Source organism: Papaver somniferum, chromosome 9, assembly GCF_003573695.1.
Source record: "Papaver somniferum cultivar HN1 chromosome 9, ASM357369v1, whole genome shotgun sequence".
Lineage (NCBI taxonomy): Eukaryota > Viridiplantae > Streptophyta > Magnoliopsida > Ranunculales > Papaveraceae > Papaver > Papaver somniferum.
In genome coordinates, this window is record NC_039366.1 from 126,629,753 (window position 1) to 126,773,931 (window position 144,179).

Sequence of the window (144,179 nt, forward strand, 5' to 3'; positions counted from 1 at the left end):
GCTCAAAATAGACTAATGAGAAATTACTACCATAATTTACCGGACTTGAGAACCCTTGATGTAATCCTTATTCTCAAGTCAAAAATAAGGATACATTACATTACTATGACTAGATACTAATGGAGTGAACAAAATGTTCACATCTTGTGTCACAGGGTGACATATCAAGGTTTGTTGAATAAACAGACTTACCTCGTCTGACTTTGTTTCTTTTAGACACCTTCTTCTTGTACTCAGGCGTTTGTTGTTTTTCCAGAGTCAGACTCATCCTTTGCATGTCATTTTGAAGTTCGGAAACTCTGTTGTTATTCTTCTTAAATTTCCAACACTTAATTTGAACATGACTTGCACTATCACAAAATGTGCACAACAGAGAATAGTGTTTGCTTTGTAGGGATGATTCCTGTTTATCACAACTTTCTAGACTAGTTGCTCCAGAACCTGCCGGAACAAACGAGTTGATTGTGCTGACGGCCTTATTTTTGAACCCTAAACCTCTTGTGTTTCCAAAAGCCTTTTGACCAAATAACATTGCTGAAATTTTGCCGGAGCTTCCTGACAACCTTTGCAGGTCACACTTGAGAGAATTAATCTCTTTTTCTTTCAGAGATAGGGTTCTGGTGAATTCATCATTAAGATAATTGATCTCAAGAGTTTTCACCCGAAGTGATGATTCAAGTTTCTCCAATAAAATCTTTAGTTGAAGATTTTTTTTGTGAATTTCTTCATTTTTATCCAAGAATTCTAAAATCTCAGTGTCAGACTCGCATCCTGAAACAAAATTTGAGTTAATGGAAACTTCTACTGAAAAGGCTGAAAATTCTGGACATGCTTCTGGAGTATGTATATCATTGACACCCTGAGATATTTCTTCTTGAACTGAATCATCAAAAGCATTAGAGAGAGAGAGGGCAGTCTCCCAGATTCGTTGCTTTTATTCACAAAATTCTTGATCTTTTGTGCAACCAGTGATCTGTTAGGATCAGATTGATTAGAACAACACTCATCAGCCCATGACAAGTTAGAAGCTTCACTTGTAATGATCACAGCATTGAACGCAGACGTTCTGACTGTATTCTGATCATGATCAAGAGATTTTAACTTTCCAACAAGAGAATTTATGGAAAGAGTTGCAAGGTTATTTCCCTCAACGATGGCATGCTTCTTAGAATCGTATCTGGATGGCAACAATCTGAGAATTTTCATCACAATGTCCTTTTCAGGAATAGTCTTACCCAATGCAAAAGATGCATTAACAATTTCAGACGCTTTGTGATTAAACTCATCAAATGAATCTTCATCCGCCGTATGAAGGTTTTCCTAATCAGAATTTAGGTTTTGAAGCCTAGCTTCCTTTCCCCAGGTATTCCCTTCAAATACGGTTTCTAAGATATCCCAAGCATCTTTAGACATTGTGAAAGTAGTCACATGATGCTGGAGCTCCGGGGTAATGGCATGGATGATAGCATTTAATCCGTCATAATTTTGCTTTGCAGCAAGAATCTCAACAGCATCGTATTTACCAATATCCTTTGGAACTGTTACTTCGCCTTCTATAACTTCCGGAGGATCATAGCCATTAACTACATAAACCCATGATTGAAAATCACGCGCTTGAAGAAAGGCACGCATAGCAATTTTCCACCATAAGTAATTTGAGCCATCGAAGACTGGTGGTACATTTATAGAGATATCACTTCTGTCCATATTCAGATCGCTACAAATACATACTTATGAGGTCTTTAATGTGTTTTCCTGCTCTGATACCAATTGAAAAAGTGGGGGCCTAACAACCACAACCAATATTTCGTTCGAAAATCTGAATAGACAAACTGCTAGATCATTGCTCGTTCGAACTCGCATGCGTTGCTATCTCATACATGTTTTTCAATGTTAGTGATCAAAACTATAATTCTTGATTTCTAGCCTATTTATAGATGTCTCGGACTAGGACATAGATTGTGTAGTTGAGCTTAGTTTTCACGGCGTTCATCATTTGAAAGAACTACTAAGGGGATCTTGTGGAAATTCATAGATAAAAGGTATGTGGAGACTTAAACTCATCTATCTGGAAAGTCTATTTCTACTCTATCTCCTATATTGAGACATAAGTCGTATTACGATATAGTTTTCTATATACACATTTGATATTTCGAGCTGAGTTTAACTCGCTTACATATTTCTCGAAATATGTGTTGGCAAGCTTTCGCTTACATATTTATCGATTATTTCAATATCTTGAAAATTTCTTTGATGCTAATAGTGTGTGAAAACGGCTATTGTCATTATAGAAGAATGTTTCAATGATTGAAATAAAGATTTGATGATGTAACCATCTTTGGATATAAGCATATATAGTGTGTTTGCACATTAGTGTATAAATCCATAAACCGGAAGCCAAGAGTATGCATATGTGTGTATACGAAATTGGTGAAGGAGACAGGTTAAGTATGCGTACCGTACGCATACTGGCGGAAGTTCTCGAACCGAGAATTTATGCTGAGTTTGGTTTTTGACAAACTCTTAACTAGTAACCTTAAGTGTGCGTACCCGTACGCATACTGGCGGAAGTTTTCGAACCGAAAATTTCTGCTGAGTTTGGAAGCTTTACAAACTCAAAAACCGGTTGCTTAAGTACGCATATCCGTATGCATAATTAAGTTGGTTACTTTGTCAAATCGGTCAGTTCATGACTTAAACATTTAAATCATAAGGAATGCAATCTTTGCAAACCGTGGCTATAATGTCCATGATTGATTCAAGTTGAATCAAACCGATTTGGTTTCAATTGTGTTTTCTAAACAATTGAACAACTATTTAACTAGTTTCATTTGAGTCATTTGAACTAGTTATGGTTAAAGATGAACAAGGTTGAGACGAAGATGTTTGTGAATACTTTTTATCTTGCCTATCGGAGAATCAATCTCGAGCAAATATTAGCGAAGATAGTACTCAATACGATAGAACAAAGAAAGATCAGAACATGCGACTATAGAGAAAATAGTTGGGTCTCGCTTCACAATCTCAATGAAGTCTATAAGTCGTTAACCTACTGTTGATGGTGGATTTTCAACAAAGGACAAAACCGTAAAATCATGAGGCATGTTTTTGACACGGCTTTCAGGCATGCAACGATTCATATTTTACGAAGCCATGATGAATATGTTTCCTGAAAGGCCTCCACTAGCTGAGCGTTCAGTGCCACGCATTTCATCATGTCATCTATGTAGAATAACGTAATTGGGCGGTTCTCCGTAAGATTGAGAGCAACAACGCCTTCAGGACGTCGGTGACACTCACTGTTCCCTAACTACATGAGAGAGACCCACCTCTACATAGAAGAACGATTAGGCGGTTCTCCGTAGATTGAGAGCAACAACGCCTTCAGGACGTCGGTGACACTCACTGTTCCCTGACTATGTAGAGAGACTGTGTATAGATCCAGGCGGTTCTCCGTAGATTGAGAGCAACAACGTCTTCAGGACTTCGGCAACTCGCTGTCTTCTGACTATGCACCATTCAGAATGGATGTGACGCTTTAACTGGCTAATATCTTTTTCGCAATAGATAATTCTGTCGTGACATTCACCACTGAATTCCCAGAATGATCAATTATTGCTCTTATTCCATGGTTGAATCCACGGCCTGATCCCATGGAATGGAAATAACAATTGCTCTTATTCCATGGTCGACTCCACGGCCTAATCCCATGGAATGGCAATAACAATTGCTCATATTCCATGGTCGAATCCACGGCCTGATCCCATGGAATGGCAATAACAATTGCTCATATTCCATGGTCGAATCCACGGCCTGATCCCATGGAATGGAAATAAACAATTGTATCGTCTCATTATTCCGATTTCATGATCGAATTCACGGCTTATCTCATGGAATGATAATAGATAATTTTATTACTCTGATTTCATGATTGAATCCACGGCCGATCTCATGAAATAGTAATATTTAATTACTCTGATTCTATGGTCGAATCCACAATCCCATGGAATGGTAATACTTAACTTTATTATTCCGAATTCATGGTCGAATCCACGACTGATCCTATGAATTGATAATAGAACTACTCATTTTTATTGCTCAGTTTCATGAATTATTCTCCACTGAATTTCATAAACTAATAATAATACTCAACAACCGGGCATCTGGATCATCACTGAGTAAGCCCCACGAAAATGGTGCAAGTGTACTCGACAATGATGCACGACTGAGCACCCGGATGCACAAACGAGCATCCAAAAACATAGACGGATGAGGAATCCTATGCAAAACTGGAGAAAACAACAAATAATAATAAAATAATAAGAGGCGCCCATGGGGCCAGGCCCACCGGCCGGCCGGCCACGGCTAGGCCTCTTTTATTATTTTTCCATATTATGTTATTTTCATGAACTCATGAAAACTCCTTCGATTTAGCAACTTTCCTTATTTGTGCAAAACTCATGAATTCTCCATAACTTCATGGACTCATGAAATAATGTTATAAAATAGGGAAAGGTGTGAGGGACCGGGCAACTTAGCTGGTCGTCCATGCCCAAGCCGTGGCCGGTCCCACACCTCACAATCCCTAGCTTTTTATAATTATTTCTCCCAATCTCATGAAACTCCTCTGTTTCAACAAAACTCACGGATTCTCCATAATTTCAAGGATTTATAAAATAATAATATAAAATTAGGGAAAGGTGTGCGGGACCGGGCAACCTAGACGGCCGTCCACGCCCTGGTCGTGGCCGGTCCCACACCTTGCAATACCTAGTCTTTTATAATTATTATTTTCCTCAATTCATGAAACTCCTTGGTTTGAGCAAAAATCATGATTTCGTCGTAATTTCTCAAATTTTGCTCGAATCATGAAAAACCAAAAGCCAACATGGTCATACGACCGGCTAGCCGATTTTAAATGTTAAAATACTCTTTTTTTAATATTTACAAAATATTGATCAATTGAGCATACATGCTCATTCCAACAAATCAAGAATTTCAGTCAAGATGAAACTCTTCTGAAAATTCACAATGTTGCTCGAACGCACATCAGAAAATACTGAAACTCTCGATACGGAAACACGGACACCATGGTAACACGTGCATGCCCTCATGACCGACCAGAGTCATTCCTAAGGCTGGCACAAAGCCGGTCCCACATGTTTTCATAATTCTGACCTAATTTGCTCAATTGCTCATATTGGGACCAAACTCTCTTCAACCAATCTGGGGATTGCTCAAACGGCCAACAATTGGTCACATAACCACCAAGAGCCGGTCCCATGGCCTCTTGGTTGGTCCCATCTCTCATACCTAGGTTTTATCACCTAATGCTGAACCCAGCAATATTTCAATAAATGATGAATCCGACATTTAATCATCATTCTTTCACTAATTCTCCAACTGAGAACCCTGGTGCATGCTCACTCGAGCACCTGCGCACCACATGGACGCCCATCATCCCATGTGGTCGGTCCCTCTATCAGTTATGACCTATTTTCAGCAATTCATCAGTTAACAAATAATTGATCTGAAATTAGGGTTTGGAATAAATATTCTACGAATCATCATTCGGAGCAAGATTCAAATACTAATGAATTTATGATGGATTCAACAACCAACATCTGAATTAATCAATAATTTTCGGTAATCTACCAATATAAAATATTTTATTGGGTCATGTCACCAATAAATATTTCGTCGAATTGAGCAATACTTGCTCAGTTGCACGTCAAAATTATTAATTTGTCGAATTGAGAAATACTTGCTTAGTTGCTCGAATATTGATCCAATTATCAATATTCAGTAATTTATCAGTAATTCGTCGAATCGAGCAATACTTGCTCAGTTGCTCGAATAATCCATGTATTCAGTAACTCATCAATATTCAACAACTCGTTGAATTTACAATATTTGCTCAGACGAGCAACATTAATACTCATGAATCACTGAGCATTCGTCAATCATGCTCGATTCAACAAAACTTAGACTCATTGTCTAAATCATTCAATAACTGACTAATTAAAACACGTCTGCCTTGCAGACTCCACGATTTGTGAGACATCAATCACGTCACAAATGGGGGATATCACTTAGGGTTTTGGTCTAGCGGTCTACGGCATGTGGATTCATCCACGACGAGAAATATGCGTAAGTCTTGCAAACGTTTGAAGGAGTTAGCAAAGTGGTGGTGCACGATCAGTCAAGTCTCCACACGACATGGAACTGACTTTAACACGATCCCCCACTTTCCCACTCTTTCACTCAAGAAACCGTCACACTTACAGGGATCAATGTGTTCACAACTCTGACAATATAAATAAGTCTCTGAATCCATGATTGAAGGATATAATTACATCATCATTAATCGTTCATACAAAATTTCTCGAGTAACTACTCTCAAGAACTCATCAATCTATATTCGAACTTATCAGTTCACCAATTATTGCAGAAACCTTCAACACATCCACAATCCTTGATCATCATTGATCCCACACAATTCTCATCTTCCCTCCTACAGACCAAGCAATCTCCCTCTTTGTGACCGAATTGACTCTGGAACGGCCATTGACTTGGTTTAGGCCGGAGTCCTACAGATTGATCTCTCGAATCTAAGCACTCCCTTTGCAGTGCATCTGTGTGAGGTTCAGCGGTTTGCTCGGTCGAGGAGTCTCGACAACACGCTCGATTATTTACTTTCCTAAAAAACCAGCAAACCGTTTTTCCCCATCTACAGATTGGAGACCACAGTGGGAGGTTAATCTCTCGGTTGCAATCTCTCATTCTCACAAAGATGGTTGGTCTTAGATCTAATACAGTTTCTCAAAACTCCAATCAGAGTCTTTCAAATGGTGACGCTTCTCTGGCTCATCCGAATGATTCTAGTAATATTTGTCATCCGTACTTTACTACTCCTTTTTCATCTATTGATGCATTTGACGGAGAAATTCCGTCACTGGACGAACTGGCACGAAGGCAAGAGATTTTGGAAAGGAACATAAATCTATTGAAAGGAGCAATTGATAATTTTTTCAACTGCATGGTGGACCTGACAAGAATCCTAGGAGCTAAAGTGGTGGAACGCTCATCTCCTGACACCACTGACGCTAGCCCTCAAGCCAACAACTTCACCACTTATGAAAAGTCGGTGGAACAGGAGGTCACACATTTGATCGAGAATCTATGTGAACTCCTGCATTTCTCCAAAGATCAGCGTACCGACACGTTTGCCGCACTCAACAAAATATCATCTGACGCATGAATAGTTCCGTCGTCTTCGTCGGTTGAACATGTGTCCATGATATATGAACTTTCAATCAACAACATCACCTTCACTGAGGAAGACCGGATGGCAGAAGAAGGACATAACCGAGCTCTGTTCGTAACTGCTTCTATCAAAGATTCCGAGTTTAGGAGAGTTCTCATAGATACAGGTGCTTCTACAAACCTTGTCACTATGAAGACTCTCAAGGAGGCCAAAGTTCTGCAAAGAAAGATCGTTCATCATCCCTGTTAATGGTGGATTTTCATTTTAAGGCTAAAACTGTGAAAGCCCAAATTATGCGCTAACATCCTGCAAAGAATAAAGCCACTAATAAAATGGTGAATACTTCCTCACTGTAAACTTATAGCATTATCAATTAATGCATGACCAGCCTTGTATTTCCTGTACTGATCCACTCTCATTATTGGTGCGGCATGACGACTGAGTGTTGCTCTCAGTAGAGCAACACGAATCTCCAAGCGTTAATAATGAAGAACATATGAAATACCCGTACAGGATGCAATTCTCAAAGTGTTATACTAACCCGATCGAGCATCTGGACTGTCTACGACAGTCTTGGAAATAATCACGGCCACTCAAGTCGGCCACAAAGGTGCAAAGTCACGCCTGAAAAAATAATTTCCAAACGCCATCCCAGAATGGATATCCAGACTGGTGTGGAGCAGCTTGGAAGAGTTTGTGCGCACAAGACCGCCTACGGCAGTCTCAAATTCATCGCGACCGTCCAACTTCACCAGCATGATTGGACGGCGTAGATTATCCCATGACCGGTTAAGCAAAGCTTTTCCTGTACACCGGCGGACCTTCTTCCTACCTGCATGACCGACTCTTCCCTAACCTGACCAGATTGCAATATACGATCGTCCGAAGTTGGGTCAGCGTGGAGAATTGAGGGTCGCACAAAATTCCACTAAAAACCTAAAATTGATCACGACCATCCAACTTCACCAGCATGGTTGGATGGCTTAGATTAACCCTGAGATGGTCGGACATATACCACCGCACTCAGCACCGGCCTAATAAGTGCCCCAAACGATCGGCCTCTCCAGATGAGGTATATAACACGTATTAACTAGCTAACACGCGGCCGGCCAAAAACCCTAATTAGGATTTGTGTCGCAAATCGATCACGAGCGTCCATTTTCTCCTGCTCGAATGAAGGGTCCAGGAATAGACTAAGCAGGTCCGGTGAGTATCAACACGATCACTGTGGGCGCATCTATCTCCACACCCAGTCGGCCAAGACATACCATGACTGGTTGCCTCGATTCGCACGCCCAAACTAGGCGTGGTCACACTTCCCAATTGCAAACCAATATCGACCACTCAACTTTGCTAGACAAGTTGAGTGGCTTAGATCACGGTTCTATGGGACAATAATGTACAGACGTGCACGCCAGCCCGCCGGTTGCATGCCCGACTGATCGGACAAGACCGACCAGGCTCGGTCGTCTCGAAACACGCGCCCGAAGTAGGCATGACGCGCGGCCTTTGCTGCATGAGATTTCTGTCGCAAATCAATCTCAAGCCATTCCTCTTTGCCTGAAAAATTCAGTGGTCTAGATTGCACCTTCATGAGACAGTGAGGTATAGGCGCCTACGCCAGCATGCCGTCTACACACATGCCCGATCGGCCCTGCCAAATATGTCTCCCACGCTTGGATTCGACCAAGCTAAAGGTTGGTGTTTGAGCACCTCATAAACCCTAATCCAACGGTCGCAGATGTGGGTCACAATCCATCTTGTCTGTCCAACTTCACCAGCCTGGACGGACAACCTAAGACAGGAATTAGGCGACCAGTGAGGCATCACCACAATCACCGTCCATCATTCTTCCGCACAAAGTGATAGGCCAAGTCAGGACTTACCTGTACAGCCTCCAAACGATCACTCGAAGATGGCTAGACATGCATCTATTTTAAGACGCTTAATCGTGACTTACTCTGTTAAGCCTTAAAACAGCGATGCTTCACACATGCTGATTATATTCAATGCATTACCTGCATAGAATACACACGATATTTCAAAAATATCGACTTCCTAAATAACTTAATTATTTAATCTAGCATCACATGCTACCTTTTATGGTTCACACGATCCACACACTCGAGACATTAATCATGTCACAAACTGGGGGATACATACTGGGGTATTGGTCTGGTGGTTTACAGCGTGCAGCGCACAGCGCTCCATCACAAGAATGTGTCAGGAAGACATGGACGATTAATAATGATGGGAGAAGTGGGCAAGACTAATCGTGTGACACTACACACGCAACTCCACTACTCCATCACTCCACTTTCTCCACTTCCCATGAGAGACGTGGGTAAGGCTCAATGACTTGTATAAATAGGCTCTCCTCCCTATTTCAAAACAACATAGGATAACATAAACCAAGTGTTGATACAATCGTATTCAAACACCAGAACTTATAGCTTACACTCTGTAAGCCAGTTCAGCTTTCTGATAAAATTCATACACATCCAACACCTTCATAATCTCAACACCTTCTTCTCTTCCCTCCCTAAGATCAACCCCATCTCCTTCACTTTGTGACCGAAGCAAGTCTGGAACGACCATTTCTTGGTTTAGGCTAGATTTGTACAGATTGATTTCTCGAATCACAAGCACTCTCGTGAAGTGCATTTGTTTAGGGTTTAGATTCATTTCTCATCCACACATCCAAAATTACCAAAACCGGCAGAAATAGTTTTCACCCATAAAAAATTGGCGACCACAGTGGGAGGTTAATCTCTCGGTTGTAAAGTCAATTTCTTCAATACCATTCGATCAGTTTCAAGATGGTTGGTCTTAGGACCACCTCAACGGCCTCAAATCCTGGTGATTCTTACAACGGAGATACCCCTCCTCCCAACGGCGTACCTAATGGTATAATCAGGAGACTTCCAATGTTGAGTGAACTAGCGCGGGTACAAGAGATTCATACGAAGAACATGGAGCTAATCAAGAAGCGATAAATGGCATACTTGATCTCCTCTTCAAGTCACATCAGAGATGAGCATTCCGGAGACTTCTACACCGGGGACTGGTCCCTCTCAAATCAACAGCTTTACTACGAACCAGATACCAGTGGATCAGGAAGCGGCATCTCTAGTGGAAAGTTTGTGTGAACTTTTACACCTCTCGAAGAATCAGCGGGCGGAGACGTTTGCTGCAATTAACCAGATAGCCTTGGACGTACACCTGGATCCTTCACGTCCAGAAGTCCTAAACGCATCATAAACATCTGTAAATAATGTCACATTTACAGAGGACGACATGATGGCGGAGGAAGGTCACAACCGGGCCCTGCATGTTACCGCACGCATCAAGGGTTCAGAGTTCAGGAGGGCCCTCATCGACACAGGAGCATCTTCGAATGTGATTACTCTCAAGACTCTCAGGTCAGCCAAGGTTCGCCCATGCAAGATCGTACGGTAGCCTACCACAATGACATACTTTGAAGGAAACCAGACCAGCACATACGGGTATGTCAATCTGAATTTATCAGTAGGGCCTGTTTTGTCAAAAGTGAAATTTGAAGTCATAGAGAAGGAGTCGGACTATCATATGATACTAAGGAGACCGTGGCTTCATGACAATAGGGTCGTCCCTTCAACGTATCACCAGTGCCTGAAGACCATGCTGAATAAGGAAGTCATCCATATTCCTGCATCATTGTCTCCTTATGAACTAATATGCGGAGTGGAACTGTTCGAGCCAAAGGAAACTCCGCGGGGAGGATCAGACAAAATCATGTGCATCCTACTACCCACGTGGACTTCAATTCAGGAAGAGGACCGACTTGCATCACTGACGGATAATCCCTATGACACACCTTTGCTGACCAGGTACTCTTCTTCATCCGATGAAGCCGCAACTCACGTCCACACCAAGAGGGAACGAGCTTTCGAGGTAAGCCGTGAACAGAAAGGGAAAAAATATACCGACGCCGCTATTAGCAATTAGCAAGGGAGACTGGTACCCAGTCTCTCCGCCCAGATGAATGCTTCAAGAACGACGGGCCACGAGAGGAGGTATTGGACGCTCCGCGACAGCTACAAGATGGCACTAACTCCACAACTGACGAGCTCGAGACTGTTAATATCGGGAATGAAGAATCTCCCAGGCCTGTCTCTATCAGTTCGAATTTGTCCACAGATGAACGCGCGAGCCTTGTCCAACTTCTCAAGGAGTATCAAGATGTATTTGCCTGGACATATGAGTAAATGCCTGGTCTGGATGAAAAATTGGTCACCCATCATCTACATGTCATACCTGGATCCAAGATGATCAAACAGTCTCCGAGGCAATTCAGACACGAAGTGGAAGAGAAAATCAAAAACGAAATTCAGAAGTTGCTAGCTGCCGGCTTCATCAAACCTATTCATCATCCGAACTGGTTAGCTAACGTAGTTCCAGTAAAGAAGAAAAACGGACAGATCCGGTGCTGCGTGGATTTCAGAGACTTCAACAAGTGCTTCCCCAAGGACGATTTTTCTCTGCCCAACATCGACATGTTAGTGGACGCCACTAGTGGACACGGCATGTTCTCCTTCATGGATGGTTACAGCGGCTACAATCAGATAAGGAAGTATGAACACGATGCAAGTAAGACAGCCTTTCGAACCCCCCTTGGAAATTTATACTATACCGTTATGCCATTCGGTTTAAAGAACGCCGGTGTAACATATCAACGTGCTATGACGGCAATCTTCCACGACATGATGCATAAACAAGTAGAAGACTACGTAGATGATAATGTGGTCAAGTCAAGAACTCGAGCAGACCACACCGGAGTCTTACGACAAGTATTCGAGAGGTGTCGAGAATACAAATTGAAGATGAACCCTTTGAAATGCGCTTTCGGTGTCTCTTCAGGCAAATTTCTAGGATTCCAAGTAACTGCAGAAAGGATCAAGGTAGACCCGTCCAAGACTCAAGCCATCCTCACGATGCCGCCTCCACAAACTGTGAAGGAACTCCAAAGCTTCATGGGCAAGGTGAACTACATTCGACGTTTGATACCTGGTCTGGCCCAACTTATTGCCTCATTCACCCCCTTGCTGAAGAAATGAGCCAGCTTCGTCTGGACCGCAACCCAACAGGAAGCGTTTCTAAAGATTCAACAAATACTGTCATCTCCAGCCATCATGAAATCTCCCGTCCAAGGGAAGCCGATGTGTCTCTACACCGCCTTCAATGATACTGCCATCGGGGCTTTGCTCGCTCAAGAGGACGACAAGGGAATCGAATGTCCCATATACTACTTCAGCCGAATATTAAGAGACGTTGAACTCATATATCCCAAGGAGGAGAAAGCATGTTTAGCTCTAATCCATTCCATTCAAAAGTTTAGGCATTACCTACTTTCCAACAAGGTGGTACTCGTATCTAAATCTGATCCTGCAAAGTTTTTACTTTCAAAACCAGTCCTGATGGGAAGGACAGCCAAGTGGCTTCTCCAAATGTCAGAGCTGGACATAACATGTGCATCTCCTAGAGCTATCAAGGGGCAATCAGTCGCAGAATTACTAGCAGCATTCCCTGGAGAAGGCACTACGGGGCTACATGAGGATCTTCCTGGAGAATTTCCATACATCTCTGTTGTCGAGGAAGAAGTGTGGTTGTTATATTTTGATGGCTTCGCCACCCCTAGCAATAACACTGGAGGAGCGGGCGTGGTCTTAGTATCCCCAACTGGGGAAGTATTCTCACACTCCTTCAAGCTGGACTTCCAATGCACCAACAACTCAGCGGAGTATGAAGCTTTCCTCATAGGGCTGTCAATAGCCAAGCAAGCAGGAGTCACACGTCTGGAGATAAGAGGTGACTCCAAGTTACTGGTGAACCATATGAATGGAGTATACGCATTGAAGGAAGTAACGCTATCTCCATACCGGTCAGAAGCACAAAGGTTACTAAACTACTTTGCCGATGCAACCATAATCCATGTTGGTCGCAGCAACAACAAACACGCTGATTTTCTAGCCACGCTGGCGTCCAAATTGAAGTTCGAAGGTTTGGAAAAAACCTTGACATTAAAGAGGAGAACTATAGAATCAACTTGGCTGTCACAATACAAAAGACACCAAGATTTGCGATTGGCGAACTCCGATCACTCAGGAGGTCAGCAGCTCACTTTCCCAAGGAAACGTCAGTCTCAAAACCCTACAGAAATTCTTCATGCTCCATGGTATGTTATATAATCGAAACCCGGATGGTTCCTTATCGAGATGTCTTGGGGATGATGAAGCACAACTAAAGCTTAACCGCGTTCACAATGAAATTTGTGGACAATCACTGGCGGTAACGCTTTACCGACGACTTCAACGCCTGGGCTATTACTGCCCGGAGATGGAGGATCAATCTCGACTGCTTCAGAAGTCCTGCTCAAATTGTCAAGCAACACCACACGAATTGGAGGTCTTTAGTATGGACCACACTGGGGACTGGAGAGAGCCGTACATTAGCTATCTCCGCGACGGGGCAACTCCTGCTAGTCAAAAGGATGGTGTCAAGATAAAGAAAAAGGCCAAGCGGTTCGTACTTCACAAAGGGATATTATACCGCAAAAGCTTCAGAGGTGATCTATTGAGGTGCCTGTCTGGGACAGAAATCCCGGTTACGCTGAAGGAAACCCTAAGGGAAGACCGAATCAGATACAGCGGAGCTTATCCTGAGGTCTCAACGCCGACCAAGTCGTGTTTTTCTCCCAAACCCTATGTAGTTGCAGGAAATCCCGCAACACACCCATTATATTATCATGACTATAATTTCTAGATCTAAACTTATTTGATATGAAAATAAAGATAAAAATAATGGAAATAGAAAATAAGACACAAGATTTACGTGGTTCGATCAATTTGATCTACATCCACGGGGTTAGGGATCTTCACTATGATTGTTTGTAATTACATCTTGATTACATGGAGACTCCATTAATGAGTATTTGGAGCTCTAGGTTGGTAGAGGAAGAAGAAGGAAATAATAATAATACAAATTCTAAACTTTTCTTCTCTCTCTGACTTTCCCTTTATATAGGTGTTTACATAGTGGATGACAGCTCATATGTAGTGGAGTACAGCTCATATTATCTCGCGCCCAAACTACATTCCCGCAAGCTTCGCTACCTTCTTGCAAGCTCTCTCTATAACTTCTCATGCTCTATCTATAATTTCGAAAACTCTTACCGTTGTGCAATATTTAGATCCTACATCTTGCCTCTATTTCCTTTAATATTGCTTGAAGAGCGATCTTTAAGGAAAAATCCACTTTGTGATAGTAGTTGTTGGAGGAACGAGCGAAAGAATATTGGACTTGAAAAGTACGTACTTGCCTCCATTCTTTTGTGAAGTTCCGGAGCGTTGTGAAGTAAATAAGAAGTATCATCTCTTGAAGTATGCGAAGTATGAAGTATCCTTGAAGAAGTATAAGAAGTACTCAATCCTCGAAATATAAGAAGAACTCTGCGAAGTAAATAAGAAGTAATTGTCCTTGAATAATAAGTATTGCCTCTATTCGTGCGAAATTATTACTTCATTTTTGGTGAGGATTCTTGTTGTTGTACGTCCACTTTGGAAATGATTCTTGCCGAGGAGATAAAGAATATAAAATGTTTTCTTGGTAATCCATAGTTGCCTCTGTTCTTTATCTATGAAGGTAGAATCCTTGAGAAAATGTTGAATGTGTGAATTGTTTCCTCATTCTTATCTTGCCTCTGTCTCATGTGTTGTGCTCATGCGATAGTATAATCTCTTCAAGTTTCTTATAATTGTGTGAAATAATTGAGCGAAATAATCATATCGTTCGGAATAATCACATTCTGCAAAATTCTGACACATTTGACAAAATTTTGAATCATTCTGCGAAATTATGAATCACTATGCGAAATTCTGAACAATCCTGCGAAATTCTTAATAATCCTGCGAAATTCTGAATAAGCCTGTGAAATTCTGAATAACTCTGCGAAATTCTGAATAACTCGGCGAAATTCTGAACAATTCTGCGAAATTATGAACAATTCTGCGAAATTCTGAACAATTCTGCGAAATTCTGAACAACTCTGCGAAATTCTGAACAAATCTGCGAAATTCTGAACAATTCTGCGAATCTAATGCTTATGTGATGATTATGTTATGAAATGTGTATGCGATTTTTATGCCATGAAATGCTTGTGCAATGCTTTTATGATGCGAGTATGATGCTTGTATGATGAGAATGCTTATCTATTGCAACGTATAGTTAATGTTTGTGTTACTTAGCTCATTTTGCCGTCTAAAATTGATGTAGCTTTAAATTGCTTCCATTCTTCATTTCTATTGTATTTTTCTTTAGTGTATGCATTCATCTTCATGTAGTTATTGTTCCTCACAAGTTCTTACTTGTGTTTCATCTTTCCTCTTTCCTGCACTATTAGTATCTCACAACAGTATGATCATAGTATCAAGTCTGCGGCATTTTCACTGCCTCAATTTCATTTCCATGTACATATTCGCAAGCTTGTTTGCTTTCATATAATCATTCTCGCAAGCTTACTTGCTTACTCATTTTCTTATGTGGTCTTATTTTGCCTTCCTAGTTAAAGGTCTTATTTTGCCACCTCTTGTCATTGCGACAAAATCGCAGGACGTCTTTGCACTTTCATGCAAAAACCCATTGATCTTGCCTTAACATTTTCTTTTGTATTATTGCCTCTTCAGGATTGTTGCGAAAATATGACAGGCCTAAATATTCTTGTGAAAATAAAGCCCCATGCCATTGTCGTCTTGCGACGAAATCGCAGGACGTCTTCACACTTTCATGTAATGATCCATTGATCTCGTCTTATCTTTTTCTCTAGTATTATTGCCTCTTCAGGATTGTTGCACAAATATGACAAGCCTTAATACCCTTGCGAGTAAAAAGCCTCATGACATTTGCGTCTTAAGACACTTATCAGCTCCCTAATGGAGGGTGCCGCCCTTATCTCCCCCCTGGTTGCCCCTTCAAGGAGGCGTACTTCTACCATACAAGGTTATCTCCTCCCATCTAGTCTTAACAATAACCAGTTGTTTTCGCAGCCTCTTATCCCTTTTACCTATAGGGCTTATGGTTACGAGACTGCACCCTAAGTGGGGTTTTCTTCGGGCCGAGTGCAGTATAAGCTAAGACTTGTCAAGAATGGAAAGGACGCTTCAAACGCCCCTGGCACTCTTGACTCAACCGTGTACCTCGACGCCTTGATCATATTCTGCACTCCTTGGGAGAGTCCTTATTACCTTAGTCGCACAACCTTAGTCATATGCTTAGGCTGAGAATCCAAGGTGCCTCTCCCGGATGGGCTTTATTGACCCCAAATCTCCATGACTCAGGTTCCAGGGGCGGTGTAACCTTTTCCCTGAGTCATGCTACAGGTACCCCCTTCTATGACGTACTTTAGGTCTTACATTTGCCTCTTCCGAAATTTTATTCGCGAACTAGGGTGTACGCCATAAAGGTTCGCCCCATTCTAATCTTAGATTTTTATGGATCTTAGATTGTCTCTTGCGAAATTTTCGCGTTTCTTTGTTCTTTTATTCTTCATTCATTCTTTCATTTCTGTCATTTGTTTCATCCACCCTTTCATTCTCATAATATTATCTTATTTGAAGCAAAGTAAATATTCAAGAGAAATTCTAATACATTATAATTCTGAAATCTTTGTAATTGTGAAATCTTTGTAATTCTACGATTGTTTCGCATTTGTAAATCAAATCAAAAATATTTTTATTCTCTGTAAAAGAAATATTCTAGAGAAACATATAAATTAAATTTTCTCTGTTTTCTGTAATTTTGAAATCTCGCAATCTTTGTAATTTTGAAGTCTTTGTAATCTTGAAATCCTAGTAATCTTTATAATCTTTGAAATCTTGAAATCTTTGCAGTCGTGCGATTGAATTGTTTTTTTGTAAATCAAATCAAAAATCTTTTTATTCGTTCTTAGTATAAAGTAAAATGTTCAAGGAAGTGGTACTTATCTTTCATGTGAGTCGATGTTGTTGTCAATGAAGTGAATAAATGCCTTGAAATGTATGAATTTCGCGCAGCAAAAAGAAGTGTGAGAAGTGAGACTTGAACCCTTGATCTGCTTCTTGGATTTTCTCGCACCATACCAAATGTGTTAAGCCTCTTTTGCGAAATAATCAAAGTTCTTGCGAAGTAATCAAATTCCAATTGTGTAAGAGGCAATTCTGTATAAATTTCGCATAATAAAAATAAACATGCGAGAAGCAAGAATTGATCCCGCGACCTGCTGCTTGCATTCATGCCTCCTGACCAACTGTGCTAACCCTCTCTTGCGAAATAATCAAAGACTATGTGAAGTAATCAAATATCAACTCTGTGAAATGAATATTTGCGAAGCAAAAATTATTTGGTCGCAGGGAGAATCGAACCCATGTCCTCTAGTTTTCATACTCCTTCTCTGACCATCTGCGCTACTTGTTGCTTGCGAAAGAAACACACAATGTTGTACTTTATTCCATTTCTTCGCCTTTAGGATTCCAAAAATGTGCGAAAAATTAAGCTTGATGAGGGATTCAAACTCGAGTCTTACAACTCACTCTAGCGAAGCTTGACCAACTGTGCTACCTCTTATTCGCGAACTAATGAAGCAATATTGCGAAATTATTCATTTTTTCGCTATCTATAAAAAGAAGAAAACTATGCTCGCAGGGAAGTTTGAACTTGCGACCACGAACGTACATATTTTTCTCTTGACCAACTGTTCAAGAATCTCTTTGCGAAATAAACGCACAATGTTTTTCTCTTATTCTTTTATTCTCCCATGCAAATGAGAAGAAAATGAAAAATATGTGTCTCTGCGAAATTCGAACCCGTGACCTATCGCTTACTCGCTCCAGCTCAAACCATCTGTGCGAATTTCTGTTTGTAATAGAAATTGCAGCATCTTCCTCTTATCTTTTCTTCATCTTTCTTTAACTTCTTTCACATTTGCATTCTTCTCCTGAACATGAAAATCTTCCACTGAAACTTCCATTTTTTCCTTAAATTTCACCACAACAACTAATTTTTTCTCTCCCTCTTTTCATGTCTTTGAATTTTTGATGATGTTTACTCCCTGAAAGTGTGATTTCTTCCATAAAATTTCCATTTTTGAACCTAAACTTTATAGATCTAGAAAAATATGAACAATAGCTAATCTTCATGAAAATTTCTTGATCCAACAAGTTACAGGAAGGATAAATCCTTTACTCGTTCCCCGTTTCTAGCGCTATTATGTAGTTAGGGATCTTCACTATGATTGTTTGTAATTACATCTTGATTACATAGAGACTCCATTAATGAGTATTTGGAGATCTAGGTTGGTAGAGGAACAAGAAGGAAATAGTAATAATACAAATTCTAAACTTTTCTTCTCTCTCTCTGACTGTCCCTTTATATAGGTGTTTACATAGTGGATGACAGCTCATATGTAGTGGAGTACAACTCATATTATCTCGCGCCCAAACTACATTCTCGCAAGCTTCGCTACCTTCTTGCAAGCTCTCTCTATAACTTCGCAGGCTCTATCTATAATTTCGCAAACTCTTACCGTTGTGCGATATTTGGATCCTACACCCTAATTTGACCAGCTCCAAGATAGCACCTGGCGGTGTTTATGCGGTAAATATGTATTAACTTTAACTTAGTCATTTCCGTATACAAATTTTTCACCATCTCATGCCTACCCCACAATAGTGTAACCATTATGTTCTAGGCTGGGGACTTAATGTTGATGGTGGATTTTTATTTTAAGGCTAAAACTGTGAAATCCCAAATTATGCGCTAACATCCTGCAAAGGATAAAGCCACTAATAAAATGGTGAATACTTCCTCACTGTAAACTTATAGCATTATCAATTAATGCATGACCAGCCTTGTATTTCCTGTACTGCTCCACTCTCATTATTGGTGCGGCATGACGACCGAGTGTTGCTCTCAGCAGAGCAACACGAATCTCCAAGCGTTAATAATGAAGCACATACGAAATACCCGTACAGGCTGCAATTCTCGGAGTGTTATACTAACCGATCGACTATCTGGACTGTCTACGACAGTCTTGGAAATAATCACGACCACTCAAGTCGGCCACAAAGGTGCAAAGTCACGCCTGACAAAATAATCACCAAACGCCAGCCCAGAATGGATATCCAGACTGGTGTGGAGCAGCTTGGAAAAGTTTGTGCGCACAAGACCGCCTACGACAGTCTCAAATTCATCACGACCGTCCAACTTCACCAGCATGGTTGGACGGCGTAGATTATCCCATGACCGGTTAGGCAACGCTTGTCCGGTACACCGGTGGACCTTCTTCCTACCTGCATGACCGACTCTTCCCTAACCTGATAGATTGCAATATACGATTGTCTGAAGTTGGGTCAGCGTGGAGAATTGAGGGTCGCAGAAAAGTCCACTAAAAACCTAAAATTGATCATGACCATCCAACTTCACCAGCATGGTTGGATGGCTTAGATTAACCCTGAGATGGTCGGACACATACCACCGCACTCAGCACTGGCCTAATAAGTGCCCCACACAGTCGGCGTCTCCAGATGAGGTATATAACACGTATTTTCGATTAGCCAAACTAGCTAACACGCGGCTGGCCAAAAACCCTAATTAGGGTTTGTGTCGCACATCGATCACGAGCGTCCATTTTCTCCTGCTCGAATGAAGGGTCCAGGAATAGACTAAGCAGGTCCGGTGAGTATCAACATGATCACTGTGGTCCCATCTATCTCCACACCCAATCAGCCAAGGCATACCATGACTGGTTGCCTCGATTGGCACGCCCAAACTAGGCGTGGTCACACTTCCCAATTGCAAACCAATCTCGACCACTCAACTTCGCCGGAAAAATTGAGTAGCTTAGATCACGTTTCTATGGGACAATAAGGTGCAGACGTGTACACCAGCCCGTCGTCTGCACGCCTGACTGATCGGCCAAGACCGACCAGGCTTGGTCATCTCGAAACACGCCCCCGTAGTAGGCATGACGCGCGGCCTTTGCGGCATGAGATTTCTGTCGTAAATCAATCTCAGCCATTCCTCTTTGTCTGACAAATTCAGTGGTCTAGATGACACCTTCATGAGACAGTGAGGTATAGGCGCCTACGCCAGCATGCCGTCTACACACATGCCCGATCGGCCCTGCCAAATATGTCTCCCACGCTTGGATTCGACCAAGCTAAAGGTTGGTGTTTGAGCACCTCCTAAACCCTAATCCAACGGTCGCAAATGTGGGTCGCAATCCATCTTGTCCGTCAAACTTCACCATCTTGGACGGACAACCTAAGACAGGAATTAGGCGACCAGTGAGGCATCACCACAATCACCGTCCACCACTCTTCCGCACAAAGTGATCGGCCAAGTCAGGACTTACCTGTACATCCTCCAAACGATCACTCAAAGATGGCTAGACATGCAACTATTTTAAGACGCTTAATCGTGACTTACTCCGTTAAGCCTTAAAACAGTGATGCTTCACACATGCTGATTATATTCGATGCATTACCTGCATAGAATACACACGATATTTCACAAATATCGACTTCCTAAATAACTTAGTTATTTTATCTAGCATCACATGCTACCTTTTGTGGATCCCACAATCCACACACTCGAGACAATAATCATGTCACAAACTGGGGGATACATACTGGGGTATTGGTCTGGCGGTTTACAGCGTGCAGCGCACAACGCGTCATCACAAGAATGTGTCAAGAAGACATGGACGGTTAGTGATGATGGGATAAGTGGGTAAGACTAATCGTGTGACACTAACACACGCAACTCCACTACTCCATCATTCCACTTTCTCCACTTCCCATGAGAGACGTGGGTAAGGATCAATGACTTGTATAAATAGGTTCTCCTCCCTATTTCAAAACAACACAAGACAACAGAAACCAAGTGTTGATACAATCGTATTCAAACACCAGAACTGATAGCTTACATTTTGTAAGCCAGTTCAGCTTTCTGATTAAAGTCATACACGGCCAACACCTTCACAATCTCAACACCTTCTTCACTTCCCTCCCTAAGATCAACCCCATCTCCTTCACTTTGTGACCGAAACAAGTCTGGAACGACCATTTATTGGTTTAGGCCAGAGTTGTACAGATTGATTTCTCGAATCACAAGCACTCCCGTGCAGTGCATTTGTTTAGGGTTTAGATTCATTTATCATCCACACACCCCAAATTACCAAAACCGGCAGAAATATTTTTCACCCATAAACAATCCCATATTAATGACGGGTTTCGAAGGAAGCCAGAGTCACACATACGGGTATGTCTCTGTCGGTCTGAAATTAGGGTCGATTCAATCCACCGTCAAGTTTCATGTGATCGAGAAAGACCCAGATTATCATATGATACTCGGGAGACTATGGCTTCACGACAATAAGGTCGTTCCTTCAACGTACCATCAACGTATGAAGATTTTTTTCAACAACAAAATTTTCCGCATCCCAGCTTCGGTGTCTCCTTACGCTCCGGTTTATGATGTTGAATTCCTGGAATCTCCAAAAGACATCCCTGAACCTCCAAGCAAGATCTGCAGCGTTCCTCTCCCAAGTCGGAAATCAATTGAGAGCATTGCCAAACCATCATCAGCGGGTGCTAAATCTGTCAAATCACCCGCCACACCGCTCAAGCGTCGTCAAGGGTAAGGTACGACTCACAAAAAGTCAAATTTCATTACTGATTATGATGCTGAGGGGAGAGTTATTTATCTCCGTCGAAAATATTAGCAATTAACAGGGGAGGTCAATGAAAAGTCTCCCCGCCCCGAAGAATCATGCCAGAGTGAGCAATCACTTGATGAAGAAATTTGAGATGCACCACGACAGCTGCAAGATGGTACAGATTCCACAACTGACGACCTTGAGACTATCAACATTGGAACAGAGGAAAACCCAAGGTCGATTCTAATCAGTTCTACTCTCTCATCTGAGGAACGATAAGGATTGGTCAGCTTTTTGAAAGAGTATCAAGATATCTTTGCCTGGACGTACGAAAAGATGCCCGGCCTAGATGATAAACTGGTCACTCATCATCTCCACATCACTCCTGGTTCCAAACCTGTCAAGCAACCGCCCAGGCAATTCAGACACGAAGTTGAGGAACAAATCAAAGTGGAGATCCAGAAACTACTGACGGCAGGATTCATCAAACCCATTCAACATCCGACATGGCTGGCGAACATTGTCCCAGTAAAGAAGAAGAATGGTCAAATCTGATGCTGTGTAGATTTCAGGAACCTGAATAAATGTTTCCCGAAGGATGATTTTCCTTTACCCAACATCGATATGCTCGTAGATGCAACCAGTGGTCACGACATGTTCTCATTCATGGACGGTTACAGCGGATACAACCAAATCAAGATGTGTGAACATGACGCTAACAAGACTGCATTCCGAACTCCCATCGAAAACTTCCACTACACAGTAATGCCTTTCGGCTTAAAGAATGCAGGAGCCACTTATCAGCGAGCCATGACTGTAATATTCCATGACATGATGCACAAGCAAGTAGAAGACTACGTTGATGATGTGGTGGTGAAATCAAAGACTCGAGCATCCCACCTAGACATTCTGAGACAAGTCTTCGAGAGGTGCAGAGAATACAAACTAAAAATGAATCCTCTGAAGTGTGCTTTCGGCGTTTCTTCTGGAAAGTTTCTTGGATTCCTAGTCACTGCAGAAGGAATCAAGGTTGATCCAGATAAAATGAAAGTCGTCACTACCATGCCTCCTCCACGAACTGTGAAGGAACTCCAGAGTTTCATGGGAAAGGTAAATTACATTCGGCGTTTCATACCCGGACTGTCTCAACTCATTGCTTCATTCACTTCTCTGCTGAAGAAATGAGCAAATCGAAACCTGCTTTGATCGGGAGACCAGAAAAATGGCTACTTCAAATGTTAGAGTTCGACATAGCGTGCGTCCCTCCAAAAGAAATCAAAGGACAAGCGGTTGCAGACTTACTTGCTGCTTTCCCTGGAGAAGACATCACGATGTTGCATGAGGAAGTGCTCGGTGAGTTTCCAGAAATTTCAATCATTCAATAAGAAACATGGTTACTATATTTTGATGGATCTGCCACTCCGAGCAATGATAATGGTGGAGCGGGCATTGTGCTAGTATCTCCATCCGGTGAAGTCTTCTCACATTCATTCAAGCTGGATTTTCACTGCACCAACAACTCGGAAAAATATGAAGCTTTTCTTCTAGGGTTATCTTTAGTTTGAAGGGTCGGAGAAATCTATCACGGTAAAGAGACGTTCTGTATCATTCACTTGGCTTACCCAAGTCGAAGATGCCCAAACAAACGACTGGCGGGCGCCCATCATTCACGAATTGAGCAGTTCTCTTACAGATGGGAAAATCAGTCTCAAAGAGTTGAAGAACTTTTTTCTGCTGCATGGAGCCTTGTATTATCGTAATCCAGATGGATCCCTATCACGATGCCTTGGGGATGAAGAAGAAAATGAGCAACTCAAACGCAGACATGAGGAAGTATGTGGGAAAACCCTGGTGATCACACTTTACAGAAGACTTCAAAGACTTGGGTACTATTGGCCTTCCATGGAGACTCAGTCGAGAAAGTTGCAAGGGTCCTGTCCCGATTGTCAAATACCGCCTCATCACTTGGAGGTTCTAACGCTCCATCACACTGGGGACTGGAGAGAACCTTACATAAAATATCTTCGCGACAATAATCTTCCGTCAGATAAGAAAGGTGCAATCAAACTCATCCAGAGAGCCAAACGTTTTGTCTACTTGGAAGGGATTTTGTATCGCAAAAGCTTCGGTGGGAATCTCCTAATATGTTTGGCCGAGCATGAAGTCCCCACAATCTTGAAAGAAATGCATGAAGGTGAACACCAAGGAAAGAAGAAATTGTTTCTCCAAATCCATGAGAGATATTACTGGCCAACCATGGAAGATGACGCAGCTGCCTACATTCGGAAATGTCATCAATGCCAAGTTCATGGTAACCTCATTCACACTCCTTGTCTTCCATTACATTCTGTGATCAGTCCATGGCCCTTCTACAGCTGGGGACTGGATATCATCGGAAAGATCAATCCAGCATCTTTGAAGCAGCATGAATACATCATCACAACAACGGATTACTTCACTAAATGGGTCGAGGCTATTCCTCTTCGAAGCACCACTGGAGTCACAATTGCAGCTTTCATTAAAGAGTACATCATATGCAGATTCGGTGTACCTAAACATATCGTCACAGATAATGGAACTCCTTTTGCCAACAAACATGTTGCAGAATTGCTCGAAGAGTACGGAGTCAAACAGATTTTCTCCACACCATACTATCCCCAAGGAAATGGACAAGCAGAGAGTACCAACAAAACCTTGATCCGCATTCTCAGTCGAATAGTTCATGACAATCCACGAACCTGGCATGAGGAATTGCCCATGGCTTTATGGGCCTACCGAACCGCACCAAGAAGCTCAATCGGGACTTCACCGTACTCTCTCATCTATGGCGTTGATGTCATTCTCCCGGTCGAAATCAAGATTCCTTTGGCAAGAATCGCATCGGCCAGTGGGGTACAATGGGATGAAGCCGAGGTTTCAGACTCAAGAATTGTTGAATTGGACATGCTCGATTCAAGAAGAGCCAAAGTGGAAAAATAGGTGGAAACCTACAAACAAAGGGTTTCCAAGGCCTACAACAAACTGGTAAGACCTCGAACATTTAAATAGGAGATTTGGTTTTGAAAACGGCAAAACATATCCAACAAGACATGTTCATTCCCAAGTTCTCTCCGAACTGGGAAGGGCCTTATGTAATCATCAAGGCAGTATCCAGCGGATATTACAAAATCCTAGTTGTTCATGGAGGAGTTGAGGGAAATATCATCAACGGAAAGTGGCTCAAGGCGTATTACGCTTAAATGATCAGCAAACAATTGCATGTTAATTTTCAAAATGTAATTTCTATTCCTTCAAAGAGTATGCATCATGCTCATTCAGTCGAAATTTAAAGTTTTCATGAATCTCACAAAAATTCTTCCAATCATGTGCTTTATTAAACAAGTCTCAATATCAAAACAAAATCTCTCCCAAAAACGCTCACTCAGAGCAAACCATCCAACAGAGGATAATCTCTATAGAAAACCCTGTCAAGCTTCTTCCGAAATTTTTTGGTTTTCATTTTCAAGTCTTGAACCGCCTTCTCAACCCTTGCTGACTCCAAAGCAAGCATCTTATCCTCCTCCAATATGGCAGTGGTCGCAGAAATCGCATCAGCAGCAGCCTCCGCCTTGTGAACTTTGATCATCTCGAGCCTATGACGAATCCATCCTATGTTGAACTATAGGGTTTCACAGTTCGAAATCATCTCGTCCCATTTGCGTAGTTCATGATTCTTGACATCTCTCAGATGCATTCGGTTCATCTCCTCAATGATCGGTAACAATCCTGCAACTGTAGTCAGGAGGGTTGGCAGAAAACCCTTCCATACCTCAGTCGTAGCAATATGCCCGTACCTTCTCCAAATTTTGGTGTACAGGGGCGCATCACACTTGGGAATGACGAATCCACCAACCACTTTATTATTCAGGCAATTGTTGATCATGGGAGCCTCAAATGGGAGTCCATCTGCTGGATACTCAGGAGCATGAACCCTAACCCCAGTCTTCACGGAGTCAGTAGAGTTCTCACCAACACGGTCGCCGCTAACATCATTCACAACCACGGATTTCCTGTTTTTCCTTTTTCTAGCATCGACAACAACACGAACATCAACCTACGATGGAACGAAGGAATATTTAAAATTTATTGACCATTAAGCATGGTAAAAACTTCAGTCGAGAACTTATGGAATTACTTACAGACGTTCCAGCATCAGCATGAGCCAACCTGTACCGGGCAGGAGCTCTAATAGTCCGTTTGGGTCTCAAGCTACAAGAGGACTGTTGATTCTTCTCATTATCCTGCGACAAATTGTTTTCTTTTGATCAATCATCCTGATTGAACAAAGACAAGAGAAAATATGTAACTCACCGAGAAGGATACCTCCACAGCATGTTCAGCACGAGATTCACTTCTGGAAGAAACAATGCTTCTGGACATGGTGACGAGAGGCAGGATCGTGATCAAAATTTCTTCTGATAATGCACAAAGGCAGCAGAGGGTCAACTGTTTAAATAAAACCCTAAAGTGTCGCAAGTCAAACGTGGATGCTTATCCTATAACGGGTAAACCAGTCTGTTGCGGTTTCTACTGAAACCCTAAATCTCGAATCAGATGCATGACAGATGGGAGAAGCGTAACGATACTGGGGACTGACAGTTCAGGCATAGTCAACATTACGACTACGGATCGGTCGTCTAGCAGGAAACGTGTTTCCTACACATCTCATGTGATTGCGTTCCGTGGGTAATTATTTCCTACGTGGACATTGGTCCAGCGACTGGAGGTATGAGGAAGGTTCATAAAGGAGATACTACAAGGAATTATGGTTCGAAAAATAATCTCTAATGAAACATCTCTACAACCAAGCTGCTCAAATAACCATAAAGTATCTACTTCGACAAAAAATAAATAATCTTAGAGGGATTCATGAGCAAGATTAATCGTCAGATTCGTCAGAGTCATCAGATCTGTCAGAATTATCAGATTCATCATCATCGTATTTTGCGGAATCCTCTTCGAGTTCTTCATCAGAATCATTTTTACGGCTATTGACGAATTCTGGATGAATATCGGTATCATTGTACATCATCTCCCAATAATCTTCTTCTTCACGCTCAGCTTCAAGGTCGGCTTGAACTAGCCTCTCAATCTCCCTAGTGCGCCGGTCTGGCTTGATTTTTCTCTCCAGTGGCACCCACACGGGTTTGTCTTCCGAAGCATCCGAGTCTGAAGCTACACCCTCAGCACGAGATTGAAGCTTCTCCTCAGATGATGATATCTGGAGCTGGATTCAGTCCCTTCGTTGTTGATGATCAGCTAACATGTCATCTTCAGCTTTCCTTTTCAAGAGTTCCTCCTGAGTTACTCTACGATTGTTAAGGGGTACGCCGCATTTTATTTCCGCAGAATGGTCCATCTTGGCGCGAGATTCTGCTATGGAAATCTTCATCTCTGGAACCTTGGAATCCTTGTCCGAAGAACTGGAGGAATACTCATAATCATAGTCACTGCTACTACTACTGGAAGTCACCATTGTCTGGAACCAGAAGCACGGGATTACATATATGTTAATACCGATTTCATGGCCAAAATGGTAATTCTTAACTCTTACCTATTTACGATTTCACGAACTTAGTGATAACAGCGTAAAAACCCCAAAACTTGCTCGTTCATTCAAACCTGCAAAGCCGAGCAAAAAACTTATCATTTAAGGTCAATATTGGCTTTTCATGAAACTATGAATAATTCACATAATCTTCCATATGAACATTCGCTGATTTTTACGTGTAGATACACTATAAAATCACTAAATTCATACATACACTACGAATTCATCAACTCATGAATTGCTTGCTTTCAACAGTTTTTCATAAAGCAAAACTTGATTTCTATTTAATGAAACATGAATAAGTCATGTACCTTTTTAAAAAAAATCGTGAGTCTAATAACTCACGTGAATATAAAAAAAAACTTTTTTGCTCAGTTGAGCATTCGTTTATGGAATGAGGGTCATCTAAGAAGTTAGTTTCCAAAAACAAACCAAGACCATTAGAGGAGAAGGTATGGTCAAATCGGTTTGATAGACAGAAGTCTGAGGATTCCTCTTAAGAGAAAAATGGTGGACAAATTGTTGTTCACCGCAACGCAACTTGATTGTGTTGTTTTGGAAATCTTGTCTCATGTGCCTGATCAAAAGAGACAATGATTTTGTACCTCTCAGGCTTTAAGAAAAGTTTTTCGTTCTTTTTCTTAGTTTTTTGTTCTTTCCTGTCTATCAACAAAGGAGGGTTATTATCGACAATTCGATTCTTTATAGGGTTGTGAGTTGGACGTGTACGGACCTGTTTAAAGGTTTTGAAACCCTACATTCCTTTTTCCTTCCTCAAAACCTCTTTTTATCTCAAGACTATTTGTTGAGTTCAATTTGTGATTTCCTCTCATAAACCCATACGTTATGGATACTCCAAGCATGATGTCTTTTGATGGAAAAGATGTTAATGTGATTGTTAAGCCATCAATCATGAAGGAAAAAGAAAAATCTCCGTTATCTCCTACCTTGAAAAGAAAAAGAAGGAATGTGAGGAAGCCAAGAGACGTTCCTTCAAACTCTCAGAAGTTTTCTGGTGTTCTTGAAGAGTTGAAGGAGATGCGAAAGGAGATTCAACAAATAAAGGATTTTGTGTATAAGACTCATGAGATGGCTGTTGACGACAAGGAGTTCAGGGATGATAAATAATTCTTCAAAGGTCTTATTGCCTAGTAAATCTTCTATTTTATGTTTTTATTAGAAGAATAACTAGAGTTTGGAATAGCCATTATTGTGATTACACATAGCTATGTCCAATGTTTTCATCTTCATTTTTTTAGATTTATTGGTTTAAATTCTAAACTTGTTTGGAAGATGATTTTTGTAGTATTAATCTTTATGGTTTTATATATTGCAATATTGTTATGGGATTTGTGTGTTTACGTCCGTGAACTTGACCGTCCCATATCTTGTCAAAAGTAAAGTCTTTCGTATGTCGATATGCATGTATTGATAAAAGAATGAATGGAATTTTGACAAATACAAAAGTTAAGCCTATAGTGTCAATCTTTGATGGAAGATAGGTTAAAATCTCTTGTTTGCAAGGATTATGCTATTGTATGTCATTATGCGAATGGTGATGGAAAATAGAATGAATCCTTGTGTATTCCGCAGTAATTGATCTTCCCTGATCCATATTTTATGTATTACTGTGAGGCTCCGTAAAGTGTCTTATGTTGAGCATTAAACAACCAAGTTGATTATTTTTGATTAGCTATGTTGTTGTTCCGTAAGGTACTTTATGTCGAGCATTTTCATCTAAGTTAATCATCTTGTTTGATTATTTAGTTGTTGCTCCGTAAGTTTTCTTATGTCGAGCATGACCAATTAAATTGATTACTTTTGTGATTAATTTGGTTGTGTATTTCAATTAGATTAATTATGGGTTCTCTTGTGATTAATATAATTGTATTTTTTAAGTCTCCATAAGTTCACTTATGTTTGAGCATTTGTCGATTAAATTAATCATGGGTTCTCTTGTAGTTAATTTAGTTGAACTTTTTGGATTCAAATTCATACTTTTATGTTATTTGTTATGTCCAAGAAATCCTTCTTTTCTTTCGAAATTAAGGTCGCTCTTGTTGTTCTTTCGGGAATGATATTTAATCGGGGAGAGTTCTTTTGAACTTGCGCTTAATTGCCATATCTTTGTGGGGAGTGCGGCTGTGGAATATTATAGGGGTTATCTTGTATCTGGTCTGGAAATGTCTCTTTCGGAAATTTCATTAGGATCTCGTTCTTGTACCTTTGCCAATTTTATTGATAAAAGGGGGAGAATTAATATGTAGTTCACACTACAAATACATATGGTTTTCGGATCATTATGTAAGGGGAGGTGATTTCCATGTGAGATGGAGTATTGACTAAGGGGAGTGATACATATCACCATAGTATTGTTGTTGAAGTTGTGATACAATTGAACTTTGACGTTGTGTAATGATACTATGACACTGTATAACAATGATTGAGAACTATTGTTTTCTTGTTGTTATAGCTACGGATTTTCAACAACGATGATGCTAAGCTTACAACCTTTGGGATCATTGGAGTACTTGGAAGTGACGAAGATTTCGAGTAATGTTGAAGATTAGGCATGTGGAATAGGAGATACAAAAGTTAATTTATTTATTTTTTTTGTATTCCATATGTATTGATAGTGTTTCCACTAAAATTGACAAAGGGGGAGATTGTTAGAGCATTGCTCGGTCGAACTCGCATGTGTTGCTATCTCAAGCATGTTTGTCAATGTTTGTGATCAAAACTATAAGTCTTGATTTGTAGCCTACATAGATAAAGGTCTCGGACTAGGATATAAAGTGTAGTTGAGCTCAAGAACTCCATGGCAATCATCATACAAGAAGAAGGACTACTCAAAGAACTGGTGGATCTTCATCGACTAAAAGGTATGTGGAGACTTGAACTTATTTGTCACTCAAAAGTCTATCTATTCTATCTCCTATTCTTGAGACAAAAGTCATTTTGATATATAGATTTTCATTATGCACATTAGCTATTTCGAGCCGAATTTATCTCTCATATCTATTTCTCGAAATATGTGTTGGTAAGCTTTCGCTTTAGCCGAATTCATCTTTACCTAGTGACGAAATTCATGTTATATTTCAATCACTTTGAAAATTTCTCTGACGAAAAATGGTCTGTGAATAACGGTTATATCCATCCTCTGAGAATGTTTCAATGATTGAAATGAGAGTTTAGATTACATAATCATTGGTAGGATATAAGCATTGTTGTGGAAACACATATATGTATAAGTCCTTATTCCTTGAACCAAAGTTTGCGAACTTTGTTGATCAAGAGAAATAGAAGTGGCGTGAGCCAAGTCCGCGAACTAAGTCCGGCGAACTCAGACCGTGAACTGGCGGAATTTCTCGACCCAAGAATTTCTGTTGGAGTTTGTGAACTCCTTCCATGAGCTTAAGTCCGTGAACCCAGTCCGCAAACTTGAGCAGGTTATATCTAAAACCGGTTGTTCTTGAACTCATGTTTATTTAAACTAAGGAATGCTTTTTCAAACTGTGGATATAAAGTTCATGAACCGATTCGAGTGAATCAAACCGTTTTTGCTTCGATTGTGTCTTGTGTAGTTACATAAGATCTAAGCAATTGAACAACTCTCTAACTAGTTCATTTGAACTAGTTATGGTGAAGAAGAATATGGTTGATATGGAAGTGATCACATGGCTAACCATTTGGTTAACTATTGTTAAACCAACAAATGTTAATGTTTGGGAACAGTTCGTAAAACCCAAAATTGGACATTTCATTGTGTGTAACAAGCTAAGTTTTCGATCCAACGGTTGAGAAATATTAGCTTGAATCTAATCAGGTTTTCATCTAACGGTGAATATTGAATGCTCTGTTACCAAGCTAACATTGATTGCAAACCATGATTTGAAAACTATATAAGGGAGAACTCTATCAACTGGGAAACCTAATCCCCACACCTTACGTGTGATACTAGTTGCATCTCTAGAGTCGATTCTCCTTTAACCTTTGGTTTCTTCTTCTAAACCAGGTTAATGACTTAAAGACTTCATTGGGATTGTGAAGCCAGACAGATACTAGTTTTCTTGTAGTTGTGTGATCTGATCTTGTTGTTTCTATCGTACGAGTACAATTGAAATAATTGGCTTGAGATTTTATATCTCCGATAGGCAAGATAGAAAAGAAATCACAAACACTTCGTCTCATCGTTTGTGATTCCACAATATCTTTTTTCGCTGCGTCGATTAAGATTATTGTGAGGTGATGAATAATACTAGGTTGTTCTTCGGGAATATAAGACCGGTTTATTGATTGGTTCTTGTTCACCTTGATTTATCAAAAGACGGAACAAAACTCATAGGTATATTCGTGGGAGACGGATTTATCTATAACCGTAGACTTCTCTGTGTGATACAGATTTGTTTATTAAAGTCTTCGACTTTGGGTCGTAGCAACTCTTAGTTGTGGGTGAGATCAGCTAAAGGAATCAAGTACGTAGCATCCTGCTGGGATCAGAGGCGTAGGAGCATAATTGTACCTTGGATCAGTGTGAGATTGATTGGGGTTCAACTACAGTCCAGACCGAAGTTACACTAGTGGATAATTAGTTTTTTACCACTTCCTGGGCTTTTCAAAAACAACTGTTATTGGGCTGAAGTACTTACCCATGCTGTCATTCACAGTTGTTTTATAAAAAAAAATAAAAAGAAATTAAACTAGTTTCAATATCAGTTGTTTTATAGAGGCGAAATTTTGGTGGGCTCTGATAGCTTTTGTCTGAGTTATAAAACGACTATAAGGAAAAGAAGATTCTATGATGCATGTTTTTGGCGGGATTTTTCGCGCCAGAAGCAATGGTTAGATGATGAGCCTAAATGGATCAACGGTGACAGGTGAGAATCCTCGTTTCTATTGACTCTATATATCTCTTCTCTCTCACCTTTATCTTTTACGTTTCTGTCACTTGTTCTTACACAGGAAAGAAAACTCAGAGACAAAAAGAAAAATCAAAGACAGAAAAATGATTTCAGATTGAGAAAAACCCTGACTAACAAGTGATTCAAAACCCTATTTCTCTTCTATATCCGTAAACCCCTGTTCTCAAAACCCTATTTTTGTTCTGTGTCTATAAACCCATTTTCTCAAACCCTAGTTCTCTTCGTATCTTCAAAATCCCTTTTCTTCATAACCCTATTTTCGATTTCAATTCTCATCAGGTAAAGTTATGGTTTTAGAAAGTAAATTTTTTTGTTTTGTTTTCAATCTCTTTGATGTTAGGGTTTGAATCTAATTTTTGTGTTTTTTTTTGAATGTAGAAGTCCTTTAGGTGCAGATTAATCTTCAGGTATAACAACTCCTTCACTTTGATTCTATTTGATTTGAATTTGGTAGAGGTTAATTTCGTGATAGATTGTCCAGTTCTTGTCTTCAATTTCTCTGTTACGGTTTTAATTGAAGTTCCTTTGTTTTTAATATTGTGTAGAAGAGGTGCAGTAATTTCTCAAAGATCTTCAGGTATAACATCTCGATCAAATATTTGTTTTAATTTTTCTATGGTTTCAGAATCTTGAATAGCTTTTCATACTTTACTTTGATTCGTGTTTAGTGTGTTATCATGATGTTCTTATAGTTGAATTAGGATCTTTTTCATGTTCTTACAGTTGGCTTTTGATTTTGTGACGAAACCTCATGTTCTACTTTGAGGTAGTTGTGTTCAAGTTATGAAATTGTGTTTGTATAGCATGGATTGATTTATATTGTTGTTCTTCTTCATTCTATCATGATTTGTTACGACTTAGTTGCATAGATAGAAAGATTATTTGCAGATGTGTAAGAAGTGATTGTTTGTAGTTTAGTTTTGTACTTAATATGCTTTTGATAAGTTGCTTTGAACCACTGTTGCATTGTTTAAATGTATATGGTTAGATATCAATCTCTTACATGTAGGTTTTGTGTCATGATATTGTGTACCACTGATGCAGTTTTTGTATTGTTGCTTATTATGGGTTTTTTGATCAGATAATATGGCTAGGGGACCTAGAAGTAGCAGCATATCTCGTCGGTTTGGAACTCCTACCACAAATCAACCTACCTGGACTCCTTTGGTTGATACACGAAGGTCTCCATCTACTAATGGTTCAGACAGTCATGGAAGAAGTTCGAATTCAAGTGGAGGGTCCGGGTCTCATCCATCGTCTCAGGGTGAACATTCTCCTAGTGGAGGTTCAGAGCCGTGGCATGAGGCTCTATGTCAGACAAATAGTGATAGTGAACCTGAAATTAGTGAAGAAAGCATGATTGGTAATGTAGCTGTTTTATCTTACTTCCCTAAATATGTTACTTATTTCAAGTTTTCTTAGAAATTTTAATGATTTTTTATTGTTCTGTATAGGTGATGATCAGCGTCTGCCAATTGATTTTAATGACATAGGCCAACCTATAGGACCTACCAAAAAGACGTATGCCACCAAGCTGGGGAAAATAACCAGAAATCTCGTCCCACCATCTATTAAAAGTTGGAAGCAAGTTCCTCTGCCATTGAAGGAAGAAATCTGGAGGAGTCTCTCCAATGCATACATGGTTCCTGAATATGTCAAGGCCAAAGCTTTGAAAATGGCAAATCTGTTATGGAAGAATGCCAAGACTAAACTAAGGGCGATGTGTGATGACTGTTCCAGTGTTGCTGAAATGAGAAAAAGGATACCCAAAAATTTGAAAAAAGAGGACTGGGATGCCTTCGTTGATATTGTGAGTAAAGGCGAAGATAAGGAGGTTAGGGAAAGAATGAAGAGAGCAAGGTCAAAGATAAAAGCTGCACACAGTACCGGTAGGCGTGGTATTGCACAACGCCGACATGAAATGGAACAAGCAAGTCCTACTGGTAAGGTATTAAGGGTTGACTTGTACCTGGCTACACATGTGTACCAAGAAATGTCTGAAGAGGACCGTCTAAACTTCGATCTCCTATCTTATGAAGTAACATCAAGAGATTATGTTGTGAGTTCTATGTTCAATGAATAAATTAGATTCACTAGTTCCACTATTTGTTATCATCTTATGCATAATGTTGGATATATTGTGCAGCAAAAGGTGAGGGAGTTGAATGAAACATATGAGTTTAGAGGTGAGACTGATCTAGATAAGGATGCAGTTGCGAAGGTGGGTTGAGCTGATTATATATTGTTGTTTTAGAGATGAATTTATATTGTTGTATCGTATAATAAAATTGTTACTAACTAATTTTATATATCTGATGATAGGTACTTGGCCGTGATGGAAGGGGTGTTGTTCGAGGCTTTGGAGGTGGGGTCTCAAAGACTGAGTTACGTGCATCTGCAGTTAGTAGAGAGCTATTGCGTAAGGAGAAATTTAAGACTGCTGCTGTAGAAAATCGTGTCTGTAATCTTGAGGAGACTGTTGAGGATCTAAGAGCCTTAAGTGTCAGCCCTGGCACCAACAATGCTAATAATACTCAGGTCATATATTCTTAGCACCTTTAGTTAGCACTAGAAAACAATGAATGAACATCGGTCTGAATTAAACTAAAATGATTAACTTAGAACAATTAGTTTGGATTGTTTCTTATTATTGGATTTTTTCTGTTTATAGCCAATGAATGTGGATGGTCAAAGATTCCAGTATGTTGTATTAAGGAATATGCGCAAGGGTGCAGTTGCATTCGGACGTATTGATAGGAGTGCTGATGAAAATGATGATTTTTATTTTCTCGTCCTCATTGATGAAGTAGTGATACGCAGTGAGCCGCTCTGCGTTGGAGAAGGAACTCTTTCTAGTGTGAAACATGGTGACAAGATTTTGTGGCCCAAGCACTCTGTTGGACCTTGGCCAGTAGTACTTGATGCAGATTTTTGAAGCTGAAGGTTTCTGGTAGTTTAAGTGAATATTTTGGAGCTTTTTGGGGTATACAAAGGGATGTTGTGAAGTATACGGGGAACATGTAACTATCTTGAAGAAATATATGGATGTGGTGTAATTATTTTGGGACAGTTGATACGGTGCAAGTATTTTGGGATCTAACTTGTGGTTTTGAGTCTCTTCTCTTCTTTTGTAGTCTCTTCTCTTCTTTTGTAAAGAAGAAATTCAAAACTCAATCTTAATTATCGGATAATTTACAAGTTTAATGGTTTATTATGTAGCTTCAGCAGGTTTTATAGCCCTGCTATTATCTAATGAAATATTCTGATGGTCACTTATAACTTGTTTAATGTCAGGAACTTCTGTAAATGTGCTTGTACTTTAAATTGCAGTTTTCAGATTATAAGTTACTGAAAATCCAGTAGTTGCAGTTTGTATTTAAGTTTGACTTGTAGATTACAAATGCATTCATATATCAATTTCAGTGCCTGGCGTTTATAAATTACTGAAATCCAGTAGTTGCAGTTTGTATCTTAGTTTGGCTTTATAGATTACAGATCCCATTATTTGTAGTATGTCCAGTGATCTCAAAATTTGAGTATCAAATGGACTGATTGTAGTTGGACATTATAAATTTAGATAGAAAATTCTCAAACTTAAAGTGATTGTAGTTGTTCACTGTAACTATGAGCTTTAGTTTCTTCTTAATGTGAAACTACAATCAGTCTTAAGGTGTTGGCCAATTTCAGTTACGATTAGGTATTAGCCAATTTCAGTTGCAATCAATTTGACAATTTCCCCAACATGATCCGATATCATCCCACATGGAAAGGAGATTCAGCCCAGTCAGGTGATGCTGAGTCATCTGACTCAAGTTAGACTATTATAGTCATAGTCAGGTTTTGAAACAAATCTGTAAAGAAAAACTAGACCTTATCTCGTCTTTCTCTCTCATTCTCATCTGAGAAACATTTTCTTCTCATTCTCTCTTAGATTTTGAAGATAATCAACGACACCTACTTGAGAGAAATTTATTAGGGTTGCGTATTTACTAGTCAGGTTCTGATTTCAGAGGATTTATGAAGGCTCAACAACTCAGAGCACAGTATCAGATCTCAAATCTCCTGCTCTTACATTAGAGTATGTACTTGAGTTCAAGATTATTAGGGCATCTACTTAGTTCAACTTTATAATTAGTTATAGCTTAATTGATTTCTATTTCAGTTGGAAACCCTTGTTAAATTCTGAGTTAATTAGGTATTTGAATTGATTTTATGTTTCTTAAATTTGGGGGTTCTGTCAAATTAAAATTGTTCTTTTACTTCTCTTCTCTTTGCCAGTTCATGGATAGGATAATATGAGCGGAATTCTTAGGATGATTTAGATCCTGCTTCTATGTATCCTGTTTTTGGGTTAAAACTACTCCACTAGGTGAAAATAGATTTCTAATTCTTAATTGATTTCAGTTGGAAACCCTAGATAAATTCTGCGTTAATTAGGCTTTTGAACTGATTTTATATGTTTCTTAAATATGGGGGTTCTTTCAAATTAAATAATCTGACTAGAATTTGTATTTGTATATGTCACTGGGTTCTGCTTTATGTCCTTTTCTTACTATCTTGATCAATTACAGTAATAGAACTGATTGCTTTTGTCATTTATTTGTAGATGTCAGGACGTCGTATAAATCCTCCTTGTAAAGAATGGTTCACTGTACGTAAGGGTTCACCGAGGTTTATTGAAGGTGTTAAATCTTTCATTCAATTTACAGCTGACAGTCTTGGGGAAGATATAAATCAATTTCATTTCCCTTGCATGAAATGTCAGAATTATAATAGTCGTCCAAAAACTCTTGATGAAATACATGGGGATATTCTTGATCATGGGTTCGATGTGACATACCTAACGTGGATCCATCATGGTGAGAAACCTCGTGAGAATAATTCCACTGTTAGAGCTTCCGCGTTACCCACTAATAATGTTGTGAGTGAAGCTTCTTTTCCGAGAATGGTTGACTTGTTCTTAGACACACTAGGTCGCACTGAGCTTGGTAACCATGAAAATGGTGCTATTGATGAAGATGGTTCAAATGCTAATGTTGAAGATGGTTCTGGTGCTAATGTAGAAGGTGGTGCTGGTGCTAGTGTTGAAGATGGTGTCGATGCCGATTTCAGAAAGAGGATGTTGGATGCATTACAACCCCTGTATCCATATTGTGGTGGTGAACATACAAAACTGTCGACAGTGATTGAGATGCTTAGTTTGAAAGCAAGGTATCAGTGTTCCAATGTTTTTTTTACAGAATTATTAAAATTTATGAAAATTATTTTACCGGAAGGGAACACGTTACCATATACATGTGCTAAAGCTAAGGGTATGCTCAAGCCATTTAACTTGCCGGTCGAGATTATCCATGCTTGCTCTATGATTGCATACTTTATCGAAAGGAGTATGTTGATTATGAAGAGTGTCCTAAATGTCATGCAAGTAGATGGCAAGTACCTCCTGAAGGAAGTGATCCAAATGCTAGAAAAGTGCCAGTGAAGAAACTAAGGTTTTTCCCAATTACTGAAAGGTTACAGCGTTGGTATGGTACTCCATGGATTACTGAGCAGATGTACTATCACTCTAATGTTGAAGAAAGTATTACACACATGCGACATCCTGTGGATTCTTCTTCTTGGAAGTCAATTGACAGGAAGTGGCCTGAGTTTGCTGCTGAGAAACGTAATGTGCGTCTAGGACTAGCCACTGATGGTTTTAATCCTTTTGGAATGATGACTACACACAGTACTTGACCCGTCATGGTTTTTCCTTTTAACCTTCCCCCATCAGTGTGCACGTCAAAAGATTTTACACTGTTAACACTACTTATTCCTGGTCCAAGTGGTCCCAATGGCAACATTGATGTTCATTTGCAGCCCTTAATTGATGAGTTAATTGAGTTATGGTTAAAAGGAAAGCTAACGTATGATGCGCACACAAAGACTTCCTTTACAATGAAAGCAATTTTAATGTGGTGTATACATGACTATCCGGCTTATGCGTATATGTCTGGTCTGCGAACATCTGGAAAATTTGGTTGTCCGGCATGTGGTGAAGATACTGAGGCTCTGAGGCTGAAATGGGGTAATAAGTTTGCATACATGGGTCATAGAAGATTTTTAAGAGATCGGTCTCACCCTTACAGACGTGAAACCAACAAGTTCAATGGATTTAAGGAAGATAGGGGTGCACCAATTCGTTTGAGTGGCGTTGAATTGTTTGATAGGACAGCAACAGCAAACAAGGAATTCGGGAAGATGGTAAAGCGGTCACTAGTTGATTCTCCGTATTCGAAGAGATCAATTCTATACAATCTGCCATATTGTAAGGTAAGTGAATATGTGGTTATTTTCCGGCATTTTCTAACTTTAATCATTATGTTCTTGTTATTTATAAGTTTTGCTAACTTAGTTAATCTTAACTTTAGTTTCTGCAACTTCGTCATAATGTGGATGTGATGCATGTAGAAAATAACTTTGCAGAGAACATGTTTGGGACTTTCATGAACCACAAGGATAAGTCTAAGGATGGGGATCCAGCGCACAAGGATTTGGAACTGCTGAACTTAAAACCTGACTTGTGGTTGACGGAAACAAATGGTAAAGTAGAACGCCCCCCAGCTCCTTATTGCTTGCCTAAGAATGAAAGAGAACTAGTCTGTAAAACTTTTAGCAAACTGAAAGTTCCTATTGGTTATAATGGAAACTGGAAAAAGAAAGTGGATATGAAAGAGTTACAATTTAAGTGTTTGAAGTCCCACGACTACCACATGCTTATGCATGGTTTGATGCCAATTTTTCTAATGTATTGTTTCAAAGATCATAAGCTTTTGCGTGAGGCAATACGTCAATTGTCATTGTTTTTCAAAGTTCTTTGTTCTAAGGTTATTGATCGTGAAGCGCTTCGTCTAATGCACGAACGTGTTGAGGAGTCTTTATGTGTGTTTGAGATGTACTTCCCAACGGCTTTTTTTGTTGCGATGACTCATCTTGTCGTACATTTGGCCGAAGAGGCACTAACATTGGGACCAGTTCAATTTAGGTGGATGTACCCTTTTGAGAGGTATACTTCTTTAATTGTTGATACTTTCAGTTTCTTTATTACTTTATGAACTTATATATACCTTACATATATATAATTGTGTTACTAATTGCATGTGCAGGATGATGAGAACCTACAAGGTTTATGGTCGGAACAAAAACTATATTGAAGGGTCAATAACTGCACAATATGAGGTCGATGAAGGAGCGCGCCATTGGATGGAGTTCATTCCTGAGGGTAAGCAAAAGTATTATAAGTGTCATGGAAAGATAGCATTGCACGGTGAGGTTTACGAAGGTCCAGAACCGCCTAATTCACAAGGAAAACCATACCAATTAACTTCCTTACAGCATCAACAAGTTCGTCTTTGGGTATTGAGACATTCAGAAGAAAATACTGAATGGGAAGAGTAAGTAGAATCCTTAACTTTGTCTCTGAACAATTTCTTTACACCATTTTGACCATATAATTTGTATAGTGTGAAGTAACCCTGTCATGTATAATTGTCTTTATTGTTTCACAGGAAATACAAGGCATACAGTAATACTTTTAACCGAAGATCAAGGAGCAAGCGTCAGGATTACATTCCCTGGTTAAGAGATCAACTTCTAGGCACTCCCATGACAGATTTTCATAGGCTCGTACTTGGCCCTTCCTTCAAGACAATTTCCTATAGAGCGTATTCGGTGAATGGTTATCTGTTTTATACAGCAGAGGCAGAGCAATATATGACTACACAAAACAGTGGAGTGACCATGGATGCCTTCACCAGCTTCAGAGCAAGCGCCAAAGATACCAACTTGGTGGGCGATGATACTTCTTACTTTGGCATTGTGAAAAAGATACTTGAACTCGATTATGAAGATTTCACAGAAGTTGTTTTTCTCTGTGATTGGGTTCGGGTCGAAGACAAAACAACTGGATCATATGTGGATGCAGAGACAAACTCGAGGTTCGTCAACTTCGAAAAGTTTAAGAGAAGCTCTAAAGAAGTTGACGAACCCTTCATCCATGCTTCTCAAGCTGCCAAAGTCTTTTATTGCGCTGATGAGACTAGAAAGCATTGGCATCTTGTATTAGAATCTCCCAAGAGATTCGGCCTAAAGGTGAATGCTTATGAAGATCCGTATGTGTTTGATGCATCCATGAATCAACCTTCTTTCTTCAACATCTTTAGATGACGACGAGTATTGGATGGAGATTAGGTAATATCTCTCGACTGAATGCTTGAATGCTTGCAGCACTTATACTTGTTTATATGATTTCAACCTGCTACCTTGATTAAAGTTATTTTTTGAGTCTGTGTATACTTGTTACAACAAAGAAAAGAAAGATGTCCATGTAGTTTCTTACTTTCTGGTCCTTTAACTGGTAATTAACATTTTCATTCATTTATTTCATTATTTGTGAAAGCTTTACATATTCTATTACTTTGGTCAGTGACCTTCAGATCTGCTGTTGTATAACTTAGTTGCACTTGTTTTTGCAGAGTGAAGGTGGTGCAGCTGTCTGGGTTCCTGCACCAGGGAGAGAGATTTCTGGAATACAGGATGGTTCTTTCTACAACCTGCCTCAGGGACAACACATAGCATTTGCTCCATCTCAAACTGGGCATCCAGCCTTTGCTGGGATATATTACCCAACACGGACAATGGGAGGAGCACCTGTTCACCCTCTGCTTCAGCAGTCTCAAACCATGGATGGAGCTGTTGAAATGGTAGGACCTTCTGCAGGTGTTTATCAGCAGCAGCCTCAATGCACACAGGTGAATTGGACCAATACTTACTGAATAGAAAGAAGTTTCGTAATATTTTTTGGAGTTCAGAATGCTCAAGTGTAATTATAACTTAGAATGGTGGGAATTCAGTACCCATGTAAAACTTTTCGTGGTTTTTTACCTAACTATCAACTCGATTAATATAAATCGAGTTACTGTTGTAAACATATTTTGAATTTGGATTGAATGGTGAATGTTTCAAATGAGCATCTATTAAAGTTCAGTTTAGTGAATTTCAAATTTTATGCCAGTCAGAAATGTGAATCAGATTTTATAAATTGTAATAAATTTCAAATTTCAAGCCAGTCAGATGAAAGCCTAGTCAGACTGGGATTCAGACGAATCAGACTTTTAAAAAGTATTCAACCCATATAAACTACTTCTGGAAACAGGCGATTAACTTTTATATTTTCTAATTTAAAACTTTAGAAACCACTGTTAATGCCGGTGTTATAAATTGACTGTCAGCAAAAGTAGTATTTTTAAAGATATCAACTTCTGTGAGACACAGTCGTTTTGGAAAAAACCACTAATATATTACAACTGATGATCATAGTCGTTTTTGATGATATTACCTCTTGTATAGCCAGTGGTTTAACTTCCATTTTACACTAGTGTTAATTTGGAGTAGGCTAGTGTTTGTAGCGGCTTAATACAGTGTGTGTTCAATCTGGACTAGGTCCCGGGGGTTTTCTGCATTTCCTCGTTAACAAAATTCTGGTGTCTGTGTTATTTCTTTTACGTATTATATTTTGTATATAATTGAAATATCACAGGTTGTGCATTGTTCAATTAATTAGAATATCCGATCTTTTGGTTGTTGATTTAAATTGATTGACAGTTGGATATTGGTCTTTGGTACCATCCAAGTTATCTCTCTAGTATTTGATAAAGACTCGCAGATTTCTATTTGCTTGAGTATATATCAAATCGAGAGATTGAGATATAAACTCTTTGATATACTTTTTATCTAGATTGAGTCTGATTGTCTAGTTGATTCTCTAGAAAGTATATTATTGGAGTTTTTCCATACAGATTGCTAAGCGAAATATTGGGTGTGGTTGTTGTACGTGTTTAAATTATTTCTACGAGATAATTAACATTTGATTAATTCTCTAAAACACTAGACTTATTTGATCACATGTTTGTGACTCAGAATTAATGTATTATGTGTTCATGAAAATAGAGATTAAGCTTTTAAGTTCAAACCGACTAGTTTCGGTTAACCATGTTGAACATAGTCTTTGTACACGGTTCGGTTATGGTTTTACCTAACTAGAGTGTATATCTTGTTTATGTGAATCAGATTCATCTAACGGTGGATATTGTTTCCTTGGTTCCAAAGCTATCTTAGCTTAAACCTAAAGCAACCTATGCTTTGGATGTCCATAAAAGGGGAACTTCAAGCAACTGGGATCTTTGAGTCCCGACTGAAAAAGCAGGGGTCTAACAACCACACCCAATATTTCGCTCAACAATCTGTATCGACTAACTCCAATATACTTTCAAGAGAATCAACTAGACAGTCAGACTCAATCTTAAGAAAAGTATATCAAAGAGTTATATCTCTATTTATCAATTAAATTTGCAATCAAACAAATAGGCTTACATCCGAAAGGTTACCCCCATCGCAGGTGGTCGTGACCACTTGCCCGAGTTGGTTGGTCGATAACCACTCGGGATTATCGGGCCTATACCTAGGGCGACTATAACCCTTCCACTGAATCTAAAAGATAGTGATGAGATACCTCGGCTGGGACATGGCATCGGGCCCGATGACCCTCCTTGTTGAGTGTGTTCGACAGAAAAAGCACTAATAACCAATACATGTGACATTAAATGCAGGTGTGTAACATAAACAACAAGATAAGGTTGAAATTATCAAGAGAATTGTCAACACAGTGGAAAATGTGGAAATTGTCAAGGAAAATAGAAAAGAAAAAACAAGCTTGGCGACGCAGCACCCCATTTAAAAGAAGTTGTTCAAAGAAGCATGGGACAAGTGTTCAAACGAATTACAACCCGCAACAAAGGGCAAATTAGTGGCGCATCACTACAAAAGGCGTGATCAACTCCTGGGTGGAACAGCACCGGCCCCTCCCTTCCTCTGAGCAACCTTGCGGCGCTTTTGCGCGATGTACTCGTTCACACCGGCCTTAATCGCCTCAGCTAGCTCGCACTGATGAGCGTTTCTCTCGTCCACAATATACTGAGAAAGCTGCTCAGACCTCGACTCGGCGGCTTGGAGCTTAACCTTCGTCTCACCTTCAGCCTTCTTCCACTGCTTCACCTCTTGCCCGAGGTTGTACACATCTCGTTCCAGATCCTTAACACGACCCTGCTCGGCTATAACAGAGAATCACAAGCATGTTAGACAAGGAGTATAGCAGAATGCAGAATAAAAACAACAAATTAACTCGATCTAAGGACACCCCAGCATACACCCCAGAGACCTGATAGGGTTGACAACACAGATTCTAACGACTCCACGGACTTGGACAACTCATCCTCGGCCTTAGAAAGCTTCAAAGTTAACTCATTATAGTATTGTTCATTGAATTCATTCGAGGGGAAATATTTCTTGTGATCGCTCCACTCAGACCTCTGACGATTATAGGACAATTGTAGCATCGATAACTGGGCTTGGGTCTACTCTAGGTCACTGGACATCTTATCGAAGCCCTTGGTCCTTTCAAGAAGATCTCGGTTGGACTGTTCGGCCACAGCCTTTTCCCTCAAAATTCGTCGCCGATCTTCATGAAGATCTCGATTTTGAAGCCTAAGGGAACCATTTTGACTCTCCAGATTATCGGCTAGTAACGTCTTATCACCAGCAAGTCTCTGAAACATCCCCAAGCGAGCCCGCAAGTTATCTATCTCCTCGGGGACATACTCAAACAGGCGATATCTGTCCAATTCCTCTTGAAGTTGTTGGATATCGGCCTCATGTCGGTCTATATTCCCATCCTTATTGAAAATTCATTGTCGAAGATTCTCCACAAGATCTTTCTCGATATCCCATTTTCTCTTCATAAGCCTATACTCCGAATAAGCGTCTAGATCTATACTAGATATTTCGGATAGAAGAACAATAATTGACTCAGGATATTGGTATGAAGAACTCAATAAACACAACTATGTAAACAATATACCTTGAGCATCGGCGAGTTTGATCTCCAGGTCACGAGATCGTTCCTTCTCCTGCTGAAGAGCAGCCTCCAACTTCCTAATCTCTTGTCGGCGGAGTGTAGCCTCCAACCTCGATCGATTCAACGCCTACAAATTTCATCCAAGACTAGATTAGTAAGGCCCGAAAACATCAAAACGAAGAGGTCAGACAAACCACTTACCAGATTATCAAAGATCGGCGCAATGTCAGGATACATGGGCACGACAGCAATCATCTGCTCATCAGTATAGGAGTCGAACTCCTCCGAGTGTAATGCGCCAAGAGAATCACACAGAGGGCTCGATATGGTAAAATATGTGTGAACACTTGAGGAAGAACCAACATCCATTGGGGTCCGCTTTTGGAGCGATGTTTCGGTCGGCCCCTGAGCCCCAGGCTGCACGGTAGGAGTCACAATAGTAGTCTCCAAGGGAATCTCCCCTTCTTTCTGCCCACCACCATCCTCATCAAACAGCTTCTCATCCCCGAATATATCGTCCTCATCATCTTGATCGGGGATGTCGATCACGATGTCTGAACTTTTCAGCATCACTCCCTTCGCCGCCACTTTCCCACGAGGAGGATTACGCCTTGGAACCAAATCTTCACCACCAACAGTATCGGACCCTCCAACATCTTCATACTCGCGCCTAGGGATTTTCTGCACAAGGTTCAGCGTCAGAACACGTGAAGGCAAAAAACAGGGGCAATTACATGTACTTAGATTAAAAGTTATATGTTTGTTACCTTTCCATGGTCTTCCTCGAACCTTGTGCCAGCGCTCCTCTTCTTGGAAATAGAAGCTGATTTGGTAGGCTCTCCCTGAGGCTTAACCTACGACAAGAAAGTAATCAATACGCTGAGCCGACACAGTAGGAATCGAAGAAAATGGAAAGAAAACAACATACCCTGTCATCATTAATCACCCAGAATAAGTAAGGCTCCGCAGGAAACTGAGGAGGAGGGAAGCTACCATGCAAAATCTGGCCGCAAACAAGTAATGGAACCCGATCCAAGTATGGGTCATTAGTATGGCGAGCACGCTCGTTGGAACCTCTCCCTAGAGGATCAGCATCCAGCATCAATCGTTCAGCACCATCGGGCATAGACTTCAGGCGATGAGGGATGGCAGCAAAACCAGCAAGGTCACCATTGGCGGATGTCCCACTCCGATAGTTCACAAGGAAATTGGCGACAATATATTTGGGAGCATCCTAGGGCCTGTAGGTCGACCAATCGGCCGTAGATCCATGACCCTCGCCCCGGTCTCTCCACCCATTCATCATACGGAAAGTGTTGTCATTCCACTGGCTCAAGGCCCGAGGCGGACGAAGCTGCGACAACACCTCATAGTAGAAAGGGCTAGTAGGGTTATACAAAGGAAAGCGAAGGCCGAGATCTAATTGCCCACGAGTAACGATAACCGCCTCGGATGACTGATCATATATGTCGACATCGGACTTTCTCAATACACCCGTATGGCCCGAGACCAGGGACACCTCGTAGTTTTGAAGGCCAAATTCTTCCTTCAACTGTTCAATAAACTCATCATCAGACAAGTCTTTTGAGACTCTCTTATCAGACCTACATGAAAAAAGAAGGAGATTCATCAGGGAAAAGGGAATTTATAGCACGATAATCGTGATGGGATGGACTCTCAATCCAAAACAGGGAATCGAGAGAAACGACATCGCCCTCGGAGAAGGTATCACTCACGCACCTTTTTTCCGTCATTGACGAAGAAGAAGAAGCCATGGCAAGAAAACGAACATGGAGATACAAGCTCTGATGAAGAGAAAAGAAAAAGCAAGAACTAACCACAACTGTCGCGAATCTCACCAACAGAAACAACAAAGACGAAGATTGAAAAGAGAAGAGAGTCACCGGAATTAATGGCGTCGGCAACAAAGGGAGGAAGAGAAGAAAGATGAACAGCACTTCGTTTCTCTGAAAATGGCGAATAGAGGAAAGAGAACATAAAGGGAGATATTTATAGGATGAAGTGTCTTGACCCACAGCAGCGGTTACAAGTCATAAAGGGATGTTTAGTGGGGAACTGCATGGAGGAATTCTCGGCATGCTCAAGGACGTGGGAAGATGGAACGATTTTTTTTCCCTCGTGCCAAGCACACAAGCGAAAGAAGGGGCATAAATGTAGGTGTAGATAATCCACAGGGCTAGGTGGCAAGATCCTAAGCTATGATACACCAAAGAAAAAAGAGCGGCGAAGCACAAGATAGAACCAAATGGCGCAAAGAGAGAGGTATCACGTGGGTCGTACGTGATGGCCCAATAGGTGTCGGATATGATGTGACCCTTATCCTCTGACAGGTCGGGCGAACAATCAGAAAGCACTCGGTCAGACGAAGGAAGATGGTCAAACAAAGGAACGAGAAGAAAGAAGGGTGACATCGTTCTAACCAGGCGATACAGACTCGGCCTCGGGTGAAGAACTATCGGTCAAACCAGGAAGTTGGGCGATCAGTGAAGGTCCGATAGAGGACAGCTAAAGTGATGTAATGTGACCAACATTGTAATTCTGTTGTATGTCGACTTTGGCCTATAAATATAAGGGCTAGTCGAGAGAGAAAGATAGGTCGGAAAGGGAGAGAAAACAAGGCATCCTACTTGAGTTGAGAGAACATCACCACTAGAGAGAGAGAGTACAACTTGTAACCAAAGAAGAATAATAATAATATACATCCTTTCACCCCGTGGACGTAGGTAATCATACCGAACCACGTAAATCCTTGTATCTATATTTGTTTATGTTTCTTCATGTTGTGTGGAATCACCCTATATTCCATCGGATGTAGTGTGTAGTTTCATGCCACTACAATATGTTAAGAGTAATATCGAAGGATTGTGAAGATACATGTATCTTTCTCCCCGATTTTGGGAAAAAGATCGAGGATGGCGCGATCAAATTTTAAAATCTGCTCAGAAAAAAGGTATCCAAAATGATAAAAAGGCGTCCAAACAACAAGTTTGTATACCATTGAGTCATCATTAACCTAGAGATCAAAAGGGTGAATAGCTACCGATTAACAAAATTTTCCCTTACCCTTTGAGCATCAAACATTTGTGTTCATGAGACCAGCACTTGCAGTGAATCTCAATTCTGACACTGTTTAGTGTTTTGTACTGAATTTTGAAGTATGTCATGGGCCATGGCCCATGGGTAAGTACTGCGTTGTCCATAAGGTGCAACAAATAAATAACTTCTTGGCAGAACTTACATTTCCTTTTCCCTGATTTTGAGCATACCTAAATCTTTCTAGGCATACAAAACAATAGTCCCATCTTGGGTGACCTTATAAGGGGTATCCTATGGGTAGTTCAATTACCTATATACCCTTAATACAAAAATCTAAAATCAGTTTTCTAAAAAATCAAAATTAGTTTCCCTTACCATCTCTTCTTCTTCCTCCTCCTCCTCTAGCCGAACTCTTCCCCCTCATGCGAAAAAAAAATTCATCATCGTGATTAATTGTCGATTCGTAAAAATTTGATCGTCGATTAAACTCAACCACATAATGACTCGTACAAAGAAAAGCAGGGACTAGGCAAACCAAATCGTCTTCTAATCCATCAATTGAAGAAGAAGAACCAATTGAAGATGAAGGTGTAGAAACTGAAAATCAACCACCAATTGAACCAGAAATTGAACCAACTGCATCTCCAACTCCGGAAATGAGGATAAGAAAGCAAGCTTTACAAACCCAATCTCCTATTTGCTGTTTTTCATCGATTAAATGACGGTTAGAGTGTTGGGTTCGGCTCAAAATTGAGTTGCGTTTTTAGCCGAACTGTTCATCACAAAAGCTTCCTGTAAGTGTATATGAACAGTTCGGCATGAAATTTCATGAAATTTCAAGCCGAACCTAGTCACAGATAGAGATGCATAGGGGTTCGGCGTATTCGATAATCATAATATGTGCCGAACCTAGCACATTTACGAGGTTCGGCTATTACGATATTCTCAATATGTGCCGAACCAATAACAATATTTTAACCCAAAAAATAACAAATTGATGTTCGGCTCATACGATTTTCGAAATATAAGCCGAACCAGTAATTATTTTTTTCCGAGCTATTCAGGATGTTGTTCGGCTTACTATGAAACTTTCATATAAGCCGAACTAGTGTCAAGCAAAAGGGTTGGAATTGGAAATTATAGGTTCGGCGCATGCAGTAAACAGATTCAGTGAGCCGAACCGTTCATCAATTGGTAGATACGGCTCATAGATGTGAGCCGAACCTCAACCTGTTTCGCCGAACCATGATCCAAAAAATCATCTAAACAACCTTTATAATTCTGAAAATTATCTTAATCACTAAACAAAATATTTAATCACTAATCAATATTACTAACACTAATATGTAAAGGGCAGATTTGCCATTAAAAAAATTGGGTTAAGGGGTAATCTGATTTTGCTATTTCACAACCTTTTTTGTTTTTATGCAGTATGCCTAGTAAGATTTCAGTATGCCCAAAATCAGGGTTCATTTAGAGACCGCCGTGTTTCAATTTAGAAAGCGTCCCATACTCCCATCCAAAACCCAGCATTCCTTCTCCCGGAGAAAATGTGAAACCACGTACTTCTAAATACTTGATAGTTGCCTTCTTGGGACCTTAGTCCCACACCGCTTACACGGGGGTTGGTACCTAAATTCCTTGCCCATAAATATTAGCACAAGGCTTCTGCTTTCTTTGTTTGTTTTTTTTACAACGAGATAAAACCCTAGCTCCAAAATCATCTCCATCTTCTGTTTACAAGTTTCTTTTGGTATTCAATTCAATAACTTAACATATTAAAACAAGTTGCTTTAAATTTATCATTGGTATGGCGGATCAAGATATGGAATTGATTGATGCTAACAATCATCCTTCTGGAATTGTTCCTATGATACAGAACATCGTGTCGACTGTCAACTTGGATTGCAAATTGAATCTTAAAGAAATAGCAATGAAAGCACGTAATGCAGAGTATAATCCCAAACGTTTTTCAGCAGTTACTATAAGATTGAAATACCCCAAGACAACTGGGCTGATTTTCGAAAGTGGAAAAATTGTTTGTACTGGTGCCAAAACTGAAGCAGAATCAAAATTAGCAGCAAGAAAGTATGCTCGCATGGTGCAGAAACTTGGGTTTCCTGCGAAATTCAAGAACTTCAAGATTCAGAACATTGTTACTTCCTGCGATGTCAACTTTCTTGTTAAGCTCGACGCCTTTCAATTTTCTAATGGTGGCAGATTTTCCAACGATCCTCAAGTTTTCCCTAATCGTATGGTGTTCAAGATGAAACAGCCAGAGATTACAATACTTATCTTTGTTTCAGGAAAAATAGTTATTACAGGGGCTAAGGAAAGAGGTGATGCATATAATGCATTTGAGCATATATACCCACTTCTTACACAGTGCAAAAAAGTGGTTCACAAGATGTAGATTTCTAGGCCTGATGGTGTCTGAAGATTATTGGTTTTTATCAGTTGTGCATCTCGCAAACACTTGGTCTCTCACGAGAGTAAAAGGTACTGGAAGACTATAAGCAGTAATTGTCAGCAACAAAACCGAAGCAATCTTTGATGTTATTGAAGAAGAATAATTCCTTGTAATCTTTAATTTTTCGTTTGTGCTGCTCATGATGGCACTTGGTTTTTCTTTTTGTAGCAATTTAATTTTTCTTTTCAATACAACATGTGCAGCATATACATCATGTTACTGCGCTCTTCTGATATTTATATTTCTGTAACACAAGATTAATAAATGGAAACTGCTAATTAAATTTTGTATCCTACCTGACTTATCTCCTCATTTGTAGACACAACCCTGAAAATCACGAAAAATGTAATTAAACAACGATTTCAGGGTAGACTTTGGCGCCGGCCTTCCTTGAAACCATTAGATAGATGACATTCACAAACTCTTGGTGACAAAGCACAAAGACAAAGTGATAACGTTTTCATTGAAGATTTAGGTGTGGTAATTTCTGGCATTTTAATCTAGCAATTTCAACCAAGACAGCTTGGTGACAGGATTTGCTGTCAGCTTTTGTTAGCTCAGTTTGAATAGCTTTCTGTGCTCCATCTTTGGTATAGCTCCATCACTTTTTTTATGCCGAGATTCGTCATCTGAAGACATGGTTGTTTCTTAGTAATTTCTCATCTCACTTGGAGTGTTGCATAATTGTTTTCATTTCATGATACTAGAAAGTATATTTCTATAATTCTATCCTAACCACAATTTTTGTGCATCTGGTTTTTGGGTTTCAAATTTCTTTCTGCTGCAGGCAAGCACATGCACTCTTGTTTACTAGTATGTTGTAACTTTGAGTACTATCGGTAATTTGTTCATAGTAAATTACTAGTAAATAATTTCTGCTTCAAAGTATAGGTTGGTTAGGTAGTAATAAAGTTGAGTGAAATAAATGTAAAGATGCAGTAGATTTGCTGAGAAGGTTGGAAAGTGCCAAGTGGCTCACCCCCACACCAACTTTATGCACGCTACTAAGTAATACTAATTGAAGAAATGCAAAAAAGTCTTAATTCTTCAGAGATATTAGTTGCATTTAGAGCTTTGCTTGGTTTCCATGTATTACGCTCTTGTTAAATTTCCGTGTAAATTTCTGCTAATTTGATCTCTTGCTGAACTTTGATCCTAGTTGTAGACTGATCATTTTTTGCACCTGTTAATTTCTACAGAATTTGCAGTATGGAAGGTAAGACAAATTTTTCAGCGTCTTAGAATTTAGGGTTTCATTTTCTGGTAGTTTAAGTGTTCGATCTGGTAATTTTATTGTAGGGTTTAGAAATTTTTAATGTTTTATGGCGGTAAAGTGAATTTTACTGATGCTTAGGGTCTATGTTATTTGTTTTTTACAGTCGAACCGGCAGAAACCCTTAGTACAGTGAAAAATCAGCCAGTTGGGAATCCTGCATGTTGGAGATATACCTGGACGATTGAGAATTTTTCTAGGTTGAACACTAAAAACCATTATTCTGATGCTTTCACTGTTGGTACTTATAAATGGTAAGTCCACTTTCGGTTTTTTGATTTGATTTTCTGTTTTTTACTCTTTTCTGAATTTTGTTGTTTTTGCTCAATTCTTTGAATTTGCATTACTGTCATCAGGCGTTTGCTGATTTATCCCAAGGGAAACAATGTAGATCATTTATCAATGTACCTTGATGTCGCGGACTCAGTTAATTTGCCATACGGGTGGAGTAGGTATGCACAGTTCAGTTTGGCAATCGTCAGTCAAATCCATGACAAGTACACGGTGAGAAAAGGTATTCTCATTGTTGGTTATGCTTGTGTCTTGTCTATCTTTATAGCAAATATCATTACATGGAAAGTTTGGAGGTTGATGCAACTATATGTTGTGATTCGGTATTACAAATAAACAGATGTATTTATCTCTGAGATTTTTAGCAAACATTGACTTGGATATAAGATTTTGAAAAGGCTGGATATATTGATTTCTTAGTGGGGTATTTGTCACGTTAGCACCGATTGGAAGTGGAGCGTCTTGAAGGTGATAACAAGTATCATGCTGATAAACATGGTTTACAGGTTAGTCGCATGAAATGTACCAAACTCGAGCTGGTCCACCAGTGTGATGATGCAAGGGCATGTTGTTAAAGAAGTATGGGTTTCTTTATTATGTATTCTTCTTCTTCTTCTATTAAGCCTCAAGTCCCAAACAAGTTGGGGTATGCTAGAAAGGAAACACGAGGACTCCCCAAGCAGTCACCCAACTTAGTAGTATTCTCTCCCTTTCATAAGGAATGGCTTATTTTCAACCAAAAAAGGTAAATACGAGGACTTCCCAAGCGGTCACCCAACTTAGTACTGCTCTCTCCCTCTTTTGGTCTACCGCTGGCTCGCCAAGCCTATCACGAACCTCATCCTTTATCCTAGCTTGGGACAGGTTGTGTACAAACTACACAGACGGAGTTTAAAGAAAAAGAAATCCTTCTTCAGATGTTCCAAAATTTTCGTTTGCGTAGAAATTTTGCTATTTTTATAGCTTTTAACCAACTGTAAGCAAGTAGCAATGTGTATGATGTGGTCTTGTGATGCATTTATTTATGATTCAACCTTCACGGTCCTCTTGTGGATGAGTTAGTATTTATCTATCTGTTTCATATCATCTCAATATCCAACTTCAGCCAAAGTTTTTTATGGAGGCGCTTCTCTTTGGAGACAGTGAAGTAGAGTGTTAATTTATTTCTTATTACAGGATGCAAAGAAGGGTGTCCTTTTCCTTGACTTCCCACCTGTTCTCCAACTCCAGCTGAAAAGATTTGAATATGACTTTATGCGGGACACTATGGTAAAGGTTAGTTAGTTTGTATGTTGTAATTGTACTGGTACATATCAAGGCGTCTTTACTTTTTCTGTTTCCCAAAGTTCTTGCTTCAAGATTAGTATAAAAAAAGAAAGTGGAATTTTTTCGCTGTTAATTAACAAATAATTACTGGTGCTTTCCTGTACAGATAAATGATCGGTATAAAATCCCCCTGCAACTTGATCTTGACAGGGAGGATGGCAAATACTTATCACCAGAGGCTGGTAGAAGAGTTCGCAATCTTTACACACTTCATGGGTATGAACTCGCTAATGGTTTCAAAGTTGACGCAATTATTGACTATCTTGCTTCTGCTTAAATGTACATGAGCTTTTTGTAGTGCATGAGTTCTGAGATTTCTGAGTTGCTAGCAATTCGCTCTTTAGGCTAGTTCTTGGTTTTACTATTTCCCAATTGAGAATCAACGTCATAAACTGGGAACTGTAGTTTGTGCAAAAGAAGTTTTGAATCTTGAAGCAGATATCTTGTTCTAGCTTCTCGATCATATATTGCTATGTGAATGTTAATTAGGCGATGGCGGTGTACATATGAATCTGATAAACAATGTGCTTTGTCCAGCCTTTTAAGCTTACTATCATAATGGTTAAAAGAAACTATTGGCAAGAAATAGTAATCTGAGTGGGAACCTTTGTTTTGTACTATAGTAATAATGTTGTATTCAAATAATGGGTAAGTGCTTATGAGAGATAGATGGGTAAGAGCTTATGAAAACCGGTTATGCATGAATAGTAGTGTGTCGAAGATAGATGGGCATGCTTTCATCTGGTAATACGTTAGCATTTGTTAGAAGAATTATATAATTGAATTCACAAGCCTCTGTTTGCCAACATTAAGATTAGTCTTCTCTTATTTTTTCTTTGAAACTTGTTCTCATTGGAGGTCATGCATATTAGTGCATCTTTTTTATAACATCTTACTCCTGTTTCCTTTGCTGTAGTGTTTTGGTTCACAGTGGTGAGGTACATAGTGGACGCTACTATGCTTTTATAAGACCAACACTCTCAGAGCAATGGTATGTGTTACAAAATCATAAGAAGAGTTATCCTGCCAATAGAAAGTTGTTTAAATCAGTGTTTGGCATGGTAATTAAAGAATTTGTGTTTATCAGGTTTAAATTTGATGATGAGCGGGTAACACAAGAAGATTTCAAACGGGCATTAGAGGAGCAATACAGTGGGCAGGAGGAGGAGGTGATCTTCAGCAATCAAGTGCTCTGATTATTGTTTTTCTGTTATTGCTAAAATAGTGTTATTATCTTTATCTCTATTGCATCAAAAAAAAAAGTTATTATCATCTTTACCATTTTCATTGTCCATATCAGGACCATATGATTATTTACTTAAAAGTTTCATCCTAACTGGTACATTCTTCTCTTTGCACTTTACCTTGCAGTCGCCTGAGACAAATCCGGGGTTCAATAATAAGCCGTTCAAGTTTACAAAATATTCAAATGCATATATGCTTGTCTATATTCGTGAAAGTGATAAAGATAAAATTTTCTGTAACGTGGATGAGAAAGACATCGCTGAACACCTGAGGGTGAGATGCTCGTACTATGTACTTTCTGTGGTCTCTTGGAGAGTTAATACTGACTTGCACTATAATCTAACAGATTAGGTTGAAGAAAGAACAAGAAGAATTGGAGCATAAGAAGAAGAAAAAAGCAGAGGCTCATCTGTATACTATTATAAAGGTACTTGCCCTCACCCTTCCCTTGTTATCAGTGTCTAATTTTATCTCACAATAGTAACTCATTCAGTGTGGTTGCTTTTAGGTTGTTCGAAATGCGGACCTTTTTGAACAGATTGCGAGGGATATCTATTTCGATCTTGTTAATCACAACAAAGTTCGCAGTTTTCGTATCCAGAAACAAATGCCTTTTAACCTCTTCAAGGTATCTTTTTATTGTGTTCATTATTCGTCAGTGTTCTGAAACTTATGTTTAATTGTAAAGTTTTCAAAATAAAAATAATTACAGCTGGCTTCATAGTTGGTTTTTCTTCTGGGATACAGCTGTTTTCTTACTTGAAGTTGATTGCAGGAGGAGGTTGCTAAAGAGTTTGGTGTACCTGTGCAATTTCAGCGGTTTTGGCTATGGGCAAAGCGTCAAAATCATACTTATCGTCCACACCGACCTTTAACGCTTCAAGAGGAGACACAAGCTGTAATTACTTAGCCATGAATGTTTCACCATGCACCATGTTTTTCCATTTGCTGAAGTACTATCACACTTCCTCTTTGAGTTTCTCATCACTCATGAGTCACTTATCATTTTGTAGTTTTTATAAATGCACACACAGAACCGTCAACTGAATTCATAAGACTAGATTCTGGATCTTCTAATCTGCAATATTCGAGTGAGACGAAACATGGGGGAAAAAACAGCGCACGGCTGATCATGTTTCATTTTTGGATTGTAGGTTGGACAGTTGAGAGAAGTTTCAAATAAGGCTCACAATGCGGAACTAAAGTTCTTGGAAATAGAGCCTGCGCCGGTAATTTTTGTATGCAAGAACTCTGTCTCTCGACTATTTAGTATAGTTTGTGTTGTCCTCCTATGTTCGTGTGATAACACATCAATCTGGTTTGGATCTTTGGATTCTCTTGTTCTGTGTGTTGACATATGTACTACTCAACAGGAATTACATCCCATTCCTCCTCCTGATAGGACAAAAGAAGATATTCTTCTCTTTTTCAAGCTTTATGATGCTGAAAAAGAAGAACTTCAGTATGGATTGAGTTTTTAGTTGTCATATTTTTCATTCGGCTGTCCTTCGAGTTTTTAGACACTCATATGATATATATATCAGGTATGCGGGGAGACTTTTTGTGAAGGTTAGTGGTAAGCCTTCGGAAATTCTTAAAAAGCTTAATGAGATGGCTGGGTTCTCTCCAAATGAAGAAATCGAACTTTATGAGGTTTGGCTTTCTTTGATATTTGGATTTACTCGATAACCTGTTTGTGTACTTAGTTTATTGTTCAGTACTCTTCTAACCAGAAATTGAAGCTTTAAATATTCATTAATGCAAGCATCTGATCAGGGCTCATCTTCTGATGCCAGGAAATAAAGTTTGAGCCCACAGTTATGTGTGAGCACATAGACAAGAAGCTCACATTCCGTGCTAGCCAGGTAATGTAGATGAAGTGCATAATCTGCCTGTTGGGTTGTTATTGTTTGATCATTTTTTGTTGTTCAATTTTGCTTACTTAGATGTCTTTCTTCTTCTACCTTTTTTTTTTTTTTTGCCCCATTTCAGCTTGAAGATGGGGACATTATTTGCTTCCAGAAACCCGCTTCAGCTGATAGTTTGACACTATGTCGCTATCCTGATGTTCCTTCTTTTTTGGAATATGTTCATAACCGTCAGGTATTTGTGAAACACATTCTCATATCATCAGTGTTTGGATTAAACAAAGAATTGGTGACAGGAAATTTGCTCAGTTGGATGACCTTTAGTGTATTCATAACCTATTTTAAAAGTTTTTTTCTATTTTACTGTGATAGGTTGTGCATTTCCGATCTCTGGAGAAACCGAAGGAAGATGATTTTTGTTTAGAGCTGTAAGTTCTTCCAGATCCAAAAAGAGTTTTGTGATTCATTTATTTGAGTTACATTTCCCCTTTTCTTTAATTATCCAGGTCGAAGGCATTAACGTACGATGATGTCACCAAAAATGTTGCTTGCCATATTGGTTTGGATGACCCAACCAAGATCAGACTTACTCCCCATGACTGTTATTCTCAGCAACCTAAACCCCAAGCTATTGAGTACCAAGGTGTTGACCACTTGTCTGACATGTTGATTCACTACAATCAGGTAGTTCCTTATCCTGACCTAGCTTTTCCGAAGCTTGTTTATATAAGAATAATGACTAATATTTATTTTTAATGGCTGGCTGAAACATTTCTCAATCTTATCAACAGACATCTGATATTTTGTATTACAAAGTCTTGGACATCCCTCTACCAGAGTTGCGAGGTTTGAAAACTCTAAAGGTTGTTTTTCATCATGGAAGTAAAGAAGATGTGAGTAAGCGTTATCACATTCATAATCTCTATGATGAATCATGTGCAGACTATGATATTAGTAGCAATTGATTTGGTTTGTTTGCAGATGGTCGTTTATAGTATTAGTCTTCCGAAACAAAGCACAGTAGGTGATCTGATTAACAAACTGAAGACAATGGTAACTTACTGTTCAGTTAAAAGTTAAAACATTGTCTCACTGTACTTGTTAGCGGAAAGAAGTTTCTTTCTGCCTACAAAACTACCTTTTGGGTTGCAGAATATACCCAATAATATGCTCTTATACAAATTTGTTTCCCTGTTAAATTTTCTGAAGGTTGAGCTGTCTCATCCTGAGGTGGAACTTTCGTTTGCTGGAAGTTCTCTACCACAAGATTTATAAGGTAATGTGTTTATCATGTGCTAGTTAGATCTATGCTAAAAGGTACCTATACTTGGCTAGCATTATATTATTTAGTGTCAAATATGGAAGTAATATCCTTGTTGGTGGTCAGACTAAAACAGAATCTTATTGAAACTTAGGTTGTTCAATTGCAACTGTTATGAGACTCTGCAGATGTTTTCGAAGTAAAGAGACTTTTAAAGTTGCATGCTGTCTTCCAGACAATGATGATTGTTGTAGGTTCCCTAGTGGTGCAGTTGAGGCCCAATTTAATGTCTCAAGGATGAGTCATACAAGATCATTTTCTGTGTTTTATGAACTTTTACTAATGATACTGGATGCATATGATACAGATTTTTTCGCTTAGTGAAAAGATTGAGAACGTTGATGATAAATTCTGGACGCTACGTGCAGAGGAGGTAAGCTAATTAGTTTATCGAGTTGCTATTCCATTGTCTGATAATTTTCTCAAGTAGCGCACCTTATTATGGAGACTAACATTATATTTGTATCTTTATAATGGTTTGTTTCTTATTCATCTTTCAGATTCCAGAGGAAGAGAAGAACTTGGGTCCTCAGGAACGCTTGATTCATGTATATCACTACACAATAGATGCATCTCAAAGCCAAATGGTACCTTGTAATTTTAGTAGCAGTCCATTACACTCTATGTGAACTGCAAAGTATACAAGAGTGTTTGAATGTCGTTCATGTTTGGTTCTACAGCAGGTAAAGAATTTTGGAGAACCATTTTTCTTGATCATCCATCAAGGAGAGACTTTTGGTCAGTTCAAATTGCGCATACAGAAGAAACTGCAGGTTCCTGGCAAGGAATTCGCTAAGGTATGTTCTTAGACGTGGTTCTTTTCGTTGTTTAGAAACCATTTTATTGCTAAAGAGTAATGACTTTGCACACTAATTTGTGAGACAATGTGGAGTTATATCAGGTTATCAACTGACACTTTCATGTATTGAAATCTGCTTTAATTTTCACCAGTGGAAGTTTGCATTTTCGTCATTGGGTCGAGCACAGTACCTTCAGGACTCAGACGTAGTGTCCAGCTGTTTTGAGGTGTGTTCTCTTTTTTTTTTCTTTGTTCTTCCCCCCCTCCCCCACCCCCACCCCCAATCCGTTACCATTTGTGTTGGCCTGAGTTGATAAAGCATCTTTTTTCTCTGTAGGGAAGAGATATTTATGGAGCTTGGGAGCATCACCTTGGCTTAGAGCACTCTGAAGGTTCCTGGGAAAGAGCTTATCCAACCAATCAGGTAGTTTGTAACATGTGGTTGACCATATTATTTTCATGTATGAATGATTTCGTCATGTGTGTTTCTCCATAATCTCCTCATTAGTTTTTCGTACAACTCCACAATTGATCATTCCTTACCTTCTTTTCTTTCTTTTTAACTTTTTCTGAAATTCCTCGTCAAACTTTCTCAGTACTTTGATCAACCAAGTGTCATCTCTTTGTCCACAACTTTGACCTCTTCTCTACCTGGCACTTTGACATGATGCCAAATCGTGACTCTTTCTGTCCTTGTCTTTCTTCTATTAATTTTTCTGTCTCCTTTATGTCTTTTTTAGTGTCTATAACATTTCTTATTGAATCAGATTCTCTGTGTCAGTTCACCATATCACTGCAATTATCTTCAGCCTTCGATATCCTGATCATATTTTATTCTATGTCTGATTTTAGTGCATCGGAATTTAACATATTATTATGTTATGCAGCAGGAAGCGGCTGAGTTAATTGGCTTGCGTTCAGATAACACTGAAGATCTGCAAGCAGAAGTCCCTTGCCCAATTATCCAACTGCTGGTCAACATTTTCAACAAGGTCAACATTTTCAACAAGGGGAACATTACCAAGGGTTCTTGATGAGCAATATGAAGACATCGGAGGCTTTTCTGTTCTGAAAACTCAAGCGCCTTTGTATAGGCAGATATGGTTAAGATATGGGCATATTGCTACAAACCAAGTTATGAAGAACTTGTATGCTACGCAGGCTGCACTAGTTACTGACATAATGGCTTCCATTATGGATATGCGCAACTGTCATTTCTCTGAGGTGTCGTATGCAAAGATTGAATTGTGGGGAAATAAGATATCAATGGCAGAGAAACTGAATTCAATGTCAGTTGGCTTCGAGAGCGATTTCAGGATGGGTAAGGGAATCTTGACACTGAATTTCTGGAGAAGGCCAAGCTGCAAAGGATGAGTTGAAGAAGGCACAGGAAAACGTTTGGTCTTTGGAGAGTAAGATTAGGCCGTTGCACAAGAAGAAGCTAATGTGCTCAGCCAAAGGTAGAAGTCCACTTCTTCAAGGTTTGGTCTAGGGAAGTGTTCAACTCTGACAGTGTTGATACATTTGGATCCATTTTAGATCCTAAAAAGACCTTAGAAACTTGGTGTTTCCATGTATTGAGGAGGTACCAAATTTGTGTAGCTTTAAGTTTTCAAAGCAGTCTAGCACATAACAGAGGGATGTACCACATGGAAATGCCTTCATTTGAAGGTATATGTGATAGTCTGCATATATAATATTGTAGAATGTTCCAATTTTTTCTTTGATTTGAAAAATATAATATTACTTGATCTTTCTTATAATCACATAATTGGCAAGACTCGTTTAAATCCCGAGGACATTTCCATTTGAACTTAAGAAACATCCTTTAGGACATTTACATTTGAACTTGAAACATCCTTTTGGAATACATAATTTCCTGTCCACTTGAATCTTAAATCTTAGCAAAGTAGTTGTGAAAGCACCTAAAGGCTAAAGTACAGTCCAAAACGTTTCTAGTAATGCGGAGTCTAGTCCAAAAAGTTTTAGTGGAAAAGTGGTTTGTACTAATGCTTCAATCCAAGCATTGTTACTTCCTGCGATGTCTACTTTTAATTAATGGTGGCATATTTTCTACTGATCCTGAAAAAAATTCCCTGGTAGTATGGTATCCGAGATGAAACAGCCAGAGGAATTTGTTTCAGGAATAGTAGTATAGACTGTCTGGAGGACCATTGATTGATGCTTGGCAACAGAACATGTCTTCAGCAACAGGACCTAATAAAAATAAAACACAAGACAAAGAATAAACTTGCAACCAACATAGATTGCAGCTATCCGTGAAGATTGAAATTCTTTTGTACACTGTATAAGCAAACAGGCAGACGTGACTAATTGCACCACCCCAATATGTGAGACTTCTGAGCATGCCCAAGGTACACTATATGCGCAAACAAGCAGATGAAACTACCTACATGCGCAAACTACATACCAATGGAAAGTCAGACCTCTTAGAGTGCCCAAGGTATAACACACTGAAGGATTTCAATCAGCTCCATTTCTTTTCTACACCAAATGGGATGAAACTAAACCCACCAATATAGATTGAAAGCAGACCTGACTGCAGTTTGAGAATACATACCCACTTACTGGACAGTCCACAAGATGTAGTTATGTAGATGACTAGGGCAGATAGAGTCTGCATTTACGTAATAAATTTGATTGAGATCAAGATAATTGCCTCAGCGGTAGTGACAATTAACAAACAAATCATCATCATATAATCTGATATTTACATGTATATAATGCATCATTGGCACTGCTTCTATCTCAATCATAGATCATAAATAGGCTAAAAAAAATAGCGATTGTGTCTCAGTTTTAGGTTGTGTTCATAGCTGTTAACTCATAGTATATTTAATACCATCATTGACACCAATCAAAGAACAAAAGAAAAAAAACAATAAACCCTAATAAACTGCAAAACCAAATTGAAGCTTCTTATATGAAATTTTATGAAGATGCATCAGAGAGATTCCCAAGACGTGTCAACATATTATTATCCTTGAAAGGATTTCTGATGTCCCTGTCTGTTTTATCATCACTTGCAAATTCAAAAAATTCTTAATCAAATCTAACAATAATTGTTCTTGGTGTTCAAAAAATTCAGATCTGAGGAAGATCAGAAGTGGTTAAGGTTTATCGACATTGTTTGTTCAGAAACACGGACCAATACATTGTTCATCATCTCAACCTCAGACCATTGATTAAAGAAAAAAAATCATAAAAAATTAAAATTGAATAAAATTGTTTTAGATGAAAATAAAAAGGAAGAACCATCAGAGACTTAAATACTAAGAATCACGGAATCTTAATTCCAATTCATATTGTTGCAGTTATTCTTTCATCACTTGGATTCTTCTTCCTCCTAAAATCAATGAAAACCCAAAACAATCAAACGATTAAAAAAATTAAAGAGAAAAAACAGAAGAAAAAAAAACCTTTCTTTCTTTTTTGTTCGAGGAGAAGGTAAATAATAAGGGAATACGTGAAGATGACTAATTTATAGGTATGAAAGGGGCGAAGAAACCCTAACAAGCGCCGCTTTTGGACCTCAGCCAACTAGGGTTTTCTTTTCGAAACGGCCAACTTTTTATTGAAGGGCGTGTTTGAGGACGTAAACTCACTCCGAGTCAAATACTCCCTCAGTTTCAAGTTGAGCCATGAGCTATTTCAAGTTTGTTATTTAAAGTGAGACAAGTCTGACTCGGGTCATAATCATCCTTTCCATTCCAAATCCAAAATGGGATAACTCCAAAAGGGGCATTACCTCCCAAGACGAAGATTATAATTTGAGTTACCTCCCTTACAGAAATAATATTAGCAAAATTTCCCCTCGTTAGGAATTCCGTCCATTTAAAATTAGTTGACTCAACAACGTGTCCGCGTGGCTAAATTATGCACGTGCAGTGCACCTGTTTCTCATCAATATAAATACTCATTCTTAACACCCTAAAATACCCTTTGCATAAAAAAAACAGGACCACCATTGGTATACCTTCTTCCCTCCAGGTACCGACTCCATTTTGTTCTTTGTAAGTATAATTAAAGTAATCCAATAAACCAAACTAACTCCTCTTTAATTCTACATCATTCACTCATTTTGTCTTCTCCAACACACAACAAATTAGACAACATCGTTCATCCTCTTTAAAATCCCTAAATCTCATCCAGCTTGCCCTAATTTCAAAATTGATAAGAAATTATTGCTGATTTTTGAAATTAAAGTCGTGGGTTTAGGTAATTTTTGTTTTAGATGACGGGTATGGGAAGAATCAGACGAAGGGTTTGATTAAGTTGTAGCTCTAAATTTTTGTGAAACCTAAAACCCTAACTTCAAATATTCATTCAGGGAACAAAATGGGAAGATCCGTTTTGGATTGATGGTGATGCTGAACTCGGTGATCAGAACAGAGAATGATGAGATTTTATCTCCTTCAAATATGAAAGAGGAGAAGAGCTTGAATACGAGCAGTGATGATCCCTGCTGCCGTTGATTTATCCTCACGATGCCGGTGATTCGAGCTGCTACTGTTGACGAGAATGATGCGTGGGAATTGAAGAGAACAATGATTAATGGTTGCTTCCGGTTTTGGTGATGGAGCGTAGCTGTTAATGATGCTTTGTTCTCGAACTCAGACAGAGTAATGAAGTTGTGATGGTGGTTCTCAGTAATTCAGGTATGGCCGGAACATGAGAAGAAGTTTGGTCACTGGTGAGACCCGTCTAGCTTCTGCTTTCACGTGCAGTAATGGAAAGTGAGATTATTAATCTGGTTTAGGAGAATTAAGGTCTGGAATTTGTGTTTGGATTTTGATTTGTTACTCCTATTAGTCAATCAACCAATTTCAATGTTGTTGTGGTTGCGAATTTGATCGAGTCGTAAAGCTAAAATTGGGTCATCAAACAGTTGTGAATTTGATCGATGAACTTCTCTTGCTCTCGGTGATTGATTGACGAGGATGCTGCAGGTGAAATTAAGAAAATATCTCGTGTTGAAGATGAGGGTATTTTGGGTACCTGAGTACCCCGTTTCTGGTTTCATCCACCTGTATATAGCTGGTGACTCAGCTAACTGACCTTTGGATGGAATCCTAACGAGGGGAGGTTTCACTAATTTGATCTCTGTAGGGGAGGTAACTCAAATTATGATCTTCACCAGGGGGGGTAACGCAAATTACCCCACTCCAAAATTATCCCCTAAAAGTTTTTCCTCCAAGACGTGTTGTAAAGCTGATCCTTAATTGTATAGCCGGAATTCATGTCGGATCCTTAAAGATTCAACATTCATTGATCAATTAAGGACTTATCAAAGGAACATTTGTAGAAAAGATAGTCTTCATCTTTCAGACATTTTGATACATAAACAATTAACATCTTCAACGACACCTAAAATCGTAAGCAGAGTTTTAGTCTTTAGGCTTTTATGACATGCAACCCAAGGAATGAAAGAGTGCATAGGAATATCACCTTTAACCAATAATGATTTTATTCCAAAATACCTCATGTCTAGCAAGAGAGGTAGCAGAATATGCATTTTTTGATATAGTCTATCATACTTGCTAGAGTCCAGATAATCTTATATTCTCGGCAATTTGATCTACCAAATTCCTGCATTCTTCATTATTGTTAGGGATACTCCACTGGTCTCATAAAGAAAACTAGCAATTTTAAAGTTTATGCCAAAAATCCTTTAGAAAACTAATATTGCTATCATTGTTAAGAACTTACCCCTTAGAGACCATGACAAATAAAGCTTCCACATTGAACGGTGATGAAATCCTTGCTTCTTATTGGCCGAAATAGACGTTTTATAATACAAAATCTATGGTGAGTATTAGAGCACTGCTCGGACGAACTCGCGAGCGTTGTTATCTCAAGCTTGTTTATCAAGTTTAGTTTCCAAAACTATAAGTATTGATTTCTAATCTACTTATAGCTAAGTCTCAGATTAATTATGATAGAAAGTGTAGTTGAGCATTAGACTTCACGGCGTTCATCGATTGAAGACGAAGAACTACTATGGGGAGCATGTGGAACTTCATCAACAAAAGGTATGTGGAGACTTGAACTCATCTATCACTCAAAAGTCTATCTACTCTATCTCATATTTGAGACAAAAGTCGTACAGCTATATAAACTTCGATTGTACACATTTGATATTTCGAGCTGAGTTTAACTCGCTTACATATTTCTTAAAATGTGTGTTGGTAAGCTTTCGCTTTAACCAAGTTCATCTTATATTCTTGATGAAAGTCAAAAGATCTTACATGATTTGTGTGAGACAATCATTTGATGTAGACTCAGAATGTTTCGTATTGATCATTTGATCACTTGAAAATTGCTTTGAAGCTAATAGTTTGTGTGAGACAACTATTGTCGTCTTCTAAGAATGTTTCAATGATTGAAATGGGAGTTTAGCACAAATAACCATGATTGGATATAACACAATATGCGTACTTGTATGTTAACTGTTGTAAGTTATTCCAAGTCCGGGAATCATGGTATGCATACCGGTATGCGTACTGGTTGGTTAGTGAAAGTACGAGAACTTAGTATACATACCGGTATGCGTACTGGCGTAAGTTTCAAGTTCCGGAAACTAAACTGAGTTTGGAGGTATGCATACCCGTTCGCTAAGGGAATCAAGTGAGTAGTATCCTGCTGGGATCAGAGACGTAAGAAGCACAACTGTACCTTGAATCAGTGTGAGATTGATTAGGGTTCAAATACAGTCCATTCCGAAGTTCATTGGTAGTAGGCTAGTGTCTGTAGCGGCTTAATACAATGTGGTGTTCAAATCTGGACTAGGTCCCGGGGTTTTTATGCATTTGCGGTTTCCTCGTTAACAAAACTTCTGGTGTCTGTGTTATTTTTTTTCCGCATTATATTTTGTTATATAATTGAAATATCAAAGGTTGTGCGTTGAATCGATCAATTGGGAAATCCAACCTTTGGTTGTTGATTGGAATTGATTGATCCTTGAACATTGATCTTTGGTACCGTTCAAGTTATTTCTCTTATATTCAATCGGGCTCGCAAATTCCTATTTGTTGATTGCGGATTGAATTAAGAAATTGAGATATTAACTCCTTGATATACGTTTCTCTAAATTGAGTCTAACTGTCTAGTTGATTTTCTTGAAAGTATATTGGAGTTTTTCTATTCAGATTGCCGAACAAAATATTGGGTGCGGTTGCTAGACCCCCGCTTTTTCAAGTATAGTTATCCTTGATCGATCACACTTTTTTATTTCATGGCCATTCTATTTCGATATAAGGCTGCTCAAGTTTGTTTGAGGATCGACTATTTCAAATCTACTTTGATTCAAGATCTCAAGATAGAACTAGTGATCATCCAACGTTAACAGACTTGTTATGTATGTAAGTGACCAGTAACAATTAAGTTGTTTGTGCATGTGATACTTTGAGACTTCACCATATCACGGAGTCTTCACCATATCACGTTCTATTTTTATTTTTCCATATTTATCTATTGTTTCTCTAAGTGATTTAATGGGGCACCAGCATCGAATTGTTATCACTGTTAGGATGAAATAAAGTGATTGGGTTACTATATATATACAAAAAAAAGAGACCAGACCAATTTGACCAAACGGTGTACATATATATATATATATATATATATATATATATATATATAAAAGATTGACACTTGGATAGCAATATGTGTGTGTTATCCCTGTCTCCGTCGTCTAAACAAGCGTGGAATGCAGGATCCATGGGAATTACCATGTAATCTGCTGACAAGAATCATGCGCTTGGATCCAAAAGATCCAATCATGTTATCGATTTGAAAAGAAAAAAAAGAAAGAAAAAAAAAATATTATTATTATTATTATTATTATTATAAATATCCACTCAGGCGTTTTATTAGCAAGACGACGGAGTGTATGTTACAAGTCGGTGGAAGGCAACCGAGCGACCAGCTGGGCGCCAACACCTTTTTGAATAATGATACCTAGCCTATGGAACAACGAATTGCCTATTTTGTGATTAACATCATGACTAACTAGGCAGTTGCTCAACCTCTTAAGAAATAAAACTAAATCATCTCCCAATTCTCCCATGGTAGAAAAGGCTAGTGCCTGGAAACCGTAACCGAGTGTCGTACACTTATGTAGGTATTTCGCGCGCTTGCGACTCACTGCAGCAATGATGGCTTGGCCCGGAGGGGTGTTACGAGTACTGGAGGTAGTGAAAGGTGAAATTTCAGTCACATCAAAGCACACATCTTTGCCGTCCTCCCAATTATAGACCATGATATCAGCAGGTTTAAGTTCCTTGACAAAGTTTGAAAGAAACCCCAAAGAGACTTCTTTACGAGCAATAACACCTGACCTGTAGCATATGTCAAGAAGAGCGTCACGAACCATGTCATGCCTGAATTTTGAACCCACCTCACTTGCACAGTGGACTGCATGGTCGGCATAGATATCCATCGCTCTGTTACATATCGAACACCTGCTGTTTTCTTCAAAAAAGGGTATGGCAAGCCGGTATTTAAGGATTGATTGGAATTGTCTTGGTGCGACAGTTTGGTTCAGTCCACTGATAGGAACATCCTTGAGAAAATCCATTGCATGATCACGCCTGTTGCATTGCCAGACTAACGATTCTCGTTCATTTAGGTTGAAGCTGGCAAGTAACTTTTCCTTAACAGCGCCAAAGTATAGTGCAGCCAATAATTTCATGGGATGAGGGGCGACATCAATGACGCTGGAAATGGAAGCAGGAGATCCACAAGCTTGAGTAAATGATTGAAGAGCTAGTTCATAACTTGGACTGAGGTTTGCAGGCGTTGATAGTTGAAGAATGGTTTCCTGCAGATGTCTGGTCTGAATCTGAGAAGCCAAATATCAGTATTTTGAAGTGTCTGCCATAGTGTAGATGCCAAACCCTCCATCCTTGATTGTCAAGGTGGCTAAGCGTTGTCGGAAGAGGCCAAATCCAGCACCATCACCTACAGTGAGCTGTCGTAAGTATTGAAGTAAGTGCTTGTCATAAACTGTAGAAGCAGGTTTCAGATGAGCCGGGCAGGTGGTGAGCATAGCGAAATAGAGTCTGGAGACCCCAATACAATTTCGCAGAATCAACATCTCACACTGTGGGTCGTGAAGTTGTTGTACTTTCTGCATCAACTGGATGGTTTTATCCACTCTGTGAAGAACAATATCACTGCAGTACTGAGATTCTAGACTAACAGGGCCTCCTAATAATCTTACTATTGGTTCCCTTGTATATGTCAGTGAATTGATCTAGAATTAAGTTTGTCGACCGCTGGTTCCCTTGTATATGCCAGTCGTGTTGATATTAGTATTCAGACCAGTAGCTCAATCCAATAGGATTTTTAGGTTTGTTTTGGCAGTGACCTTCAAACAAATATGGGAAACACCGTTCACCTTAGTCAACAGTCAGCCACCATCTACTTTCTATATCCATCTTCTTAATCTTTTCATGTGATTGTGTTTGATTAGATTCCGAGTATTGTGGTTGTGTTCAACTTTCCGAATGAAGCTATATCACTAATTTATGAATTGGATTTGAAAGTGGGTACTTCCTCTTGTAATCATTGATAGTATGCCAATTAATAAAAATATTTAGTGCCATTCTTAAATTTTCATAGGTGGCTGGAGTTTGGAAGTATAGGTTTTGTAGGTACACCTCTTGTAAACCTTCACGAGACTATAACTCGTCCACTAGGGACACCTAGGGGTTTAAAGGCTTGTTATACATGCTAAGTGTGGCCGTAGCCTCGACGACACTGAGTTGTATGTATGTTTTGGAACTGTTTTGTTTGATTTGCTCGAGGACTAGCAAAGTCTAAGTGTGGGGGAGTTTGATAGGTGTCTAAAACACCTAATTTTGTATCTAGTATTTATGCTTTCTTTGTTATTATCCTTGTGAATTGCATCTCTTATGTTTAGTTTTGAGTTGATTAGGTGCAATGGAGTTATTAGAAGTAAAAGAAGGAAAAATCATTCATTTGGAGCGAAAAGCGCAAAAAGATCAATTCATAGGCAAGCGATCCTTGGAGTCAGCGAAAGTTATGTAGCAAAGGAGGTGAAGAATGAATTGTCAGTTCTGCGTTACTGACAATTGAGCTGAACAGAGAATTAGGTTGTCGGTTATTCGGAACAGACAAGCCATTTATGAATTGTGGCAGCCTGCATCCAGGCAGTTGGTGCCTTGAACAATTTCACTCATTAACTATACCCAATGTAGTCAATATCGGCCGTATTGGCCGATATATCGGGGATATTTCGGATATCGGCCCAGAACGATACGATAAGAAGGATATCGGGGATACGATATTCGCCCGATAATATCGGTCGTATCGGTCGATACGAAATTTTCCTACATTTCCCGATATGAGACGATATTGGTCGTTTTCTATAAAGTTTAATGGTAATTTTGGCGAAGAAAGTCTTCCAGGTGGTAGTAGAGGTGCATGTAGCTCTCGAAGCAAGTTACTAAAGTTACTCTTTTGTTTTTTTGATAAAATTGATGTTATCTATTATATCTTATCCGAAAATGTGTGGAGAAAATGTTTAATATAAAATTATAGTCTCTAAATCTAGAACCGATATTGTACCGATATTTCAACGATAATATCCCCGATATAAAATCGTACCAGTGTATCGGTCCCGGTCGAGATGAACCGATATCCCATATTAACTACGTTCACTATACCTGAAATTGAGAGAACAATTATTCATTTTTATTTCTTTTCTTCTCTCTGTCTGAAATCGGGAGAAAGAATGGTCTTACCATCACTCAGGTGAGTAAAACAGAAATGGAGAAGCAGATTGGATCTGCTGTTTGCTATGAAATTCAGAAGGAGAAATTGATCTAGGAGGAATTATCTGTCGGTGTTGTTGATTTAGAAGAAACAAAAACTAGGGTTTCTGTGGTTATGGAAGAAGATGATGATTGAACTGTAAATGTAAAGTTAGGAGATGGGTTTGGAGATTCTGGAGTCCTGGAAAGCATTACAGACATGGGTTGCTCTCAATTGCTATTGAAGTTACGAATTGTGGGTTTGTTTTGAGATTACTGTTTAGAGCTTCAATTAGAGATTGTCATGGGTTTGTTGTTGGTGTTATCTCAGTGGAGTTGGTACTGCAGCTATAAGAATCAATTGAGAGATCTTTGTTGGTGAGATGTTGCTGCTTGGTTGGAATCGATGAAGGCAACTGAAGCTGGTGGTCCTGAGTTGGATATTTACAAGGGCTGTGATTTCTGAGAGTAATTTGGCATTAGAAGATCTGAAGCTTCAGATAAGAAATTTAGAAGCATAAGTTAGCAGTGGTTGCTGCTACTGGAAGCAGTCTGTGTTGTGTGTGGAGTTGAAGTTCAAGAATCGGAAGAACTGAAGCTAAAGGAATGGTGTTGCTGCTTTCTTTGAGCTGAACTATACTTATGGACTTAATGGAGCAGAAGATGGAGATGATGAATAAATTGGTACAGGCAAGAAGCTACAGAAGTAACGGAATTGAAGTGGTAAATTGGTGGTACTGAAATTGAAGAGAAGCAACAATGTTGTGAGGTTATGGCAGAAGTGGCTAGGTTAGAAGCTGGAGGAACTGAGTTGTAAAGTTGCAGAGGCTTTATTGCAAAGAATGGTGATGTGTTAATGGGTTAAATTCTGATGCAGAGAAGTGCTATGACAGTGTACAAATCTGGGTGGACCTGAACTGTTAACTATTGTGGAACTGGAGCTACAGGGAATGTGATGTGAGTGTGTTGAAGTCGAGCAAATGCAAAGCCGAATGGGTTGAGACTAGCAGGAGGCTGTTGAAGGCAAGGAAATGTTGCAGGTGAATGAAGTTTGAGTTGCTGTTGCTATTGGATGCCAGTAGTGGTGTAGCTGGTTAAGCCATGAAACTATTCCTGCAATAAGTTGGTGGTTGTGCTCGAGTCAGTGTGAAGTTCGAAGAGTTTCTGCCGAGATGAGAAGCACAATGAAAGTGGAGGAGTCGAGTCTGTGGTTACTGATTTAGGTGGAGAAGTATGCAACTGGTGCAACTAAAGGCAAGTGCAGTGACTGTGGAGGTTGAAACTCAAGTCTGGAATGGGTTTTGAAGTAGAGATATGATGCAGCTGCAATGAATGAATTATAGATGTATGTTAGGATGAAATGCTGCAGGAAAGAAGATTTGAAAGGCCTGGAATCGGCCGGAAATGATCAGAAAACAGTCAAAACCCGACAGAAATCGGTTATGGCTGAGTTGACTCGGTGAGTTGGACCGAGTTGACAGAGAAGGACTTGGACCTGTTAAGACTGGGCTGCCAGAGACTTATTGGCTGTGGGCGTGACCAGAGAAATACAACAAGTGCTGCAAGTCTATAAAAGGGTTTTTGATTCTATTCGACGAGGATATTATCTTTTCTTTTAGGGTTCAGACCAATGTAGTTAATATCGGATATCGGTTCATCTCGGCCGGGACCAATATACTGGTACGATTTTATATCGGGGATATTATCGTTGAAATATCGGTTCTACATTTAGAGACTATAATTTTATATTAAACATTTCTCCACACATTTTCGGATAAGATATAATAGATAACATCAATTTTATCAAAAAAACAAAAGAGTAACTTTAATAGACTTGCTTCGAGAGCTACATGCACCTCTACTACCACCCGGAAGACTTTCTTCGCCAAAATTACCCTTAAACTTTATAGAAAACGACCAATACCGTCTCAGATCAGGAAATGTAGGAAAATTTCGTATCGACCGATACGGCCGATATTTGACCGAAATGGCCGATGACCGATACGGCCGATATTATCGGACGAATATCGTATCCCCGATATCCTTCTTATCGTATCGATTTGGGCCGATATCCGAAATATCCCCGATATATCGGCTGATACGGCCGATATTGACTACATTGGTTTAGACATGGAAACTCTTCTCTTTATTTTTGTTACGAACTCCATGAGCATGAGTACTTAATTTTCTTTTGGTTATGGATAAAGTTGATTTCACATAACATGAATTCTTGTTTGATATATTAGTTGTCTCGGTATTATCGTTTATGATTCACCGTTAATATTGTTACATGATTTGAATGCTTGTTTAGTCGAATCGCGAATCGATTGAGTTTGATTTCATCTTTATTGCTAGATTAGAGTTTATTATACGCAAAAGTGATAAATTTCTGATTGCAAGTAGCATAATTGTGGATATTGCTTGTAGTGATACATCCTAGTAGTCACAAGTGAATCATAACCTTTGTTAAATCGGATTAGTGCTTTTACACGTTCGATTGCTTTGATTGGCCTGATTTCGTATAACTTAATGCATCTAGGGAATTAAACTTGATTAGTGCTTTTACACGTTAGGTTGTTCTCTTAGATAGAATTCATATTCGCATCTTTTATTGTGTTTGTTGATAATAAGAGGAGATTTTCGGGATAAACTTGCGATCAAGGTATCCCAGGGCCTTTGATAAAGTTGAGATTAAATATCAATTCTAATTATTGTTTCGAATACATGCTTGTGAATGAAAATGAAATCCTTAACCAATATTCTTATCTTATTTGATTTGCTTGTTTATTTCTTTTTTTACTTTTATTTTAGTTTAGTTACATAAAATCCCCCTTGTTTGCCATAAGAAACCGAAACATATTGACAACCCAAGACCTCTCTGTGGGAACGATCCTTTCTTACCCTTTCTATATTTTATATTTGTAAGTAAGAAAGTGTAATTATTTTTGACGCCTACGACATCGATCAGTAGTACACAAGGTATGTTCAAGTTGATCCTTTGAAGAGTTGTGGAGTATAGTGGTGTGGGAACAAATAGTGTCAAGATTAGAATAATTAATAGTGTTCTTTGATGGAGAAAAATTTATGAAAAATAAATATATTATTCTATTATTATTATTGTTAGAGCATTGCTCGGTCGAACTCGCAAGCGTTGCTATCTCAAGCTTGTTGTCAAGTTTAGTTGCCAAAACTATAAGTCTTGATTTCTAGTCTACTTATAGTTAAGTCTCGGACTAGGATAGTAAAGTGCAGTTGAGCTCTAGACTCCACGGCGTCCATCATATGAAGACGAAGAACTACTCAAGGAATTGGTGGAACTTCATCGACAAAAGGTATGTGGAGACTTGAACTTATCCATCATCCAAAAGTCTATCTATTATATCTCCTATTTTGAGACAAAAGTCGTATTGCTATATAGACTTCGATTATATACATTTGCTATTTCGAGCCGAGTTTATCTCGCTTATCTATTTCTCGAGATATGTGTTGGTAAGCTTTCGCTTTAGCCAAGTTCATCTTTACTCGTGATGAAAGTCATGTTGATTATTTCAATAACTTGAAAATTGCTTTGATGAAAAATAGTTTGTGAACAACAACCATATAACATCCTCTAAGAAAGTTTCAATGATTGAAATGAGAGTTTAGAAAATGTAATCATCTTTGGATATAAGCATAATGTGTTCTCACATTTGTGTAAAAGTCCAAAACCGGGAACGCAAAGTATGCGTACCCGTACGCGTACTGGCGGTTGTTGGAAATCCGGATAAGTATGCGTACCCGTACGCATACTGGCGGAAAGTTCACGTCCGTGAATTTCTGCTGGAGTTTGAAAGTGAAACAAATTTAAATCTGGTTACTTAAGCACGCATACATGCTCGCATACTTAAGTAGGTTACTTTCTAAAATCGGTCTGTTCATGAACTAAAACATTTATATATAATAAGGAATGCAATCTTTGCAAACCGTGGATATAATGTTCATGAATCGATTCAAGTGAATCAAAAACGATTTTGCTTCGATTGTGTCTTGTATAATTCTATAAGATCTAAGAAATTGAACAACTCTCTAACTAGTTCATTTGAAGTCATTTAAACTAGTTGTGGTGAAGATGAATAAGGTTGATATGAAAGTGCTCATATGGCTAACCATTGGTTAACTATTATTGAACCAACTAAGTGTACACATTTAGGTACGGTTACTCAACCCTAAATGAATTTACATTTCATTTGTGTATAACAAGCTAAGTTCGATCAAACGGTTGAAAGATATTAGCTTGAATCTAATCAGGTTTTCATCTAACGGTGAATATTGAATGCTTTGTTACTAAGATAACATTGATTGCAAACCATGATTTGAAATCTATATAAAGGAGAACTCTAGCTACTGGGAAACCTAATCCCCACACCTTCTGTGTGATACTAGGTGCGACTAGAGTCGATTCTCCTTTAACCTTAGGTTTTCATGAAACCCTGTAGGTTAACGACTTGAAGACTTCGTTGGGATTGTGAAGCCAGACCCAACTATTCTCTCTGTGATTGTGTGATCTGATCTTGCTGTTTCTATCGTGATTGAGTATAATCGTAATATTGGCTTGAGATTTATATCTCCGATAGGCAAGATAGAAAAGAAATCACAAACACCTTCGTCTCATCGTTTGTGATTCCATAATATGTTGTTTCGTTAATCGATTAAGATTATTGTGAGGTGATTGATAATTCTAGGCTGTTCTTTGGGAATATAAGTCCGGGTTATCGATTGGTTCCTGTTCACCTTGATTTATCAAAAGACGGAACAAAAACTCGTAGGTATTTCTGTAGGAGACAGATTTATCTATTTCTATAGACCTTTCTGTGTGAGACAGATTTGTTTATCAAGTCTTCGACTTTGGGTCATGGCAACTCTTAGTTGCAGGTGAGATCATCTAAGGAAATCAAGTGTGTAGTATCCTGCTGGGATAAGAGGCGTAAGGAACGCACTGTACCTTGAATCAGTGTGATATTGATTGGGGTTCAACTATAATCCAGACCGAAGTTAGTTTGTAGTTGGCTAGAGTCTGTAGCGGCTTAATACAGTGTGGTGTTCAAAACTGGACTAGGTCCCGGGGTTTTTCTGCATTTGCAGTTTCCTCGTTAACAAAACTTCTAGTGACTGTGTTATTTCTTTTCCGCATTATATTTTGTTATATAATTAACATATCACAGGTTGTGCATTGTATCGATCAATTGGTAAATCCAACCTTTGGTTGTTGATTGGAATTGATTGATCCTTGAAAATTGGTCTTTGGTACCGTTCAAGTTATATCTCTTATATTCAATCGGGCTCGCAGATTTCTATTTGCTGATTGCAGATTGAATTGAGAGATAGAGATATTAACTCTTTGATATATCTTTCTTAAGATTGTGTCTAACTGTCTAGTTGATTCTCTTGAAAGTATATTGGTGTTAGTTCATACAGATTGCTAAACGAAATATTAGGTGTGATTGTTAGACCCCCGCTTTTTCAATTATTATTATTATTTATATTTTATTTGTGATTATTTTTAATAAATCAACAACGTTTTATTTTATTGAAAAACAACTTGTTTATAATCAGGATTCGTACAAAACTTTGGTTGGTAGACTAGCAACAAGCTGAGCACCAACATCCTTTTGAATAGTATTAAAATATTAATTTAATAAGTCAGGAAAGCTACCTAAAGATAGCAGATACCTCGAGAAATAGGTTTTTTGTATTTGTGTTAAGTTTTTTTCATAATTTTGTTAAGTTTAAGGTTTCTTTAGGATGAGTTATCTATATAAGGAGCTCCAAAAACGAAAATTATGGGACTTTTTTAAGTAATGAAATTACTTTATTATTATTATTATTAAACTTTGTTAACTTTATTTTGCTTTTTATTTATAGTCAGGTTTTCCATGAGGTCTAAATAATTATGTTTTTCTCAACTTTGGTTTTGATATCCACAGTAACCATCCATTGGCACACACTAGCAATAACATGATGGGAAATCATGTATTCAAACTTCCTGAGGACTTCATCTACCAATTCGGTTTCATTTAAAGCATCCAGATCAACTATTATATTCTTACTTTTGTATTTCTTTCTTATCATTGGTATAAGTATATTGATCACCTCGTCGGTTACCTTGAAATTTTTTTTACCTGGGTAGCCTGGACATAACCTTCTTTGTTCTCTTAAGATGAACTTTTTTATGCCACTGTCACCCAAGCATTCTTTGGGTGATTCCTTTCTTTCTTCAAGCGATTTCTGTTTGACATTGCCTTCATTATAACTACGAAAAATAGGGTTCAGACTTGAAATATTTGATCTGTAACTGTATTTCTGTTAGAGCATAACTCGGTCGGCCTCGCATGCGTTGCTATCTCAAGCATGTTTGACAATGTTAGTGATCAAAACTATGAGTCTTGATTTCTAGCCTACATAGCTAAGTCTCGGACTAGGATAGAAAAGTGCAGTTGAGCTCAAGGACTTCATGGCGATTCATCATACAACGACGAAGATCTAATCAAGAAACCGTAGAACTTCATCAACAAAAAGGTATGTGGAGACTTGAACTTATCTATCACTCAAAAGTCTATCTCTTCAATCTCCTACTTCTTATGAGACAAAAGTCGTATGCTATAAAGACTGGATCATACACATTTGATATTTCGAGCCGAGTATATCTCGCCTATCTATATCTCGAAATCATGTGTTGGTAAAGCGTTTCGCTTTGATCAAGTTTATCTTCACCTAGTGACGAAAGTCATGAAAAGTTTCAATTACTTTGAGAATTGCTCTGACGCGAAACGGTCTGTGAATGACGGATATATAACGTCCTCTGAGAATATCTCAATGATTGGAATGAGAGTTTAGATTACATAACCATGTATTCCTTAATCCGAAGTTTTCGAACTTTGTTGATTGAGAAAAACCGGAGGAATTGGCTTTGCCAAGTCCGCGAACTGACAAAAGTTCTTTTACCGAGAATTTCTGCTGGGATTTTCCAAAAACTCGTTTGCGTGTAAGTACGAACTCAGTCCGCGAACCTAGTCTGCGAACTGGCGAAAGTTTCTTTGCCTAGATTTTCTGCTGAGTTTGGAAAACTCCACCGGTTGTCTTAAGTCCGCGAACTTGTTTGTGAGCTTAAGAGGTTATAATCTAAAGATGTGCTCTGAACATGAAACTTAAATTACCAAGGAATGCTTTATGCAAACCGTGACTATAAAGTTCATGAGCCGATTCAATCGAATCGAATCATCTTTGTTTCAATTGTGTCTTGTGTAGTTACATAAGATCTCATAGCAATTGAACAACTCTTTAACTAGTTCATTTGAGTCAATTGAACTAGTTATGGTGAAGAAGAACAAGGTTAATATGAAATGCTCATATGGTTAAACCTTTTGGGTTACTATGTTGAACCAACAATACACGTACACGTTTGGGCATGATTTTCACAATCCCAGTAAACGTCTACCCAAGTGTGTGTGAAAAGCTAAGTTTTCGATCTAACGGTTGAGAAATATTAGCTTGAATCTAAATCAGGTTTTCATCTAACGGTGAATATGGATTGCTTTGTAACTAAGGCAAAACCCTGATTTGAAGGCTATATAAAGGAGACATCTAGCATTGTGCAAAACTAATCCCCACACGTCTGTGTGATACTAGTGCGCTCGCTAGAGTTGATTCTCCTTTAACATTTGGTTTTCTTCTCTAAAACCAGGTTAACGACTTAAAGACTTCATTGGGATTGTGAAGCTAGACCGATACTACTTTTATCGTAGTTGTGTGATCTGATCTTGCATCTTCTATCGTACAAGTACAATCTTTGATTGGCTTGATATCGTGAGAGTTCTCCAATAGGCAAGATAAAGAAGTCACAAACATCTTCTTCTCATTGTTTATGATTCCTCGACAAACCGCCTGTGTAGTCAGGAAGGATTGTAGAGAGGTGATTGATTAATCTAGGCTGTTCTTCGGGAATATAAGACCGGATTATCAATTGGTTCCTGTTCACCTTGATTTCATATTCAATTTCCTCTTTTCTTATTCCATTGTTAATTTTTCTTTACTATGCTAACAGTTACATGTACATTAGAAGAAGGCCTTACTCTTAAAGTGAGTTGGTTTTTCCCCTTCTTTATAGTGAAACATTGTGGTTGTTCCGCTTATTTTGTGTGCACTAGTTTTCATGACTTTGATTGTTGAACAGTTGGAGGTGGCCTAGGATCTTGTGAACATTGCTTCTGGAACCTCGAAGAATACTATAGCAGTCATTGACACAGACCTATCGCAATTTTTATTGCACATTCTGAGTTCCCCCAGCTTACATTTTCTAGACCTATTTCCTACTGTACTCAATCATCCCCTATGCACGGTTGGAAATATTATTACTGGAGATGATCGCCACACCCAGGTATCAATCCTTATGGAATGTGATGAACTGTTATATGTAAATGGTTTTTGTTTATGTTGGCTTATGTTTTTTTTTTCATGTCCTCTATCTAGTGTATCTTTGAACTTCAAGCACTTTCCTACCTCATGAACCTGTTGATTCAGTACCATAAAAAGCATCAAGAAAGAAGCTTACTAGACTATCTCAAACATTACTGCCGGAAATAAAAGTCTGTTTGAATGCAAGCCTTCTGTGAAATAAGCTTGTTGTACTGTCTCAGACATTACTGCCTGAAACAAGGACCGGATTCAGGTAGTGTTTATTATGTTTTTAAGGTGGATTCTAATTAGAACTGTTGTATATGTTGAATATAAGACTAGAGCTGATGCAGAAAAAGCACTTATTTTCATGAATAGGGTAAGCTACTGAGCATATATCAACACGCCACCCAATTAAAATATTTCAACACGCTAGCTGGTTTTCCAGAATGCCTTTTTAGTTTAAAAATGTGTAATTGTTGGAAAATGGTTTGCCAGATTTGCATTGTCAATCTGAAGTAGTTCCTAGCCGGCGTACCATATGTAATTGTTGTGTTATTTGATATACCTAAAAGATATCATATCTTATCCTTTAAACTTCCTTTTTGTTTCAGTGTTGCAGTTGAACAATATCTGAACTCTGAATGGTTGCAGTGAACAAAAAGGGCGTTACAGAGTCGTCATTATCTTTGAACAATCATTAATTCAAAGATAAGTTTTCGTTTCCCTTTATTTTCAACCCTTTACATAATATTTATATATATATGAAAACCTATGCATTTAAGCTCGACAAGAACTGATGCAAAGCATAAGCGTGATATGTAGAATGAACCTGAAGGGATGAAGAGCTGTAGCCGTTGAATATTAACCACAATTACAGCAGTCAAAGCTTGCTGCAAGAGAAGCTAAAATGTCATGGTGAATAGCTGCAAAGCTTTAAACTGGGTTTGATTAACTGATGGTAGAACCTTGCTGCTGAGTTTAGCCAATTTGTTATCTTATGCTCGTAATTATATGAATATAAGTTAAGGTTTTCCAACTTACTGTTAGAATATTTTGAGACTTGGAACTTGCAGTATTTTAGGTAGTTGAAATTGTAAACTGAATACACTTTTCAATACAAACTGGGTTTTAAGGTTATTATCAATTTAATTTTGTTAAATTCAGTTTGTCATTATTAATTTAATCGTGATTTAGCTTTTAGTTTTTGATTCAGTTGAATCAGCCAGATTTGGATTCAACTGAATAAATAATCAATATCATTTTTTTTATTTAAAATATCTTCATTAAAAAACTGTGGCTATCAGTGCTTGTCACTCTACTGCCAAAGAAAGTAGTTTTTCAAATGAATTCAACCTTTGCCAGGCACAGTCATTTAGGAAAAAACCACTTAAATATTACCGTTGATGGACACAGTCATTTTTAATCATATTACTTCTTGTTCTGACAGTGGTTTAACTTCCATTTTCCACTAGTGTAAGACGGAACAAAACCTAGGGTTTATCTGTGGGAGACAGATTTATCCTTTGATAGACTTTTCTGTGTGAGACAGATTTGTTTATTATCAAGTCTGCGATTTTGGGTTGCAGCAACTCTTGGTTATGGGTGAGATCAGCTAAGGGAATCAAGTGCGCAGTATCCTGCTGGGATTAGAGGCGTAGGAGTACAACTGTACCTTGGATCGGTGGGAGACTAATTTGGGTTCAACTATAGTCCAGTCCGAAGTTAGCTTGTAGTAGGCTAGTGTCTGTAGCGGTTTAATACAGTGTGTATTCAATCTGGACTAGGTCCCGGGGTTTTTTTGCATTTGCGGTTTCCTCGTTAACAAAACTTCTGGTGTCTGTGTTATTTCTTTTCCGCATTATATTTTATATAATTGAAATAATACAGGTTGTGCGTTCGTGATCATCAATTGAAAATCCAACCTTTGGTTGTTGATTGATATTGATTGATCCTTGGACATTGGTCTTTGGTACCGTCCAAGTTATTCCTTGTATTTGATAAAGACTCGCTATTGATTTTAGCTTGAGTAAAAATCAAATCAAGAGAAAGATATTAACTCCTTGAGATACTTTTATCTAGATTGAGTCTGACTGTCTAGTTGATTCTCTAGCAAAGTATTTCGGAGTTAGTCCATACATATTGCTAAGCGAAATATTGTGTGGTGTTGTTAGACCCCCGCTTTTTCAATTTCCCTCTTCACCAACCTCATCTTCTTCTCCTTTATCATGTACATGCACATCACGAAAGGCCCTATTATTTGTAGTCACCTTTCGCTTTCGAGGTACAGTGAGTTTATGGACTTCCATATAGTTGTACAAAGACTTCATGGTACGTCGAGGATTGGTTTCTTGTTGTTTATGTTAGAGCATAGCTCGGTTGAACCCACCAAGCGTTGGTATGTAAAGTTTGGTTGTCATATTTTAGTGAGCCAAAACTCATTTAAAGAGTCGCTTGATTATGTACTAGAGTCAACTTCGTATAGGTTAGATTGAAAGTATTAGGATGTGAGACATTACAAGTATTGCGAAGACTTGAAGAAGTAAGGAGCTACAACGACAACATCATCCTTCCACTTGAGGTTAGTGATATTTGACTTGAACTGTTTCATTCCCTAACGTATCTTTCAAGTCGTGCATATTGAAAACAAAACTGCGAAGCATAAATGATTATACTCTAGTTAGACATAGTATTAAGGAATACAATACGAGGTTTATTGTTTAACCATTAAAATTTTTAGATAAGACATCGACATAATTGTTTGAATGCTATTGTGATTATGTATGGGTATATGGTGAAGATTTCATCATAGGAAACAATGTTTTACATCTGTTTTAAGGAAGTAAATTCATGAACTTGTTTTGTGAATCAAAAGAGAAATCGCCAGGCATTATTGGTATTGTTATTCACTGTATATCTTCTGAACTACCAATATGTGTGATTAGTATAACCGCTCATGACTTGTTTATGTTCTTGGTAAAACTATTCACAAAGGCCTGACTTTTGTATTGGTATGACTTTTAATAGTGAAATCGATCTTAAGTAATCACCTGAGATGGTATGACCGATTTAGTGTTATTGGTATGACCGACTATGAGTAAAGGAGAACCGATCCTAGTAAGAGGTGCAACCTATCACAAAGAGGAATCAATCCTTGTATGAGGTGCATCAAGTTTTTAGCAGAAAGGGGAACCGATCCTATGGACATGTGCAACACGTTTTTAGGCAAGGGGGAATGATCATATGGACATGTGCAATAAGTACAAGTTAGATACCATATATATGTGGGGGACTGATCCTAGTACCTAGTCAACCAAATTTTGGTAACTAGCGTGACTATGCAAAGTACTCACATGGAGGTAGAACCGAAACTTGTTTTGGTAGAACCGTGAAACCCATGTTTGGTGATTGAGTTTTCTTGATCAATCAAGTAGTTCTTGAAAGTCAGAATCAATTCTAAACTTGTTTGGAAGTGTGGCAAACGGTTTCAAGGTTGTAAGTATGAAAAAGGACTTACAAAGTAAGAATGTCGACATACTTTGAACATGTGCAGTAATGCTTATCTTTCATTGTTTAAAGTTATTCCTTAATAGCTAAAGGAAGAAAATCCTGGATCGAATAAAATAAATTGAGAATCGTTTATTTAAGGTTTTTAATTTTATTTTTGGAAAAATGAAAATTAGTATTGTGCATTTACTAGTTGGAGATTTTCTAAGAGTTTTTCGGTCATTATTTGGACAAAACATTTCCAGGAATTATGGAAACCGAATTTGGAATATATTGCATATCTTGAGAATATTTTCGGTTTTGGAAATTCCTTGGTGTCCAAACTTCCTTGGTCTATAAATATCAAAGTTTGCATTTCGAGCAAACTAATCCTCAGAGACAGCAAAACTATCTCAGTTGTGCTGCTACTGGTGAAGCCTCCTATTCGGAGAGGAGAGTAACCTAATTAGGAGAAATCTCTTACAGCCGCTCAGTTTAAAAAATCTTTGGGATTGAGAAGCTCTATTAGTACCGTTGGTGGGAAACTAGATAATTGCGTGTTATCTTTTGTTTTCGATTGATTTGATTGACTAACGGTGGTTGAACTTTGATTGCACCTTGTTTGTTTATGCTTGAGAATCTTCGCTTCTGCTATAAGATTCACTCAAACTAGATCGAAGTTTCGACGGGGATCTTTACACTGTTTGTAGATCTAAACACGTCTTGTGATAATCCATTGTTAACAGACTCTGTTCTGTGCGTGGTTGATCACAAGATATTCAAGTTGATTGTGTGCAGGTGTTTATTGAAGATCTAAGAAGATTTGAAGACAAAGAAGACTTTGAAGATTTCTGATTTGGGTTTATAATCTTTGGTGTGCACAATACTTATTTCGGTAAAAGAGGATCCAACTATAATCGGTTTATCCTTGTGGTAGATTAGATTGATTAGTTGTGTAGATCGACATCAATACAATTCTTTGTGATTAAAACTATTGATTGTAAAATCTTAACAATTACTTTGGTAGTTGATAATAAGATAGATCTAAGAACCTGACAAAGGAGTTTATTGCGATAAACAGAAGAGCCTTTTATCGAACTCACATCACTTGGTTGAAAATAGTTGATACCTGTTGATGGTAGTTTTTAAACAAGGGGTAAAACCGTAAAACCTCACTATAGCATGACGTCACCGGTGACACTAGCACATTTATTAGAGCATTAAACGCGCTTATGTCAAAATTACCAGGGTACCTTTTTTCAAATACTAAATTAGGGTTTCGATGCGCGAAACCCTAAGTTCACACATACCGCACAACCATTACGCAAAAAGCATGGAAAACATGCCAAATGCACGCACCGTGCAATCATTGTGCATAACATATCAATTGCACGCACCGTGCAATCAGTGCGCAAAAGCATGGCAATCATGCCACTCACACATGTCACGCAACATGCCAAATGCACGTACCGTGCAAACATCGCGCAGAACATAGCAATTGCACGTACCGTGTGATCATTGCGCAAAAGCATGGCAAACATGCCAAAATTCACGCACCGTGCACTCATCATACAAAACATAGCAATCGCATGTACCATGCAATCATTCTGCAAAATAAGGCAACCAAGCCAAACCACAAATAAACACGCATGATATGGCAATCGTGCCAAAGACGCCACACACGCCATTGGCACATGCCATGCAACCCTTGCAACCTGGCATGCCAATCCGTGCAACCTAGGTCCAAAGCCGCCACACGCGCCATTGGCACATGCCGTGCGACCCTTGCAACCTGGCATGCCAAGCCGTGCAACCTAGGGCCAAATCCGCCACACACGCCATTGGCACATGTCGTGCAACCCTTGCAACCTGGCATGCCAAGCCGTGCAACCTAGGGCCAAATACGCCACACGCGCCATTGGCACATGCCGTGCAACCCTTGCAACCTGGCATGCCAAGCCGTGCAACCTAGGGCCAAAGCCGTCACACGCGCCATTGACACATGTCGTGCAACCCTTGCAACCTGGCATGCCAAGCCGTGCAACCTAGGGCCAAAGCCACCACACGCGCCATTGTCAAATGCCGTGAAACCCTTGCAACCTGGCATTCCAAGCCTTACAACCTAGGGCCAAATCCGCCACACGTGCCATTGGCATATGTCGTGCAACCCTTGCAACCTGGCATGCCAAGCAGTGCAACCTAGGGCCAAGGCATACCACACATGCCATTGGCACATGTTGTGCAACACTTGCACTTTGGCATTACCACTTGCAACCGACGTGCTACCCAGAACCAAGGCATGCCACACATTCCATTGGCACATGCCGTGCAACCCTTGCACTTTGGCATGCCGCGCCTACATCAAAGGCCACGATTCCTCTTATACAAAATCTCGACCATCGAAGGTCGCCACTGAGCCGGCAAGTCTCTCAAGCTCAACTTATCAAACACCAGCGACATGCTACATGTTTTCCACGAAAACACTCGAGACATCAAAACGTATGTCACAAACTAGGGGATGCTCATTAGGGTTTCGGTTTGGCGGTCTACGGCGTGCGGCATACACAAATGCCCGTTTCAAGAAGGTGTAATAAGAATAAAATGGTTAGTAAATGCAGGAAGTAATGGTGAAATGTTCTTTCATTATGGAACATAAATTCCATCAAATTCCATCAATACCAGGCGTTACCACCTCTTCCCATTTAACTCATCCGTTTCTTTTCTTATGAGACCAGAGTACGTTTCACTTAGACTTGTATAAATAGGTTTTACCTATTTCCACCAAAACACAAGTTTTTGGTCAGGGAGAAATACAACACTCAGAAAGGCAACTCTTGCCAGCTTTCTCAAAGCTTTCATCTTCTGATACAAGTCAAGTACTACTCTTCCAGAACTGCTTTGGTCTCAACACTCTCTTCGCTTCCCTCCCTAAACCAGCCCTTCTCCTCCTCTTTGTGACCGAAGCAAATCCGGAACGGCCATTTCTTGGTTTAGGCCAGATTTGTACAGATTGATCTCTCGAATCTAAAGTACTCCCGTGCAGTACATTTGTTTAGGGTTTAGATTTGTTTCTCACCCACTCACCGAAATTACCAAAATCAGCAGAAACGATTTTCACCCATAAAAAATTGGCGACAACAGTGGGAGATTGATCTTTCGGTTACAATATCAGATTTCAAGAATCGATCTCATACTTCGATCCAGACATCAGGATGTCAGAAATAAGCAATCTATTCAGGGATCTACAACTCGACTGTCAGACAACCTGATTACCAGTCGTAAGCCGCAAGAGAAGGCTGGGGACTTCACAATAATTTAAAGCAAACGATTCGGTCACCAGGAAACTCCAAAAGCGACTGGGGACTTTCCGCAGTCACGACAACACTGCATACAAAATCGGTTTTACACGGGAAGGATCTTATTTTCATCAGAAGACCCAATAAAACTGAATAAGTCCAGACTAGACGAAATATACGATTTATTCTTTTAGGTTCTCGAGAAGACCATCGTGCTATTTGATCTTATGCCAACTACCGACACACACTTTCATGAAAGCAATATCCTATTCGCAAGTCACAACCAGAGCAATACTATTAAAACCATTCATTTCAAAATAACCCAATATCCTCATAAACTACCAACCATCTATCAAAATCAATCAAACCTTAAAATAGGCACTTTGTTTGCCTTTCAAAAAACTAAGCGAAAGTTTGGAAAAGATAGAGGAACATTCAAGGAAAGTTATCCAACATGGGTCTGCTCTTCTTGGAGAAAGCCTCCCTTGCATCCTCGAGAGCCGCTCTCTTCAGATCCAACGTCTTGGACAATTCTTCGACTTCTGCCTCCTGCTGTGCGATTTCATCTGCAGAAAGTCTCTCGGCTACTAGATTTTTCAATTTCTGGATCTCAGCAAAGCCCTTAACGAGCCACGAAGCCTTGAACTCATTTTATATGCACGTATCACGATGATACTTCCAACTGACGATGACATCCTCAGAAACGGTATGGCCAGTCACTTCACACATATCCTCGATGGAAGACAAAGCTTCCTCCACACGTTTGACCAACACAAATCGACTGGTGATCTTCCTGGTTGTGGCGATATGTCCATACCTTTCTCAGATTTTGGTGTACAACACCTTGTACTTAGCCAGCACGCTAAAGCCACCGACCAGCACATGACCTGGATAAGGAACCAAGTACGGGGGATCGAAAGTGGCGCCTGCAACCAGACCTACAACCGTCAAGGGGTTCTCTTCCACGCTTTCGTTGACAGTCGTCAGAACATTCTCCGCTGTTCGAGCCGCATCCATGCCTTTCGTCTGATAAACCTCCATCTCCGAAGCACCAATAGCAGTCGCTGCAGCTAAAGGCAAATCTTCACAAGCCTCTATTTCGGAATCGTCTCCAGAATCAGATCCTTCCTGTAATCTTGAGTTAGACATTTTTGAAAAAGAAGAAAGAAAGGAAAAAAAAAACATGTGCAAGACTCACCGATCCGCTTCCCGAAGAAGATCCAGTGCTGCTGCCAGAAGAGCTACCTTCGTCTTCTGAACTTTTCTCTTTCTCTGACTCTTCCCTAGAGGGCTCAACACTGTCGGCCTTTATCGGAAGAGGTGTTATTTCCTGACGACGAGCAAGCGCAGTAAAGGCGTTCACACTACCGAAACCCTGGTAGGAACAAGATGCAAAAGTTCAGAAACAAAATGAAGATTTACATGATTTAGTTGAGCCAGGGGAGACACCTACCTGAATATTGGAAGAATTGAAAGACACGGGGGTCGCCGAGTCTGTCGAAACCGACCGAAATCCACCAGCGCAATTCTTCGACCTTCGTTCCTTCACCTGGGGACTGTCCACATTACCAGGCGACTTTCACTTAGTTGCAGAAGGATCCCTCAACATTGGATGCTTTGTCAAAACCTCAGGGGAGGGTCCACAACGGGCGTTCGCCACCATGTGATTCACAAAGCCGTAGATAGTAAGGAACTCATCTTGCCAGAACTCATTATACTTGAAGGTCGTCGAAGAAACTCTTTCCAAGGGAAAAAAGGGTAGACGCGTACCCGGTACAAGAACGCTGGCATTGAAGACGACCGGCAACAGATTCTCTGAAGCAACTGGCTGACGAGCAAAGGGGATCCCTTGGTCGAAACCCATGTGACGGGCAGCACGATCAATATTATAAGAAGCCACTTGGAAAGATGACATACAACCAGACGTGCAACTCCGCATAAACAAGTTTTCACCAACACTCAGGTTACCTTCGGAAATGCTCCCACAACCACGCTTGAAGGAAGGCAACATGGACATACGAGTCCACTTTCATATAACTGTTTGAAACACGCATGTCCGCAACTAGGTGATCCAGATGTGTATACAGAGAACCAAGGAAAAAGCTACCAATGGGGAGAACTACGCCTTTCACTAAATTTATGGCAATCATCAGAAGCTCTTGTCTTATCTCTTTCTTGATGGAACCGTCATCGAAAACATTCCCGGACAACCAGAGAGCCAAGAATGTTGCAACATGAAGTGTACTATTCTTTTGACTCGGGTCCAGCTCGTCCGGGAACCATTGGGACACCCACCAGCCGTAGAAGGACTTTTCGTTCTCTCTCCGAACGAAATCCTTCGACTTCGCAACAAGAGTGGATCGCATCTTTTCTTCATCTTCTGCCAGTTGGATATTTAGGTTTCTTGTTACGGGAAGATTCAACAGAAGAGCCACGCTTTCTAAGGAGAAAGTCATTTCACCCCACCTACATACGACTGTATGAGTGTCCGGACACCATCTGGAGATAAAGGCAACTAAACCAGGAATATCCTTCATAATTTGAAGATTTGAAGATGCCCTAACAACATCAATGATCTGCGATCGGGTCACCATAAACTCAATCCATCTGTCGAAGGAGCGAAATGGGCTCTGACACATTCTAAAGTCAATATGGGAAGAAGAATACTCTCATATGTGAAGACAAAACCGTATTACACTCTCTGGTCGGACTGAACGTGTCCTCCTTTCATCTTCTGAACCGGTCAAGAGGATCGACACGAAATTCGGATGATTTTTTCGGTCTGCGGCAAGGGGCTTTTTGAAGAAGTCATCATCCGTGTTTGGCTTAGAACTACTAACGTCATTTGGTAAAGCAAGACTTTGCCGGGGTGACATCTTGTCATAATTTCTTGTGTTGTTTTGCTAACAAGGTATCTACATCAAAAAGGCAAGACAAGAAAAAATTATCACCCACACACGGCTACACCAAAATAAGGGAAAACCCTAAGCAACTAGGTTTTCACAAACACACTGCCGCAATATTCATAACGAAAGTCTACAGGTTCACGGGAGTCACATTTATGACTAAGTTCTACGAAGATATGGAAGAATAGTATTTTCTACGGATTCATGCGAAGCATATATACAGCTAGAGTTTTGCATGACAAAAAAAAAACAAGGAAGAATTAATTTGAGAAAGAGCGTCGGAAGACATATCTGGAATGTTAACCCGCCCTACCACTTTATGGAGAAACAAAGTACAAAATAAAGGGTGGATAACCTCTTTTATAGGCGTGATTTTTGGAGACTGCGAATAAAGGAAGGATTCCCTTTTCAAAGACGTGCATGAAGAAAGGCAATCGGTCCCACAATAGCAAGCTTGGCCAATTCCCAAAAACGCACGCATCTTCCTTGCTAGCACCGGCTCTACCAAGTGCTCAATGTCGGCCTTGCCAAAATCCGCGCCGGCCAGCCAATCCGCGCTAGCCTTGCCAATACGCGCTAGCCATGCCTTCCTTTCCAACGCCATGCTCTGCCAAACAGCCCACTCCCATTCTAAGCCCATTTGTACTGACAAGCCCCATTCGTGACAAGTCTATGTTAGCAGCTACGCCTCGCGTTCCAAAGCTTGGCCCCAAAGACACCTAGTCATATTGGGATTTGTGCAAAGCTACCAGATGCGAGGATTGTGGATTCTTACTTACATCTAGAAAAAGGTCAGATAAATCTCCTCGGCCCTCTTTTACGACTTACTGTCTCAGTTCTATCCTCGTCTGTCACCATTTTATGCTTACCTCGCAACAAGGCCCCTGTTCCAAGCTAAGCAGGGGACTTAATGTTGATGGTGGTTTTTGAACAAGGGGTAAAACCGTAAAACCTCACGTATAGCATGACGTCACCGGTGACACTAGCACATTTATTAAAGCATTTAACGCTCTTATGTCAAAATTACCAGGGTACCCTTTTTCAAATACTAAATTAGGGTTTCGATGCGGGAAACCCTAAGTTCACACATACCGCACAACCATTACGCAAAAAGCATGTCAAGCATGCCAAATGCACGCACCGTGCAATCATTGTGCAGAACATAGCAATTGCACGCACCGTGCAACCACTGTGCAAAAGCATGACAATCATGCCACTCACACATGTCACGCAACATGCCAAATGCACGTACCGTGCAAACATCGCGCGGAACATAGCAATTGCACGTACCGTGCGATCATTGCGCAAAAGCATGGCAAACATGCCAAAATGCACGCACCGTGCACTCATCACACAAAACATCGCAATCGCATGTAATATGCAATCATTGTGCAAAATATGGCAACCATGCCAAACCACAAATAAACACGCAGGATATGGCAACCGTGTCAAAGCCGCCACACGCGCCATTGGCACATGTCGTGCAACCCTTGCAACCTGGAATGCCAAGCCGTGCAACCTAGGGCCAAAGCCGCCACACGCGCCATTGGCACATTTCGTGCAACCCTTGCAACCTGGCATGCCAAGCCGTGCAACCAAGGGCCAAAGCCGCCACACGCGCCATTGGCACATGCCGTGCAACCCTTGAAACCTGGCATGCCAAGCCTTGCAACCTAGAGCCAAAGCCGCCACACGCGCCATTGGAACATGCCGTGCAACCCTTGCAACATGGCATGCCAAGCCGTGTAACCTAGGGCCAAAGCCGCCACACGCCTCATTGGCACATGTCGTGCAACCCTTGCAACCTGGCATGCCAAGCCGTGCAACCTAGGGCCAAGGCATACCATACATGCCATTGGCACATGTCGTGCAACACTTGCACTTTGGCATTACCACTTGCCGCCGACGTGCTACCCAGGACCAAGGCATGCCACACATGCCATTGGCACATGTCGTGCAACCCTTGCACTTTGGCGTGCCGCGCCTACATCAAATGCCACGATTCCTCTTATACAAAATCTCGACCGTCGAAGGTCGCCACTGAGCCCGCAAGTCTCTTAAGCTCAACTTATCAAACACCAGCGACATGATACATGTTTTCCACGAAAACACTCGAGACTTCAAAATGTATGTCACAAATTGGGGGATGCTCATTTGGGTTTTGGTTTGGCGGTCTACAGCGTGCGGCATACACAAATTCCCGTTTCAAGAAGGTGTAATAAGAATAAAACGGTTAGTAAATGCAGGAAGTAATGGTGAAACGCTCTTTCATTATGGAACATCAATTCCATCAAATTCCATTAATACCAGGCGTTACCACCTCTTCCCATTTAACTCATCCGTTTCTTTTCTTACGAGACCAGAGTACATTTCACTTAGACTTGTATAAATAGGTTTCACCTATTTACACCAAAACTCAAGTTTTTGGTCAGGGAGAAATACAACACTCAGAAAGGAAACTCTTGCTAGCTTTCTCAAAGCTTTCATCTTCTGATACAAGTCAAGTACTACTCTTCCAGAACTGCTCTTGTCTCAACACTCTCTTCGCTTCCCTCCCTAAACCAGCCCTTCTCCTCCTCTTTGTGACCGAAGCAAATCCGGAACGACCATTTCTTGGTTTAGGCCAGATTTGTACAGATTGATCTCTCGAATCTAAAGTACTCCCGTGCAGTTGATGTTATCTCAAAGTTGTTGTAGTAATAGGTTCGTTGAGGCTTGTGAAAGCAAAAGATTCTAGACTTAATAAAACTTAAAAGTAAAGAAAACTTAGATCAAAATTTGATTTCAAGATATTAGGAATAACCAAGACACTGATTCCACTATTACACATGAATAAATTATGATAAATAATCCAAAACTCTAATTATCTTTTAAGTCCCTTATATCTTAATTCACATATAATCAAGCAAATTCTCAAATATTAATTGTATCCTCTAAGCATAGATTATCTAAAAAAAGTATAACCTATCTAATTGAATCACAACTAATGAAGAAAATTATGCAAACAATTAAAAACTCTGCAAAGGCAGTGATTGAGTGAATTATAAATTATAAATTAGAAAAAATAAATAATTACCAATTATTCATGCGTAAATAGCTTCCTCATTGACTTGGTCACGTGAGAATTAGCTCATCATCATGTTGGAAATACGCTCAAAATTTATTTTTATTGCTCAAAGGAGGTGTACAAATGATGAAATGGAGAAAAACTATTAAAAACCGGGTTTGTAACACTTATATTTGTTACAAACCGAACTGTTACAGAGAACGGTAAATGATAACTGTCACAGACACTGTAGCTCTACAACCCACGCCTCTGTGTCGTTCTCACTTTTGGAAAACGACTGTCTTGGATGGTCTGTTCTTCGTGTTCTTCAGATATGCAGCAGCAGAAAAGAATTTTCCTGCAACTTGATTTTTCGACTCTGTGATGCTCTGTAATCTCCCAAACTCTCCTTCCCCTCTTACTGACTCCCGTAGACCCTTTATATACCCAACTCGACCGAAAATATGACCTCATAACTCCATATAATCTCGCCATAACTTGGCAGTCAATGAAAATATTATGGAGAATTTTTTCTTTCCATTCTTGCCAGCGCCATGCATATGCAGCTGTCAATTATTCGTACACTATCTTTTCTTCACTCTTCAATGCCTCTGTCTCGATTCAGCACACTCCAACACACACCGAATATGTTATCAACACACAGACCCGTGGAGAACTCGTGTACTCTGTTTGCTTCCACGCGAGATTCTAGCCAAATTTAGACGAATCTAGCTGGCATACCAGTCCTGTTTGGTACGTCCAATTCATCCCGAAAAATCCCAGCCATTGAGTCTCCTTGTTTCATGACAAAAATGAAAACCCTAAATTACGCTGCCATGAACATGTTTTGCCGGTGTCCTGATTTCTCCTCGCGGAATATCCAGCCAAACTGGATCGAAAATAACTCCTATACCATCCCTGTCTAGCCCATAGTAACACACCCAATTGATTCTAGCCCTCTAGTCTGACTGCAACAAGCTTAAATTCGCAACACTAGTTATGCCATTGATGGACTTAAAACTCCCGCCAAAATTCATATTTGAAAATGAAGAAGATGGGTAGCCTTTATCCAACGTCATGGGTGCCGAATAACAAATGGGTGATGTGGACAAAAATGGGTGTTGTGGACAAATGGGCTACACATAGCCGTGGGTGACACATTGCAAAAGTGGGGGTCTGTATAGCAAATGTCCTCCGGGGGTGCTCCGAGCAACTTTTCGAGCCGAATTTTCCAACAATATTTATTTCCAGAAAATACCTACAAACACACAAAACACCATAATAAGGACGAAAACGAGTACTAACAATACGAAACATTGAGGACAAAATAGACACATAAATGCGTCTATCAGATACCCCCAAACTTATTATTTGCTAGTCCTCGAGCAAAACTAATAAAAAAACAAAACCGAGTTAATCTCGGGAGGGTTTACCAGAGGTGTACCCACAAAACCATGACTTCTAATTGGTCACAAGTATCCAAAGAGCTATGAGGACATACAAATTCTCAACCTATCTCCAAGTAACTAGAATGCCAGAGAAATTAAAGGTGCCAGCTCTAAAGCTGACTAAAGAAAAGGGGAGACACATCCGCAAAACTGCTAGATAAAGAGATATCCGCTACACAGCTAGATAAACATTGTAAGATGCGTCCGCTGATTTACAACTGGATAAGATTAGAAGAGAGATAAAGATGAGAGGGATATCTGCTACACAGTTGGACTAATTACGTGTGATGAGTTAAACTAGTGCTGGAAAGATCTCGTGCCAGATGGAAAGCGGACTAACAAAGCAACTAAATTTATCTTTCTTCGACTCTCTCATAGTGCTCAATAGAAACAACGTCTTCTTCGGTCTTCAACTGTTGATTATAAACTATCGAACCTCATAGAACATTGAAAATTAAATTAACTCTTCTCTTCGATTTCTTGCTTGACTTAAAAATTTCTACTTCCCTATGGCCTTATTGAACAAAAAACTAATTATATAACAAAAAGAACGTAATGATTTTTTTTTATTTTTTTTATTATTATTATTTTTTTATTTTTTTTTGGAAACAAAAATTACAAGATAAAAATTTACATGGCCATGAGAGAAGGACTTTAAAAACTTGGATCTTCGCAACTTGTGATGTCTTGGTATCATGAATTCCAACAACTTATATCATTTGCTCGTACAACTTCTTGTAACCTTCAACTTTGATTTTTGAATTATTCTTTTCTATTGTTGCTTCTAAACCTTAACCGTTTTCAACTTTCTTCATAGATTTTGATGTCGCTCCGCTTGTTGATGATGATAAGTTTCTACTGAGAGAGAGTCGTAATCCAGTAACTAAGACTACATTGTGAGGTTGCTTTGTCTTTCTGGCCTTTCCTGACCTATTTTCCTTTCCATCATGGATGGTTAGGTCCATCACGGTTACCCTCTAAAATGAACAAGTTCTCTCCTGAATTTCAAAGATCTCAATGTCTTTTTCTCTAATGTCTCAAAAGATTGCTATCTCTAACATTCCAAATTCTATCTTTTCGGTGAGAAACAGTATGTAAACTTAGCTAACCGGATTCTATGTGACGCTAGAAGTTTCAAAAATGCGACTAAAAAGTTCTTCCCCACCCCCAAACTTAAATCTAACATTGTCCTCAATGTTCTAAAGATGAAATTAAAAGCATGAACAAGGAGAAACTGTTACCAATTGAAGCAAAAGAGATAAGGAAAGATATTACCGTGTCGCATGAATATTGGGTTACCTCCCATGAAGTGCTAAGTTTAAAGTTTTCAGCCAGACTAAGAAAGGATTAGTCATCTTATAGAATCATAAAGTAATAGCCGGAATAACTGCAGATCACCAAAACCAAATATGGATATCACAAGTAAAAAGAATCTGGAACATGCCAAGAAAATTAATGGATAAAGTACGCCCTTGTCTAGTTTCTTGTTTAAGACAACTACATCTAGCTGTGGTTCAGGTTCAGGTTCTATAACTGGGTCTAGATAAAATATTTTCATGGACTGCATTTCCTCGTAGCTAAGGTCCGATTCAGGTATTAGAGTCTGTAAAAACTCAAGTAAAAACCTGGAAGCACATAATAATAACCTAAATAATTGCGGATCCTTTAAGTCAATCAGTTTTGACTCACACAATTGACCACGATGAAAGTAGTGGTCTTCCTTAAACAAATGTGTCGACCCTAATCTCCTAAAATTATTAGGTTTAGTCTCAAAACTTAATAATTAACACATCTGAAACTTATACGTTCCCACAATTGGTTGAAAATATTTGGTGGGAAAACAAAGTTAATTTGGGTACTATCGCCTGGGTAAACCACATCAACTAGAGGATGGGTTTCTAACAACTGAACTTCTTCCTGGAAATTATTAGGTTCGGGAGATCTAGTATGAAGGTAATCTGGCACAATGGTTGAGGCACATATATCAAGTCCCAAGTGAGGGACCTTTCTAAGAGTTAAATCACATGGAGAATGATAATCACCCCCAAACTTAGAGTTTTCAGTGTCTCTAGAAAGACTAGTCACAATTTCCCTAATTTCTAGGTCATCAGATTCCTGGAAATGGTCAATTGATTCTTCTAAGCCAGGTTCATCCTCACTCATCTCTACGAGTTCACTTTCTTTGCCTAAAACTATTGTTTCTAAATCGCTAGACTCAAAATAAACTTGTTCCTCTAAACCTTCGTTGGCTTCGTGAAAAGGAAATACTACATCGTCTAAAACGGGGGTATTTCTAGTCAAATCCTCATCCTTTTGAATAGGTGAATAATTATTAAAATTATTTGGATTTGTACTAGAAACGACACTATCATTATAAAGCTCAATCGAAGTAACAAATTCCTGATCACTATGCCTACATATTTTATGTTCTTCATCAATACTATCCTCATAATAATCATCATTATAATAACATGAAAATGATCGAACCCCATTTAAATAAGTAGTATTACCAATTCTAACCTCGTCATCTTGATTATGTGAATAAAAACTATCCTTATTTTCAAGGGTGGTATTGGGAACACTATATTGGTATTTAAGACTATCTTGAGCAAATTTTTCTACAATCCTATTTGTACTCTCAGTAAATTGCTTGAGGGACTCTTCTAGAGACATCTTAGTTGACTGCTCTACGGACTCTTCTCGGAGCGGAATATTATAAGTCTCTTTCATAAATAATTGAAATTTCCGTGTTGACTCATTGAAACTCTTGAGATACTATTCTAGAGAAATAGAAGGATTGTTTTGCTCGTATGACCTGTGGGTATGTGGATAGTAATTGGGTTCACAATGGTATGGACCATAACCTTCAAAAGTTTCGCGTTCCCAATCACTATTCACACTATGGTCATAAAAAGGATAATGTCCAAGATGCTCAGTCGGATACTCATTGTATTGGCTACTATAATACCAGTTTGACATCCTAACTGCAAGGGAATTCTAAACAAGCACAAAGAAGGCTGACTCGACCACAACAAGCCTATTTTATCTAGCAAACAAAAAGCATGATGGCTCCACTTAGATTGTTTCTAGATCATATTCTATTATTTCGAAAAGGAATTCATTACAATCTGAGCAAACCTCTCTGGAATCAATCCGAGTTAAAGTAAGTTGAATAGAGACGAGGGAAGCTGCTTGGAGCTTTAATACCCAAGGCCTCACGGGCATTACAAGGAGGCGTATTCAACTCACAAAAACCATCATGAACTTCAAAGTATGCTCAAAAGAGTAACCAATATTTTTCGAACGACTTTCCAATTAAGCTCGTTACCGTATCGGTCTCGTTCTAGTCCAAATTTTAAGGCTTAGGTTCGCGTAGGTTACGTGTTCCTAAGGCGGGAAAGAAGGGAACGATGATGAAATCTGAGCCCTTATCTTGATTTGGCCAGGCCTTGCCCTTTACTAGAAAATTAAATCCGATTTCAGGTCCTCAAGATATATGCATACAAAATCATCCAATAAACCCGCTGACAGGGGATTCACGGGTGTTTAGAATTCTTACCTCCCGTTCCAGACGGGGGATGAACCGTTGAGGTCGACTCGGGCCACCGACTCCAATATCAGTGTACGAACCCGATGGGCCGAGACGATATCGTAATCGTCGTCCTTCTCTGCACACTGTTTATATTTAAACTACCCTTCCGTAGGGTTTAAAAATAATGTCCCAAAGTTTAAAGTCCAAAGTCCAAAAATAAAGTGCAAAAGAAAAGGAAAGTCTAAAAATTAAAAAAAAATCTAAAAGTAAAAATGTCTCTTTTTTTTTTCCTCTTTTTTATAAAATAAAAAAAAATCTTCTTCTTTCTCTCCTTTAGCTTTGCCTTTTACTCCAAGTCTTTAAGTATTCACTAAAAGCTTTGGAAAACTTTTCTTTCGCTCCAAATTTTGTAAGGAAAAGACAAAAACCCAAAAACTTAAATAAGAACAAATAAAATAAACACAAATAAAAACCTAAAAAATAAAAAAAAATCTAAAAACTCTAGCTTAAAGACAAGTCCGTGTCGGCGGCGCCAAAAATTGATGTTATCTCAAAGTTGTTGTAGTAATAGGTTCGTTGAGGCTTGTGAAAGCAAAAGATTCTAGACTTAATAAAACTTAAAAGTAAAGAAAACTTAGATCAAAAATTGATTTCAAGATATTAGGAATAACCAAGACACTGATTCCACTATTACACATGAATAAATTATGATAAATAATCCAAAACACTAATTACTTTTTAAGTCCCTTATTTCTTAATTCACATATAATCAGGCAAATTCTCAAATATTAATTGTATCCTCTAAGCATAGATTATCTAAAAAAAGTATAACCTATCTAATTAAATCACAACTAATGAAGAAAATTATGCAAACAATTAAAAACTCTGCAAAGGCAGTGATTGAGTGAATTATAAATTATAAATTAGAGAAAATAAATAATTACCAATTATTCATGTGTAAATAACTTCCTCATTGCCTTGGTCGCGTGAGAATTAGCTCATCATCATGTTGGAAACACACTCAAAATTCATTTTAATTGCTCAAAGGAGGTGTACAAATGATGAAATGGAGAAAAACTATTAAAAACCGGGTTTGTAACACTATATTTGTTACAAACCGAACTGTTACAAAGAACGATAAATGATAATTGTCACAGACATTGTAGCTCTACGACCCCCGCCTCTGTGTCGTTCTCACTGTTGGAAAACGACTGTCTTGGATGGTCTGTTCTTCGTGTTCTTCAGATATGCAGCAGCAGAAGAGAATTTTCTTGCACTTGATTTTTCGACTCTGTGATGCTCTGTAATCTCCCAAACTCTCCGTCCCCTCTTACTGACTCCCGTAGACCCTTTATATACCCAACTCGACCGAGAATATGACCTCATAACTCCATACAATCTCGCCATAACTTGGCAGTCAATGAAAATATTCTGGAGAATTTTTTCTTTCCATTCCTGCATGCGTCATGCATATGTAGCTGTCAATTATTCGTACACTATCTTTTCTTCACTCTTCAATGCCTTTGTCTCGATTCAACACACACCAACGCACACAAAATATGTTATCAACACACAGACCCGTGGAGAACTCGTGTACTCTGTTTGCTTCCACGCGATATTGTAGCCAAATTTAGACGAATCCGGCTGGCATACCAGTCCTGTTTGGTACGTCCAATTCATCCCAGAAAATCCCAGCCATTGAGTCTCCTTGTTTCACGACCAAAATGCAAACCCTAAATTACGCTGCCATGAACATGTTTTGCCGGTGTCCTGATTTCTCCTCGCGGAATATCCAGCCAAACTGGATTGAAAATAACTCCTATACCATCCATGTCTAGCCCATAGTAACACACCCAATTGATTCTAGCCCTTTAGTCTCACTGCAGCAAGCTTAAAGTCGCAACCCTAGTTCTGCCATTGATGGACTTAAAATTCCCGCCAAAATTCATATTTGAAAATGAAGAAGATGGGTAGCCCTTATCCAACGTCATGGGTGCCGAATAACAAATGGGTGCTGTGGACCAAAATGGGTGTTGTGGACAAATGGGCTACAAATAGGCGTGGGTGACACATAACAAAAGTGGGGGTCCGTATAGCAAATGGGTGCTCCGAGCAACTTTTCGAGCCGAATTTTCCAACAATATTTATTTCCACAAAATACTTACAAACACACAAAACACCATAATAAGGACGAAAACGAGTACTAACAATACGAAACATTGAGGACAAAATAGACACATAAATGCGTCTATCAGCAGTACATTTGTTTCTCACCCACTCACCGAAATTACCAAAATCAGCAGAAATTATTTTCACCCATAAACAATACCAAACAGATTTGTTGTTCCTTTACTGTTTGGAATACGAACCAAGGTAATTGTTCCAAGTGCGTGACTTATTACAGGTTGGAGGCGTGGGAATACAGACGGTCTAGGTGAACTATAAGTTTAGTTGCTTGGTCTCAACTATACGAAGTTGGTTTGATTTTGTATAGCGGCTTAATCCTGAGAGTATTTAATTATGGACAAGGTCCCGAGATTTTTCTGCATTTGCGGTTTCCTCGTTAACAAAATCTTGCTGTGTCATTTACTTTTATTTTTCGCAATTATAATTGTTGTTATTATAATTTAAAGTAAATTACACAAACGTTAATTCCTATTTACTTGATAAGTAATCCTATTGTGTTTGGTTAAGTCCGAACCTTTTTTATCAAGTAAACATACTTCGTTGTTGCATTGTCTTGATCTTGTATCCATAGTCAATCACACAAGTTATCTTGTTCTCGTATTGTCTCGATCTCGTATCCATAGACGATCAGACGAAGTGTGAACCGATTAGTTGTATTGTCTCGACTCAGTCCGTAGACAATCACTTTCGGAGAAAGGACTTATAGGTGGAAAAGTTTTAGATTGAGGTATATTTGGGTACCCTCGTCTTTTCAGTTTATATTTAATGTTTGGGATACCGTATAAATATGCTTCATGAAATTTGAAAGTTGAATCAAGTAGTCCACCTCTTCTTTTTCCCTCTTATACCATCAAATGTTTCGCTAATTATAATACAAAAGGTGATTGTGATGTCCGTTAATCAACTCTATAATATAACGAATTCCGCTGGGGTTTTGTATCTTCACTCTGAAGGGACACATGCATTTTTTTGAAGTAGGAATCTGTCATTTACCAGCTTTATTGCGAACAACATACCTCAATTTTCCAATTTTATATTTCTTGGAGGAGGATTCTTTTTTTTCGTACAAAAACCAACATCAAAGGCCTTTTTGGAAACCCGATTGATAGCTTGATCATCTTCAACGAATACCTTTAACGAAAATTAAATAAATAAAAATTAAGCAATTACTTTACTGGATACAACTAACTAAATACCAATAAATTCTTAAGAAGGTATGAGGAAATTCAACACTTACATGGTTGTTAGTAAAATGCATAATGCAATCCACAATAGTTGTTCCTTGACTTATCTCCTGCAAATTTTGTGTACATGAGACTTTAGACGAGGCAATAAAGCAGAGAAAAAAGGTTGAAACATAAACATGGACGACCTATCATTCCAATGTATATCGTCATGAGGTATCATTTGACACGCTGGTGACTAATGTTCATGGTCTAACATAAGTATGTAAGATGAATAAACAAACAAAAGACACATGAGCGTAATAGAAGATTATTTCAAGGCAGATACAACATTTTAGTCAATTATGCGATTAAGTGAAATGTTTGCTTTACAATTGGAAGTTGGGCACTAATATTTTCCAAAACTTCTCTCTCAAAATATTGTTAGTGAGGCTTTGACGCTTGATGCTCCAACATTAGTGAAGAAGCAGATGTGTGATGTTTATAGGGAAGCCAAAAGTAATCAGATCTTTGTCCCTACTTGAATGGGTCCTTTTAAAGTAAATTACACAAACGTTAATTCCTATTTACTTGATAAGTAATCTTATTATGTTTGGTTAAGTCCGAAACTTTTTTTATCAAGTAAACATACTTCGTTGTTGCATTGTCTCGATCTTGTATCCATAGTCAATCACACAAGTTATCTTGTTGTCGTATTGTCGATCTCGTATCCATAGACGATCACACGAAGTGTGAACCGGTTAGTTGTATTATCTCGACTCACTCCATAGACAATCACTTTCGGAGAAAGGACTTATAGGTGGAAAAGTTTTAGATTGAGGTATATTTGGGTACCCTCGTCTTTTCAATTGGTATCAGAGAAGGCAAACACGAAAATATCTAAAAATATGTATTTGGTGCGATCCAACCTATAAGATATGAGTCAAAATAAGAAAAGCAAAGCTAAACTTATGAAGAACTCAGTTAACGTATGTCAAGATAATGAGAATAATATCTCGGAGAAGGTCAATGAAAATTGGTCTCGAAAGTCTTTTCTAAAATCAAAGAAAAAGTCTATGACTGATAGCTTGATTGCGAATCAGATTCCTGATCAGAAACGAATGAATCCGAAACTTAAACATGTTTTGGATCCGACTCCAATTTCTAGTGAAAAATCGTCTGAAAAGAGATTAGATTCACTAGACTGCCCAAGTTCTGGTTTTCGTGAAATGTTAGAAAGATTCTTCAAACATGTTGAAAGCTATGCAGAAAAGGGAAAAACCATTGACAGTCTAGATGATGTCACAGAACTTATTGTTCAACTAAACGTAAGAATATGTGAAGGAAAGCGAGAAACACTCAGTTTTCAAAATAATCTGGCAGATTATATGGAAAAAAACTGGCCTTGTGCAATGAAGTTCATCAACAGAATACTGAGTGTGAAATTCTCAATCAATCGCTAGAACACTCACAAATAAGGAATAAGATCCTTATTGAGAAACTTCTTACTGTAACATGTCGAGAGGTATATCTAAACAAATGTTTAGAAAAACATTTCCAACAAGGAATAGATACCTTAAGAGGACATATAAAATGTCTTGAACAAGAGACATTAGCAAACTGTCGACTGGCAGATCTAGACCACACGGGTTCAAGCTCAATGAACATACCATCCTGGGAATAAGATGTAATCGAGGATATTGCATCTCACAATAACAAAGAGGATGGGTTCAAAACCCACGAAGAGGAACATAATGATGTTCAAGAAGGGAGAAGATCTCCTCAAGAGGTATTTGATGAGGATATCCTCATCCGAGTGCTTAACCGCATTAGAATGTGCATCCTTACAATTACCAATCTTTGGATGCAAGGAAGCACATATATACGGGCAGTCTGTATCCTGTCAATAATATCTTATTCAACATAGAGAGCTTACACAACCTACATAAAGATGCAATTTTCTGGCTTTATGTGTAGAAAAGTTGTATTGCAAACAACTTGTGTAAAACATGATAAGTTTCAGTGCTAAATGTATCTCTTGATGCAGATCTAGAAAGATAATTTCTTTTCGAAGAAAGATGCGAAAAATTATTTCAAATCTTATCAGAATTATTTATTTAAGGCTGATATCTATTTTTGGTAGTGTTAAAGGTATTTCAAGTTTATGTACTCAGCGTGTATGAGAACTTATGCTAAAGGACTCAAACCAGATCTTAAGCAAAACTTCTGAAAGCCTTGAGTGGAATGACTTCTAAGGAAACAGTTCATCTTGATGATACCTTCAAGAAATCTGGTTGTGAAGATATATAAAATGAAAAGGAAGATGTCACTAATCTCCTTGTCCAAAACAGTTTGGATGCTAAAATTGATATTATTAATCTACGTTAAGTCCTCCTCAGTACTATTGAAACTCATCATAGACAGGCAGCACTACTAAGAACTGTTATCCGTAACCAAAGAAAGCTGATTAAACTTGGGATCGGTAGTAGGGAGTATGCTCGGAATATTAATCGAAAGGTTAATGCTTTAGCCCGTGAACATAATCAAGGTACTGTGTGCAGAATTCGAGATATCAGTCGAGATGCTGTTTATGAAGATCCTGAAAAATTTGAGGAAATTGAAGATGATCTTTGAAAAATCTATTGAAAAATAGACATCAATTTTTGATTCCTTTCAATGATTGTATTAGGTCTATTATGAATGAAACTATCGTATTATTATGAATAAAATTATTTGATTTTCAATTTTTCTTGTGATAGTTTTTGATTTACATAGCCTGTGCTTGAATGCTTTATCTTATTGCTATGTATGTTTATGGGATGTTTGATTTCGGTTTTATTACCTTGATATTCGATCTCATAATGTTGTGAACCCTTATGGTTTGGGTGACTTTTTGGTTTAGCAGGATTAAGTTCTAGCCCATGTTGGTAGGCTTTATCAAAGGAGAATGAGGGGTTCTGATAGAAACAATATGTGAAAAAGTCACAATATGTTGAATCGTTTGGTTTAGCATAAAAGCATATGTGTTTCGGGGTTTTCAAATTTTTCTTGCAATAGTTAAAAACTGGTTTTCAACCTTTCTCTGGTAAAGGTTGGTTGTTGTTATTCTCCTGTTTTGCATAAGGATGACAACATAATGATATTTCGATATCAATTCTCCTTGGAAGAAGATGCAAACATATTGGAGAAGAGGATGCGAAATTTGAGGTAACGAGTTTGTTAGTTAATCGTTTTCCTGTTTAAGAAAAACCTGATTTTATTTCATATATTTATTGCTTTTGCTTAACAAAATTTAGGTACAATTGATGATTTATTCCATTATTTGTGTATGGATGTGTGTGTGATTCAATTGGTTCCGGTTAAGAAAAACTATTGTTATCTTGCGTTACTGTTTGGTATCAATCGTTTAGGCTTACAAAATTTCGGTGCAATTGCGGTGCTTTAATGTCTATGTTGTTTCAATTACTTCTGGTTGAGGTGAATAATTATGCAAGTTGATTTATTTTGTTTATATGAATTGTTTATGGCTTAACGAAAGAAAATGTTTAAGGGATGAATAGTTCAGTCCAATTCGATTCCGGATAAGAGAAAGTAAGTTAATTCTGATCTTAGTTAGACTCATAAAAGTGGAGGTTTCAGTTATTCAAGTCTAATCGAATGCCTTAACAAGAAATGATAATTAACTAACCTAGTACTTGTCTTGTTTAAAAGTTAAAGGTCTAAGTTATATGGATAATTAGAACCTGATGAGAAAAATAGAGTTATCTCTATTTTTGGTCTTATTGAACAAGCGATTGTATTTGTACAATCGGTTTATCAAAGGAACTACGGTGCTTAGTCGATTTTTGGTTTGCTAAACTATTAGGGAAAATTGCTTCGGGCAATTGTTTTCTTGGTAACATATCAAAATAAAATTACTTTGTAGTTTCAGTTTTGATATTGGTTATCAAAAATGGTGTTTGGAACCCTCGTGCTTAACTCTATAGGTTGCAAGTCTTGTGAGATTTGTAAGATCCTTTCGGCTTGTCCTTTATTTTCTCGTTTCTTTGTCATTTTGTGACAAAAAGGGGGAGAAATATATGGAGTAAACAAGTGATACTGGTATTGATTTATATTGATTGGTATCACTAAGGGAAAAAACATTGGTGCTTAAACGTTTATCTAACGAAAGAGTAAAAGCATAAACTAAGGGGGGGGGGGGTATATGGACTACAAAGGAATAACAAAGACGTGCGGATTGAAAATCTACCTATATTACCTTTAGGGGGAGTATTAGCTTTGTTATTATAATGTCAACAACGACATTTATGGATTGAATGTATACAGGTTATTGTGTTGTTGAATTCGGGAATCAAGCGTATGTGTAATGATTATTGTAATTTGTTTATCCATATGATGTAAGAGTTTTGTCACTAAAATTGACAAAGGGGGAGATTGATAGAGCATAGATCGGTTGAACCCACCAAGCGTTGGTATGTCAAGTTTGGTTGTCATATTTTAGTGAGCCAAAACTCATTTAAAGAGTCGCTTGATTATGTACTAGAGTCAACTTCGTATAGGTTAGCTTGAAATTATTAGGATATGAGACATTACAAGTATTGCGAAGACTTGAAGAAGTGAATAAGTAAGGATCTACAACGACAACATCATCCTTCTACTTGAGGTTAGTGATATTTGTATTGAACTGTTTCATTCCCTGACGTATCTTTCAAGTCGTGCATATTGAAAACAAAACTACGAAGCATGAATGATTATACTCTAGTTAGACATAGTATTAAGGAACACAATACGAGGTTTATTGCTTAACCATTAAACTTTTTAGATAAGACATCGACATAATCGTTTGAATGCTATTATGATTATGTATGGGTATAAGGTGAAGATTTCATTCTAGGAAATAATGTTTTATATTTGTTTTAAGGAAGTATTCATGAACTTGTTTTGTGAATCGAAAGAGAAATCGCCAGACATTATTGGTATTGTTATTCATTGCATATCTTCTGAACTACCAATATGTGTGATTAGTATAACCGCCCATGACTTGTTTATGTTCTTGGTAAAAATATTCACAAAGGTATGAATTTTGTATTGGTATGACTTTTATTAGTGAAACCGATTTCAAGTAATCACCTGAGATGGTATCATCGATTTAATGTTATTGGTATGACCGACTCTGGGTAAAGGGGAACCGATCCTAGTAAGAGGTGCAACCTATCACAAAGGGTAATCGATCCTTGTATGAGGTGCAGCAAATTTTTAGCAGAAAGGGGAACCGATCCTATGGACATGTGCAACACGTTTTTAGGCAAGGGGGAACCGATCCTATGGACATGTGCAGCAAATACAAGTTAGATACCATATATATGTGGGTAACCGATCCTAGTACCTAGTCCACCAAATTTTGGTAACTAGCGTGACTATCCAAAGTACTCACATGGATGTAGAACCGAAACTTGTTTTGGTAGAAACGTGAAATCCATGTTCGGTGATTGAGTGTTCTTGATCAATCACGTAGTTCTTGAAAGTCAGATGAACCAATTCTAAACTTGTTTGGATGTGTGGAAAATCGTTTTCAAGGTTGTAAGTATGAAAGAGGACTTACAAAGTAATGATTTCGACATACTTTGAACATGTGAAGTAACACTTATCTTTAATTGTTCAAATTTATTCATTAATAGCTAAAGGAAGAAAATCACGGATCGAATAAAATAAATTGAGAATCTTTTATTTAAGGTTTTTAATTTTATTTTTAGAAAATGAAAATTAGTAATGTGCATTTACTAGTTGGAGATTTTCTATGAGATTTTCGGTCATTATTTGGACAAAGCATTTCCAGGAATTATGGAAACCGAATTTGGAATATATTGCATATCTTGAGAATATTTTCGGTTTTGGAAATTCCTTGATATGCAAACTTCCTTGGTCTATAAATATCAAAGTTTGCATTTGGAGAAAACTAATCCTCAGAGACAGCAAAACTATCTCTGTTGTGCTGCTACTGGTGAAGACGCCTATTCGGAGAGGAGAGCAACCTAATCAGGCGAAATCTCTTACGACCGCTCAGTTTAAAGACTTCTTTGGGATTGAGAAGCTCTATTAGTACCGTTGGTGGGAAACTAGATAATTGCGGGTTATCTTTTGTTTTCGATTGACTAACGGTGGTTGAACTTTGATTGCACCTTGTTTGTTTATGCTTGAGAATCTTCTCTTCTGCTATAAGATTCACTCAAACTAGATCGAAGTTTCGACGGGGATCTTTAGACTGTTTGTAGATCTAAACACGTCTTGTGATAATCCATTGTTAACAGACTCCGTTTTGTGCGTAATTGATCACAAGAGATTCAAGTTGATTGTGTGCAGGTGTTTATTGAAGATCTAAGAAGATTTGAAGACAAAGAAGACTTTGAAGATTTCTGATTTGGGTTCATAATCTTTGGTGTGCACAATACTTGTTTCGGTAAAATAGGATCCAACTATAATCAGTTTATCCTTGTGGTAGATTAGATTGATTGGTTGTGTAGATCGGCATCAATACAATTCTTTGTGATTAAAAGTATTGATTGCAAAATCTTAACAATTACTTTGGTAGTTGATAATAAGATAGATCTAAGAACCTGAAAAAGGAGTTTGTTGCGATAAACAGAAGAGCCTTTTGTCGAACTCACATCACTTGGTTGAAAATAGTTGATACCAAACATATTTGTTGTTCCTTTACTGTTTGGAATATGAACCAAAGGAATTGTTCCAAGTACGTGACTTATTACAGGTTGGAGGCGTGGGAATACAGACGGTCTGGGTGAACTATAATTTTAGTTGCTTGGTCTCAACTATACGAAGTTGGTTTGATTTTGTATAGCGGCTTACTCCTGAGAGTATTTAATTATGGACAAGGTCCCGGGATTTTTCTGCATTTGCGGTTTCATCGTTAACAAAATCTTGCTGTGTCATTTACTTTTATTTTCCGCAATTATAATTGTTGTTATTATAATTTAAAGTAAATTACACAAACGTTAGTTCCTATTTACTTGATAAGTAATCCTATTGTGTTTGGTTAAGTCCGAACCTTTTTTATCAAGTAAACATACTTCGTTGTTGCATTGTCTCGATCTTGTATCCATAGTCAATCACACAAGTTATCTTGTTCTCGTATTGTCTCGATCTCGTATCCATAGACGATCAGACGAAGTGTGAACCGATTAGTTGTATTGTCTCGACTCAGTCCATAGACAATCACTTTCGGAGAAAGGACTTATAGGTGGAAAAGTTTTAGATTGAGGTATATTTGGGTACCCTCGTCTTTTCAGTTTATATTTAGTGTTTGGATACCGTATAAATATGCTTCATGGAATTTGAAAGTTGAATCAAGTAGTCCACCTCTTCTTTTTCCCTCTTATACCATCAAATGTTTCGCTAATTATAATACAAAAGGTGATTGTGATGTCCGTTAATCAACTCTATAATATAACGAATTCCGCTGGGGTTTTGTATTTTCACTCTGAAAGGACACATGCATTTTTTTGAAGTAGGAACCTGTCATTTACCAGCTTTATTGCGAACAACATACCTCAATTTTCCAATTTTATATTTCTTGGAGGAGGATTCTTTTTTTCGTACAAAAACCAACATCAAAGGCCTTTTTGGAAACCCGATTGATAGCTTGATCATCTTCAACGAATACCTTTAACGAAAATTAAATAAATAAAAATTAAGCAATTACTTTACTGGATACAACTAACTAAATACCAATAAATTCTTAAGAAGGTATGAGGAAATTCAACACTTACATGGTTGTTAGTAAAATGCATAATGTAATCCACAATAGTTGTTCCTTGACTTATCTCCTGCAAATTTTTTGTACATGAGACTTTAGACGAGGCAATGAAGCAGAGAAAAAAGGTTGAAACATAAACATGGATGACCTATCATTCCAATGTATATTGTCATGAGGCATCATTTGACACGCTGGTGACTAATGTTCATGGTCTAACATAAGTATGTAAGAAAAATAAACAAACAAAAGACACATGAGCGTAATAGAAGATTATTTCAAGGCAAATACAACATTTTAGTCAATTATGCGATTAAGTGAAATGTTTGCTTTACAATTGGTAGTTGGGCACTAATATTTTCCAAAACTTCTCTCTCAAAATATTGTTAGTGAGGCTTTGACGCTTGATGCTCCAACATTAGTGAAGAAGCAGATGTGTGATGTTTATAGGGAAGCCAAAAGTAATCAGATCTTTGTCCCTACTTGAATGGGTCCTTTTAACTTATACTCCCTCCGCCCTAGTTTAGATGCCATAATAGGATTTCACACAAATATTAAGAAATGCAGTGCGAGTAATTTGTTTTCCACAATTAACTTAGGCTTGTATTTAAGGTTTCTAGTTATAGATGTCTAGGTTTTTGTTCTTTACTCAAACAATTCAAAACAAAAAAAAGTTGAAGGATATACAGAGAGGAATACTTAAGCTTTTGTCTAGAAAATAAAGCTACACAATTCTCCATATTAGGGCCTCATTCCAGGTTAGGGGTACATAAGATAAAAAGTGGGAAATATGAAACCTAGCAAGTATTTTAGGATAAAAAAACCTATTATGGTATTTATACTAGGAGAGAGGGAGTATACCCATATATAGATTAAGGATCAATATAATAATTTTCTTACCTTGGATATTATAATACTACTTGATATCTTAAATCATGTTGGAACTATAATTGTCTACTTTCTAAGATGACTCATTTCTTAATTTTCTATCCTTAAAAAATCAAATCAATCTTATTTTATTCCAGGACAAGTTAAAAGACAAAAGATCAGAATCTTATATTTGAACCAATTTTGTGTGGATCTCGTTGAAAACTCTTACTTTTATTTATTTTTCAAAAATAAAAAGGAGAAATTAAAGAAGAAAAAAAAAGAGGAATGGAATAAGAAACATAAATGGAATATTTTGTATTTTTACATGTTTTTTTAAGCGAGTTGTACATATTGTTTTTTTTTTTTATGGAAGTTGTACATATTGTTGGTATCATATGTACACGACCTTATTTTGTTCCAAAATAGTGATGAATGGTCCCATATGGTCTAAACTTAATTGGGCTAGTTCTAAATTCTCTCTCTCGAATAGACCAAGGCGGTTTTCGAGGTTTTCTAGGAATCTCATACTCTTGGGTGGGAACACAATGCAGACTAGGAGAAACTTCTTCACGTTTATTCTGAATTTCACACAGCTTATATGAAGTTCTATAATTAAACATCCTATTTGAAGAGTTTAAATGAGAACATGAATTTGAATCCGTAATCGATTGCAAGTATTTGGCTGGGAAGGGTTTTACTTGTACAAGCTTGTTAATTGAATCCTTACTCAGGCTGATAGTTAAATCATGCGAAAAGCATGAATATAAAGGAACATAATGAAAAGATGAGGGTACCCATATATACCATAATCTTTTTGTTTCAACCTATAAGTCCTCTACCGAATGTGATCGTCTATGGACAGAGTCGAGACAATACTACAATTCGGTTCACACTTTGTGTGATTGTCTACGGATACGAGATTAAGACAATACAACAACAAGATAACTAGTGTGAATATCGAGAAAATACGACAACAAAGTGTATTACTTGATAATAGGTTCGGACTTAACCAAACTCTATAGTATCACTATCAAGTACTGCAGAGTTAATGTATATGTGTATTTTACTTTATTATAATAAACAATTATAATGCGGAAATCAAAGTCAAAGACATAACAAGATTTCATTAACGAGGAAACCGCAAATGCAGAAAAACCCGGGGAACTTGTCCAGTTTTGGATACTCTCAGAATCAAGCCAATACACAAAATATAAACCAACTTCGTATAGTTGAGACCAAGCAGGCTACCCCTAGCTACTTAGTTCCCTCAGTATCCCTGCGCCTTCGACTTCTAGAGTCACACACGTAAATAACAGGTCCTTTGGATCGTATTCCAAACATCAAAAGAAAAAATTTGTTTGGTAACCACTCTAATCAATCTTTGTTACAAGATATAGATGAGTCGTTGACAAATCTTCCGTTTAATCTAATAAACTCCTTTGTCTGGTTAGATCAATCTAACTTTAACTACCGAAATAGACAAATATAGATTCACACTCAATCAAAATAAATATCAAAGAGATATGTTGAGAATGCCGATCTCACGCAACTAATCAATCAAATAAATCCGATTCTAGTTGGATCCCAGACGATCAAGGTTTGTGCACACAATTCAAAAGATACGAAAACTAATAAGAATTCTTCTTCGTCTTCAAATCTTTTATTATCTTCAAATACCCGCATAACACCACTTGAATCTCTTGTGATCAATCACGCACAGAACGGAGTCTGTTAACAATGGATTATCACAAGATGTCTTTAGTTCTAACAACATTTCTAAAGATCCTGTCGGTATTTCGATCTAGTTTGAGTGAATCTTATATCAGAAGAGAGGATTCTCAAGAATAAACAAACTAGGTGCAGTAAAAGTTTCAACAAACGCTAGTCAATCAAATCAATTGAAAACTAATAACACTGGAATTATCTAGTTACCCACCAACGGTACTCCTAGAGCTTTTTGAGTCTACAAAAGTCTTTAAACGAGCAGTCGTAAGAGATTTCACCTAATAAGGATACTTTCCTTTCCGAATAGACGGCTCCACCAGAAAACACAAGAAATTAAGTTTTCCTGGCTCTTAGGATAGTTTGCTAGAAATGAAAACTTAGGTATTTATAGACCAAGGATGTTCGTACACCAAGGAATTTCCAAAACCGAAGATATTCCCAAGATATGCAATGAATGGAAAAATTCAGTTTTCCTAATTCCAATAAATGCTTGTCCAATATTTCGAAGTAAATGCACATTACTAATTTTTATTCTCTAGAGATATGCATTAATTGCTGGTAATTAAAGCATGTAAAACCAAAAATCTTAATTAAAAAATTCTTAATTTATTTCGGCACAGGATCATCTTGACTACTAAGTTTAGTATCTTTGAACAATAAATGATAAGAGTTACTGCTCGTGTTCAAAGTATGTTGACATTTTTTCACTGCAAATCCTTATTTCATATTTATATGGATTTGCATTCTTGGAATCGGTTAAACCATACTTCCAAACAAGTTTAGAATTGGTTCACTTGTTTTCCAAGACTACTATGTGATTCATCAAATACCAAATCACTTACATGGTTTCATCAGTTCTACTAATCACTAGGATCGGTTATACCTAAATATGGAAATACTTGTGATTGGTCACACCATTCACTATGATCAGTTACACCAGTTACAAGGATCGATTCCATATACACATGGTATTACTTGTGATCGGTTACACCAGTTACCAGGACCGATCACACTAGTTACTTGGACCGGTTACACCAATTAAAAGGATCGGTTACACATACTCATGATCGGTCACACCAGTTACAAGGATCGATCATACCATTACATGGTGATTACTTAGGATCAGTTGCACCAATTAATAAAAACCAGTCATACCAAATCATAAGTCAGTCATTGTCATTATTTATACCAAGATACATAACATAAGTTAAGATCGGTTCTACCATCTCACATATAATGGCCATCCAAAGATACTGATTATCCAAAGATTTTCAATGAATAGCCGAACCAATAAGCCTAATGATTTCCCTTTCGATTTACGAAACAAGCTCATGATTATACTTCCTTTAAACAAATGTAAAACATTGTTTCATAGGATGAAATCTTCACCATAACCTATTCACATAATCATAACAATATATACAAGATTATGCAGATGTCATATCTACGAAGCTCAAAATATAATCGTTATACTTCGTAGTCTAATTCCCTATTACATGATCATACTATTATGATCATGTCACATCACTAGAGTATTATACAACATTTATAGTATATACAGCTTCACAATTATGTATTCAATATAGCACGACTTGAAATATACGTTAGGAATGAGACATTCAAGTCAATATTACTAAAATCAAGTGGAAGGATGATGTCGTCATTATAGTTCGCTACTTCTTCACATTATTCAGGTCTTCGGAGTAATACTTGTATATCTAAACATTCCTAGACTTTCTAGTCTAACCTAAACGAAGTTGACTCTAGTATTTAATCAAGCGCCTCTAGATGAGTTTTGATATTAAAATATGACAATCAAACTTGACATACCAACGCTTGGTGAGTTCAACCGAGATATACTCTAACACATACTTCTTAAGAACACTGAAACCCCTTGTTGGAGGAGCACGATCAATGAAGTTGTCATCATCTTCTGTTTGAATCCCTTTTCTAGCTTTCTTTCTTTTAAGCAAGTTGTTATCTTGTGGCTCTTTCCTTCCAATTAATTTTATTCTCTTATTGTGAATGCTTAGACATTCAATATTGTTACCTGAATCTTTTGGAAGTGAAGTGAAGATCCCATGTACCCTTGCCAAAATATCATGGACGACCAAGGGAGAAGCCTGATAATTATATTTATCACCTAATTAAATGTTTCAGCACTTCTCTACTGACAGTAAAATTTCCTTGTATCAGATCACTAAGATTTACCTATGATATATCGGTAACCTTCGTATCTCTGACAAATAGACTTGCTCCATATTTGATTTGATGAGCAGATCTATTAAAATGTTGTTGCATGTGTTCTTGTGTAACAGTCATGGTATTTGGTGAAATAAGTTTGTGGTAGCCTTTCGTTTTGGAATCTGCTTAGCTGTTTCGTAAGGAGTCTTCCCGTCATCTTTTGTAGAACTCTCCCCCGATTCTAATAAGTATTGCGAGCGTCCATCCCAATGAATGATGAACTTTGACTCCTTCTGTAACTTGAATTGTGTAGGCCATAAAGCAGGAAATTCAAGAACTTAACATAATAACTGTTGCAATGGAATTTTAACTTCAGCATAACAAATTCAATAGGAGTAGTAGAAACATCAACAATCTCAAAAAGTTGAAGAGGATTTCTAACAACATTATTGAGTTTCTTGTGAATATTGATATTGTTTGGAATAGAAGTGAAAACACGGGGGTCTAACAACCACACCCAATATTTCGTTCGGAAATCTATATGGACAACTCCAACACAATTCCAAGAGAATCAACTAGACACTCAGACTTAATAACAGTAAAGTATCCAAGATTTATATCTCAATATCTCAAATCAATCTGCAATCGAACATATATGAATCTGTGAGCCGGATCGATATGAGAAATAACTTGGATGGTACCAAATACCAATATCCAAGTTTCAATCAATTCTTATCCAACAAGCAAGGTCGGATTTACCACTTGATTGAACTACGCACAACCTGTGATATTTCAATTATATAAAATATAATGCGAAAAACAAAATAACACAAACACCAGAAATTTTGTTAACGAGGAAACCATAAATGCAGAAAAACCATGGAACCTAGTCCAGATTGAACATCACACTGTATTAAGCCTCTACAGACACTAGCCTACTACAATATTAACTTCGGACTAGAATATAGTTGAGCCCTAACCAATCTCCCACTGATCAAGGTACAGTCGTGTTCCTTATGCCTATGAATCACAGCAGGACTTTACGCACTTGATTCCCTCAGTTGATCTCACCCACAACTAAGAGTTCCTATGACCTAAAGTCAAAGACTTACAAACCAATATGTCTCCCAAAGAAAAGTCTATTTGGATAGATAAATCTGTCTCCCACAGAAATACCTATGAAGTTTTGTTCCATCTTATGATAAATCAAGGTACACAGGAACCAATTGATAATCCGGTCTTATATTCCCGAAGAACAACCTAGAAATATCAATCACCTCACAATAACTTAACTATATTAACAAGTTATTGTAGAATCACAAAGAACGAGACAAAGAGCTTTGTGATTACTTTTTATATCTTACTTATCAGAGATAAATCTCGAGCAAATCTTAGAGAAGATAGTACTCAACACATTAGAACAAGTAAGATCAGAATGCGCAACTACAGAGAAAATAGTTAGATCTGGCTTCAGAATCCCAATGAAGTCTTCAAGTTGTTAACCGATAATGGTTTTAGGAAAAACCTAGGTTAAAGGAGAATCGACTCTAGTCGCAACTAGTGTCACACAGGAGGTGTGGGGATTTGGTTTCCCAGTTGCTAGAGTTCTCCTTTATATAGCCTTTCAAATCAGGGTTTGCTTAGAAGCAAAGCATTCATTATTCTCCGTTAGATGAAATCCTGATTTAAGATGCAAGCTAAGTTTTGCTTGAAACCAAAGCAATATCTATCCACAGTTAGATGGACTTAGCTTGTCAAACACAAATGAAATATAATTCATTTAGATATGGGTAACCGTACCTAAACGTGTACATAAGGTTGGCTCAATAATAATTAACCAAAGTTAGTCATATGAACACTTTTGTCTAATCCACATTCATCTAACACATCTAGATCAACTAGGATGACCAATCAATCATGAATGATAATCAAAGAATCTAATTGTGTTCTTCATAGAGTTGTTCTATTGTTAACAATCACATAGAAGTATATTGTTAACAACCTCATTGAAGCAAAATAGGATTGATTCGAAAGAATCAATTCATGAAAATTTAAGCCATGGTTTGAAAAGATTGCATTCCTTATTATATAAATGCATTTGTTCATGAGTATGAAAACTTGAACCACTTAAGTTTGCAAACGGGTACGCAAACTTAAGTTCCGGACATTGGTCATGAACCAACAGTCTGCAAACGGGCACACAAACTTTGGTTCCGGACCGAACTCAGGTGAAACCGTTTGTGAATGGTTACCCAAACTTGGTTCCCGGACTTCAACAGTTAAATCAGTTTTCAAACAGGTATGCAAACTTAAGTACCCCGACTTAAACAGTTGAAACAGTTTGCGAACGGGTATGCAAACTTAATTTCCGGTCCTGAATTATATCAAAACAGTTCGCATACTTAGTACACATACTGTAATGTATCCAGACATGGGTTTTAACTATTAACTCCCATTTTAATCATTGAAACATTCTTAGAAGACGACAATGGATGTCTCACACACACCATTAGCTAATAAGCATTTTTCAAGTGATCGAATGATCAATACGAAACTTTCCGAGTCGACATCACATGACTGTCTCACACAAATCATGTAAAATATTTCAAGGTAATTTCCGCATGATCATATTTTGACATAATGTCAAGAATAATGATGAACGTAGCTAAGACAAAAATCTACCAACACATATTACGAGAAATAGATAAGCGAGTTAAACTCAGCTTGAAATATCAAATGTGCATGATTCGAAAGACTATATCATACGAATTTTGTCTCAATAGGAGATAGGAAAGAATATAATAGACTTCTGAGTGATAAATAAGTTTTAGTGTCCATATACCTTTTGTTGACGAAGTTCCTCCGAGTTCTTCAGTAGATCTTCGTTTTCAGTTGTAAGCGCGTGAAGTATAAAGCTCAATTATACAATCTATCCTAGTCCAAAACTCCTATAGGTAAACTAGAAATCAAGATTATAGTTTTGACCAACTAAACTTGACAAACAAACTTGAGATAGCCATGCTTGCGAGTTCGACCGGGAAAATCTCTAAAAAGAAGTAGCTACGGCGGAAACAACAAAAAAAGGGAATTGTGAATGCTTAATTTCAACAACGTTAGAAACCTCTTTATCGCCCTTATTTTTTCTTTTTCTAAGATAGGTACTTGTGAGGTTAACGTTGTTGTAAAGGCTTTAAAACATGGATGATTATAAATAATTTTTTCCAGATACTTCTCTTGGAAATGAGCAAATATATCATCGAATCCTTTCCACAAATTTGACTTTCCCCCCTCAATACTATGTTCTAATGGTGTTTGTTTACTTAATCCCATTAACTGATGCGACGCTTTTCCTTGACGAAAATCAAAACTATGCATACGTTAATTGTAAACAACACCTAAACTCGAAAGCCAAGGATCTCCTAATAACACATGACAATTATCCACAAAAGATAGTTCATAATAAGCAGTATTGTGATACATACCTTTGTGGAAACTAAATTCAAGAAGACTTCCAAATAAATATCATTCATCACAATTGTTTTTGTTGAAGTAATTTGCTACCGAGATAGACAAGTAATTTTTCGGAGCAGATGGATCAAGAATAAAGTCAGTGATCTTTCCACCTACTCTGAAAGTAATACGAAATTCATTTTCCATAACGAAGAAATTGAAAGTCAAGACACTCAATCGATGATCTTAACCGTGGATAAAAACAAAGTTAAGACACTCAATAATAGAGAATCTCAACCGTGGCTCTGATGCCACTTTGAAAATATGAGGGTACCCAAATACACCACAATCTTTTATTTATCAACCTATAAGTCCTCTTCCGAATGTGATCGTCTATGGACAGAGTCGAGACAATACGACAATTAAGTTCACACTTCGTGTGATCGTCTATGGATACGAGATCGAGATAATACAACAACAAGATCACTTATGTGATTGACTATGGATATAAAATCGAGACGGTACAACAACAAAGTGTCTACTTGATAATAGGTTCGGTAATAACGGAAACTCTATATGATCACTATCAAGTATTACAGAGTTAAGGTACTTGTGTATTTTACTTAATTATAATAACAATTATAATGCGGAAAATAAAGTAAAAGACACAACAAGATTTTGTTAACGAGGAAACTGCAAATGCAGAAAAACCCGGGGACCTAGTCAAGTTTTGAATACTCTCAGAATTAAGCCGCTATATAAAGTCTAATACCAACTTCGTATAGTTGAGACCAAGCAGGCTACCCCTAGCTACTTAATTCCCTCAGTATCCCCACACCTTCGACTTCTAGAGTCACGCACGTTAATAACAAGTACTTTGGATCGTATTCCAAATAGCAAATGAAGAAGTAACCACTCTAATCAATCTTTCTAGAAGATATTAATGAGTCGTTGACAAAGACTCTTATATTTAATCTAATAAACTCCTTTGTCTGGTTAGATCAATCTAAATATTGAGTACCGAAATAATCAATCTTTAGATTCGCACTCAATCAGTATAGAACTCAAAGAGAAATATAGAGAATTCCGATCTCACACAACTAATCAATCAGATCTATCAAAGATAAACTGATTCTAGTTGGATCCTACCCGATCAAGGTTTGTGCACTAAATCCACAAGATACAAAAATTAATAAGAATTCTTCTTCATCTTCAAATATTTTATTATCTTCAAATACCTGCACAAAACCACTTGAATATATTGTGATCAGTCACACACAGAACAGAGTATGTTAAAAATGGATTATCGCAAGATGTCTTTAGATCTAACAACAGTTCTAAAGATCCCGTCGATACTTTGATCTAGTCTGAGCGAATCATATATCAGAAAAGAAAATTCTCAAGCATAAACAAACTAGGTGCAATCAAAGTTTTAACAACCATTAGTCAATTAAAACAAATCGAAAACTAATAACACTGCAATTATCTAGTTTCCCACCAAAGGCACTCGTAGAGCTTCTTGATCCCACATAAGTCTTTAAACGAGCGGTCGCAAGAGATTTCACCTAATTAGGTTACTTTCCTCTCCGAATAGACGGCTCCACCAGAAACAACAAGAAATGAAGTTTGCCTGTCTCTTAGGATAGTTTGCTAGAAATGCAAACTTAGGTATTTATATACCAAGGATGTTTGGACACCAAGGAATTTCAAAAACCGGAAATATTCTCAAGATTTGCAATGAATGCCCAAATTCGGTTTTCATAATTCCAATAAATGTTGGTCCAATATTTCCTAAATCTCTCAATATAAAATCTCCAATTAGTAAATGCACATTACTAATTTTTATTTTCTATAGCTATGCATTAATTGCTGGTAATTAAAGCATATAAAACCAAAAACCTTAATAAAAAGATTCTTCATTTATTTAGGAACAGGATCACCTTGAGTACCAAGGAATATCTTTGAACAATAAATGATAAGAGTTATTGCTCGTGTTTAAAGTATGTTGACATCTTTTCACTGCAAATCCTTATTTCATATTTATATGGATTTGCTTCTTGGAATCGGTTCTACTACACTTCCAAACAAGTTTAAAATTAGTTTGCCAGTTTTCGAAGACTACTATGTGATTGTTCATACAAAGTCACAATGATCGTTCTTACCTGGTCACATACATGGGTTCTGATTGGTTATACCAATCACTAGGATCGGTTCTACCTTAATATGGTATCTACGTGTGATCGGTCACACCAATCACTAGGATCGTCTACACCGATTATAAGGATCGATCACGCAACACTTATGATCGGTCACACCAATTACCAGGATCGGTCACACCAATTACCAGGATCGATCATACCATCTCATGGTGATTACTTAGGATCGGATACACCAATTACCAGGACCGGTCATACCAAATCATAAGTCTAGGTATTGTGATCATTTGGACCAAGATACATAACCTAAGTTAAGATCGATCTACCAACTCACACATATTGGTCATCCAAAGATATGCAATGAATAACCGGACCAATATACCTATTGATTTCCCTCTCGATTCTCAAAACAAGTTCATGAATGTACTTCGTTTAAACAAATGTAAACATTGTTTCATAGTATGAAATCTTCACCATAACCCATACACATAATCATAACACTATATACAAGATTATGCCGATGTCATATCTACGAAGTTCAAAAGATAAGCGCTATACTTAGTCTAATTCCTTAATACTGTGGTCATACTATTATGGTCATGTCTCATCACTAGAGTATTATATACAATATGTACAGTATATACAGTTTCGTAGTTATGTTTTAAATATAGCACGACTTGAAAGATACGTTAGGAATGAAACAATTCAAGTCAATATTACTAACCTCAATTGGAAGTATGATATCATCATTGTAGTTCGTTACTTCTTCACATATTCTTCAAGTCTTCGGAGTAATACTTATATGTCTCAACGTTCCAAGACTTTCTAGTCTAACCTAAACGAAGTTGACTCTAGTATTTAATCAAGCGACTCTAGATGAATTTTGATACTAAAATATAACAAAAGAACTTGATATACCAACGCTTGGTGAGTTCAACCGAGCTATGCTCTAACACACTTGATGTAGTGGAAGCATATGATTTCGATCAAAGATCCGATAAAATATAAAAAAATGGTGTGAGATCAATAGATCCACAATAGGAATAATAAAATAAATATGATAAATAAAAGATAAGTTTGATATTAATCAAATAATAATATTGGTTGTAGAATTGTATTTCTCTACTATGCCTAGGCCTTCTTATATAGGTTTCAAAGATTCTAAATATAACTTCAACTAGAAAAGGAAATCAAACTAAACAAAGAAACAAACTAGAATTAGGAAAGGAAATCCTAAATTAAGAAATACTTCCTCAGTTTCAAAAAGATCGTCTTCTATTCCATATTCGTCAGTTTCACAATTCTGTCAAGCTTCTGTTTATAGTCATATTTTTCCAATGAACTCTCTAATATACCCTTAAATATTTTATATTCATAAATTTATTTTTAACGAGAACCGATCTAAAATATTAAAGAAATTTGTATAATTATGGAAACAAATATATCCTTCATTCCTTTTTAGAGAATATATATTTGTATAATTATATATATATTCGAAGAGATACCTGCTGAATGATTGATGTTTTTGAATCGAGAATATCAAGCCACAATCCAGTCATAAAGATTTGAAGAAATCGCTCGCAAAGCGAAAACACAAATCGTCTGAAATGGCGAAGAAAAACCGCCCCAAACGGAAAAAAAATATGTCATACAACATAAACAATAGAAAACATGTTTTACTTGATTAATTAATGATTAAAACCTAAAAAAGAAAAGAAATCTTGCTCCTGAGCAAGAGATTGACGAAGGCTAGAGTTTTTCTTTTTTTTTTTCTTTTGGAGTGAGAAATTTTTTTTTGCTCTCTTCTTCTCATAAATCTTATTCAGAAAGGTTGAGTTATTGTCAGAAAGAACCATATATTACAGCGTTAGAAGCACAACAAATCTGTTTTAATGTTTCATCTTCCCACCCATCATGCAACATTCTTTTTTGGACTATAGTAGCTTTTTACCTAGTCTTATATCTTTTCCCTTTTCTTTGTATGGTTTCTGTCATTTGGGTGGTACAAAAGAAGAATTTGTCAAGGATCACTTAGAGACAGGCGATCCGAAATGGTTGAAAATAGAAAGTTAAAAAATGAGAACCCGAAAAGAAGCTTAGTGAAACACGGTGAAAGCTGTGCACTATACCCGAATAGGCTTAGGGCTATCCCATACCTAGCCCACAAGAACCGCGTGTGCTCAAATATAGAAAGCGCCTAAACTTCTAAATACTGGAACCCGTCTATAAATAATATATTTGCGCAAGTCTTTTAGTTTCCTTGTTTGCTCACAACACAAAATCACAAACCCTAGCTTCAACATCATCTCCATCTTCTTATGTTTTATAGGCATTCATCTTCTTCGATATAAAAATCAATCCAATAGTATAACAGAATTATCTTTGTAATTGGCATGGCGGATCAAGATATGGAATTGATCGATCATAACAATCATCCGAGACATATATGATCTTTTGAGCTTACGTCCAGTTGTTCCTGTTCTACTTTGTATATATTATAATGACCTATTCTTGACGGAATTATCAAACAATATCCTTATTTTATTTTTATTTTTTCTTTTCATTATTTCATCCATCTATATAAAATTGACATTTTTCTAATTAAATTTCTAATTTTAACCAATATTTTGTGTATCATAAATATTACAAATCTTAATATACTAGGACATTTGAAACCTTATCAGTTCAAAAACACATTAACAAATATCAATCTGACAACACTTTCTTAATATTACGAAGAATCCATGCATTTTGTGTATCATAACTACTGCACTATCTTAATACACCGGGACATTTGAAACTTCACCAGTTCCAAAACACATTAAAAAATATCAATCTTGCAACACTTTCTTGATATTATGAAGAATCCACACAGTGAAAGAAATTGATTTAATATATTTCGATTTTGGAAATGAAAAATTGAGTTACAATTCGCGATTTAAATTCTACATATGGGTCATACGCTACAAGGGGAAATTGATTAAATACTCATTGCAATAATCACTAAATCTTTTGAGTTTTTCTTACATTTTTGTTGGTCTTTTCGGTGAATATTAACCAAGAATTCCTTATTTAATCTTTGTTTATCGTTGCTTCAAGGTTATCAGGAAAAAAAATTCACCCTAGAGGCCTTATGATCAAGTTCGCACAGGGCCCTTCTAGACTCAGGATCGGCTCTGAAAACACCTCAAGCGAAAGGTGAAAGTTAGGTGGAAGTTCTTTTTTAACGGATGTGAGATTCAAATCTCCTTTATATAAGGAGGTAAATAAAAAACATCTCCAACCATAATTATCTTTACTTTGGAAGAGATTTTTTTAAACCATTGATTCAAAATTGGTTATTAGATTCTGTAATCGTAGCCATAAATGATGCTGACTAGGTTATTTACATCCTCGAAGTGAGCCTCTGAACCAAGAGGATGAGCTAGAGGATGTGAATATCACAGTTTGCCACATAATACTCACATCCTCTTTTAAGAGTCCTGTTAATAGGAGTGAAAGAATGGATTTGAAGAGGGAAAAATTAAAGGGAGGGAGTCAAAATATTAGAGTAGGGATTGACTTTTTATAAAGTATTAAAATGTCTATAATATCATCTTTTTTCACTAACGATCAAGAAAACCTAAAATTAATTAGACCTCTCACGTTTTATTATGAACCTTATTTCAATTACCTCAACCTAACAGTATGGAAAGAATTTAAAATCGAGAAGTCATGTAGTCGACGTTAGAACCGCATATGAGTATTTTTTTATTTTGAAAGTAAATCATGCTCTAATGGACTTAGAATCATGATACCTTGTTGCAGTTCCTCGTGAACTCCCATCATGTGCTACTGTGCTTGGAAAGAAGAGGACATCAATATGAACATTTAAAGGAGGAAGGAAGCAGTGAAATTCTTGATCGAAAACGGTTTATTATATTAATGAAAGCAGGCTTAATCCATCCATGCTTTGTTGCTGTTTATATACAAAGAGCTAAAAAGTGATGAAAAGAAAACTCGCCATCTCCTTATAATATTAAATTAATAGTATATAACCAAAAATCAACCAAATGGAAGTTTAAATTAACTTTGATGTTCGTTGCAGCATGTGGTTTGCAAAATTGAAGATGACAACGAGGATAGATTTGGTATTTCGGAAAAAATAAAATACTTTTCACCATTTTGACTTCGACCATACATTGACCAAAACTTGTCGAATTTCTTTCTCTACTCAAATCCGTTCTTTCCTTATTATTAACATGACTCCTCTTTTAAACTTGTTGTTGTGGGAGACCTATGTGTGAGCTCAAATATAGAAGCCGCACAAACTTCTAAATATTGGAACGCGTTTCTTAGATGGTCTATAAATATGCTAGCTCAAGTCCTTATTTGCTCACAACACAGAATCACAAAACAAACCCTAGCTTCAAAATCATCTCCATCTTCTTCTGTTTTTATAGGCAATCATCTTCTTCGATATAGAAATCAATCCAATAGTTTAACAGAATTAGCTTTTGTAATTGGCATGGCGGATCAAGATATGGAATTGATCGATCATACGGATCATCCTTCAGGACTTGTACCCAGAATTCAGAATATCGTATCAACCGTCGACTTGGATTGCAAATTGGATCTTAAAGAAATAGCTTTGAAAGCACGCAATGCAGAGTACAATCCCAGGCGATTTTCCGCAGTTATCATGAGATTAAAAGACCCCAAGACAACTGGTTTGATATTTCACAGTGGAAAAGTTGTTTGTACTGGTGCCAAAACTGAAGAACAATCAAAGTTAGCAGCAAGAAAGTATGCTCGCATTGTACAGAAACTAGGGTTTCCTGCAAAATTCAAGGATTTCAAGATTCAGAACATTGTTACTTCCTGCGATGTCAATTTTGTTATTAGGCTCGAGGCCTTTCAATATTCTAATGGTGCCAGATTTTCCAAATATGAACCTGAATTATTCCCGGGTATGGTTTACAGGATGAAAAAGCCAAAGGTTACAATGCTTATCTTTGTGTCAGGAAAAGTAGTTATTACAGGGGCTAAGAATAAAGGTGAGGCATACACTGCGTTTGAGAATATCTACCCACTTCTTAGACAGTTCAGCAAAGCGGTTCACTAGATGTATGATTTCCAGGCCTGATGATGTCTGTATATTGAGGGTTTTGATCAGTTATATGCATCTTGCAAACACTTAAAGAGTAAATTGAAGGTATTGGAAGACTAATTTTGGGGGAAGTTGTGTCAACATCAAAATCAAAGGTTCTAGGTAGTGCAATTGTTCTTGAAGCAGTCAATCTCCTAGTAATCTTTAATATTTTGATTTTGTTTGTACTGCCTTTCATTCAGTATTTCTTTTTGTAATGAGATTTTGTAAGGATTCTTTTATCTCTTGAATGCAATATATTTAGTTGAGCTTGAATGCTGCCTTCAGGGTTAGCATCAATTAAAATTTTACCCCACTAGGTTTTGAGTCTTTATGTTAAGTATTGCCACTTTTGTCATCTACCTGTATTTCTATAAACAGATTAAGCAATTGAAACTAGAATTTGATGCACCAAATCAAGCACATTACGTATACACGACATATTTGTTTATATCGCTTTGGATTGTTAAGTTGTTAAGCATTAGTCCATTACTTATTGTACTGCTATTTTGCAGCCGACTCATGAATCTTAAGATCATATAATGCCATGCACCTAGGGATGAAATGTAACATCATGTCCTGGTCATAGTCTTGTAGATAGTAAAGGTTGGTATCTGTCTCTTGCAGTTTACTTAGCAAGGATTGGTTAAGACAAGAATCTATGTTTCTAAAATGAACATAAAAACAAACTGTATTTTGTCAGCTTTGTTCTCTTAATAGAAACAGACCAATATAATCTTTATAGCATATTGAATAGAATATGCAACTTACTTCTCATTGGAAAATTCTCTTGATAAGAATACAATCTTGACTCTTGAGTGCATTTAGTAGGCTTTATCGTCTGAATTGTAAGTCCAAAACGGATTCCCAATAACTAAGAAAAACTTGAATCTTCATTGTTTCTTCTATCAGCTAGCTGTTTTGTCTCATTGATAAAGCCTTATATCTACAAAACACCTGTTCCAATAAAACAATCTAGAATATTCATCTTTGGTTTCCTCGAAGAAGCCGTTAATTTAGATGATTCGTTGGGAAGTTTTATAAAAGACCATGCAGGGGCCAAATCATTTATCCCAAACATGACTTGGATGATTGCTGAAACTTAAATCAGCTGCTTTACAAGACTTCCACATTACAAGTTTTGGTTTATAAAATGGAAAGAGAAAATGGCGAAGTAGAAATGTTTGGTGATGGAGATGAATTTGGTTATGATGCTGTTGTTATTGGGTCAGGATATGGCGGTTCTGTTGCGGCTTGTAGGTTGTCCATGGCGGGAGTTAACGTCTGTTTAATAGAAAAGGGTCGAAAATGGGAGGCTCAGGACTTTCCAACCACCTGTTTCAAAGTCATATCTGAGCTAAGGATGGAAAACAAGAACTTGGGTGTCAGTTTTGGCCCAAAAGATGCTTTGTTTCAGGTGCATTGAAATTTAAGCATCTCCAGTCCTACTATTTATAGTAGTAGCAGTAGTTTAATTTGTATGCTCAGCTCTCAAAGTTTACAGATTCTAGAATCTTCTTAAGCTAATGTTGTCAAAGTGTAGGTACATGTACAGGATAATTCCCTAGCGGCACTCGCTTGTGGTCTTGGTGGAGGCTCACTAGTAAATGCTGGAGTAATGATTCCAACTCCAGTTACTGTAAGACGGAACTCGAAATGGCCAAAGGAATGGGAACATGACTGGGATATTTGTGAAGCATCCGCGTCATCTATGTTGAGAGCACAAAGTATACCAGTTGAATTCCCTAATGCTAAAGTCATGAAAGAAATAGTTGAAGATGAAATAGAAGAGTGTTACCCCAACTCCATCAAGTTAAGCATGAATTTCAACGACGAAGAAACACAATCCTCTATAAAGATGGGTAGCTGTTTAGCTTGTGGAAATTGCCTTTCCGGTTGTCCTTATAATGCTAAAAGTTCAACAGACAAGAATTATTTGGCTTTAGCTGTCCAGGTACAAAATTTTTGCTAGATTACAGTACTGTGTTCTCTATCACTTTTTACTTCTTTTTCATTCCCACCTCTTACAATACAATTCTTGTTTCCACTTGCAGTTTGGTTGTACAATAAAAACAGAATGTGAAGTTCAGTTTGCTGTTGAAGAAATTTCTGAAGGCGTAAACAGGAATAGCAGAAAGCGGAACCGTAGATGGAGAATTTATTACAATGACATTGATTATGTAGCCTCTGATTTTATAGTGATCTCAGGTATGATATTTTTGTGAAATATTCATTAATGTACTAGTTTTATTCTGAAGTACAAGAAGGGTCAAACATATTTGGATTGTGTTTCTTCAGCCGGCGTTTTCGGCACAGCTAAGATACTTTTCCAGTCAGAAAGAAGAGGACTAAGAGTGTCAGATCAGCTTGGTTGTGGATTTAGCTGTAATGGTAATAATGTTGGTTTCCTAATTGGTAGTCCAGCTCCACTGAATGCTCATGGATTGGACAAACAGCAATTTTCCAAGATACCATTTCAGAATCGTCCTGGACCATCAATTTCTGCATCATACACTTCTTCTTTGGGGTTCACTATCCAGGTAAGAACCTTCTTTCCTTGCAAAATGAGAGTTCAAGTACATTATGTCAGAAATCACTCAAGTTACCTATTTCTTTATCTAGAGCGCCGTACTTCCTGCAGCATTCCCGTCACTGCTATTCAAGGGAATAACAACTTATGGATGGCCAATTGGTTGCTGGTTCTTACATGGGTTGATAGACAAACTGAAGCGCATGATGCGTGTAAAAGATAGTCAAGCGGTGGTGCTTAACGTCATGGGACATGATGATAGTGATGGAAGAATTACACTTGAAGAGAACACAAACAAGATTTGTTTTAGTCCACCTCGCGATCCAATACTCAACCGAAAAATCCAAGCTTTTCAAAAGCTTACTAAGAGATTAGGAGGAATCCTTTTCATTTCCAGGTACAGAAGCACATCGGTTCATCTCTTAGGTGGGTGCAATGCTTCGTCAGATCCATCCAAAGGCGTTTGCAACTCCAATGGTCAAGTTTTTGACCCTCGAAGTCCCTCATCAGTGCATCCAGGTCTATATGTATGTGACGCATCCTTGATTCCATGTTCCATTGGCATAAATCCGTGCCTTACTATTGCTACAGCTGCTGAGCATGTAAGTCGAAACCTAGTTCAGGATGCTCTTATGTACAAGAGATCTACCTATCCAACTGAAATTCCCACGCCAAAACTCGGTGCCTGCAAGAAGTTAGAAACCGGAATGGAACCAGCTGTCATCATTAGAGAGACCATAACAGGTTATTTGGGTGGTATGCCATGTACAGCATATCTGACAATGAAGATGAATTCCAGTATCCAGAAGGGACCAAATGAATCGAATTCGGTTTTAAGCGAATCTCATCCACTTCTTAGAGGACTTGTTGGTGGGTATGTTGTTCTGAAAGCTGTGGAGAAGGATAAACTCTATGTAATCAGCGGAGAAGTCGACATGTGCAGAGTTGATAACAAGACTCCTTACACACAATACATGTATTACCATCTCATCCTTGCATCCGCATCTGGTTCAAGGTATATGGAACAAAATGTTGATTTCATTTTTTTTCCCTCTCTTGATTTGTATGCTTCTTATAGACGAATCTAAGAAAATGAGGTAATGCAGATATGTTCTGGAAGGGAGGAAGATAATGAATCCATATCTCCTTGCCTTATATGCATGGAAGGAAACTACAACTCTACATGTAACACTAAAAAGAATCAATGAGCGCAGTTTAAATTCCGAGACAATGGATATAAAAGGCGAGCTGCATCTTTCGGTTGTTAATCTTCTAAAGAGCTTGATAATCTTGGAAGGTAACAAGAAAGGAAGATTCATATGTCTACTATTACAATCCTTCCGGAGAACTTATATCTTACAGATACCCAGAGGAAACCCTGTGCACATATCTTCCCTGGGTTTTTGTCAGAAGCCTTATCCGAAGAGTGATATCCATGAGATGATGACAGGTAATTATAAAGACCAACATTTCCAGAAGTTCCAGAAGTGACTCCGGTCTCACAGATTTCAATTTTTTTTTCCTGTAATCTGGACGTAACTTACAGCTTGGTATATTTGTAAGATTTGCAGAAGATGGGTGCATGATCAGCTGTAGACAATGGAAATGCGAACTGAATGAATTGAAGCACCAAGAGCAGAGACGGAAAAATCCGGTTCTCCTGATTAATGGGTACTCCACTGAGAGTTTTTGTTTACCGACTGAACCAAAAGATTTAGTTAGAACTTTACTCGAAGAAGGATACGAAACTTGGTTACTTCAAGCTAGATTACATCCTTTTCATCCTTCAAATGCTTTCACAATTGAAGATATCGGGAAGTTTGATATTCCTGCAGGTAAAGACAGGGATAAATTTTCATTTCCTCCTAGACTAAGTGCATGAACAAATTCATAAGCTTATAATAGTGGTTTGTTTTGTTTAATTATGTCGCAGCAATCTCAAAGATTCTTGAACTTCATGGAGATTCTGTAAAAGTTCATGTCGTGGCACATTGTGTTGGAGGCTTAGCAATTCACATTGCTCTCATGGGAGGTCATATCTCCACAACACATATTGCATCTCTTTGTTGCACCAATTCCTCAATGTTCTTCAAGCTCACTATGTCTTCGTTAGTAAAGATGAGACTTCCTCTTATCCCTGTAAGTCTCTCACTCTCTTGCTCTCTAACTTGATCTGGAAACACACATGATACTGATATCACTTATCAACCTACAGATCTCAATGAAAATACTAGGCATTAACACGGTCCTACCGCTGTTAGCAACTTCAAAGACAACAAGTCTCCGTCATCGACTGCTAAAATGCATAGCTCGGTTTATCCCTCGATACGAACGGTGCACACTAGATGAATGTGAAGTCTTTTCAGGCATATTTGGCAACACATTTTGGCACAAAAACATAACCTCAACAATGCACCAGTGGCTAAACAAACAAAGTTTACCACATCTTCCAATGTCCGCTTTCCCACACCTTCGGAAAATCTGTTTATCTGGTTTCATTGTAAACTCTGATGGTACCAACACGTATTTGGTACATCCGGAGAGAATGAAGCTTCATACAACATATATTTCTGGTGGAAAAAGCTTACTGGTAACACCGGAAACTTCGTTTCTAGCTAATCAGTATATGAAGTTGCACCAACCTGGTTATAAACATACAAGAGTGGTTTTAGAAGATTTTGGGCATTCAGATCTTTTAATTGGTGAAAATTCTTGGAAATTTGTTTTCCCGCATATTTTATCTCATATGGAATCATCTGAAAATGAAGAAGTTGGTGTTCAAGAAAGCAGGTACAGAAAGGAAACCTTGTCATGGAGTAAGGATCCCTACCAAGAAAAGAACTCCCCATTTGAAATCACAGTTACTCCTTCCATACTTTTTTGGTTTTTGATACCGTGTTTATTTCTTGTTATGCAAATATTATACTCCATCTGTTTCTGGAAAAGAGATATTTTTACTTTTTCAATTTGGACGATTTTTAGACTAAAATGAAAAGGTGAAAATATCTCTTTTCCAAAAACAGAAAAAGTACTGATATTGATATTTTCAGCTCAACATAATTTTTTTATGTAAACAACTGTTTCCAAGGTGATTTGAGGATATATTTGCCACATATAATAAAAATAGAGTGCAGTTTATGTTTGAGGGAAAAATCCAGTGACATTAGTAAGTACGTTGGCATTTTAAGGTGAACCTAACTTTTAATGCTGTGTGATACTTGTACACGCACTCCCATTAAAATTTAGTGCATTCTGTTGCTGAAATTACGCCACACCCGGACTGCCAGTGCAACTGGTGTGTGCCCAATTTCCCTCCCTGAATTCCCTAACCGTTAAACGGTTTAATTATGTGAAACCGGGAAATGAACCACCGCCGTCCGCAGAGCTACACTGTCGTTTTACAGGCTTGGGATCCTTTCCGTAGATACTCTCCTAGTTGTCGGGTAGCAAGAGTGGAATCACATTTTTGACCCATATGGTACACGTGGCATTGCAGGGGAGTGAAATGGATCTGGACTGGAGTTGGTTTATTACCCACCTCCAGGGTCAGAAAATTTCAGACTCTTATCTAAAATGAGTCGGTTGGATTGTTGAGAGCTGAGAAAGAAAGAAATGAATTCCTCCATTGCTGTATTCTCTCAAGCTCCATCATCTTTATGTTCTTCTTCAAAGCTTGATTCCTCTAAAACCCTAATTTTTCTATGCGACAGAAGAAACCGTAATTGTTTTGGATTTCACAAGAGGAATTATGGGTCTAGGATCATCTGTTCTGCAGGGGATAATACTTCTAGTTCCATTCCAGCAGGAGAAAACAGCTCCAGGTTTGAGATTTTTTTTATGGGTTTTTGAAAATTGGGGTTTAATTGGCTTACTTTGAGATGGAACTGAGAATGAATTTTGCAAATTTGATTGACAGCTTCTGTATCATAGAAGGACCAGAGACTGTTCAAGATTTTGTTCAGATGCAATCAAAAGAGATTCAAGATAACATTAGGAGTCGTCGTAATAAAATCTTTTTACTCATGGAAGAGGTGAAATTTTTGAACATTTTGAAGCCAAAATCTGATTTGATTTACTGTTCAAATTCAGCTCATTTAGTAGTTTATACTCTTGTTCACTTCAGGTGAGGAGGTTAAGGGTACAACAGCGTATAAAAAATGCCAAAGCTCTTGATGAGAGTAGTGATGAGGAGGCAAATGAAATGCCTGATATCCCTTCAACTATTCCTTTTCTCCCTTTTGTGGTAATTTCGAAATTTGGGTTTCTTCTTTCAATTTTGCTTCTGCTTTTGATTTTTATTAATACGTCTGTCTGAGAGTTAAGCTTCATAATTTGTTTCGTTCATGTAGACACCAAAGACTTTGAAGCAGCTTTACTTAACAAGCTTTTCATTTATATCTGGGATTATTCTCTTCGGTGGTCTTATAGCACCCACTGTAAGTTGCAGATTTATATTCATGTCTATATATGAACACCCACTTATGTTTGACTTCCTTGGCTTGTGTATAAGTATATTCTACCCGATTCTTCTGCTAAGTCCCCCGATCGTGAGTACAATTAACAATAGATATTGTAATCTATGCTCTGACTTATATGTACCTATACTCTACCCTCAGCTTCATAATGAGCAGTTTGTTCATTGAAAATATGAAGCCTAATGAGCAATTTTAGTCAATATGTTTTATGAACTCTGGGTGCTTGAAGGAGTGCCAACCTTGATAATGAGGTCCTTTAGCAAATTTCTGCACTAAATTTCCTTGAGAAGCCTTCTTATGAATTAAACTTTGTTACTGAAAGAACCTTTTATGATAGATGATCCAAGTACTAGCATCTGAAGCTTAAAATGCACGAACCGGGCTAGTAAAGTTGCTGCTACTTATACTGTCGAAATGAATTCTTAACTGTAATACTTAATGCATATATTACACTTGAGAAGAAACATTATACTGGCATTAAGGAATCCCGGTCAGATACTCACAGGAAGACGTTTATTATAGAGTATAAAAACATAGATTAATCTGTTTTGGAGTGAAGGCGTAGGTTATTATGTTCTCTTTATGGTAACAGTAAATGGGTTTAAAGTTGGTTCATTTTGCTGTTGCAGCTTGAGCTGAAATTAGGGATTGGTGGCACGTCGTATGAAGATTTCATTCGCAGTCTTCATTTGCCATTGCAATTAAGGTACGTAATAGTTAATACTTAATTCAGTTGACTAGTACAAGCTGAGGAGTTTGTATTCTTATCCAGTTAAAAGGGAATTCTTTTGTGTAAATATAGATTGCATTTTGCTTTTGAGTGGGCTGACAATGTTTACTTGTTTGACAGTCAGGTCGATCCCATTGTTGCATCCTTTTCAGGAGGAGCAGTGGGAGTCATTTCAGCTTTAATGTTGATTGAAGTCAACAACGTTGAGCAACAAGAGAAGAAAAGGTGCAAGTACTGCGTCGGAACTGGTACATATCAAGTCCTTTAGATTGTCTTTTCACTAACTATTTGCTTAATGTATCAAATAGTAAACTTCCTGTTAGAAGGGAGAAGTGGTGAATATTTTAGTATATGCTAACTTGAGCACTCGCAGGATACTTGGCATGTGCAAGATGTTCTGCCAGTGGAGTATGTTTGAGCATTGAACCAATCTCAATAAACGGTGCTTCTAATCGTCCATTGCGTGCACCAACAACCCAAAGATGTCCAAACTGCTCTGGAGCAGGAAAGGTAGAAATATTATATCTTTCAATCTGTTTAGTGGTAAAAAATAGCTTAACTGCTTGAACAGGCCCAGTTTGATATGCTTTGGGTATTCAGAATCTTAATGCTGATGAAGTTTTTCCTTTCTTTTGAAAATATTTTTACATATTTGTGTAGGTGATGTGCCCAACATGCTTATGTACTGGAATGCTTATGGCTAGTGAACATGACCCTCGAATAGAACCCTTCGAATGAAACTAACCCGAGCCTACTTTTCAACATCAATAAATTACTGTTTATATCTGTTTGTATTTGCATTTGCATTTTGTAATATGATGTAGGTATGGCAAGAACGGATTCAGCTTCAGGTTTTCAATGCCCTGAACTAAATTCTTATGATATAGATTGTAGGGTTGAAATTAAATTGGTGAATGTTGTATTTATTTATTTATTGATGAAATCAATACAATTCTATTTGCCACTGTTATTGTACAATTGTCTCTTAACATGACCTTCCTGAATATGAGAAACTTTGCCCTAAATCCAAAAACTACAAACACCAAAATCCTATGTACAAGTTTTTCTCTCACATCGATATTGATCTTTACAGTAGAACTCCGACCCTCCCTGCAAAGAGACGGGATTCCTAAACACAAGGATTTACCACTTTCTAGGTTAGATTATCTCTATGCCTCTGATAACACTTGACCCCTAATAACACTTTACTCTGGAAACAAGTTTCCTAACTTGGCCCGTAAGTTCCTAAACTTTAGGAACAAGTTTACACAAGTTAAAGTTTAACCATAAACCCCTAACTTTAACCACCGACTGATTCCCACAATTTTTCACCTCGCATCATGTTTCCAAGCATGAGACAATCACATGAAAATCACCTCCATCTTCCGCTATAGCTGGTTCACCATCTTTATATACCTGTAGAATTACTTTTGAAGCTCGTATCCGAATTTCCATCTTCATAGAACCATCTCTTCGATCAAAAATACCATGATAGATTAAAGTCTTCAAACCATCTTTTTCTTGAAGAACACTTGTGGAACTGGCCACGTTTCACAAACACCATGAAAATCTTTAATCATCACCAACGAATCCTTGCACAGACACCGTTGATCACCAAGAGATTCATCCAGCAGAATCACTACTGGCTCCACCTAACCAGTAAGCTAACAACATATTGAACTCTGACCCTGGAAAAAAGAATTAGTCTCAATATCATACTCAAGCACATGTCATTATTACTGTGTATCTTAAACAAACCGTCAGATACCCACACTGTGATTAACATGTTTAATCCTTTGAGTGGTTCCCAAAACCATCAAAAATATGACACACTCTTTACCACCATCACAGCCAACATACTCGCTCATAATAGTATCGTGGTGCATGCTTTCGATATCGGGCACACTCTTGATATTACGTGCAAGCCGTCAAGAATATTTTATTTTAAAACATAAATATATAACATCTCATACATAACTTCGAAGCTTTGATGGTCCTGCTTTTACATGAGACCTCACAACCCGATCCTTTATTCAAGCTTTTTAACACCCTTCAAGAAATATATATGCATTCTGCCTCATTCGGCCTTATTCTGCATCCCATATGACATCATAAAATCCTCTCTCTACAACTTTTTCTCTTACACCGATACTGACCTTCACGGTAGCACTCGACCCTCCTACAAAGAGACCAAAATCCTAAGCAGATTTACCACTCTTCTAGGTTAGATTATCTCGACATCTCTAATCATAATCCCATATAGAGGGAAAAAAACTTGTCCCTTAAGAACACTTTACTTTGAAAACATGAATGCTTGCTAACCCCTCACTTATACCCTTCCAGACTCAAAAATCTTCCAGATTGGTACCCAACAACCTTTGCCAATTTCCCAACAAGAATGCTTGCTAACCCCTCACTTATACCCGTCCATACCCAAAAAACCTTACTCGTGTCAACAATAAGAAGCGAATTAGTAATAGGAAAGTATTTGCATTTCAAGATTCTAGAAAAATAAGAATTAGGTTGCTCTAACATTCTCCAAGCAAGCTGACAAAGAAAGGCCTTATTCAGAATTTCGGTTTTTCTAATGTTCATACCTCCCAAAACTTTAGGCTGAGTTATAGAGTCCAAATTTTAAGATAAGTACCTTTATTAGTAGCTTTCTTGTTTCCACCAGATATCACACTGGATAGCGTTCACCTTTTTAGTAAGTTGTTTAGGCATTGGGAAAACAACAAGGTGGTTGCGATGGTAGAGTACCTAAAACTGTTTGAGTGCCAATTGTTCTCCCTGATTAGTTCATGTATTTATACTTCCACTTGGAAAGTCTGTCATCAAAGTTACCTAATAGATGAGCAAAAGTGTCCATCTTATTCTTCTGAATAAGGAGAGTAACGTACAATCATAGCTTTTTTATGTTGAGAATACTCACAATATCATGTTTAATCCTATTATTAGTCTTGAGGCTAACCGTAATCCCTGACTTCTCAAAGTTTATATACTGACTAGAGAATAAACTAAATTATGGATAAGCCTATGCATAATATGTTCTAGCCTTAGTAAAGATCAAGTAGTCATCTGTAAAAAGGAGACGGGATATCACAGGACTATCTTCAGTGACTTTAATTTCATTAATGACTTTATCTCTTTCGGCATTAAGTAAAGACCTAGACAACGACTCCACACATATTGTGAAAAGGTACGGAGACAAGGGATCCCCTTGTCTCATACCACGATTCATATTTGCAATTTATTATTAAATTCTTTGAATTTGTTATGATAAATACAAATAGATAGACCGGAAAATAGTCTAAAGAAAAATCAGTATGTTCTAACCTTCGATAAAGTTCTTTAAACGATGTCCTCGTCTAATCTTCAATATTTAATTATTATTATTTTTTATCTTAGAATAAAAAAAAATGCTTGTTACATGAGAGTTCCAAACACACCCAAGAAAATAACTAGATTCTTTACTAGGAAATAAGTCAATAGAAGGTACTTTCTCGTGAGGAGATACACTAGTCAAGAATAGAGTCGAAATTTCTGCGAAAGGTTGTATTTCATATTTTGATAGTGGCCTTGATTTCGATGGACACCTGAGATGGAGAACGCCTTCGGCTTCGAAGGATTTAATGGTTGCGGAAATTACTACCTAAAAATCGAGTAATAACCAATAAGTCTCACTGTTGTTCGGTTATACTAGATTGATCTTCGATGCAATTTATTTGGTTTATTGGCGTCAAATCCGCTAGCAATTTTCATAGATCTTCATCACTTTGTTAATGTCATCCCAATATTTCTTAAGAAAGTAAGACATCAAGCTGTGAAGCATTTACTGAAAGCTGCAACATTTGATCCTAATCGAAAATTTTGCAACAAACTATATGTTGTAATAAGAAGTTATCAAAAAAAATATTATCTCCTAAGGTCATGTTGTTTAGGTTTTTGAAATTAATTTTCTCATTCAGAATCTTCTCTAAGTTCGAAAATGTTTAAGCTGTATATATATGAAGTAAAAATAACTTCCATATTCAAGTTTATACATGTTTAATATTCGAGAAGTAGATAATGATCCTTAAAAAATATCTAGCATTCTTTTTTTATATAGTTTGTCATCAACTATTTACAATACATATAAGGTTGGTAGAATCGATCACAACTTATATTGTGAGGTTGGTAGAACCGATCCCAAGGAGCAAAACCGAGTTTCCAATATTCACATATCTCTATATGTTTTGTGTGAAGCTTGGAATTAGGGTTTGCTGAGAAACTTCTAGATGTCGACATATTTGAACATGTACATAACTCTTATCATTAATTGTTCAAAGATATTCCTTGATACTCGAGGTGATCCCAGGACCAAAAAATTGAAAAGCATTTAATTATGATTTTCATAATATATGTTTTAATTACCAGCAATTAAAGCATATCCTCAGGAAAATATTATTAGGTAATGTGCTAGACTAATAATAGAAGTTTTCTAAGAGAGTTTTCGGAAATATGGTTAGGTAATTAATTGGAAATATGAAAACCGAGATTAGGTACTTTAATGAGAATATCTTGAGAATATTTTCGGTTTTGGAATTTCCTTATTATCGAAACAACCTTGGTCTATAATTACTTGAGTTTGCATTTCTTGCAAACTATCCTAAGATCCAGGCAAACTTCATTCGTGTTGTTTCTGGTGGAACCGTCTATTTGGAGAGGAAAGTACCCTAGTTAGGCGAAATCTCTTACGACCGCTCGTTTAAAGACTTATGTGGGATCAAGAATCTCTACGAGTACCTTTGGTGGGAAACTAGATATTGCATTGTTATTTTAGTTTTCGGTTATTGATTTGATTAATTAATGGTTGTTGAAACTTTGATTGCACCTAGTTTGTTTATTCTTGAGAACCTTCTCTTATGATATAAGGATCACTCAAACTAGATCAAAGTATCGACGGGATCTTTAAAACCATTTTCGGATTTAAAGACATATTGTGATAATCCATTGTTAACAGACTCCGTTGTGTGTGTGATTGATCACAAGAGGATTCTAGCGGTGTTGTGCAAATTATTATTGAAGACAAAAGAAAATTTGAAGACGAAAAAGTTTTTGCTTATTAGTTTTCATATCTTGTGAATTGTGTGCACAAATCTTGATCCGTTGGGATCCAACTAGAATTGTGTTTATCTTTGATAGACTTGATTATCTTGTTGCGTGATATCATCACCTTATAGTTTCTCTTTGAGATCTATATTTATTGATTGCAAATTTAGAGTTTGGTTATTTCGGTAATCAAAGTGTAGATTGATTTAACTAGACAAAGGAGTTTATTAGATTAAACAGAAGAGCCTTTGTCAACGACTCATAATATATTATTACCAAGATTGAACAGAGTAATTACCAAACAGATTTATCCTTTACTGTTTGGAATACGATCAAAGGGATTGGTGATTCACGTGCGTGACTTTAGAATTCGAAGGCGCAGGGATACTGAGGAAACTAAGTAGCTAGGGGTGGTCTACTTGGTCTCAACTATACGAAGTTGGTATTATATTTTGTATAGCGGCTTAATTCTGAGAGTATTCAAAACTGGACAAGGACCCGGAGTGTTTCTGCATTTGCGGTTTCCTCGTTAGCAAAATTTTGATGTGTCATTTACTTTGTTTTCCGCATTATAATTGTCATTATAAATAAGTAAATAACACACGTACATTAAATCTAGTCACTTGATATTGATCCTATAGAGTTTCAGTTTAATACCGTACCTATTATCAAGTGATCACTTTGTCGTCGTATTATCTCGATTTCATATCCATAAACGATCACACAAAGTGAATACCATAGTGTATCGACTTTGTCCATAGAAGACCACACTTGGTATCTGACTTACATTTTGATGTTTAAAAGATTGTGGTGTATTTGGATATCCTCGTCTTTTCAACAACAATTATAAATAACTGAAAATTATACTTAGCTCAAACCAACGGTTGATGGATGTTTCGTATGCAGCAGCAATAATTGTAGCACAAGATAATAAGGGCATGTATGAGATACGCGGACCTAATAAAGACAATATCGCCTGCTGAGATGCTATAGCCATTGACGAGTTGCCTCTAGGATACAACTATTATTAGTATTTTTCGAGGTATCACACAAGGAAAATACTCTAAGATCTTAGCAATGATGTAAGATAGTGAACTCAAAAGGTTACAGCAAAAAAAACAGTAGCAGAGAAAAAATTAGAGAAGAATAAGTTTTTTTTTTTGTTTCTGTATCTTTCAAAAAATCTGAAGAATTTCTTTTATAATTTTCAAAACATAATAAACAAGAATAATCAGACATCAAAAGAGACGAAGAGATTCTTCATGCTTAAAATCCAGTGAGAAATTATATGATGAATGGACTCTCACTCATCTATCGAAACTTCTACCCATAAGGAGTCTTCCGGAGAAGTCATAGCTTCCTTATAGGTTTGGGGTTCAGACTCTACCGTAAGAGTCACAAATTCGGGACCAAAACTTGTCTCAGTTCTAACTATCTTGCTTCTTCTAGGTTCGGTCTCAGCCTCTAAATACGGGGGATGACTAGTCGAAGGAACATCTGTGAGATCATCATGGACCATTTTGCGAGGTCCAAACCTCAAAGGAAATATGTGTTCAAAAAACGCTGCCTCTTTAGACTCCATTACAGTGTTCATACCAATGTTATTAAGGTCAGAAATGATGACCATGAACCTATGTGCACTAGTATGCTCATGATAACCTAAGAAAACATAATCCACAGTTTTAGGTCCTATTTTGTTTCTCTTGGAAGGCGGAATGGACACCTTGGCCAAACACCCCCACACTTTAAAGTATGCATATGAAGGTTTTCTACCTTTCCATACTCATATGGAGTTTTATCATATTTCTCAAACGGTACTCGGTTCAAGATATAACAAGCAAAGAGAATTGCTTCCCCCCACATTTTTGAAGCTAACCCTGAATTGGTCAACATAGCGTTCACCATATCTATGAATGTTCGATTTTCCTTTCGGCTATACCATTTGATTCAGGTGAAGAAGTGAAGTAGTTTCATGTATGATGTCATTTTGTCTACAAAATTCTCTTATAGGTATTACATACTCACCACCACGGTCTGACCTGAGAGTTTTTATATATTTTAACACCTTTTTGGTTTTCTACTTCAAGTTTATATGATTGAAAAGCCTGTAAGGCCACATCTTTACTTCTAAGAAGATACACCTGACTGTACCGTGAGTAATCATCTATAAAAGTGATATACCATTTTTTACCACCTCTAGTCGGTATTGACTTCAAATCTCATAGATTTGAGCGAATTAGTTCTAAGGGAACTGTACTACGTTCAACCTTTTTGTTAAATGGTTTTCTTGCATATTTAGATTCAACACAAATTTCACATTTATGACCTTTGTCAATGTTTATTTTAAGAATGAAACTAGAAAGTCTTTCGATAAATTTGAAATTAACATGTCGTAGTCTATCATGCCAAACATATGAGGAGTCACAAATATAAGCAGAAGAAGATGCATTATTATTCATGTTTAAAGAAAGTACATTGATCTTAATCATGTTTTCAGTGACATAACCCTTTCCTACAAAGACACCACCTTTAGAGATTACAACATTGTCAGAGATAAGATGGTCTCTGAGATAAAATTCTTGCATATGTCTGGGACGTAATACACGTTATTCAATGCGAGAATTTTTCCTGAAGTGAGATTCAATTCAACCTTTCCTTTTCCCACCGCCACTTTCGCGGTGGAAGAGTTTCCTATAAACAATTTCTCATCGTCTCCTACTTTGACATGGGAGGATAAAGCATTTCTGAACTTGCAGACATGCTTGGTGTCTCCAGAATATAACCACAAGTATCTCACATTGGTCATATTAGATACAAGGTTGACTTTAGATACCATGCCAGTATAATATCCAGATTCATCTACTAGGTTTTCCTTATTTTTTTTGTTTTAGATCATTTTTGATTTTTTAGCCCTACAATCTTGGGACATATGTCCGGGTTTTCCACAGTTATCACAGTTACCTTTGATAGTGTTCTTAGAGGCACAACCCTTAGGTTTAAGTTGGTTACCTTTGGAGTTGCGATGTTTGTAACGTTTGTTACTATTTTTGCGGATTCAGATTTTCCACCATTCCTTTCTTTGGCGCAGCATTATCATCTAGGATATGAGATTTATTGGACATGTATTTGCTCAAAATAGGTTCTTGTCCTTGCAGTAGAGTAGTTTCTCAACTTGAATCTTATCCCCCAGTTCTACCATGGTGATTTCATGAGTCTTATGTTGCAGCCTCCTTTTGTACTCAGTCCACGAAGGTGGAAGTTTTTCAATAACGGCAGACACTTATAAAGCTTGATCAATAACCATGCTTTCATAAGAATTTCATTGATGATTAATTGAAGTTCTATGAACTGATCGACTACAAGTTTTATTCATTTTGTATTCAAGGAACCTATCCACCAAGAATTTCTTGCTTCCAGCAGCTTCAGCAAGAAATTTTTCTTCCAAAGATTCCCATAAATCAAAAGCAGAAAAATCCTCTTTTGCATTATAAAAATCATACTGTGAATCATCTAAGCAGTTAAGTATATGATTTTTACACATATAGTTTTTCCTGGTCCATCTATACAGTTCATATTCGTAACCATGTCTATGAAACCTTGGAGTGGGTTTTTCCAAAACAACTTTGTCTAGTCTTTGGTCTTAGAGAAAAAATAACATTTTCGATTACCAACACTTAAAATATTTTCCACAAAACTTAGCAGGTTTGTCAACAATATTTTTTCCCGTTGTTATTACAGAAGATAAAGTAGTGATATTGTCTTTAGATTGTTGGTTCTAGTAACAACAATTGTAAATAACTGAAAGTTATACTTAGCTCAAACCAATGATTGATCAATGTTTCGTATGCAACAACAATAATTTTAGCAGAGGATCATAGAGGCATGTATGAGATACGCTGACCCAAAGAAAATATCGCATGCTACTCCTCTAAACAGAGAGATGATATAATCATTGACGAGTTTCTCCAGGATACAACTACTGTTAGTATTTCTCGATGTAGCACACAAGGAAAATATTCTACGATCTTGGAAGTGATGTAAGATAGTGAAATCAAAATGTTATAGAGACACAAAACAGTTTCAGAGAAAAAATACGAGAAGAATAAGTTTTTTTTTTGTTTCTGTATCTTTCAAAAAATCTGAAGAGATTCTTCACGCGTAAAATCTAGTGAGAAATTATGTGTATGTGTGGAAAACACGTACCAAAACTTTCAGCAAAAAAATAGGATCTAATGCACCCACACCCACACCCAAGCCTGAGCCCGTGGCGTGAGTGCTTTGGTGCGAAGCATCGCGCATACGGGAAAGGTAACCTTATCCTAGCCTAGGTCTTCTCTCTCACACAAAAGTGTGTTGACCCAAAGGGATGTTCCCTTTATCTAAAACCCATGGTATTTAAGTCTAACAACTCTATAGGATTTAGTGTGTGTGAGACTAATGTTTTATCTATTCACGTGAAAAAACATATACTGATCAATAGGTCTAGGTATCAAATCATGGTCCATGTGATTTTTTAGTTTAAAAACAAAAACTGTTTTTCTAATAAAAACAAAAATGGTGATGATAGATGAGTAACTGTATCTCCCCCCAAAACAGACATTTTTGTTATCATCTTTGGACTTGGAAAACCCGGTGGTGTGACTGTCGCATGTACTACCCTCTGAGCTATCCGACATATCACAATAACTAGTTACTATCTTTCTCCATGATCTACCTCTATATGTGGAAACCATACAAATAAACCCCCTATCACCGTATGTTGTTGAAGTCGTATTACATACTGTTTCAATAAAGCCTCCTACACTTAATGCCGATAATAGTTTAAATTATAAGAACGATCACTCTCATGTTGATTAAGGCTATCCTGTTGTACGCTGAAAAAGTAATTTCTGAACACCAAATCACCATCATCCTCATCCTCATTATCATCTTCGAGAGACACGTTTAGGAGATTAAAAATCAAATTTCTCTTATCATGGTGATGAGCAGAGTGCGAAATAACAAATCTCATATTATCAACAACAATGGAATGGTAGCATAATTTGCAGATGCAAGTGAATTGACATGGATCTTTAGTAGATACTCTGGCGAGAATATTATCGATTACTAACTCCCGAGGCAGATATGGAGGAGAAACATCATTTGTTGTATTGTTCATCACACTTCTCATCTGTTTAAGACGATTCAAATCAAAACTAATAGACAACGTAAATAAAGTATCACCCCGATTATAGAATTTCAACAGAAAACTGATCAAAATTCGTTATATGATAATCAATTAAGCAAGATTTTTATGTAAAATTCACATAAATAAAAAAATAATCTAAAACCTCGTTAAGTCTGAAGAAATAAAATTCCGCTGGTAACATCTTAAAGATTATAAAATAAAATACTGGAATTGCTTCACCGATTTGATATCTTGAAGCTTGATCTATAATAATACGAAATTATAACAAAATTTGAACAAAAAATTACTATTAGTTGAGAATCTTTTTTTTTCCCGTAATTTTTGGTAGCTTCAGTTTTTTTGCTACAACCTACATCAAAAGTAGATCAGTAATTGAATTAGCAAAACATTGAAGAAGAAGAATTGAATGAAGATGGAGAAAAAACACAGAAGAAAAAAGCTTCTAGGATCTCACCATCTTTATTTGTTTCATGAGGAAAAGTTTGAAACAAAGTACTAAGCTTCCAATCCAAGGTTCCAGAAGAAGAATTACTCTGTCGGGAAACCAATGAGGCATACCCGGAAAGCCGACCACCGCAGGTGCGTCCATGTGTGGAACTTGAATTAAATTCAAGTTTTACTCCATACTATGAAAGTTAGTCCCAAAATATTGGAAAGAGTGTTTAACAAACCACTACGTAAAAGTATTTCCATACGAATTGAAGTGCTTTTCACTAACATTTTATTTGGTATAGTAATGGTGTATGTACTTAGTTAGAAGAAACAGAAGCTGATTTTCAACATTTCTAAATACCTTAATGTTGAGTATGTGAAAATTGAAGATGTCATTCATAGAATATGAATTATATGCTACTAGATATGATCAACATGCTTCATTTTCCAACTGATTTAAATAATTGTTTCTTTCCACGACATCCTCCTGTAATAATAATAAAATTTTAGTTTTTTTTTTTTTTGCACAATTTCATCATGACTAAGGCTCTGGTATACTTTCGATTTCCACGATGAGAACATACCAAGTGAGGTTAAAGTGTTGCTGACTTCTTGTCATCATATTCATACTCTTTCATGGGTTCTTCAACTATCTGCAGATAAATAATAAACACCGCGCGGAATATGAATTTAAGATTAACCATAATATTAACTTTAGCAAGTAAGTCAGAAAACAATACACTTGTGTTTCAAAAAATTAAAGAAACACCTTCAGATATTTTAGAAATGGTGTTTCTTATGGTAGTAAGAAGAGAAGAGCATGCCCTTTTACACATTCACCACGAGCTGTTCGACCAACCTTATGAATATACTTCTGAACAGTGGAACACAAACACAAAATCTAAGAAATGCAATAAAAAGAATCACCTTGTGGAAGAAAAAAGAAAGTGTAGAAAGACATGGGTCCAAAGATAAGGCTCATATGAAGGATCATACGGTACGATCCATTCTTACAAGTTTGATATACATATAAAGGATAAGAGTAAGAATTTGATAGGCGCATTTATGTGCCTAAATTGTCCTCAATGTTTCGTATTGTTGGTACTCGTTTTCGTCCTTATTATGGTGTTTTGTGTATTTTTAGGTATTTTTGGAAAATAAATATTGTTGGAAAAATCGGATCGAAAAATCACTCGGAACACCCCCGGAGGACACTTGCTATACGGAGCCCAGATTTGGTTAAGGGGCACCTCAATTACTAAGGGGCACCCCAAAAAGACAGCTGCTATTCGCACCCCACAACTGGTTAGGGGGACACCATCTTCTTCGTTTGAAACTTAAAAATTGGCGGGAAAAATGTGGCAGCTCTCTGAGAATTTTCGATCGAAATTTGAAGATGTTATAGTGTGATTCAATGGCTAAAACTTCACGGGAACACTTGACTGAGATATACAGGCGTGGTATGGGCTTCAAAATCATCCGGATTTGGTTGGATAATCGGCAGTGAAGAAAACAGGGTTGCTCGGGTTTTGGTTGCTCCATCACGAGTTCTGTGTAGTTGGCGTGTGGATTGATAGAGTTTTACTTCTGGTGGAACGTGAAAACAATGCCCTGAGAGTATATCGACATCAGCAGGCGTGTGAAGAGGCGAGAAAGGAAAGAAAATTTACTTTATTAGTTTTTCTTTATTGTCGAGATATGGGAAGATTTTCTGGAGTAATGAGCGAAGATTCTTAGTCCAAAGGTGTATAAATAGGCTACTGGGGTCGAGCAGAAAGGGAGATGGATAGTTAGGGAGACTTTAGAAGACAACACAGGTGAGAAATCAAAGTTGTAGAGAACTCCATTGTTGCTGCTGGTGAAGAACACACGAAGAACAACGACCCACGGAGAACCGTCGTTCATGCTACAGTGGAGCGACAGACTTATTTGCACAGTAACAGTGACACTAGGGCAGACTTATCTGCAACAGTAACAACTACACAAACCTTATATCGTTCTTTGTAACAGTTTGGTTTGTAACATAAATAATTGTTACAAACCCGGTTTAAGCATTATTTCTCCCATTTTCTTCATTTGTAAACCCCTGGAGCAGTAAAAATGATTTTTGAGCGTGTTTCCAACATGATGATGAGCTAATTCTCCCACAACCAAGGCAGTGAGGAAGCTATTTACGCATGAATAATTGGTAATCATTTATTTCCTCTAATTTATAATTTATAATTCACTCAATCACTGGTTTTGCAGAGTTTTTAATTGTTTGCAAAAAATTTCTTCATTAGTTGTGATTCAATTAGATAGGTTATGCTTTGTTTAGATAATCTATGCTTAGGGATACAATTAATTTTCGAGAATTTTTCAGGTTATTTGTGAATTAAGAAATAAGAGTCTTAAAATATAATTAGAGTTTTGGATTGTTTACCATAATTTATTCATGTGTAATAGTGAAATCAGTGTCTTGGTTGTTTTCTAATATCTTGAAGTCAATTTTGTAATAAGTTTTCTTTGTTTTTAAATTTTTATTAAGTCTAAAATTCATTGCCTTCACAAGTCTTAAAACAACCCTTTTATCACTATCTACAACAACTTTGAAAACACATAAAATTTTTGGCGCCGCCGACGCGGACTTGTCTTTAGGATAGACTTTTTAGATTTATTTTTTATTTATTTTTTTTTTATTTTTTGTTCTTCTTTACGTTTTTGGGTTTTTGTCTTTTCCTTTCAGATTTTGGGAATTTGGAGCGAAAGAAATTTTTGCCAAAGCTTTTGGCGAATATTTAAAGACTTGAAGTAAAAGGCAAAGCGAAAGGAGCTAAAGAAGAAGAATTTTTTTTTTAGAAAAAGAGAAAAAAAAAAGAGTGTTATTTTATTAGATTGTATTAGGAATTCTTTTTATTTTGTATTTTTCTTTTTCTTTTTGCACTTTATTTTTTGGACCTTATTTTTGGACTTTGGACATTAATTTTTTTTTAAACCCTACAGAAGGGTAGATTAAATATTAAACTGTTTGCAGAGAAGGAAGGTGATTACGATATCACCTCGGCCCCTCGGGTTCGTACACAACATAGGAGTTGTGGCCCGAGTCGAGGACAACGGTTCATCCCCCGTCTGGAACGGGAGGTCAGTCTGTCGAAACACTCGCGAATCCCCTGTCAGCGAGTTACTGTATTCCTTCGTTTGAATATATGCTGAGGAACTGAAAACGGTTGTTTTAAATTCCTAGTAAAGGGCAAGGACTGGCCATACAAGATAAGGGTTCGGATTTCATCACCGTTCTCTTCTTGCCCGCCTTACGAAAACGAAACCAAACGCGAACCTAAGCTTTAAAATTTGGAATAGAACGAGACCTATATGGTAACGAGCTTAGTAGTAAAGTCGTTCGAAAAATATTTGTTACTCTTTTAGCATACTTCGAAGTTCATGCTGGTTTCTGTGAGTTGAATGCGTGACTGCGTCGCCTTGTGATAGCGGTGAGGCCTTGGGTATCAAAGCTCCACTGAGATTCCCTCGCCTCAATTCAACTTACTTTGACTTGGATTGATTCCAGAGAGGTTTGCTTAAATTGTAACGAATTCCCTTTCGAAGGATTAGAAGCTGGTCTAGAAACAATCTAAGTGGAGCCATCATGCTTTTTGTTTGCTAGAAATCAGTAGGTTTGCTGTGGTGGAGTCATCCTTGTTTGTGTTTGTATAGAACTTCCCTTCCTTTTAGGACTTTTTTCTTTTTCTTTTGTTAGTGTATGCCCGAAAGGGCTTGGAAAAGAAATACTTTTGGCCGTTTGATTAGTGACGAGCCTAGAAGTTCTTCTTGTGAAAGCGGGGAGCTCGAAGACTCTTCTTTTGAGAGCCCTGTTTTTGGAAACTTTAGTTTTGAGAATCTGTCTCTTCGTGAGGAAAGTACCCCTAGTACTTCAGCTGTGCCAGCGATGGCAACTTTGAAAGATTACATGTTCCCAACTAGGACCAACCGAGCTTCGTGCATTAAATTGCCAGCCAGTACGGCTAATTTCGAGATAAAACCTAGTATTCTTCAGATGATCCCTATGTTCTTAG

The 144,179-nt window shown here is 37.9% G+C and overlaps 6 protein-coding genes, 1 long non-coding RNA gene, 3 other non-coding genes and 1 pseudogene across 10 annotated transcripts; 7 read left to right on the forward strand and 4 right to left on the reverse strand.

Annotated features, from left to right (window-relative positions):
- Positions 1 to 26,913: 26,913 nt before the first annotated feature.
- LOC113312560 (glutamic acid-rich protein-like) lies at positions 26,914 to 27,510 on the reverse strand. The gene is made up of 2 exons (XM_026561303.1): positions 27,343 to 27,510; positions 26,914 to 27,261 (listed from the first exon to the last, which is right to left on the reverse strand). Exons 1-2 carry the CDS (start codon positions 27,508 to 27,510, stop codon positions 26,914 to 26,916), a joined length of 516 nt encoding a protein of 171 aa, XP_026417088.1.
- Positions 27,511 to 32,894: 5,384 nt separating this feature from the next.
- Positions 32,895 to 33,866, forward strand: LOC113308055. Its single transcript, XR_003339458.1, has 3 exons — positions 32,895 to 32,914; positions 33,053 to 33,084; positions 33,589 to 33,866. It is a non-coding gene; the product is annotated as an uncharacterized LOC113308055 (long non-coding RNA).
- On the forward strand, positions 33,864 to 35,442 carry LOC113312561. Its single transcript, XM_026561304.1, has 4 exons — positions 33,864 to 33,870; positions 33,962 to 34,566; positions 34,830 to 35,045; positions 35,179 to 35,442. The coding sequence occupies exons 1-4, from the start codon at positions 33,864 to 33,866 to the stop codon at positions 35,440 to 35,442; spliced, it is 1,092 nt and encodes a 363-aa protein (XP_026417089.1).
- A 13,793-nt stretch (positions 35,443 to 49,235) lies between these two features.
- Positions 49,236 to 50,186, forward strand: LOC113313801 (TATA-box-binding protein-like). The gene has a single exon (XM_026562583.1). The coding sequence runs from the start codon at positions 49,325 to 49,327 to the stop codon at positions 49,925 to 49,927; it is 603 nt and encodes a 200-aa protein (XP_026418368.1). The 5' UTR covers positions 49,236 to 49,324; the 3' UTR covers positions 49,928 to 50,186.
- Positions 50,187 to 51,051: 865 nt separating this feature from the next.
- Positions 51,052 to 59,889, forward strand: LOC113309802 (annotated as a pseudogene).
- A 1,024-nt stretch (positions 59,890 to 60,913) lies between these two features.
- Positions 60,914 to 60,985, reverse strand: LOC113314634. Its single transcript, XR_003342515.1, has one exon. It is a non-coding gene; the product is annotated as a small nucleolar RNA Z267 (small nucleolar RNA).
- An 81-nt stretch (positions 60,986 to 61,066) lies between these two features.
- On the reverse strand, positions 61,067 to 61,158 carry LOC113314639. Its single transcript, XR_003342521.1, has one exon. It is a non-coding gene; the product is annotated as a small nucleolar RNA R44/J54/Z268 family (small nucleolar RNA).
- Positions 61,159 to 61,380: 222 nt separating this feature from the next.
- LOC113314617 lies at positions 61,381 to 61,464 on the reverse strand. Its single transcript, XR_003342496.1, has one exon. It is a non-coding gene; the product is annotated as a small nucleolar RNA Z199 (small nucleolar RNA).
- A 59,484-nt stretch (positions 61,465 to 120,948) lies between these two features.
- LOC113313762 (TATA-box-binding protein-like) lies at positions 120,949 to 121,763 on the forward strand. The gene has a single exon (XM_026562552.1). The coding sequence runs from the start codon at positions 121,061 to 121,063 to the stop codon at positions 121,655 to 121,657; it is 597 nt and encodes a 198-aa protein (XP_026418337.1). The 5' UTR covers positions 120,949 to 121,060; the 3' UTR covers positions 121,658 to 121,763.
- A 1,071-nt stretch (positions 121,764 to 122,834) lies between these two features.
- On the forward strand, positions 122,835 to 127,783 carry LOC113312562. Its single transcript, XM_026561305.1, has 10 exons — positions 122,835 to 123,098; positions 123,225 to 123,635; positions 123,736 to 123,889; positions 123,980 to 124,221; positions 124,304 to 125,226; positions 125,318 to 125,661; positions 125,783 to 126,046; positions 126,145 to 126,350; positions 126,427 to 127,001; positions 127,708 to 127,783. Exons 1-10 carry the CDS (start codon positions 122,835 to 122,837, stop codon positions 127,781 to 127,783), a joined length of 3,459 nt encoding a protein of 1,152 aa, XP_026417090.1.
- Positions 127,767 to 130,391, forward strand: LOC113308095 (protein ORANGE-LIKE, chloroplastic-like). The gene is made up of 8 exons (XM_026556570.1): positions 127,767 to 128,032; positions 128,128 to 128,242; positions 128,335 to 128,454; positions 128,561 to 128,647; positions 129,316 to 129,392; positions 129,537 to 129,664; positions 129,790 to 129,926; positions 130,077 to 130,391. The coding sequence occupies exons 1-8, from the start codon at positions 127,824 to 127,826 to the stop codon at positions 130,152 to 130,154; spliced, it is 951 nt and encodes a 316-aa protein (XP_026412355.1). The 5' UTR covers positions 127,767 to 127,823; the 3' UTR covers positions 130,155 to 130,391.
- The last annotated feature ends 13,788 nt before the right edge of the window (positions 130,392 to 144,179 follow it).

Bases quoted from the DNA above. Each gene is read 5' to 3' on its own strand.
- LOC113312562 (XM_026561305.1), top strand. From the start codon at position 122,835: ATGGAAAGAGAAAATGGCGAAGTAGAAATGTTTGGTGATGGAGATGAA. The intron at 126,047-126,144 runs GTAAAGACAGGG...ATTATGTCGCAG, and splicing joins GAAGTTTGATATTCCTGCAG to CAATCTCAAAGATTCTTGAA. The intron at 126,351-126,426 runs GTAAGTCTCTCA...ATCAACCTACAG, and splicing joins TGAGACTTCCTCTTATCCCT to ATCTCAATGAAAATACTAGG.
- LOC113313762 (XM_026562552.1), top strand. From the start codon at position 121,061: ATGGCGGATCAAGATATGGAATTGATCGATCATACGGATCATCCTTCA.
- LOC113308095 (XM_026556570.1), top strand. From the start codon at position 127,824: ATGAATTCCTCCATTGCTGTATTCTCTCAAGCTCCATCATCTTTATGT. The intron at 128,243-128,334 runs GTGAAATTTTTG...TGTTCACTTCAG, and splicing joins TCTTTTTACTCATGGAAGAG to GTGAGGAGGTTAAGGGTACA. The intron at 129,393-129,536 runs GTACGTAATAGT...CTTGTTTGACAG, and splicing joins CATTTGCCATTGCAATTAAG to TCAGGTCGATCCCATTGTTG.
- LOC113312561 (XM_026561304.1), top strand. The intron at 34,567-34,829 runs GTGAGTTCTATG...ATCTGATGATAG, and splicing joins TAACATCAAGAGATTATGTT to GTACTTGGCCGTGATGGAAG. The intron at 35,046-35,178 runs GTCATATATTCT...TTCTGTTTATAG, and splicing joins ACAATGCTAATAATACTCAG to CCAATGAATGTGGATGGTCA.
- LOC113312560 (XM_026561303.1), bottom strand. From the start codon at position 27,510: ATGGTGACTTCCAGTAGTAGTAGCAGTGACTATGATTATGAGTATTCC. The intron at 27,262-27,342 runs GTAACTCAGGAG...GACTGAATCCAG, and splicing joins TACCCCTTAACAATCGTAGA to CTCCAGATATCATCATCTGA.
- LOC113313801 (XM_026562583.1), top strand. From the start codon at position 49,325: ATGGCGGATCAAGATATGGAATTGATTGATGCTAACAATCATCCTTCT.